This window comes from Furipterus horrens, unplaced genomic scaffold, assembly GCF_987537825.1.
Source record: "Furipterus horrens unplaced genomic scaffold, mFurHor1.1.pri manual_scaffold_5, whole genome shotgun sequence".
Taxonomy (NCBI): Eukaryota; Metazoa; Chordata; class Mammalia; order Chiroptera; family Furipteridae; genus Furipterus; species Furipterus horrens.
In genome coordinates, this window is record NW_028327175.1 from 9,827,050 (window position 1) to 9,971,228 (window position 144,179).

Sequence of the window (144,179 nt, forward strand, 5' to 3'; positions counted from 1 at the left end):
CTTGAGTTGGCAGGACCCCGGGTGCACAGGGGACCAGAGAGCCTGGGGACTATGCCTGGGACTTGAAAGCACTGGAGGAATTGTTACGTATCTGAGTGTCCGAGAAAGTTAGAGCGAACCTGCATATCATGTTTACAGAGACAGCAAAGGGAAACTGTTTTCTCCCTACACTATACGGAGCCCCACTCTTCCCATATCACATGAACAAGTGCACATACGTAACAAAAAAGAACGTCTAGAAGTTTATACACAAAACCAACTGTGGTCTCCAGAGAGCAGGGTGTGGTTCGGGATGAATGGAAAGAACTCGTGCATTTCATTCTAAGCACTTCTATATAGCAGTTTGATTGTAAAAGAAAACAAACATATATGCTCATCTTTTTGGTAAGCAAAAACTTAAGATATATATACACACGTATGCATTCATTGTATAAAAATTCAGAAAAGAAAAACAGCCAAATGAACCATGGCTATATTCTGCTCCTCCCAGACCCCACCCTTGTCAGTGTTTAGGGGGTGTTCATTCCCACTTTTGGCTGCGAGTAGGCAGATTTGCTTTGGGTAGGCAGGATCTCACAGGGTTCCACCCACCTAGTTGAGGTAGGAAGAGCTGTAAGGATTGTTTACCACCTTCATTACCTGTGTTCGTCCTGTGGCTCTCTTGGCTGTATGGAAACTTGGGTACAGGTGCAAAGAAAACTGATGTGATACTTATGGGTCTTCCTTCTTTAGATTAAAAATGCTCACAATCAAGGTGGAAATAAACCATCTGGGTGACCCTTCATACGCTGCCTCTAGACGGTAGCAAAGTGGAAGACAAGAAGATTGGAATTTCCTGCTCCTCTGATAAAACCAGAAATATACCCTCCTCATCTGGAAATGAGCACTCAAATCAAACTGGCCAAGGCTTACCAAGTTTGCCCAGAAAGCCTCTCTGAGCCTCAAATACTACACACAAAATGACTGATGAGACTTTATTTCCTTCCTGAGTCTCACAAAAAAATCTAACCTGTTTCAAACTCATCTTCTAAAATGCACAAACACACAACTTGAGACCTGCAGCAAAGGATGTAGCTGCTCTGTGTTGGTTTCCAGTCTCCTGTTGCCCCTGGGAAACAGGGAGAAAATTTGATTTCTAAAACTTGAAGCAGCAAGAACAATGAACAATTGTTAGCCCAGACAACAGAGAAGCCTGTTGCTACACAATGGAAAGTAAACAGCATTGTCTTGAGGTGGTGGTTGAGCAACCAGCTTGGTGGGTGAAATGATACGGTAGAGAGCCGGGCTGGGGTCCCACTCATTAGAACCCTCTGAGTAACACCAAGGGCAGCATCCAACCCCCTTCTGTTTTTCCTCTTGTTGAGTATAGGTTTGGATAATTATATGTAATTTCTCATGCCTGACTATGTGAATGAAACTTCTTACCAATTTCCACCCAAAACTCCACCAAATCCATGAAGACAGGGTCAACAGAAAACCGGCACCACGCAAATATGCAGTAAAGGTCTTCATTTTTTAAGTGGCAAACCAAGTCTTCCAGAGGCGACAATCTCATGATCCAGCAAAATAACCAACAGAACACACAAACATTCTCTTGGTTTAGAATATGAAAACTTTTTTTTTTCAAGAGTAAATTAGACTAGCAAACAAAATAGAAACAGACTCACAGATAGAGAACAGGCGGATAACTGTCAGAGGAGAGGAGGATGCGGGGGTCTGGGTGAAAAAGATGAAAAGATAAAGAAAAAAAAAACCCCCAAAACCCATAGACACAGACCACAAAACAGGATGGTGGTCACCAGAGGGAAAGGTGGGTGGAGGAGGTAGAAGAGGGTAAAGGGATGAGTGATGATGGAAGGAGACTTGACTTGGAGTGGGGAGCACACAATACAGTGCACAGATGGTGTGTTATAGAACTGTACACCTGAAACCCATGTAACTTTATTAATCAATGTCACCTCAATAAATTCCATAAGAAAGGAAAAAAAATGTTAAAGAGTAAATTAAATTGAGCTGAACTTTTGAAAGCAGGAATGGCAAAGTGTCTCTTCTACCAAATTTATTGGAAGCTAGTCATGCCCTGAGTATAAACCCAAACTCAAACTGGTGCTAACGTCCAGTTCCTTTTAGCATTTTTTGAAAAAGAAGAAAAATAAACTTCCTAGACTTTAAAAAATGTAGCTTTTAAAACAAGATTCCTAGGGCTACTTGGATCTTGGCTGGTGCTTATAAAACAATACTAACAAGTTGAGTGTAAATGAATCAAAACCAGACAGATTCCATTTCCCTTAAAGAAAATGGGTGTTTGGGGGAAAAAAATATAAACAAGTCAAAGTTTCCCCAAACCACAGTGTTCTGAATAAAAACTGGAAAAATGTCTTCTGAGCTTCGACAGTAGCTGGGTTTGAAAGAGGTGACGTGGAGGGGTAAGGGCGATACCCCGGAGTGCCTTCTGTGCCAGGTATTGAGCTTGAGTAATTTCATTTCGACCTCACGATTTCCTGCATGGCAGGTAGGTGTTCTCCCACTTTGCAGAAGAGAAAATGAAACTCAGGGAGGCTGCGTCACCTTCTCTCTAGGTCACAAAGATAGGAGGTGGCCCTGCAGGACAACCGCTCCTGCGACATGAAGACCAGTGATTAGTTTAGTGAGTATGACTTGATATTTTAGTAGGGCAATTTTAAAGCACACTACTAGTGCTATACTACATCTTATCAAGGCCTATCACATCTGTGCTGGCTCAGATTGGAAGACCTAGATGGGGGAGGGGAGAGTCTTATCTTGATTTAACTTAGGGTCACTTTGAATTCATGTCATAGCTCCAAAGTGCTCAACTTTACAGCAGGTCTATACTAATTGCTTTGGCTATATTAATTACTTTCATCCTCAAAATGATCCTAGGAGTTTTTTAGTATTTTTACCCCAATTTTATACCTAAGAAAACAGAGGCATAGAAAGGATAAGGCAGAGTCAGAGCCATGGAGGGTTCTAACCCAGCCCATGTAACCTCCCTCTGGGGCCAGAGCAGGTGTTCTTAGTCCCTTCACCAGACTGAAGGGGCCACCACCCATGTATCACAGAACCGAGCTCAGGATGACCATGACCCCAGAAACTAAGCAGTGCTGGCTTCTTATCTTAGGCAGTTCCAGCAGCTGTAATAACCTACCACAGGCTGGGTGGCTCACAAACAACAGACATGTCTTTCCCACAGCTCTGGAGGCCGGAAGTCTGTAATGCAGGCTTTTGGTGAGGGCTGTCTTTCTGGCTTAGCCAGTACCTTCTCACTGCGTCCTGGCACAGGGAGGGGCTAAGGGTCTCTCAGGAGCCTCTTTTGTAAGAGCACTAATCCCATCCATGAGGGCTCCGCTCTCAGTGACTTAAGGCCCCACCTACTCATAACCAGCATTTGTGGGGTTAGGATTTCAACATGAATCTGGGGGAGACACATTTACACTGTGGCACTTCTCAAGGTATGTGATCATTAGGACTTGATAGCATCTTCCCACACATCCATTTATTCATCTAACAGTATAAAGTACCTGTGAGATATATATAGATATATAGAGAAAGATATATAGATATAGATATGATATATCTAAATAGGGGATTATAAAGTGATCATTGATGTGCTGGTCCTTTTTTTCAGGAAATGTAAAACATAATAGCTTTGAATTGTCCACTTCCCAAATGTACTTGGTTTGGGTTTTTCCCTGGCCTTCTTTCTGTTGTTCTTTATATTTTCAATTCAGTCATTATTATAATAATTTCTTTCTTCCGGACACATCCAGAGTAATGGTTTAAATTAGTTTGTCCCCAAGACCAGTGAACCTCATTAAGAGTCCGATGTATGGAGACAACTTGAAACCAAGGACCTCTCTGCATTCGCAGAGTCTCAGAAGCTGAAAGAACACTGGAGATGGAGCGAACTGCTGTAACAGACAATCGTGCACGTGACCTCTGTTCCCACAGAATCTGGCATGTGTGTTCCTGGTTGGGCTGCTCCAAGGGCTGACACTGGGATCCAGGCCACTTCCACGCTGTGGCTCCATCATCGCAAGCAAGGGTTTCAAGACTCCCAGGCTTATCCAGCGAGCAGACAGGGGGAAGAGAGAAACTTCAGAGATGTGCTCACTTCTAACTGCCGCCTCCCATTCTGCTGGGAAGAGTTAGTCATGTGGCCAACTAGGCAACAAGGTTACCAAGAAAAATAAGTCGGTTTAGTGAGCAGCAACCCATCTCTAACATAAGACTCCAAATGCCACCACCATGCAAGTGAGGAAACTGTGCCTCAGAGCAGTGAAGTCAGTCACCCCTTGTCACGCAGGAGCAGAACCTGTCTTCCAGTGCAGTGCTCTTTGCCCAAATATTGACACTTTCTAACATCATTCACTGTCGTTATTTCTTATCTCATGTTCACTATAGGTACTTTGGAAAATACAGAACAACCTAGGAAAATAACAGTCATTTATATTTTGATGCCTATCTGATGGTCTCTTCCATATATATGAGTATCTATTATCAAATATATATTTTTAATTATAAAGTATTTCAAACATACAGAAGTAATTTATATATGGCCCTAAATACCACTGAGTGTCCACCACTCAGTTTAACAAATGTTAACATCTTGCCATATTTGCTTCAGTTCTCTCTTTAAAAGTAAAATGAGCCCAGCTAAAATCCAACCCCTCTAATTCATTCTCCTACCTGAAAGAAGCTAAGAAGTGCCATCCTGAAGCTGGAGTGTACAGATTCTGTGCATATTTTTATACTGTTACTGTCTTGTATATCCATAATAATATGTTACTTTTATACATTTTAATTTTTGCATGTTGCTTTGTTCAGTCTACAGTGTTTCAAGACTTATCTACATTGCCCCTTAGAGACCACTCCCATTCAACTGGACTGAATGTGGTATTCACCGTACGACAGTCACAGTTCATTCACTCATTCCACTGATACACACAGTGCCTCTACCTTTCCCTTCATTATTATTAAAAAACCAAATTGGCATCAAATTATACATACAAATTTGTTGCCTACTTTTCTACTTAACATTACCTAATATTCATATATATGAGGTCTGTCCAGAAGGTATCCAGTCATGTACTAAGAAAACTAGAGACTTTCGGCCAAGATGGAGGCCTAGACTGACACGCTCCATCTCCCTCCACAACTAAGAAGGAATACAACTACCATAAAACCAGAAATAACCAGAACTTCCAGAACATAAATGAAAGTCCAACGTATGAAGTTACAAAGAAGTTGTGCTCGTCCGGACAGGTAGGAGGGGCGAAGCTGAGGCGGAGAGGTCAAGCTATGCTGGCAGTGGCAGCAGCAGCAATGGTGGCAGGACAGCAGTAAGCACAGACACCCGTATTTAGGGGGAGGAAAAAAGCACCTGGGGAGCACCCCTGGCTGTAGACCAGACCTGTTAGCTTGTGATTTGAAAGCCAGGAAAGGCAGATCTCCATTGCCTTGGACTGTGAGGCCCAGAGGAGGTGGGGATGGAGGACGAGGCTCCTGGTCTCTCAGTGAAGAGTGAATGGCAGTAATCCATCTTGCCCACCCCCCCTGAAAATGCCACAGCGTGGTGAGAAGGGTCACCCGGTTGTGACGAGTGCACAGGGCTCCATCTGTGGCGTAAGAGGTGTGACAGCTCTGCCCAGGAAGCAAAGGTAAATACAAAAGTGTCAGGATGGCACAGATCATGATAGAGATCCCAGTGATGCAGCTGACCAGACAGCAAATTTCTAATCTAACGAAGCAGCAGATAGGAAATCTTTCTGAGGCACAGTTCAGAACTTTGGTCATAAGAATGCTTACAGAGCTAACAGCAGATCTTAACAGGATGGGGAAGGAATGAAGGCTAGTCCTGGTGAAATGAACAAAAACACATACAAAACTAGTGGTGAGGGAAAGAAAACCAGGGATCAAATCAACAAATCAGAACATAGGGAAGGAACAAACAGTCAACCACTGCAGAAAGAGGAAACAAAAAGTGAGGAAAATGAGGAGAGACTCAGAAAACCATGGGACAGCTATAAGCGGGCCAACATCTGAATCATAGGGTTGCCAGACGGTGAAGAAGAAGAACTAGAAATTGAAAAATTATTGAAAAAATAATGAAGCAGAATTTCCCTAACTTGGGGAAGGAAATAGACTTACAGGTCCAGGAAGCACAGGGAGTTCCAAAAAAAACTGAACCCAGGGAGAACCACATCAAGACACATTAAAATCAAAACATCAAAAAGTAAGGATAAAGAGAGAATCTTAAAAGCAGCAAGAGAGAAGAGAATTACATACAAAGGGGTCCCAATAAGACTATCAGCTGATTTCTCAAAAGAAACTCTGCAGTCAAGAAGGGACTGGCAAGAAATATTCAAAGTAATGAAAAGCAAAAACCTGCAATCACGATTATTCTATCCAGCGAAGCTATCATTCAGAATAGAAGGGCAGAGAAAGTGCTTCCAGGACAAAGTAAAACTGAAGGAGTTCATCAGATCCAAACCACTGTTATATGAAATGTTAAAGGGACTTGTTTATGAAAAAGAGGATTAAAACTATGTACATTAAAATGAAAACTGTATCACAACAACCAACAACAGAAGCTAGGGAACTGAAACAAAGGCAAACTTAGTAGGCAACGAGAGTGGGGAAAGAATTATAGGTATGGGGAACATTTTGGGGGAAGGTCAGCGGGGAGGGGGAAGGGAAGATGGTACAGGAATTAAGAAGCATCATAGGAGGGAGTGGAGTAGACAGGAAGATGCTGCGAAGAACTGTACGCACAACCTATAGGCATGGACTAAGGGTGTGGTCAGTTGGAGGGAGAGGGGGTCACTGGGTGGAGGGGAACAAAGGGAAAAGAAATTGGGACAATTTTAACAGCATAATCAATAAAGCATATTTTAAAAAATACAATAAGATTCTTTGATAGAAGCAATAGTCACACAACTTTTATAACAGTAGGTTGTAAAAAATTAAAAAAAAGAAAACTAGAGACATTTATGGAAGAAGATACAAGACACAAGAAACACTGTACATAGGACAATGGCACCTCAGTCCCCTTGGGACCTCACACAGTTCTCCCAATTGCCATCAGCTGCCCCATCATATTTTCCTGAATCTCATCGAAGGTCTGAAATCTCTTCCCTTTTAAAGGTGATTTTAGTTTTGAGAAAAGCCAGAAGTCACAGGCTGCCAAATCTAGGCTGTAGAGAGGGCTGGGTCACCTGGGTGAGTTAATGTTTCACCAAAAATCTCCACAGGAGATGTGATGGATGAGTGGGTGCACTGTTGTGATGAAGCTGCCAATCACCAATTGCCCATAGCTGCAGCCTTCTGAATCATCTGGATATTTACCACAGAAAATGTTCAAGCTTAACATAAAATTTGATGCATATTTGTTGCTGTACTCACGCAATCATTTAGAATGCAACTGCCACACAGTACACATGCTCACTCAATGGAGACTACCACCCCCACTGACAAATACAGTGAAGTCGTCATTGTTCATGCATGTACATTCCAGTCCACTCTCCTTGGCTGCCAGGTTACATCTGATGTGCAAACCATTCTTGTTATATTAATAATGGTTGGACTTTTTCCAGACAGACTTTATACATGCTTTAAGAAAATTACTTTTAACAGCTGAATAGTGTTCTCTCACATGAACATATCAAAATTCATTTACCCATTCCCTCTGACCGCACATTTAGATCTTTGCCTATATAACTGATGCTTCCAATGAACAGCTTTTTATGTGCATTCTGGCGTGATGACCAGCAGAAAACACTAAGTGCCTGTACAGTGGTCAGGTAGCCCTGCTCTGGTCCCAGACACCCTGTGTTCAATTCCCAGTAATTCCACTCCCTAACTATGTGACGTTAGGTAAATTACCCAACTTCTCTGTGTTTCTATAAAATTAGATTAATAATAGTACTTACATTGACTTGCATAGTAAGTGGGTTTATATGCTTTGTGACATTATTTTTTTTTTAATTCCCTCAGAGGCAATCAAGGGTAATTCTGCATCTGTGGGTCAAGCTTGCTTACAGAGAGCAAAGCACCACTCAGAGGAAAGAAGTCTTGTGAGATTCAAATCATGGACTCCAGAACAGTGCCTGGTACACAGTAAGCATTCAGTAAATGTTAGGTTAAAAATATTTATATTTGCAGTGACTACGCATTCATACACATGCACAGGTGCACACACACACAGATTTATAACTCTGTCAGAGTTTGGCTCTATGATATTGACATTGTTATACTTTAGTTCCATCCCAACTTTTCCTTATTTATAAGGTTACTGAATCTTCTCCCTAGTTATTTTTCCATCTGGAACATCTTCCAGTTTTGATACCTTTTGCTAGGAACCTCTTTAGACTTCCCAGCAAGGCCTCACTCTCTGACACATTATACAGCCAACAAGTGTACCAAAGCCTATAACCGACTTTCTGAAATTCTCAGACTCTCCCTTTCCAATTCAACCAAGTAGTCTGTCTACCCCCAATATTTTAAAACGTCACCTCCACAGCCTCCTCCTCTCCTTTCATTCCATGAATGATGTCCCACTTCTGCACTGACATGAGCTGGAATGTAAAGAAACAATAAAGCACCAAACAAAGAAAGCCACTTAATGTTTTTTAGACCTTCCAGATATGGCGCAATAAAACTTTTATTGGCCTCAGGAGGCGTCCCCTAACTCAGTGAAACAGACGCTCCCCTTCTGCTCTGAGGAAAGCTGTTGAGCAGTGTAATGGGCTTGGGAAACTGAGGCACTCCCGAGCTGTAAAGAGGAGGAAGGGACGCCACAGAGGAGCAGTGAGGCAGGCAAGCTCAGGGCCCCGCCCGCACCTTGGCCACCAGTGTGTACACACTCTGAGGAGAACCATAAGTTCCCAAGGAAGCATTTACCACACCGTTTGTCACTACAGTTTCCCAACTGCCTAGGGTAGCCATGGCCCCTTTCATGTCCGCAGTGCCTGGGGGTACTTACAAGGACCTTCCTCGTTGAACATCGTCATGCTTACACTATTTCCATATTACCGCATATGGTCTAAAATAGCCTTAAAAAAAAGTTTCTAGAGAAGAGGATGTACACACACACACACACACACACACACACACACACACACACACACCCCACGAGGCGATAAACTTAGTTGAAAAGGAGATTAGCTCCCACCCCTCCTTTTATGGGGAAAGTTAGTGTCTTCTAATCTCTACGGGTGTATTTGTTTTCCTGAGCTGCTAGCTTAGTTACACTCTTCCAGTTCATTCGTATTAAGTCCTTATCCTACAGCAGCCTGACCAGAACTAATTCTCCTGTGAGGGGTTTTAGCAATAAAATCCAAATGGAGTTTTGCCCTCTGGCCTGTAACAGTTGGTATTAGTCCTATGAGACCATGTCTAGACTCTTAAGGAAAGTCAGGTAGGATGTCATCCTTGATTGGCTTGACTGTGCTTTTTTGAATTGGGGGAAGTTAGATAACTCCGCTGCCCCTTTTAATACCCCCAGGAGTCTCACATCCTGTCTTAAAATTGTGGGGATGGACACATGGATAAAATCCACATACATCTAACCCAGCCCATGACCACGTCATTCTTCATCATACTTTCTTCACAGGAATGCCATCAGGAACTGAGGATTTCACAATCTTAGGAAAAAGCCTTAAGTGCCTTAGTCTTTGCTGTACACCTTTTTCCCCTACGGTTTGGTTTTTTGTTGTTTTGTTTTGTTTTTAGTCTAGAGGGGCACCAAATAAAGCATTTTATTTGAAGACAATTAGCATTGATTGAATGATAAACATACCTTATAACTTCATTCTGACAATTCACTCCCAATCATTCCTTTATCAAAGGAGGAGGAGCAGTGAAGGAGAAGGAAGAGATAAGAAGTAGAAGGGTTAGAGAAGGAGGAAGAAGAGAAAGAAGAGAGAAATGGAGGAAAAGACAGAAGGAAGGAAGGGAGGGAGGAAGGGAGAGAAGAAAGGAGGGAAAAAGGGAGGGAATTTTCTGCCATAGTATCTGACAGAAAATGATTATGGAATACCAAGCCATTAACTTTATGACCTATGGTTCACAAACTCTACACCTCCCTGAAGGCATGAAACCACCAGCCCCCTCAAATACAGCAAGCCTTACAGACCAGGATGATGAGCAAAAAGAGTACCATAGAACCCCTTAGAAATGTCGCTGTTGCAGACACACTTCTAGGCTCTTCCTAATATCATGAGCTTTGCTGATACCCACACAAAGTGGAGTTCTCTCAGCTGGAACTGAATCTGCGTTGTGGTAAGTGTTACACAGAGCATCCTGGAGGCAGGATGGTAAGAGGGCAAGAGTCAAGGCCACAGGGAAGGGGCCTCGGCCCTGCTGACAGCCGGCTGTGTCTGCCTTGGACATGCTATGTGACCCCCTCAGAGCCCCACAGACAACTCTCTCTGCACGGAGAGGTCCAGTTCAAGCTTGATAACAAATTCACTCCTAACATCTCCTCCACCAGTAAAACCGCAAAGCAATACCTACTGTAACACCACGGTATGCGGACTACCACAGAAATTTAAATCTGCTGCGTAAATCTTGAGAACACGCAGTACATTCTACTTAGAGGTACAGTCACAAAGCCTATTAATCGCAAAGTTTCCAAGAGTCTCTGGTTCCAGGATCCGTGCCGTCATGGCTCCAAGCTCTTGCTCTCAGAGACTAAATTACTTGAGACTCAAAAAGAGAACTTACTTGGATCAGACCCATAGTAAGTGTCCAGGGTAGTAACGGGCCTTGTCCGCAGTCCCAGAGGACACCCTGTAATTCAGCCCTTGACCTACTAGGGTTTGGGGTGGGCGGGAGTCAGAAGCACTGGTTGGATACAGGAGTTTCTGGACATCCCCCCATTGGCACTACTCCCATCCTCGGACTTGTGGTAACTGCCACCTACTTAGCATGCTGCTACTTAGGGGACCGTAAGACAGGAAAGTGCCAGAATGAGACATTTTCTTATCTGGCTCCCCCAACTGACTGGGAGGTGGAATGGCAGTGGCAGCAAAGGCCATGCAGTGGGTTATCAACCTCCGGGAAGGGTAGGACACACCCAGAAATGCAGCAGGGGTCTGAGTGACACAGTAGTCCCCCACTCACGTTAAATACAGCAACGAGAAGTCTCTGGCTCCAGCCCTCTGTGTGCCGCATGTTAGTCCCACTACAAACATTATAACAAGGTCTCATTAATTGTCTGCTGAGCTCAGTAAGGTTGGCTCCTCCCCTAAAGGTCAAGTGGGGAGAGACCAGGAGGAATCTCAAGGGCACAAGAGGAAGGCAACCCATATCCACAGAGACTGTGCTCCAAGCTGAAAATGACAAACAGAAGGCCTGCTTGTTATAATTCCACGGGTTAAAGAACACCGAAAAATACGCTCAAATGATTGGAAGGCTCTTTCTAACGGAATTACTCAAACTGCAGCATGTTTGCAGTAAAAAGGGTAAATATTGCAGTCGGTCAGGTGATAAGAACATCGGACCCACCAGCAAATAGCAATGTATTAGACTGTCCTTTTTTAGAGATTTTTCCAGGTTATCATGCTGAATTGTTTCTTTGGCTGACAAGAGTTGTAAGGCAGCTGCCACCCAAAGGAGAAGAAATACCCAGGGAAGGGCCAAGCTCCTGAATGGCTAGAACATCTCTTCCATTTCTCTCCCGGTTAATACGTCAGAGTCTCCACAAGGAACAAAGCTGCAGACTTACCACTGGCCTTCACTTGGCACGCGCACAGTCCCTAAGAGCTAACTAGCCGAGCCTGCAAAAAGTCTTGTCAGAACACTGTCGGGATTTAGACTGAAAGGCCTGGCCGGGCCTGGCGAGCGCTTTATGAATGCAGACGCTTTGGGGAGGCCCCACTGCCGGGAAGCCAGGCCCATGAACAGTCAACATTTCCTACAGGCAAATTCCTAGGTAGTCATCTGTGTTGGAAACCCTGAGTCGTTCGGTGGTGTCATCCCTGTTTTCCAGACCAAGAGATGAGGATGAACGTTGACTTAAGTCATCTGCCCATCACCTGCAGCACCAGGCGCTCAGGGGCGCCTCCCCTCACTGCCCCTCCCTGTGCCGGGAGGCTCACGCGGAGCAGAGAACAGCCATGATCAAGGTACTGTGGTAACAACCCCTGCCCCCAAACCCTGAGCAATCAGACAGGCTGGCAGGGAGGCTGCTTGGCTGGAAATGGAGGAGGGCCTGGGCCCCTCTCTCTCCCTCCGGCCTCCCAAGAAGCACAGCACAGCTCGTCCCTCCTTGTCACCCCCTTCGCCACGCCACTGTGGCCAGGCACCAGAAAATGCCCAGCTGTGGACGTTCTACCTCCTTCACTGTGGATGCCAACCAATTAGCAGTAGAAGAAAAACAGGTTTTCTTGTTTTGTTTTTTTTAAGATCTGAGGCAAATTTATACTCATTTTACACTTTAATAGGAATTCTGAGAAACAAAACCACGAGGACTGGGGGCCCTGTCTTTGGGAGCCTGGGCGACAGTCAACTTGGCCAAGCAGAGGCGCCTCTGCTGGGCCTAGGAGCACACCCCCCGCTGCTCCCTTCTTAAGCCACACGTGGCCGAGTTTTCACTTCTTACAATAACTCTTCACGGAAGAAGGGTGAAAGTTGTGCTTAACGAAGCTTCGGAAAAGCAATGCGATCCTTGCTCTGGCACTCACACGCTGCATGTTTGTAAACAGTGCGGCGAGGGGCTTCGCAAGATTTATAGGAAATGCCGCCTGGCCAAGCGAACGTTTGTTCGCTCCTACTCTGGCCCCGTGAAGCTGCTGTGCTGGCTTTGCAGTTCTCAAAGCCCATTGCTGCAAGCAAAGGAGACGTCAACACCGTTCAGCCCACTGCCGGCTTTGGCCTCTAAGCATTTCAACTTGGGTTCATCTACCTCGGAAGCAGAGAGGGAGTTTTCATTTGTGCTGGCTTCAATCAGATGGCAATATAGACATAGCCCTAAAACCTTAGAAAATTGTACCCGAAATAAAGCATCTGCAAAATCTCTCATTTACAAGGTGGTGGTGATACAAGGATTTCCATTCAGAGCAAAATGACAGAAAAGGAATGGTCATTTTCCCAAAGTCGTGCGGTGAAGGTCATACACTCCTCAGATGTGAGACAGCCCTCCAGGCGGACTGTCAAAGGGGCTCTGCCAGGATGGCTCTCTGGTTACCAAGAACCAAGTCATTCATCGGGGTGGCCAACTCATTATGAGTTTGGAATGGAAAGAAATGAGAAGGAGCAACATTCCCTGAGAATGGAGTTTTGTGTAACAGAATTTTTTTTTTTTTTTCGGCAGCCGTCCGTCTTGAGAGACGATGGTGTAGCTTCTTAAAAGTCTATCTGCACTGCCAAGAATGGCTGTGCAGTCCGACTCGGGAGTGACACGGTATCTGTCTCCTCCCGTGTTGAATCGACATCTTGCGATGACGCTGGAGTGTCCTCTCCAGTGAAGCTGAAGCTACAGAGCCTGGGCAGGGTGATATGGAGGGTCTGCTGTTGCCCATGCAGCAGACCCCCCCTCTCTTCGCAGCTGAAGGGTCCAAGGGAAAGACGGAGTCAATACAGCTTGGCTTCAGGTGCGCCGCAGGAGTTGCCGGTGTTGACTACTACGTCAAACCGCCTTAGGGACTCCGGTTCCAGATTTTCTGTCGGGGTTTACTCCCTTAGCCTTTCCCCTGAAGAGGTATGCCGCAAGGCAGCGGAGGTTTTTTGGAATCAGAGTTTTCCTTCTCTGATGTGCCCTGACTGGAAGATCGAACCAGCGACACTTAGCTCACAGGCCGACGCTCAATCCACTGAGCCAAACCAGCCAGGGTATGTAACAGAATATAAAGCCCTTATTTCAGACTTTATTACAGGGAAGCGAATGCTTGACTATCGAACACCCTCCTCCCACCTTGAAATAACAGAACTGAAAGCAACAAATGAACAAACAAGGAAAACAAACAAACGAAAGCTCATACACACAGACGACACTATGGTGGTCACCAGAGGGAAGGGGTTGAGGGGGGTAGTAAAGGGTAAAGGGGTCAAATATTGGGTGACAGATGATAATTTGACTTTGGGTGATGGGCATATAATGCAATATACAGAGAATGTGTCATAGAACCATACACTTGAAACCTATAGGATCTTATTAACCAGTGGCACCCCAATGAACTTCACATTTTAATGATCCTGGTGATTATCTCACAGACCTTGCTCATAAGGCCTCCTCCTTTTATGGCTGATATGAACCAGCCTACAGCACAATGTACCAGTTAAGTCTCCTCTGGGCAGGGACCACGACCACACTCTCTCTGTAGGACTTGTGAATGAGGAGCTATGGACAGGCTTCTGATGAATGAAAGAGTTTGTGCTTCTGAAGTCACAGCCAGCCCTTCCCGCCATCAACTGCTTTAATTTAAAGTTGATGGCCTGTCTTTTCACCCTATCAAATCTCTCACCAGGACAAGGGAATGCCAAGTTCTCTGCAGAGGGGTAAAAGTTTCTCAATTATGTATTCAAATGTACTCATCACACAAAAGAGGCCCGGTGCTGACTTGCCTGAGTGGCCTTGGAGGGACTTCGTTTGGTTCTCATCGTGCTGGGGACAAAAGTGGCACACATTGAACACTGCAGCAGTTCCCAGCATGGCCCTGGTCAGGCTAAACATTTGTGCTGGGACTGTGGAATTTTCTGGTCACGTGAAACCACGGCAGGGCCAAGAGGCAGATACACTCACCAAGGAACAGAGCGGGACCTTTCAATGTCTTCTCTCTGGCTTCAGTGCTGGTGATGGGATGCAGTCTTCCTAGCAGGTTTAAATGGCCAGGCAAAGAACTTCACTCCATTAGCTAATGTCCTAGCAGACTGACAAAAGCGATTAATGGTAAATAAAAATGCACTGAATACTCTGTGCAAGATAAGCACTTGTCAAGGTTACAAAGAAGTGGAGCATAGCCCAGGCAGTATGGCAGCATATGGAAGTCCCATGAGTGATAGCTGTCTATCCAATAGCCATTACCCTCTTTTCCTCTGATAACAGAACCTTGACTTTGTCCCATTATCAGGTGGCTACATGTTTTCCTAAAGGGTGAGCTTCTTCATGGCTCTAGAGGTAAACCTTGATTGGTCAAAACCAATGGTTCTAAATTCTGCCTGCACATTCAAATTGCCTTGCCGCACTGTAAGTCAGCCCTTGATCTAGGAGGATTTGGGATGGGTGTGAGTAGGGAAGCAGTGGTTCTGGGTGGTTTAAACATGTGGATGGCTGGGCACCACCCCAAGACTCTGACTTAGTTGGTCAAACATAGGTCCTAGCATCCAATAGTGTTAAAAGGCCCCCAAGTGATCCCGATGTTGAACCACTGCTCTCAATCAACACAATTACTTTTGTTCCATCATTAGTGATGGTTTTAGAACTGGTCATGCGATTTAGCTCAAGCTAAAGATGGAAAAAGGCATCTTCTGGGAAGCTCCTAGAAAATTTTATTTCAATATAAAAAGCCAATACAAAGGTAGGTGCTTGCTTCTCTTTTTCTAAGCTCTGGGTGGTGTCTGGAGAAAAGGTAAGGGTTGAAAAGGTCCAAGCAACTGCAACAGTGAAGGAAAAAGTCAATGAAGACCAACACCTAGAGGAAGGCAGAAGATGAAGATGGAAGAAACATGGTCCACGATGACACTCTTGGAGTGACGAAGTGACTCAAGCTGCACCCTCCCTACCTCGAGACCAGGAGTCTAAGCCTTGGTTGCACATGGTAAACTCCTGGTGTATTCTTAAAAACACCGATGCCTAGGTGTCACTCCTGGGGGAGCCAATTTAATTGGTAAGTGGCAATGTATGATCATCAAGATTTTAAAAATATTCCCAGTTGGTTATACTGTGCAGCTAAGTTTGAGAACCACTGCTCTAGATTTCTGGTGGAGTTTGACAGCAAATTTCCCATTATTTAAGCCAGTTGTTCTCAAAGTATGTCCTCCCCAGCCTCCCTCAGCAGAAGCAGCAGCATCACCTGGGACTTGTTTGAAATGCACGCTTTAGGACCACCTTTGACCTACTGGATCAGAAAATGTGGGTACGTGGCCCAGCAATGTGTGGCTTAACAAGCCACAGAGAAGATATCCATGCATGCTAAAGCTTAAGACCACTGGTTTGAGATAACTTGGGTGAATAAGTAAGATTTTGCTAATTTGCTTTACCATATATCTCTATAGCTACCCAACTCTAGCCATTTAATTTCCATTTAATTTCTTTGATATATTTCCAAGTAAGCTGCAGACATCAGAACACTTCATTCCTAAACACTTCAGTGTGCATGGTGCAAACCAGAGTTCAATACTTCTATACTGTTTCTCTTTATAGGTTAAATTTACATTGAACAAAATATACAAATCTTTTTTTTTAATCCTCAGCTGAGGATATGTTTGTTGATTTTAGAGAGAGGGGAAGGGAGCGAGAGAAAGAGAGCACAAAACACTGATTGTAAGAGAAAAACATCAATCAGTTGCCTCCCATACATGCCCCAACTGGGGATCGAACCTATAACCTAGGTATGGGCCCTGACCTGCAACCTTTTGGTGTATGGGATGATGCTCTAAGCAACTGAGCCACCCAGCCAGGGTCAAAATACACTAATCTTAATTGAACCATTCCATGAGTTTCTAATGCCATGGTGCTTGTGTTTCTATTTTAATGAAACTAACATTCATTAATTTGCATGTTTTAAGCATTATCTTGTTGTAGATATGCTTAAAGAAGTAGATAACTACAATGAGATGTGTTAATAACATCTTGCAGTTTTCACATTCATAAAACATGGGTGCTTTTTCACCCGACTTCTGAAATAATATTGCCAGGCATTAAGAGTTACTAGTGACTAAAATGTGAATCAAAAAGGTCTTCCCAAGTCTTCTTTTAATCTCCTGGGCACGTTTAATTGGTGGGTGGCCTGAGATGACAAGATGTTGTTTAGAAGAGAAAAACCGCTCCTACTTGACAACAGCCTCTGTGAATCAGGGTTGTCTCGATGATGTAGAACCTAAGCAAGCAACACAGTCTGTGGCGAGCTGACACCACGGCCACCACGACCCCCAAGATCCACGTGTCTTCATAAAGGAAGCCTCACTGTACATGTAGTGACGAGAAATGTAAATTCATAAAATAGAACTTTTAATGAACTCTTGCCTTCTGGCATGGGCACTTGAGATAAAATATTCTGAGGTGGGGTGTAGAGAAATTACACTGTTTAAACAAAAGGTCTGTAAACCACTGCATCTAATCCATCTCCCTCATCCTATTGATGAGAAGACTGAGGCATGAGGACCAGAATTCTTCCCTCTTTTGGGCCCGGTCCCTTTTCCCCATGTACTATAAAAGCTGAGTGAGTTCATAAACTGACTGTGCGAGATGATGTGCTTGGTCTGGGGGGGTTTAGAAGACTGAAAGGAGACATGGTGCCTTCCTCACTCCTGACAACTAGCCCCAGAGAAGGGCTTATGACTCCAATAAGGAAAAAAAGACGGGTGTGTTAAAACAATGCAGAGATGGCATGACTTCTAAACTGTACGGACTGGGGAAGTGCTAATTGAATCCAGAGAAGGGGGCTGGAGTCACTGTGTAAATTAGGGTGGGGTGAGGGGAGGAGGGGGAAGGCGCAGGACACTCTAGGATGTGCTTTGTGGAAGACAAAGGCTTGCTGAATCATGTACATGAGCTAACCCTATAGGACTCTCGGGAGCTCTTACAGCTAATTGTTTATTTCATTGACTGTGAGAAAACTCTAAGTTCTCCACTTTTCCATTGACCAGATCTCCAGATCTTTGGATGTACCTTTAAAATTTGACTCAAGCCAGCTCTAGATAAAGTCAGACCTACAGGATGCCCATTATGCTAATCCAGAATGGACTGGTTTGTTTGTTTTTTAAACTTGGGAATGCGAGTCATGAGGGTAAGGATAGGAGAAGAGCAAACCAGATGTTTCTGAAACAAGATTTAAAATCTTACTGCAGAAAGGTAAGAAATGAAACCACTATCAAGACTGTCAAATCCAGGCACAGGAGAGAAGCAACTGGATCCAATTAACTTTGCAAACAAGTCCCCCAGTAAGACTTTTGCCTTCTAACGTGATAAGTGTTACCAGTGTTACGAAGATTATTTAATTTTCTAAGATCTTTGTCTCTGGTATTGTTCAGATTTGGTTCCCAAATACTGGAAGCTCCAGGCCTCCTGGTTCACTGCTTTGAAAATCTAAACCATATGACAGGGAGGTTCTAGTGAACTCAACAAGAAATCCTGCTTATTCAAAATTACCAGTCTATTCAAATGCCCAGCATGTGTGGAATGCCATGCGTTCGGGCCTATGAGATTTAGATGCTGGTGACCCAAGCAGCTTGTTTGCACGGCAGGCCAGACTCAGAAAGTGTCCGGCTCACTCCTGTAACTGTACACTGCCCCCACTCCCAACCTGGACCTGGCGATTGATATTCAATAGTGCCACTGGGCCCAGGAAAGTTCTTAAATAACCTTACTTGCTGTAAGCACTCAGGGTGACACTTTTTGGACCCTTGCTTGTAGCTGTGTTGCCTCAAGAATGCTAATTAGGTCACTCAGAAAAGGCAGGTGCTCTCAAATGATTTTGCCCATTCCCAAAAGTAATCTGACTCTCCTGAACATTTGCTTTGTTGGTGGGAAAGTCAGGCCATAACTTCATTATCATTAGCATTTGCCCCTAAAAGGGACAATAAAACTTTTACCCCAGTTCTTATGTCTACATTCCAAGTCAAGTAACATCACCTTATTTTATACAATATTTCTGTATTTTTTTAAGTGTCTCTGAAGAATACTCATAAAAACTTAACATGTTGCAGAGGCAAATTTCTAAGTAAATATTAACTATCATGACATGACATATGAAGTATGTCTAGAAAGTATCCAGTCATGTACTATGAAAAACAGAGACATTTATTGAAAAAGATAGAAGATACAAGAAACACAGGACAATGACGCCTCAGTCCCCTTCAGTGTAGGCATCTTGGGAGCTCACACAGTTCTCCTAATTGCCATCAGCTGCCCTGTTGTATTTTCCTGAATCTCACTGAAGGTCTGAAATCTCTTCCCTTTCAAAGGTGATTTTAGTTTTGGGAAAAGCCAGCAGTCCCAGTGCGCCAAATCTGGGCCTTAGGGGGCTGAGTCACCTTGGTGAGTTGATGTTTCACCAAAAAACTGCACAAGACATGGTGTGTAAGTGGGCATGTTGTCCCAGCGAAGCTGCCAATCACCAGTTGCCCATAGCTGCAGCCTTCCGAATCATCCAAATAGTTTCCATGGGGGAATGTTCAAGCTTAACACAAAATGGGATGCTGATTTGTTGCTCTACTCAGCCATTCTGAATGTGACAGCCACACAGTACACATGCTCACTCAGTGGCATCTACCGCCCCCACTGACCAGTAGAGTGAAGTCATCATTGTTCATACATGCACATTCTAGTCCACTCTCCTTGACTGGCAGGTTACATCGATGTCATGCAAACTGTTCTCATTGTATTAACAATGGCTGGACTTTTTCTGGACAGACCTGGTGTGCCTGAAGAGCCAGGGGAGTTATTTTTTTATTGAGAATGGGTAGGTTCAGGGGGAATTTACTGTCTCATCTTCCATGATCAAGGAAGACTTAATGAGCAATTTAGGTACACACACAAGTCTTTTTGTTCAAGATGCCTCTTTAATTCTATGTGAAAAAGTAAACATTAGGGTCAGATGTCAATTCTTGGTGTCTCCAGTCATACAGAGACACCTCAAAGGTCATCTCGCAGCAAGCATAATGCTGGAGGACCATAGGAGGGTGGCAAGGAAGACCATGTCAGGCCACTGCTTAACCAATTTTCTTCAGCACTGAGATTATTCTTTGCCAGTTCAGAGCACCTTCCTAATAACATCACCTGCCTTTGGAGCCAATGGATCCTGTTGTACATGCTGCTGAAAGGAAGTGAGAAACTAGACATCAGGATTCAGTATAGGTCCTTAGGACTTCTAGTGATGAGCCTCAGTCCCTAGCGTCTTCCAGGAGCTGACAAATTAAATTAACCAGTTTCCTGGAAGCAGCAGGTGACCAACTCCATTAAGCTAGTCAACATTTTATTGTCATCTGTGACTGATGAGCTATTCATGGAATTCCTCCTGTCTTTGAGATTCCACTCACTTAAACCCCTATTATGCATCATGTATGCAGCCCACGTGAACATAACATGGCTTGTTGATTCTCCTTGATGGAGCAGGGTAATAATGCCTACTGAAATTGATTATACCAGTGGTCTGACTTTAAGTGAGAGCTGAGCTTAGGATATTGATCTGTTTCTTTAATGGCTTCATGAGCTATTCTTTGAGATATTTAAGCTGGCTTTCTGCTCCTTGGTTGAATATTAGAACCAAGTCTCAGGACCATTTCTAAGATAATTAGAACCTGAGACAGTTATAGTCATTGGTCCAAGGGCTACAGATCCAATCTTCAAAACAGATCAAGAGGCTCTGTAGCTGATATGAGGGAAAGTGAAAGAGACGATGAGAAAGCGCACAAACAGCGCCGGGCAAATAGCCCGCCGTCCACAGCAGATGAGACATGTCTTTTTAAAACACACAGGAGTCATCCAGCCAATGCGGTATTCAATAGTAAACAGCCATGCCATCAGCAAAGAATGAGGGCAGTTTCAGGAAGAGGGAGACGCACAGACAAGGAGGCATCCAGGAAGCCTGACCTTCTGGCAGGTCCCACTGTCGGGTCCAGGGATCAGACACGGGACTGGCCCCTGCAGATCAGCAGGGGAGCAGCCCCTGAAAACTTCATGGCTTTTTGAGCTCTCAGACCTCTTTGTAAGTCATGTCAACTGGCTGAGAAAGAGTCTGCTGGTCCAGCTGCAGTGGGATTCACGAGCCCATTCCACAGAGAAGACCTGAACCATTAGGTTGCTAAATGTCCTCCTGGCTTTCAGGACCAGGAGCTTTTGCTCACTGAACACCTCTGTACAGCTCAGAGAAAGGTCCTGAGTCCTCAGAGGTGGTGGTGGTAATGGCAATTGTGTGTGTGTGTGGGAAGAACTCAGGCTCTAAAGTGAGAAAAACATGAGTTTGTATCCCAACTTTGCCAATTATTAGCAGTGTGACCTTAAACAAGTTAGTTCCCCTTTAAACATCAAGCTCCTCATCTGTAAAATGAGACTCACGATCATGGGGCCTCATAGCTACTGTGAGAATGTGAGAAGTAGGTGAGATGATGCTTACAAAGCCCGGCACAGAGTAAGAGCTCAGTGGTCACTGTCGGCTCCTCAGGATCCAAGACACACGCACGCATATGCGCGTGCCCAGGCGCACAGAGTCTCCTTCCTTTGTGCTATAACCTCCAGTTCTCAGAAAAGCACAAATTCTTACCTAAGGTCAATGCAGGATGTCTTTATTATTATAATCTATGAAAACTTAAGATGGATGCCAAGTTTACACTGAAGAATTGAAAAACAGAGTTGGATCGACAGCTTGAGTCACAGAGACCTCTCTTCCTGTAGTCACGCTGGTCCTGAGATCCTATCTTCTCTAAGAATCTCCCCTACATAAGAAAGGGGAGGGTAATGTTGGAAATCTTCCACAAGCCAGTCCCTTAACGCAGATATCCAGACAAAGGCAGGGCGATGAGTGAGGGGAGGGTTCCAAACAGAACTTGAAGCTCCCAGAGAAAATGTACACGTATGCATGGCTTTTTGTAAGAACCTGTGTATCAACAAGTCTTAATGCCCCTACCTACTCCAGCCCCATGAATGGCCTCCATCATTTTCCTCCTTGAAGGCACCATTGTCAAATACTGGCTTTTTCTGAGGACTCGTCATTAGGACCCTGTTGGAAGCCACGTAGGCAGAAAGGAGAATCCACCTGCAAACCCCTGGAGGGGAAACAGAGTATTCACACCCCTCCCCTGAACCCCCAATGTATATGAATATTATACGTGTGAAAATAGACATCCATATACACCACGCATATATATCATGCTCCTGCTCTCGGCAGATCCCCAACGAGCCCCAGGTGCAGTCTTCAGCCAACTCTCTCAGCAGCCACTTCTGGTGGCCATGAAATATGACCAGACAGGAGTCATATTCCCTCATACCTGTTCAATGCAGAAACCTGAGTCCTAGAGAAACCAAGGAAATTTATTTCCAGCTTGCCTAGTCAAGGAGTCAGTGATGGCCAAGTAGCAGGATTTTCTCTGTTGGCAAAGATTTGTAAGCTGGTGTCAACCAAAGTTAAAGTGGGGACTTCCTGAGAATACTCATTTCACGGGAAGGCAATAAAGGAAGTTTAGATCATGTGACAACCCTGCTTAGAGGAGTGGAAATATTCTGCAAGAGAAAGCAGTGGACACACGCCAAGGCCTGAGACTCCTGAGATGATTAGGGGAGGATATAAAATTCAGCCTGTCTTGTGGCGAGTGTGAATTTCCACAAACCTGTAATTCCATTTGCCCATTCCCTTCCACTAAGGCACTGCAGTATTTCAATTCAATTCCACGTGTGTATATTTAGTCGCGAATGTGTGCCTAAGGATGGAGTTTGTCTGAGGTGTCAGCATCGGTGAGGGAGGCCAGGGGAAGACTCAGGAGAAGTGTAAGGTATAACGTGTGCCTTCCAGAGTCGCACACATGCACACATGTGCACACACACACAACTATTAAACAACAGGGCAAGGGAGGATGTGATAAAGCTTCCAAAAAGCAGGCCAGGCAGTGAAGTGAAAAGAGAATGCACCATGGATTGTAGACCTCTCCACGGAGGATGGGAAACTTGAACTGAGACTTAATGTCCATGTATTCACTCCCTCCTTCATTCACCACACAGTCACACCCTACGTACCACTATGCGCCAGGCGCTGGAAATATGATCGTGAGCAAAGCAAGATACAGTCGCCATCCTCACGGAGCTTACCAGCTAACAGGTGACCAGACTTCATCACATTTCTTCATAGCACACCCTTGCTCTTAGCTTTCTCACGTGCCATCTGGTCACTCATCTGTCTCCATTCCTCCTGCTGCTTTCCTGACGATAATCACCCTAAGGGCTCCCACTCACTGAGGGCTCACCATGTGTCAGATGCTACTCAAAACTTAACTAGCCTTATCTCGCTCGATCCTCAAACCAACCTCATAAAATCTGTGTGATTATCCTCACTTTGAGTTCAGGCCCAGAGAGGTTAAAATTTAACCCAAGGTCACACAGCTTGGAAGTATTGAGATCCAAGCCTTTCAGATTACAAAGCAACCTATTCTATGAGGTGTCCCTTGAACCAGTTGTACAGCATAAAGGTCACAGAAAGAGCATTTTGCTACCCATTCCGTAGAATAAAAGGTAAATGTTACAGACAGGGAGGTTTTAAAAGCTTTCTTTCATGGCTATCAAAAAGTAGATCATCCAGTCAAATAATAATTATGGCTTTATTACTCCTTGGCCAACAAATGAACAGCATTTTTTTTTTCTTTTTAACACCAAAAAAATCTAAACAAATGCATCCTCTATGTAATCTTGCATGATTTCTTTTTCATCTGTGCTCTGAAATACCCACCTCCTCCCTCCTGAGGCTTCCTGAAAAGGCCGATCTAGAGAAAGACCTGCCGCTTGCTCCACAACGCAGAAGCCCATGCATCCCTTCTCCCCCTTTCCACGGAAATGCTCAGCTTCACAGGCCTCCATCGGTAGCCTTTGGCGGGAGGTTCTCCTGAGAGCCTCAGAAAGCTCCGGCACAATTGCTGCTCAGCTCTCTCCTCCCTGGGGTGACCCAGCCAAGCAGGGGAGACCTGCCACAGTGACCTGACATTGTCCAAGGCTTCTTTGAAGGAACAGCTGGGCCATAATAGAGGGTTACTCAGGGATACCCGGGGGCTTGACAGGAGCCTATATTTTAAACAGGGCAGACACTAAATTCATCCAACTCCTGGAATGTTACTACTCTCTCAGGAACCCAAGAGAAGTTTCGGATGCTGATCTATAAATCTCCCTGGCCCTAAATACCCAAAATTAGTTTCTGTGCCATGGGAACGTAAAAATGACATGGCTTTCTTCTTTGACATGTCAGTTAATAAGGAGTGGGAGGTAGGGCCCGGATGCTGCTGACAGGTTTCTGAAGGGTTCACTAGTTAAAAATGGGAAGCACTTTAATTACCTGTTTGGCTTTTTGTTATATGTGTGGGTTGTATGTTTGAAAAAACTACGGGACTCACGGACACTCAGGAAATTATATCATTTATTATGCCTGTCAAAACACTCTGTGGCCTAAATAAATGGGAATTTCTTAGAGTTTCTTTTTTCTTCTGTTTTGTTTTAGCTTTTAAAATGTTTTTAAAGTATTGTTTTCATAATGTTTCCAGAGTCAACTATAAGTATTTGATTAATGTAGAGAGTGGATTTTTTTTCAACAAAGTAACTACAAAATCTATGTATTTGACTTTGGTATTTGTTAATTGATAGCTTGCTTAACAGAAAATTTATTTTTCCCAAGTATTGTTACTTAACCTAATATTAACACAAATTTGCATTCCTAAAGCACAGAAGCCATGGGGAAATGGGGGAGATGACACAGGGGCCTCAATAGTATAGCATAAGTGGTGGGCTGGGATCCTGGATCCTGGATCCTGGAAGGCATCCCGCACTCAACCTCAGACAGGATTCCCCTTCCTACGTGGAGGGCCATCCGCTGACGCAAAGACCCACTGGCTTTTGCCTCCGAAAAAGACCGATAAGGCAACACAGTTCCGGCAGCCCTGGACCAGCAGTCGAAGAATGGTTAACCTTTCCTGGACAACGAGAACATTCTGGCTTCAGGCCATAAACTGCATAACTGTCCCCAGTCCGAGCTCCTGTTTAGCAATGTTGGGTTGGGAAGTCAAGGGTATGGTCCCTGTGTCTTTGGGAGATTAATTCAACAACAGATTTGGAAGAAGACATCTACCCCATGTGCCCAACCTAGAGCCAGTTTGTAGGGAGCTCCCAGGGAAGCAGCCATGCAGACTCTTAGAACAACTCAAAGAAAAGAGGGTTGAGTTGGAGTCCTGATGAATTGGGGCAGAAAAAAATTTTAGCCGATATACTCTAAAGCCAGTGAGCTCCTTCTGAACACTCTGCAGGCTCTCACCTCCTCACAGCACAGGGGTGAGCACCCAGGGTCACTGCCATTCTTACCAAGGGACCCAGCATGGCAAGGAAGTCATAAATATCCCGACTGAACACTGTAAGGACTTCAAAGAATGGATAAGATCCTCAAATGCACTGCAGGTGGGAGAATAAATTAATGCAACCTTCCTGGAAACCTACTTGGCATAATGTATCAAAATGTATAAAAATGTTCACACACTTTAAATCAACAATATCATCCCTAAGAATCTACCTTAAGGAAATAATCAGAGATGGGAACACAGATTTATGTACCAGAATGTTTATCTCTGCATTATCATATCAAAAAAACTGGAAACAAACTAAATATCAACAATAGGAGATTGTCAAATACATTCTGAAACATCTGTACTATGGAATTTTAAAAAGCTGTTAAAAGTAATGGTTCTGAAAAATACTTAATGGCATGAAAAAATGTCCATGTTACTTCCGGTCAAGATAGAAGCATAGGCAGAAATGCTTCACCTCCTCATGCAAACACAAGAAGAATTACAACTAAATCTCAAAACAAATAACACCTAGAACTGTCAGAAAATCGAACTGTATGGAAGTCCAACAACCAAGGATTTAAAGAAACCACAATCATCAAGATGGGTGCCTTTTACAGGGAGTCAAGCAGTTCTATCTAATACATAGAAACAAACACAGGGAGGTTGCCAAATTGAGGAGACAAAGAAATATGGCCCAAATGAAAGGACAGAACAAAACCTCAGAAAAAGAACTAAAAGAAATGGAGATAGCGAGCCTATCAAATACAGAGTTCAAAACACTAGCGATCAAGATACTCAAAGAACTCATTGAGTACAGCAACAACATAAGGGAAAAAAATGAAGGTTATACTAAATAAAATAAAGAAAAATCTACAGGGAACCAACAATGAAGGGAAGGAAGTTGGGATTCAAATCAGCAATTTGGAACATAAGAAAGAAATAAACATTCAACCAGAACAGAGAAGAAACAAGAATCCAAAAACACAAAGATAGCATAAGAAGATTCTGGGACATCTCCAAATGTGCCAACATCTAAATCATAGGGGTACCAGAAGGAGAAGAGGAAGAACAAGAAATTGAAAACTTATTTGAAAAAATAATGAAAGAAAACTTCCCTAATTTGGCAAAGGACATAGAGATACAAGTCAAGGAAGCACAGAGAATCTCAAACAAGCTAGACACAAAGAGGACCACACCAAGGACACATCATAATTAAAATGCCAAAGGTTAAAGATAAAGAGAGAATCTTAAAGGCAGCATGAGAAAAGCAGAGAGTTACCTACAAAGCAATACCCATAAGGCTATCAGCTGATTTCTCAAAAGAAAGTTTGCAGGCAAGAAGGGACTGGCAAGAAGTATTCAATATGATGAAAAGCAAGGACCTACAACCAAGATTACTCTATCCAGCAAAGCTATCATTTAGAATGGAAGGGCAGAGAAAGTGCTTCCCAGATAAAGTATGGCTAATGGAATTCCTCATCACCAACCCCTTATTACATGAAATGTTAAAGGGGCTTATTTAAGAAAAAGAAGAAGATCGAGACCATGAACATTAAAATGGTAACAGATTCACAACTATCAACAACTAAATGTTAAAAAAAAAAAAAAAAAAAGAGCAAACAACCAGAACAGGAACAGAATCAAAGGTATGGAAATCATTTGGAGGGTTATCAGCTGGGAAGGGGGAGGGGGAGATTCGGGAAGAAGATACAGGGATTAAAAAGCATAATTGGTAGGTAAAAAATAGACAGGAGGGATGTTAAGAATAGTTAGGAAACGGAGAAGCCTAAGAATTTATATGCATGACCCATGGACATGAACTAAGGTGGGAGGATTGCTGGAGGGAAGGGGGTTACTGGGCAGAGGGGGGCAACGGGGGGAAAATTGGGAGAACTGTAACAGCATAATTAATCGAATATACTTAAAAAAGAAAAAAAAAAGTCCATGTTGTCAATGACTAAGTTATTGGATTATGGTGATTTTCATTTTCTTCTGTATAGTTTTTTTTTTTCAAATTTTCTATAATTAGCAAGAATTATTTATATTTAGGGAGAAAATACATTATTACAGACCAAAAAGAAAGAATATTATAAATAATCTTCAAGCAAACAACAATTTGGGCTCCATATTCTTCTCTAGGATAGATGGAGGACCCTGATGTATTTGAATGGAAGGTTTTCAACCATTCACACTGGACATTAGTGCAGTTTTCTAGCTCCTGGTTCACACAGGTAGTCTCTTCCAGGGGAACCCAGGGAGGCATCCTCATCATGCTACAGCCAGTGAACTGTTGATGAACCAAAGTTTGTGCAGAGAACCGTGCCTTGGCAGCAAACTCAGAACGGCTGGTTTTCCTCTTGAGTTCTTTAAGGGCTGCCTAGCAAAGGTCACACCAGTACTGATGGTGGCCTTGGACTGAGAGGGCAGGACACTAGTCATTAAAACAGAACCAACTGTCCCACAGCACTTGTCGCCAGTGTAATTGGTGTCTTGCTTTCCCATGCCCTTATTCCAGGAAAAAAATTATTTGGTTGGGTTTGGGGTTTTGTAAACTGCAGTGACCCTTCTGAGGAAGGTCTATATCCTCCCCGCCCTGCTTCCTAAACTCAGCCTGTCTTGTCCAGAAGGCCTTTCCCCCCTGCCGTCCTCTGCCTATACATTAGGGCTATGTCATTCACATCACAGGGGGCTTGTGGAAGAAGATGGAACTTCTCAACCGTGGAAATGGTCTTCATCCAAATCCCAGGCACAGTTCGCCAAGCACTTTCCCCTGAAATTCTCAAGGCCATGTGTTCGAACGGGAAATTTAATCCACATGTTTCTGATTCATATGTATACTTAATACATCAAAACATCATCCCTTTGAAGTCCAAATGGCCCTTTTATAGACGTCTTCCTTAGGAATGGAAAGTTGTGCTTGGCCAAGAACTAACAGATTCAAACTCTCCAAAGTCCAAGTTCCTTTCAAAGTTCCCAACTCAGGAGACTGAACCAGGCTTTGAAATACACCCTGCATCCCCACAGCCACCCCAGGGTGACTGTAAATCTTGGGATACTTCATTCCACCACGCCCTCTCAATCTCGATCATACACGTTCATGGAGGTTTCCAATGAAAGCCAATTAAGAGCTATCTTTCAGTGAATTACCACAGTAATGCTGTGAGGGAGAGCAGATGGCGGAAGGGATATACCTCACCCCACTCTAGGAACCTGGGAAGGGAAATCAAGTGATTGGCCAGGAGTGACAGAGTGGTTGGGGACAAGCCAACAATTCGGTTTCAATTGCAGACCAAGGGTGGGACCCCAGGCTTTCCCTGGGAACTCTGATGCTAAAACATCCCAGTTGGAAGATTTGGATTCAGAGCCTCCAGACTTCTGTTCCCAAATGTTCCAGTGCAGACACTGCTTCAAAACTCATGCTGAAGGGATGAGACAATGAGCCCATGCAGCCTCTTCAAATCTCCTATCTGAGGATGATCTGAAACATAAGTCGGTGCCATCAAAACTGGAAACTGGGAAAAACATCAGGAAAGATGAGAGAGAATTATCCGTTTCATGCAACGTTTCCATCATGCTGAGCCCTCCTTGCCAGCTAGACCCCCAAGTAGCTAATGGTCAGTGGGCCAGACAAGGGTGGTCTTGTCTGAGTTAAACAGAGAAGATCCACTGTTGGCCTCCGAACTCGCCTCCTGACAGTAGGTCTCTTGAGAGCAGGTCTCTGTCTAATGAGTTCACTGTCATATCCATAATAGTGCTTGGTACAGGATGGGCAACAAACTTTTACTGAATAAACTGAGTGTGGCTATTTAAAATAAAATTTAATGGACTCTTCTACAGTTCCTTTGAACATCTCTTCTACCTCTCCACTCACTCATACTTCCAAAATTTGATTGTAGAATAATTATCAGCACCATCTCCCAATGTACCTGCTATTAAGCCTTATTTAGTAAAAATAAATAACTGTATCTTCAGTAATTTGCCAGTCCTCCATCATTAATCTTCTCAAGTGGGCAGATGAATGGTCATTTGCAAATGGGCATAAAACAAAGAATGTGAACTGCAAATTCAGTTAAGCTTGCCTTCCTAAGATAACTGAAAATATTTATCAACTCAGAGAGAATGCAGAATCTAAAAATAGACAGTCATGTATACATTGAGGAGTAAGGGAAAAAATGTGCCTTATTATTTTCACCCTTTTTAGGCTTTCTAATGAACATCACCAATTAAAACCATAATGGTCTACACTTAAGTATATAAAACAACACTGAGTTTATATTATTTTATAGAATGGCATATCAAAGTTCTGTCATCCCAGAGGTTTGACATGAAAAAAATAAGATGCTTCTCCTCTTTTAGCTTTCCTCAGAGAATCCACATCTATGAATTTTTAGTTAGCCAAAAGTTGGAATAAATAAGCCACCATATGTTTTAGAGAACCAAGTTTTGTGCTACTTCTGTTACCCAGATGGGAAAATTGGAACAGGTGGACTATTACCTAATATGCCCAAAAGCTGGATTTAGAATGTGAAGTTCAGCACCTCCTGCCTATGGCGTAAACTTCTGAGTAGGGTCACATCCCCAAAGCTCTTCCTTCCTCTTGGTCTCATGGAACAGTAAGGAACCTTGGGATTGATCTGATTCCATGACTTCCCCCCAAAGTGCTTAAAATCCAGTCCTTTCTAGCCATTAAAACCCTATGCAAATGGCCAACAAGTGAAGTCCACATTGCTGGGGGGACTCCTGTTGAAGATCAAGTTGTTGAGTACTGGGAGCCTGCATCTATCTGATCCTAAAAGCACTCGAAGACTGACTAGACCTCAAAGCACAAGTTGTGAAACGGTTCATTCTTCAAAGCCAAAAAAGAGAAAATGACCTGCTTAGAGTCTCTAAGCTAACGACAGAGGCACACCTGAAGCCCAGGTGTCTAACGTTCTGTCTAGGGCTTTGTCCACCATATTACAGTAACATCATTGACAGGTTTTCGGAAACTATGATTTTAAGCAAAGCAAAGTATAACAAACCAATTTTACCATTAGCTAATCGATATAAACAAGAGTTAATTTTCTATGGCATATTTCTGGTTACAAAAACATCACCACACTTCTAAATAAGGACCCAAAACACTTCTGAGAGCAAACACTGAAATAAATGTGAGCTATACGTATGTTTTGGAAAGATTAATACAAACAAGTAAGATCATTATTTTCCGATCTGCTTACTTCAGTTCAGGGTCACAGGTGGCCAGAGCCTAGCCAGGCAGCTCAGGGTGCAAGGCAAGACCTACCCTGGACAGGACACTGTCAACACAAGGTGCGCTCACACCCACACCCCCATGCTCACTGAGACTGGAACAATGAGACACGCCAGTTCACCTCGCGGACACATCCTGGGGATGTGGGAGGAACCAGGGTGCCCAGAGAAAACCCACACAGGTAAGGGGAGAACATGCAAACTGCACAGAGACAGTGGCCCCAGCAGGGAATCAATTTTCTCATCAACATTATAACAAAACAAGTGCATTGAATGACATGACCTTGAAAGAAATGACCTTGAATGAAATGACGTTATTTGAGGACCTGCTGTACACTGAAACCTCTTTGCAGGGAAAGAATTCATTTTCCAAATCAGCACCACTATGACTGTGATAGCCTAAACACCAGAATCAAAAATGAAACTGTCAATGTACGGGAAAGAGAATCTTCTTGGATAAAACCATAAATATGAAATAGTATAATAGTTAAGATCAGGAACTGGCAAACATTCTCCCATAAAGGGGCTGACAGTAAATAGTTTAGGTTTTGCCATCAGATCTCTGCTGAAAGTATTCAACCGTCATTGGAATCATAGACAATCCATAAATGAATAAGCACAGCTGTGTTCCAATAAAATTTTATTTATGGAATCTAAAACATAAACTTCATATAATTTCACATCGCAAAATGCTGTACTTTCTAAAAATTTTCCCCCAAAACTTTTTAAAATGTAGTAAATTTTTACTACTTCAGAGGCTACAGAAAAAACAGGCAGAGGGCTGGATCTGGCCCACGGACCGAAGTTTGCTGACCTCAGTTTGAAAGACAACTTGGCTCCGCAAACTGCGTAAGCAGAATCGAATGGGACGCACAGGTTCTCTCAGTGCTTAGGACAGAGTTCTTGGAAGCGCTCGCACACCGCAAGCACCCTGCCCTTTATTCCCGTCCTGACAGCCTAGCAGAAGCCCACCGGGGAACAAGGAGTGCCCCCTTGCCTCTGACTGGGAACCAGTGGACCAGTGCCCTGCGAAGAGGCATGGTGGGCACTGGTGGGCGCAGCAGGGGCTCTGCAGCTCAGCCTGGAGGAAGGTGAAGGCCCGGGCCCATCTGGCACTGGGACCACTTGAAGCAGATCCGTTGAAGACAGTGTCTCATTTCACGCCAGACTAGGTGCGATCCTAGGAGCCTGGAAGTCACTTACTTGGCACTTATATCAAAATCATGCGTTCGCTGGCTGGCTGGCTGATAACCACCATGGTGTTACCTAACATGGGCAACAAAGGGAGTGTTGGAGTGTCTATCTTTTAAGAGTTGGATAAGTTTTTTCCATAGAAACAATTTAAAGAATAATTAGTAGTGTTGCCTTTACATTAAGCAAGCATAACTCACGGGATTTAGCCATAAAACAAGTTATTCAGTGCAAGTGAATTGGTGGATACCCTTGGATGAAAATTTGGACAGTCTCATAACTGTTCTGAGAACCTTTAAGAAATATGAATATTCTCAATCCATTATCAAATATCCAATCCCATGTAAACTTCAGTCTTGCTATGAAGTTAAGATTTCTTCACCCTCCTTTCATCCCACCTCAAGCAAGAGCCTACTCCAACGCAGGAAGCCTAAGCTCAGGAAATAGGCTCAGGACAGTTTCTTCCCTCTTCCACAGCCCAGTATTTGACTCCGCCTCCCTCAGCCTGCTAAATGTGCTTTCTGACCTCTCTGAATTATAAGTCATGGGAGAAGGAAAAAGAAATAGGGTAGATATGTCCTTACTTGATTGATTGACTGTGGTACTTTCATATTGCCACTCGGGACCTGGCAGACATCAAAGACGGATCTCTCATGGGCACTTTTCTGGATGCTTTTGAGATGCCCCAAAACTATGGATGTGCCACCAGCAGAATGCACTTCTATGCCAGCTGAACAGCCCTGAGAAATCTAGCTGCACCCCCAGCTCTGTCTGCTGGGACCTGAGTGCCCCTCCAGGAAGCCCTTTCAGACAGGACTTAGGGTGACCCCACGTCAGCTACCGCTTGCTGCAACCCCCACTGTCTTTCCCTACAACTCTGAGAGTGCACAGCAGTCTCTCCGCGCCTTAGCCCAGCGCAACCCGACAGTGCGTCTCCTCCTTCTGGACTGTGCGGACGATGTCAGACATGAGGCCACTGTATCCCCTAAGCTCAAAAGGATGCACAACTCCCACTGGGCTCCTGGAAGCCCCTTTCTCTCTATTTGAAGAGAATTGGGAGCAACTCCTTTGGGGAATTCCTTTGGTTGGAACCCACCCTCCCCCAAAATGCTCTCCACAAATCTTCTTCAAAGGCTTTCTTCTCCTCAACCCTTTTATACCCTCCATAGGAATGAAGGGTTCAAGTCACCTGCTTTGCAAATCCTGGTCATGTGCTTCAGTTTGGAATGTTATTTCTATTGTCGTTGGGCCTCAAACTTCCCCTGGAACTGCCTGCTATTCATTTTTTCTAGAGAGAGGAGAAGGGAGGGAGAAAGAAAGGGAGAAAAACATCAATGTGTGGTTGCCTCTCACACGCCCCCAGTGGGGGGACCTGGCCCACAACCCAGGCATGTGCCCTGACTGGGAATCCAACCGGCAACCCTTTGGTTCACAGGCCAGCATTCAATCCACTGAGCCACATCAGCCAGGGCTTCAGTGGTAGTAGCACAGACCTGGTCTCCGTGATTTGTGTAACATCGAGGCTTACAAGTACAAATACGAACCCCACCATGCATAATGAGAATCCTTGAATACAATGGAGCATTACTGGTAAAAGTTAAAACTTTGAAGCCTGCATTTGGTGAAAGGAGTATCTACTACGCGAGACCCATGTATGATGGCCAGTGTGTCAGGGATGATCTATCTGCAGATAATCAATGTCTCTTGGGAAACAAGAATATAAACATTCCCAAGACAGGTTGCAATTGCACAATTTCAAGCTGACATTTTATTTCACCTTAAAGATATAATCGTATTTAATAAGGTAGTTATCACTACAGGACTGAAGTCCAGAAACTAAGGTTCTCTTATCTGATGTACAACAATTATAAGCAAGGCCTGCTTAAGGCTGAGGAAGTCATAGCCCAAAAACTACTTTTCAAAAATGTGTTGTGACTCCAACAACAGAATTTGGGTACTGATACCTTAAACTCCATTGGGAGTCAAATAGCAAGTTTATTCTTAGAATGGGTGTGTATACTCATTACTCCCATTTTACCTTTTTTTCTCGTTATAGGTCAGGTTTGTTTTGTTTTGTTATAGGAAAACAGCTCTGGACAGCCCTAACCTCTCTAGCGGTAACACAACAGGACATGGTAGATTTGGTTCAGGAAGACGAACAAATATGGCGACAACATTTCCTCTATTTCATAGAATCAATTGCCTGTCTATGAAGAAGCAAATCAGGCAAATAAAAGCTAAATCGACACTGACTTTGGGCCCAGTGACCCTGATTCTGCCTCTGGTTCCAGGATGACCTGACAGACACACTCCTCCCTGACTGGAAGACTGAAGAGCTACTTCGAGTTTCTAAACAAAGTTGCTGAAGACCCACAGCTAATCGAGGTTTTCTAGCCTCTCAACCCCAAGGGACAGGAACAAGAGGTAGGCTCACGGGGCTCTCTGAGCAGGCCAGGCTGATGCACAGAGCTGATTTATGGGGGTGGAGTGGGAGATATTTTAAGAATCAACCTGCTTTTATTCTTCAGTCTTTGATGTGAACTTCACCGCATTTAAGGTAGAGAAGGATACTGTTTCATCTCCATCTTCTTTGCATTTATTCGCTCATGTCAAGTAACCAAATGTCATCACAGCGGGGACAACAGCAATTTCGGAACTAAATATTTCCATCAACTCACCTGCTGAGCCATGGAGGCAAAAAAACAAAAAAAATCAATGTCTTGACCAAATTAAACTTATTTGGGTTTTTGTTATTTTATGGGATTCAGACCCACTGCTCTGTGAGTGCTCCAAAGTGTCTGACACAGCATAAAAAATTCAAGTAAGAAAAATCATCCTTCAGTCCTCGGTGAGAGATAATTTACATAGGTAATCCCCAAAAGACGGACAAGAGAGGGGACTACCACACACAATAGGTGGCATCTGAAGATCCTGGATTCGTTGCCTGACTTGGCTATTAGATGATTCTTGATTCTGGCCACGTTTTTTCATCTTTTATATCCTTATATGTGAACTGAGAGACCCAGACACCCTGTGCGAAATCTAAGATCGCTTCTGGCCATTCGACTGATTTTGGAGGTGGGGACACAGCTATGCTGCACATGTGTCAATAGTATAATTAGAAGTTCCATAAAACACACAGCTCTGTTTGTAAATAGAACTGTTGCAAAATAAAAGTCAATATCTTTCCAAATTCACAATTCTCACTATAAAACCATAAAGTTGGTAAATATAATTTTCATTATATTGATGGTGAGTTTTTGAAAAGTCAATTAATTTTTAAACAAATCTATGTATGCCTTTATTATTTCCAATTTTGCTTCATTTGTTTTTTAACTCATTTAGATAACCCAAATAAGTAATGCTCTTTTATCCACATTATGCCACACTCCATTTCCATCAGGTGGGATCCAGAAGTAATTTTCAAAGTGTCTGCATGTAGGAAATAAGACATGAATGTTAACACTGTCCTGTTTGTGAATTCATGTCACACTCTCTGAATAAGGTGATAGATCCTGGCTGAATACAAAGACACACCTTAGTCATTAATTTTTCAGGATCCTCATTTGAAAATAACAATAACTACATAACTCTGATTTTAAATAGGCAAGCATAAAACAACTTGACAAAATACGAACCACTTCTTTTTCTCTCAAGCATGTCAAACCAAGCTCAGAACCTTCAAAATGCTTATTGTTTTTATCACATCACACAGCTCTGCTGCGGGCTGAATTCCCAGGAAAACACCCTGAGATTCATGCGTATATACTTGATTAGAGAGAGCTCTCAAGATCAGCCCCTAAGGAAGAGAAGAGCCTCAGAACAGGACTGGGAACAAGGAATCTTCTGGGCTATGACGTAGTCTCGGTAAACACCTCTGCCAGTGCCACGGGAACCTCTGGGGCTGGAATGGCCCCACAGAGTTGTTCTGAGTTGAGGCACAGCACCTGGAGGAATCAATCCCGCTCTCTCAAAGGGAGATCTGTGTAGTTCATCACAGCACCCACTCCAGCTCCTGAGAGGGCCCATTCTAAGTACGCTAATAGTCCGGTTGGTTTGTTACCAACACAGATTAGATTTGTTGAATATACGCCATGTGCTCACTACTGAGGAAGCCACCCAACTTTATATGTATCTTTCGTATCAAGAAACAGTATAGTTGAGAACAGATTAAAATGCAAAAACAAAAACAAAAAACAAAATAAAATTTTAAATTGCAGGCAAAGATAGCAATACCAGAGAAATGAGGGTGATCAAATAGAGGGCATTTTAAAATTTGAAGGACAAAGAGATGACTTGATTCTGTGAAGCCTGGAACAGGAGAACTTGAGTAATGTCTTAGAAGTTACTAGGGTTTTCATGGGTGGCAAGCAGGAGCAAAGTCATTCTGGGTAGCAAGACAGCAATAAAAGATCAGAGGGCAAAATGCAAGGTATCCAGAAGCAATCTTTGTAAAAGGACCGTAACCCTTTGAAACAGACAGAGCACACTAGGGCTGGAGGCGAGAGAAGAGAAGTGCAGAGTGGGATGTGGGAGCCACTCAGGTGAGTCCGGCTTTTCTAGTAGGCATGAAGGTAGAAGCAGTTGGCTCTCCCAGGACTGGCAACAGGGATCACAGCTTTTGATTTATCAATGTCTCATCAGAGCAGAGGTAACTGGGTGAGTCTGACCTGGGTCTTGCTGTGGTAGCAACTCTCCTAGCAGGCCCATCATGCGATTCTTGGAAGTCCAGCCTTGAGACCATTCTTTCTGCACCCCCAATAATTCTATGAGCTAATATCCCTTAATATTGGGCTGGTCAAAAGGTTGTGTGTTTTATTCCATGAAATAAAAGACAAGTTTTTCATTTTCACCAATAACGTTACTTATTTGGATATTTTGAGTATCTTGGCTATCTTCTGGGTGGTAAAACGTTAATTGTTCTCAATTAACATCTCAATTTGATTGCTATCAACTTCAACTGGTCTACCCAACCTCATGAAGTGAGAAACCTCCAGCACAAAACTTGGCAAGCCACTTCTGACATGTTCAATCAGTCACAGCAGCACCTTCTCCACACACTGTACAAATCTTTTTTGCATTTCAGTTTCATTTTTACCTTTCTTGAAATAATAAAGCATAATATGCCAAAAATGTTGCTTACTTTCTTCCATCTTCAATATTAAAATGGCTGCACAAAATTCACCAGTTTTGATGCTTTATTTTAATGCACTCTGCTATGACAGCTGTCACAATACAATCTAACAAAATTGTTTTGAGTGAACTTAAGGATGACTAAGCGCTACTAGAGCCATCTTAAACTTTTTGGCCAACGCAATAAATACCTTTCTGTTTAAATTGGCAAAAGTAAATTCCAATATCAGCAACAAAAAAAACTCTAAGATATACACATTTTCTTATTTAGCATTTACAACTATTTCCATGAGTAGCTATTATCATCCTTATCTTACAGGTAAGAAAACTGTGAGACTATGAGTTAAATAAATTGTCCAAGGTTTTCCAGTAAGTATATGGCAGAGCCCAGATTTGAATCTAGGACTCTCTTATTCCCAAATCCACACCACGTCCACAACATCATAATTATTTCCCAAAGACAGAGATATATGAATGAGCCTCAGTATTTTCCATATGAGCATAAATATCTGCAAACAATATAGTATGCACAATGGATCCTAAAATATTACAATCCAACTCTGGACTACATTGTACTAGATGTGAATCATCCCAATGGGAGAGCAGCATCAAAAGACTGGAATGTTGCCTGCACTCCATGCCAAGGACAGGAAAGGGTGAATCACTGGAGCCAGCGTGCCACCCTAGCTCTGCCTAACTCTGCTTTCTGGGATTGTTCACACACTGAACAACGCAACTCAACGATAATCTTTATCACCTTACAAGTAAAATCTAGGCCACAGTATACAGCAAGCTTATCGTTACTCATCCCATCTTGTTCAATATATTGAATTTAATCACCTTATGATGGTTAAGTTCTTCCCAAGGAATAATAAAGGTCGTTTAACCACCTGTCTTAGCTCTTTCAACTTCAAGGTCCATTTTATTAGGCAGATTCACTAGACAGCAGCCAAGTGAGTATCCATTTCCAAGACCAGCTATCCATGGTTGAAAGTAGAGTCTATGGCAGGATAAGAAAATAAATTATATAGTATGACCACTACCTCCTCTTGGGCCCAAGGAAATACGATCACCATGGGACTCTGGCCTATAGGCTTCACCTTAGGAAACTAGCAAGATGACTCAAGGTCAATGTGTTTCAGTGCCATTTAGTACCCATCACAACTAGTTTTCTGAAAACCTGCCAGAGAACGCCTTGGGCTCCATGGGAAAGAAACTTACCCTCTAACCTCCACACTTCAAACCTGACTTCACACCAGTTTAAAACATTTTATGGCGCCCTTCCATTCATATAGTGCTCTTCTGGATGTTCCTTTCTGTCCTCAATTCCATCTTTAGCACAGCTGACAAATGCTGCGTGGACACACAGCTGTCTCCCAAGAGAAGCCCCATACTTTTTACACAGCTCTGCTTCGCGACCTGACCTGCAAGCAGGCTGCATTCTTCAGTGCGCTGACAGCTAAGTCATGTCTTTTGTCCCAGGCACACAGATACAGCAGGCTAGGAAAGGTTCGCATGGAACACTCACATTTCAAGACGTAAATAAATGGCTCACACCAGAGGCCCAGTGCACTTAAGTCTGGAAGACAAAACCTCCCAAAGAAAAGAGTGACCCAAAGGGGACTTTGCAGGAATCCCTGCAGGACCTTGTGGCTGTGATGGCTGCACCTGGAGGGCTGAAAGAGGCAGATCTACTACCAGCAGGAGAGCAGATGTCCGGCACTGGGTAGGACATGTCAACAGTCTTACTCTCTGTTCCTTCCTGACCTGTTCACTAAATATGTTTCTGATATATTTTTCCCTATTGAGCCCTATTATTCCTTTTTCTTTCCTTCATTCCTCTTTTCTCTCTCTCTATTACACTTTGTACTTCTTATTCCTCTGGTCTTTTCTCATATTTCCTGGTCTACAGCTCCTATTTTTCTTATACTTGAAACCCCTTTATTTTCTTCCAGTTTCCAAAGAACTTTCACAGCTGGTCCCATCTGTCTCCCCTAAATGATCCTCTCCCTCCTTCATCATTCTCATTTCCTCTCTGATTCCACCTGTTTTTATTAGGATGGACCCTACCATCTCCACATCCTAAGTCCCCACTAACAAGTATGGGTTTGGGGTTTGGGGTCGGGGCAGGTGGGGACCTTGAGTTCTGTCCTCCTTTAAACACCTGCCACAAAGAATAGACTCACTAATGTGTTGCCACATTTTATCCTTTTACTAGTTACCTGGTTTTTTAAATTTACATTTTGATATTTAACTAATTTCAAAACTTTCACAATTTTACAATGCAGGTAATACATGTTCATTGTAGAAAACAGTCACAACTGATAAAAAGAAAGACAAAAATGAAAACACTATTTACCCTTCCATTCTTCTGAGAATACTGACTTGATGAACATGTCTTAAGGATGTAAAATGAATGAAAAAGACATTTTCCTTGTTCTTAGAGAAGCTGCATCCAGTGGAAAATTAAATAAGCAAATAAGCTTATTTAGAAAACAGCAGAATCAATGGGAGTAAGGGCAAATAATTCACACTTTGGGATTGCCTCCTGGAGAAAATGTCATCTAAGATTGACCCTTAACAATGAGCAGGAATTAGTCAGGCACAAAAGGGGGAAAGGGAACATCCATGGTTAAGTCCTTAAAGATTCAAAGAGTTTGAAACTCTCAAAGACCCAAAGGGCATTCAATATGGCTGACAGCAAGGGGTCAGGTCAGGCAATGGGCCTGGAGAGGAAAGGAGGGACTGGAGGGCATAGGGCCTTGTAAGCCACACCAAAGAGTTTCCCTGAAGGCAACAGGAACACTAGAGGATATTAAGCAAGGAAATGACATGATCAGATATTCACTTTTAACAGAACCATAAGCCTAAAGGATAGAACCACACTATGCAATTGTTGGCGCCCTTATAATCAGAACTTTAACAGGAAAGAAGGGAGTAACGGGCAGATGGATAGAAAAACAGAGGGAAGAAGGGAAGGGAGGAAGAGAATACAAAAGGAAGGAAGAAAACATAGGTAGTAAGTAACAGAGTCAAGATATAATCTCAGGCAGTCAACAACACTATACTCTCTCTTATGATGCCTGTTACATTCTCCTCTGAATGTAACCTAACCATTCTGGGTGACCAATCAGGAAACTCAGGCAAATATGTTTTGTATGTGAACTGTGCATTTTCCCTATCATGGTAGAATTAGCCCTTTGCCTTCGACTTGGGGATCAGTTGATTTCCCTGGTTGAGAAGCTGGGTGAAAAGAACTGTGTGTGAAGAGAGGCTGTTTAAGGGACACTCCAGAAGTCCTCTCTGTATCCAAGCCCAGAAATGATAATGTGAAATTACCCAGGTTGCCATTCTGACTGTCTCAAAGTCACAAATGATTATTCAACCTTATGCTTTCATTTCTCTGTGTAGCCCGATCACAGCATATTTCTAAATACTATTATTGTTGAAACTTAGTCCAGATCCTAAAAGAGCTTATGAGTTCCCTGCTCTCAACAAAGCCTTTTTGTTCCTCCCTGACCCCAGGGCAATTTCTGTTGCTCATTAAAGCAATACAGTCAATATAATTATTTGGACTTGAGCCTTAAGATGAGGCAGGTAGTTAAACTTTTTTATGGAAATTTGGGACAAAAAGGTATATATCATACTAAGATCTGCCCATGCCCATGCCCGTCCGTCTCAAGAGACGATGGTGTAGCTTCTTAAGAGTCTATCTGCACCGCCGAGAATGGCTGTGCAGTCCGACTCGGGAGTGACACGGTATCTGTCTCCTCCCGTGTTGAATCGACATCTTGCGATGACGCTGGAGTGTGCTCTCCAGTGAAGCTGAAGCTACAGAGCCTGGGCAGGGTGATATGGAGGGTCTGCTGTTGCCCATGCAGCAGACACCCCCTCTCTTCGCAGCTGAAGGGTCCAAGGGAAAGACGGAGTCAATACAGCTCGGCTTCAGGTGCGCCGCAGGAGTTGCCGGTGTTGACTACAATGTCAAACCGCCTTAGGGACTCCGGCTCCGGATTTTCTGTCGGGGTTTACTCCCTTAGCCTTTCCCCTGAAGAGGTATGCCGCAAGGCAGCGGAGGTTTTTTGGAGTCAGAGTTTTCCTTCTCTGATGTGCCCTGACTGGAAGATCGAACCAGCGACACTTAGCTCGCAGGCTGACGCTCAATCCACTGAGCCAAACCAGCCAGGGATAAGTAATCGTCGTCGTCGGCAGCCGTCCGTCTCGAGAGACGATGGCGTAGCTTCTTGAGAGTATAAGATCTAGTACAAAGATAAATATGTAACTGAAATGAAAGTTTGAAGAAACAATAATTACTACTACAGCATGTGAGGCAAGCTTCCATTTTCTTTCCCATTCCATTCAACTCTATTCTATTTCAATTTATTCTATTATATTCTATTTGAAATTAGTAGAACCACATTGGGAAACTCTTCAGTGGGATCCACTGAATTGGAATATACCATGTTCAGTGACACAACAATTTCACTCTTAGGTATACACTCAGGAGAATGAGGGCATGTGTCCACCATTAAATTTGTTTTGAATATTCACAGAGGTGATACGAACAAAAGAAATGTCCATAAGGCCAAATATTGGGAACTACTCAAAGGCTCATCAACAGCAGAAGAGATAAATAAGTGTTGGTATATTCACACAATGGAGTACTGCAATGGTTTGCAATAATATGGATCAATTTCACATGCATAATATTAGACATATAAGAGTTCATACTGAATGAACTCTAGTTATACAAAGTTCAAAAATCTACCCTAAGTCAGGACAATGGGTTACCTTTGGAAGGACAATGATTTGAAGGAAATCATAGATTGGGGGTAGGGAGGGAGGCTTCTTGGGAACTGGTGCTTCTTGATCTAGGTGCAGGTTACACGGGTGTATTGAATTAGTGAAAATGCACCAAACTGTGTGTGTCCTTTTCTGTATATAAATCATACTTCAGGAAAATATTTAAAAAAATACTGGTTGCAAACCACTAAATTAGATTCTTCCACTCACTAATCACTTGCAACCTGAAATTTGAAATAACCTATGTTAGATACTGAGAACAGCAAAGAAAGACATACTATAACACATGAAAATATTTAAATTTTATTTACTATAATAAAATGGGAACCTCAAAAGTCTTATTTGAGGCATTAGACATCACCAAAATAAAAGGGATCCCAAAAAATAAAACAGCTAGAAGAATACACTATCCCTTCTTGATTTTTAATAACTTTACAGCTGCTTTCAATTCAAATTTTTATTAAATATTTCATATTAATCTATACTTGCTGCCAATCACTTTATTAAGGAACACACAGTTTTGAATAATGCGTACCCAGGTTTCTCCATAGTGTTCAAGTCACCAGACTCTTATAGAAATGGTCAAGAGCAGCTCAATGGTAAAGGAAATCTTCCTCAATGCTCCCCTTTGTGATTGTGCTGTTCCCACTGGACTCTGTTTTTCCCCTTAGGGTTTCCATCTACGACAACATGTCTCCAGAGTCTGCTACCTGCTCCAGTCCACTCCAGAGGTGAGAAGGGAGGCCACCCAACCATGGCTGACTGCAATCAATGTTTACACACTCATAAGTGACTCTGGTGCTTGGTATTTTAAAGAGACCCAGATGTATTTCCACTCACAACCATTATCTGTCACAAGCAAGAGTAGATTACAAGCTGTATTGCATATGACTTTTGTTTTTCAAATAGCAGACTGTTACACACATACATAGGGCAGATGTCTTCCAGACAGGACATTTCTTGGCTGACATCTTTATTCCGTGATAACTTGAGAGTTTTCTTCAAGTTCTACAAAGTGATAAGTAAGATCTCCAAAGGAAGATGGTCCAGCTCTCTCAGGAAAGTGGTTTCCATTTTAGCTGGCCTATAAGTCTCAGTCCATCAGGGGCTGCAGATGCCACTGCTTGGCCTGAGGTTCCCCTCAACGCCTCACTGTGGAACCAGTAAAGGCCATCGGGACTTTACAGTCCCTTCTGAAATCTAGATAGCACCAGTTTCCAAGAGTGGTCTGACTTTGGCTGTCCGAAATACCTGCCCAAGTCCCCTGTACTAGTCACATCTTTCTATCCACTGGACAAGAAATACACTGTGTATAATGCAAAGCCAAGAGTCAGTGCAAAGCTCTTCAAACTCAGAGTCAACAGTGAGAATGACATGAAACAAACTCAACCGGCCTTCTACAAAAGCTGGATTTTAATTTTCTGTCTGCTAAAAGTACATTTGAAAAATGAAATCTGTCCATGTGGCTTTGTTTTCTTCTATATAAAAGGGTTAGACTGAATTCTGTTTTATTTAAAAAATAGAGCTCTATGTACATAGTGCTGACATGCACGCTAAAGTCATCTGGAAAAAATACAAACTACTATAACAAATGCCAAAAGACAGAAGTAGCCAGTCTCATTCTATTGAGACAAATAAATTGAAGGGGAAACGTGTTTAGTTGACAGAGTGAATAGAGAAAATTGATGTCCTATTGTCGAACACACTGTAGCCGGATGTGAGCGCTGGGAAAGTTCTGAAACATTGTAGTTTGCACACAAGATAAAATTGAAGCCTTTAAGCTCCTTAGAGCCAAGGATAAAAATTTTCACACCAGACTACATGTTTACATTAGATATTCTTCTTTAATTCTCAAGAGAAAGAAAAACCATCTTTTAGCAAAGAAGTATATTTTAGCACAAAATTTTGAATCTCAAAGAGAGAGAAACAGCATATTCCACAAAAAGAACATTTAATACCTAATGTTCATAACATCTCTCTTCTTTTATAAGTGCACAGTTGTATCAGAGCCCAGACATTTAAGATGTAGCAAACTTGTGATAGAAGCACACTTCCTTTTGGAATATAATACAGCTACAAACAAAAAAAATGTCATATTTCCTCCAATTATTTGCCTAATGGCCATATCTTCACACAAATAAGAGAGTCTAATTGAATTCAGATATCACTAGGAAAAGGGGCAGGGATAAAATGAGGGATCAGACCCTTCTATTCCATTTGCCATAGAATAAATCCAAAAAAAGAAAAGGAGATTCATTTCTGAGACTAAAGGTCTTATTTTAAGACACAAAGGTTTCTTTATTAATGTCTTTTTTTTTTTCTTTTGGCTAAGAAGCAGGCCCTTATTTTTTCTATAAACCAGAAAGCATTTCACAAAGAGTCTGAATTACATACACATAACTTAAAAAAAAAAAAAAAAAAAAACTTCATGGGCTCACTAACATAATTCCCACAGCCTCGGCTCTTCCAAAATAGCAGACTAATTCCATTTCCTTCCATACTCCTGGCAAGTTCTGCCTCATTCTGTTGCCACTGTTTCCCCTACTTTGTTTTGTCTTTCCCTTCAGTAAACTCGACACTCTGGTAATTCAATCTCCTGTTCAATGTCATGGTTGAATCAAATCACTGTCACTCAACATACAACCCACGGCTTGAACTATGGCATGGTTGAGTGATCAGGACAAATACCCCCAAATCTGGGATTTCTGGGTTGTCAGCTACTGAGCTACTAAGTGGCTTTAGACAAGCTCTTCCCTCTGCCTCATGAGAACAGGTCAAATCCTGTTGGTACCCACTGGGATTCCTTAGGGTAGGACACTATAGGCGAGGAGAACTCACCTGTGACTGGGCTGTCTGTGGGCTAGCAAAGAATCGGTTGTAATGGGATTTAGGCAGCAAATTGGTGACAGCAGGACTGACATCACAAGATGGATACGGGAATTAACAAATAATGGAAAAGCTTAGCAAAATGTCACTTTCACCCCAGGGTAGAAATCAGACAAGACCGAAAGAGGGCCCTGTTCAAAGATGTCTTTACTCAGATAGTATAAATAATCAGGTTTCCCAGAGAAAACCATTTCCATTCCCACCACTGGCTCTACTTACACAAGTTTGAAGGCCAATAAAAACTGGTCTGGCTTGTGAAGGTTAGGAGAAATAAAGGAAGATGCTGAATCTTCCTTGAGTTCAGAAGTTTAAAGAGAAAATTCTAAGGGTGGGAAGTGACAAACTGTGTTGTTACTGACTTTTTTATTTTATAACTCATGACATGAACCAGGACCAAGCATATTACACATCCGTTACCAGACAAAGAGTAGAAACCGTCTAAGGACTGTGATAGAACACCTGAAGAAACACGGCTTGAGCATGAATTAAAAATTACAGACACACAACTGACTGCAGCCAGCTACCCTGCTGGACGTTTGCTGTACACTGTGAGGGGAGTGTTGAAAGGTACCCAGTGGTTGGAACTGGTGTTGGGAAACCATCTGACAGAATGCAGAGCTAAGACACCCTGCTCAGAGATCAGAGACCTCTGTCTAGCAAAGTCACTCCCAAGGACAAAGGGGGCAAGCAGATAACTCAGTTGAGTCCTATCACAGAGTAGGCACTTCATAAATCTTCGCAGAACTGAACTGTTGAAATAAATCATACTCAGACAGAAGAACTGGGATTTTTCAAATTAGAGCAGCTGCCTTTATGAGTTGTACTGCTCAAATGGAGAACGGTTTGAGAAGGAAGAGACACCAGAACTACACAGTCTCTTTTGCAAGTGATGGTGGAATTAGAGGGAAAGTAAATAGCAAGAGAGCAGACAATCAAAATCAAATGGATATGGACCACTTAAGTAATTGGGCGAAGAGACAGTGAATGCAGTTCAATTTAGGATAACGTTCAATAAATTGCTTTAAGAAATAACCTAGGGAATACAGGTTAAATGGAACAAACATGTAGGAGATTGATCTGGAAGTCACAGTAGTGAAAATCATTGAAACTAACCGCCAGAGCATTAGCCACATTAGTAAAAAGGCTGCAGTGACCCTAAAGGCGAAAATGCAAATAGCCCCACTCAGACGGCAGAGCAGCTGTCCTCATTCATGCACTCCTCTCTGCTCTTCCTCTGCTAGTGAAAAGTTCCCTATTTTCCAAGCAGCTCAACAGAGTTAATATATTGCAAGACTGCTATGGGCTTCCCCTGATTGCTCTCCAGAGCTCCTTCCTTGCTTGGAAAAATTGGCAGTTACAGCCACAGATTAAATGAGCGTGTTGCAAACGTTACTGCATTTGCCGGAGGACCACCAGGGCCGGGACAAGGAATCCGCATGCCACAATTCAACAGCTTCGTCCTAAGAAGGCTGGATGTGGCACAAGGACAATGCCAACCCTCTGGTAAAACTAAAGGAAACCAAGCCCACACTTGCCATGAGTTGGAAATGACTTGATTGGCACTTATCTGTTTGAATTTAAATTTGAATCACTTAGTTGCAAACAAGAAACACAGGGATACCAGTTCATCTCAATGGACACCGGCCGAGCGGGGGGCCAGGCCCTGTGCTCGGGGTTCCACACTGACTAAGCTGCATCCCCGGCTCCAGAGCCCCACAGCCGGTAATCACAGCACAGCGCACAGGGCAAGGACAACTGCCGCTGCTTGTAAGGTTTCCGCACACATTCTCTGACAGCCTGGTCCAGACGTAAATCGGAAGCAAGTTTTCAAAACGCCAGAAATAAAAAAAGAATTTAATGTTTTACTGGTATCTTTACGGCCCAACTGAAGGAAAGACAGGGTGATGAACTCCAATCACTTTGCTAAACAAAAACGGTCTGTTTTTGCCAGTGAGACACCAGTTCGAGCAACAAGATTCCAGCCAATACCCTTTCCCAGCTCAGATCTGTCCCATGATGCTCCAGCCCTGAAGGAGTTTGCTCTCCCAGTCAGGTGCGACTCAGCTGGATTTCTGAAAGAAGCGGGGCTACCCCAACCAGACTGATTCGGTGTCTGGATTTCATTGGCTCAAGGGAAAACATTTTAATGGAAGGCAGCATGGCCATGGGAGTCTGAGAGATCTTATTGGCTGTAACTTAGCCTCTTAACTTAGCCTCTCTCGACTTCAACCTACTCCTCTTTATCATGGGAATAATAGTGCTTTGTTGTTGCCTTGATCTTTATATTTAACAAGGTAATATGTGTCACACAGTGCCTAACACACAACTCCAATAATCTTAAGACCCTTCTCATGGTGCTACTCCAGTCAGATGCTGGGAGAGAAAACTCTCCTTCATTCCATTTTTCCAATCAGCATGATTCTAAAGTGTAGTATACAGTGGACATGGCCTTGGCTGGACATGGAATTCCAAGGAATAGCTCAGTTTCCCTCTTGTGAGTAAAAACATGCAGTGTCTGTGATGGGGAAGCCATCCCTCCTCCTAGCATCTCTCCTTTTGGGGTCATTTTGAAAACAGTCTTAGAAAGGAGACGCTCTTGGTGTATTCCACACTTAGTTTTGTCAAAGGTGAATCACATTCTGGCTACAGTGAAAGAGCCGCATGTGGCAGAATTATGCCAGAGGGTAGGAATGAAGAGTGAAAGGGGAAAAAATAATATTACGATCATTCCCATTATAGGTTCAGAATTTTGTAGACAAGAGAGGCTGAGCAACTGACCAAAGACACAGCATTTCAGAAATAAAGCTGATGGGTGGCGTGCCTTAGTTTCCAGCACTGCACTGTTCTACGTTGGCACAATCTAAGTCTGCCTTTGTCATTGTCCCAGCCATAGCACCTGCCACGCCCAGAGCCTGCAACACTTCACTGTGGTAGGCACTCAATAAATGTTTGTAAATGGACAATCTGAAGAGAGGTCAAATTAAAAGCACGCAGTAGTTTAGAACGTGCACTTCAACCAAAACCTAATAAAATAGAGAGAGAGAAAAGGAGATATCCTATTCCAAAACAGGAAAAAAAAAGATGTTTTGTTCCAAACTAGCAAATACTGTCAAGTAAGTTCCCGTGTCTACCTAATCATTATCTTGGAATGTTTTTTTCCTGACCTTTTTTCTTCCAGGACAATTTGCTATCCACTCTCAAAAGCAACTCTCCAAATGAAACAGATTTCATCGTGATTCAAACTTACAACATTTTTTAATAAAGAAACAACAGAAAACACTAATACTTCAGTGCCAAACAACCAAACAGATGTGATTCCTACCACTTCCTACCTTTCCAAAAGATGTGATTAATGGGGAATTATAGGAATAATCTAATTCTTGTTGAAAAGCTTGATCGATTTATTGTTGCTTGCAGCCAAACTATAACCAGGTCCATGTTTCAAATCACTGCAGATGACCCAGAATCTGGGGCTCATCATGATTCTATACTTTGCTACAAGACTGGTGCCAAGAAAATTTCCTCCTAACTCAGTAATCCTTCTTCCTCTCTGGATAAATTTTGCATAGCTTTCCCCTTGCGCCTGCCTCGGGTTAAGATTTCTTGCAGCAGCCTTGTAAATGACTTCTGTGTTTGGAAGATTCATTCAAGTTGCACTGTGTCTTTGATTCCCACCTTGGAACAGTTGCAGCCTTCCACCCAAATAGGACCTTGCGCCAAGAAGTCTCAGCTCAGCATTGATCACCCCAGAAAACCATCACTGAGCCTTCTATCACCAGATTCGATTAGGTTCTTCTGCTCTGTGTTTTCATAGTGTTTGTATATCCCCAATCTCAATATCTTCACATTACTATTTTCTATTGAATTGTCTATCTTTTTTTCTTTATTGTTATTGTTGACACTATTACAGATGTCCCCATTCCCTCCACCTTAGCCTGCCTCCTCCCAGTACAACTGCCCCCCCCCTTCCCTCTGGCCATCACCGCACTGTTGTGTATGTGTATAAGTTATACATATATGTTCTTTGGCTAATCCCTTTACTTTCTTCCATCTAGTCCCCCTCCCCCTTCTCTCCCCTCTGACAGTTGTCAGTCTGTTCCATGTACCCATGCCTTTGTTTCTATTTTGTTCATCAGTTTATTTTGTTCTTTAGGTTCCACATATAAGTGAGAGCAAATGGTATTTATCTTCCTTTGACTGGCTTATTTCACTTTGCATGATAATCTTCCAGGTCCATCCATGCTGTTGCAATATGTAACTGGACAATACAGCCACAAGGAAAATGTCATATCCTTAGTAACATGGTGGATATTAAGTATTAAATGAATGCCTCCCAAAGTCTTATCAACCCTTAAGTTCAACTTTCATTTCTATTCGTGACAGAAACCACAGCATTTTACTTAAGCTAAATGTCTCCTGAAATCCAGTCTAATCTTTATTCATTGGGTAACTGAACCTCAGGAGTTTTGCCAGGGAACAAGGACACAGAGCTAGACATGCTTCCAGCCTCCCTTGCAGCTAGGCTCTCTGGCCAGCGGGATGTAAACTGAAGAGATATGTGCAACTTCCAGAACATGTCATTTAAAAAAAAGCAGCTTCTTCTCTACATACTCCTTCCCCTTACTAAATGCTGGAAAGCAAACACAGTGGTGGTGAGACAGCTTCAGCCAGGGAGATGTGGATGACAACCTAAGGGATGGAAGAACCACAAACAGAAGAAACATAGTACTTGGTGATATTAGAGAGTATACCCACCCACCCACCCTTGACTACTCATCTGTCTCTAGACTTAAATGAAGGAGGAGCAAATTTGCCTCTTATTTATGCCTCTGAATTTGAGTGTGTGTGTGTGTGTGTGTGTGTCTTTATTTTTTGGCATTTTAAATCGAATCTTTAATAATCCACATTGGTCGTAAATTCCTTTAACATAATTTTGCCTACAGAAGAGGGTATTTTTGAAGTTTCCTATTCATATATCCAAACATCTATTATCACTATCACCATGAATATAGGAACCCACAATCATCTACTATTTAGGAAGTTACTATCCAGGAGCATTATATAATTTAATGGAGTTTAACTATGTTTATCATCTGCACCTGAATAGATGCTTTTTTTACTTAATTGACAGCTGCTGTCTTTTTTTAACTTTATTTTTTTTTTACTGTTGACACTATTACAGCTGTCCTCATTCACCACCCCCTTTGCCCACCTTCACGCAGCCCCTGCTCCCCTTCCCTCTGGCCATCACCACTTAATTTGAAGTTCTAAAAAATATACGTGCTAAGTGATACAAACTGGAAAAGTGACAAATTGTCCTTCTCAACATCATTTTGGAGTATGGAGAGTCCTATTATATAAATAGCGAATTCCATTAAGTCTAAAGCATTGTTCAATATCTGTCACCCATACAGAAGGCCTTATGAGACTACAACTAGAATAAAATACAACTTATTTTCAGGGGTTGCTTATGGAACCAGTCTTGGGTCTTCAAGCCACACCTTTTATATTTGGATGTTTTAGAAAATCAGTATTTTGCTTTAAAAAATAATAACCCCAAGGGACATTATAACAGACTCCGTCCTTCTTTTCTTTTTTCATAACACTAAAGCCCTGAAGTCAGAGACAATGCTCACAATGGCTGGTAAGAACTGTTCCAGCTTTTAAAGCTTTTAAGGACACATTCAGCTTGTCATGGCGGTGAGGTGGACTCAACCTTTGCTATGACTAATTTCCTGCCACCAGAGTTCTCTAGGTGTCCAAGATGGACCAAGTGGAAATAAACCAAATTCCCTTCACATACAAAAGCTTCCAGCTATAATCCCATCAAGCAATAGAAAGCTAAGAGAGGTAAGTTTTTCTGGCTTTTAACCCATGTATGCTTCCAGTTAGAACCAGAATGCGTAATATGTTTCCATTAGGACTCATCTATGTGAATAACTATATCACCTTACTGAGCACTTCTCTGTCCACTCTATCTAAAGGTCCAGGCATCTTGCTACTCCCTAGTCCTGTAGTATTATCTAATGTACTTTACACTCTACTGATTTCTCTTATTTATTATCTTTCTCCCCTACTAGAAAATGAACTCCATGAGGGCAGGGAAGCATGCTTTGTAATTTAGTGCTGTATTCCCAATGCCCAGAACAATACCTCGAACACTGGGGAGGAGCAGATTTCCGGAAATAAGTATTGAACCAATGACTAAATAGAGGCCCTTCTTGAAAATTTTTATTGAGTGCCTCAGCAGTGCATATTCTAATACTGGAGCTGGCTCACACATTCTGATTGTGCCAGCCACATTAGCTCACAGACAGTAAGTCCCCCACTTGCTCTGGTTTGTTTGTTTGTTCATTTGTTTTGAACTTAGCCATCAATCAAGGAGTTGGCAAGTCAGATATCATAGCAGGAAACATAAAGTCTCAACCCAAATGTCCTTAAGGCAAAACAGACTTGTTTCCTATCATAATTGAATAGATTTTGCTTCTGTTGTGGGTTGAATTGTGTTTCCCAAAAATAGGTATGTTGATGTCCCAAACTGCAGTACCTCAAAATGTGACTTTATATGCAAGCAGGGTCTTCACAGAGGTACTCAAGTCAAAATGAGGTCATTAGGATGGGACCTAATTCAATATGACTGATGTCCTTATAAAAGGGGAACTATGGATACAGATGTGAAGAGACAAGATGGGAAGACACAGGGAGAGAAGATGACCATGTGACTAGAGAGATAGATTTATGTCCAAGGAATGCCAAATGTTGTCAGCAAATACCAGAAGCTAGAGGAGGCAAGAAAGGATTCTTCCCTAGAGCAGAGAGCTTGGCCCTGCTGACACCCTGATTTAGGACTTCTGGCTTTCAGAACTGTGAGATTATAAATTACTATTGTTTTAAGCCACCTATTGTTTGGTACTTGATTATAGCAGTCCTAGGCAATTAATACAGCTTTGTTTAAACCTTAATGGAAGGCTCAGTTTCTATGATCCAGACCCTGTGTCTCTCTCTCCAGACTTGACTACTGGTGGGTCTTTTCACGGCTCTCAAGACAGCCATCAGCAATTTCCAAGCCTTCCTGTTCCTTCATAGTTAATGGAGAAGAGTCAGCTCTTGCAACAACAGGTATCTAAAGTCTGGGATTTGAGTCACATGCCCAAATAGCAAATCAATGACAGTGTCTAATGGAATGGACTGTACAGATTATGTTGAGCCAATCAAGGCCTCCTCCTTGAGGTGGGAGAGGAGTCAAGTCCTGCAACAGTCACTGTTGGTCACCATATCTCCCTATAACCTTCAAGCTAGTCACCAAAGTCTGCTCACTGCAAATACCTGCTACTTTCTGTTTGAGGGCTTTTCCCTCGTTGTCTGTAAAAACATGTTTGGCCCATGCAAAGAGCAATCTAAAAGCTCCAGAATTAATGCTCCAAAAGCAGCCCTCAATTACAAATCAGTGGGGAACCGACAAATAAATACCCCAGCCTACTGACTCTTCAGTTGGAAGAACTCTGACGTGTGTTCTACAGAGTATCCTAAGTGTCCCAGGGGAACTGCACTTCCGTTGCCCACAGGGGTTGGTTAACACCCCTTTATTGACTTTCTCCCTCTCCGACACACATCCCCACCCCCACCAGTATTTCTCCCAAATAAACTATTTTTATTTAAATCTTTGTTCAGGTTTGTTTCTGGAGGGTAGCCAAACCAGGAGAAGGCCCAATCTATTGCATGGGAGGAAATGCAGAGTTCTGTTAGAAAAGAGAAAGGGTGAGAATGGAAAGTACTAGAAAGTCACCTAATGAAGGTCCATTGTACTAATTACTGTTCCCTCTCTTTCAATTAATTAATAAGCCAATCATGTTTTTCTCTTAGTTTTGTTAAACAGACAAGAACACAGCATTGCCTGGCAGACCAGGAGGCAAAAGCACTAGGTTCCATTTTTGCTATTCGTCCTCCTGCCTGCTGTGTTTACATTCACAAGTCATTTCCCTTCATCGTGTCTCAGGTTCCTACGCACGAAGACTGAAAGTAATGATCCTTGTCCCTGTAGAGTACGACCCTAGAAAAGCAGAGCGTGACATAAGGCAAATGCATCTTAAATCTCTTCCCAGGTGGGTCTATTGCTAAAAATAGTAGAAGGGCAAACTCAACATCATTCTCCATCACTTGGTTCAGGGGACAACATTAGAGATGAGACCTAATTACAGCAAAGACAGAGTCAGAAAGACCATTATCTCTGTAGTTTTTTCAACCATCTGAACATCAGCTACTCTTATTTTGATAAACTTAAAAGTACAACTTATTTATTATTTATACATTTAAAAATTTTTCCAGCTTTATTGGGATATAATTGATATGTCCTACCGTGTAAGTTTAAAGTTTACATGTTGATTTGATGTATTTATGTATTACAAAATGATTATCAGCATAGCATTAGCTAACACCTCCACTTCACTCATCATCATGGAAATGCGAATCAAAACCACCATGAAGTATCATCTCATACCTGTTAGAATAACTATTAAAAAGACAAGAGCTAACTAGTGATGGCAAAGATGTGAGGAAAAGGGAACCCTCAGGCATGTAAGTTGGTAGAGCCACTATGGAAAAGAGTATAGAGGTTACTCAAAAAATAAAACAGAACTACCACATGACCCAGCAATCCCACTTCTGGGTACTCATCCAAAGGAATTTAAATTAGGATCTCATAGATATATCTACACTCCCATGTTCACTGCTGCATTATTCACAATAGCCAAGACATGGAAGTAACTTAAGTGTCCATCACCACATGAATGGGTAAAAAAAGACTAATTATCTATACACAATGAAATATTATTCAGCCATGAGAATGAAAGAATCCTGCCACTTCCAACAACTTGGGTAAGCCTTCGGCATTATGCAAAGTGAAGTAAGCAAGAAAGATAAATATTGCATGATCTCACTTATATATGGAATCTGAAAAACTGAACTCAGAAACAGATTGTAGAAGAGTGATTGGCAGGGACTTGGTGGGGGCAGGGGGTTGGTCAAAGGGTACAAACTTCCAGTTACACAATTAACAAGTTCTGGGGAAATCTAATGTATAGCTTGGCCGCTATAGCTAATAACACTGTATTATATATTTGAATGTAGCTAAGAGAGTAAATCTTAAATCTCCATGTCCTCACCACAAAAAAGAAATGGTACTTAACATACAACCTTTCACTATTCTGGAGGAGCTCAGAAATGGTTCCCTTAATGAGGTCGGTTTTGCTGAACCCCAGCCTGCGTGGCCTATCTATGGTAAGCTTTCAGTCACCTTCCAGAACGTTTTGCCACTGCCACAGAAAACCAGTCCACGGGAAAAGCCACTCTGCATCTCCAGCCAGCTAAGGCGGCTCTTTGCAAGTGTTGCAGTACCCATCCTTCCATTCTTCTTTGTTCTCTGAGTACAAGCAGATGTTAGACGTTCTTCTCATTATCTTGGGACATTGTACAATATTATTATAGTGTCAGGCTATCAGAGGCAGCAAATGCTACAAAACAACAGCCTTAACTGAGGTTTAGAGATGAATTATAAGTATGTAACCTTACTTCAGGGTGTTCGTAAAAGCTTCCTGAAAACAATTTAAAAAGATATTTTCAATTGTTCAAACAGCAATTTGCCCTGCCAAATCAAGTAAAAGCTTCTTAAGATATGGGCACCATAAACATACTTCTTAAGATTTCAATTCTTTTTTCCTCTCAGCCAGAAGCATGACAAATCTGCGCACCGGAAAGCCTTGTGAGTGCTACTTCCTGTACTGTTCCGGGGAAAAAAACTAATGAAATGCTGCAGAAGTCGTACTCAGATCCACCGTGATCTCACGGCCACTAAATTCCACCCCTTCTTTGACGTTACTTCACTATGACAATAATTATGTGTTCAAGAATCTGGCCATGGCACTGGACTATCCCTGGGGAGGAGACTTGGGTGTATGTAACAGCCCACCTTCAGCAAGGAAGCTCCTGATATAGAAGCCTGTGTGCCCATCTTGGCTGACACACTTGTTGCCACACACATGAAGGGGCTGGTTTTGAGTTCCTCGGGGGAATTACAGCTCTCAAATATTGTGTGGAGGAGGTACGTTATGATTCCAGCGCACAGGATAAAAGACAGAAAAACCTGGGTCATTTGAGATTGGTTCCAGGCAGAAACTATTAAACGACAGTCTGAGTCTCCTTTACTGGAGAGAGTAAAGGAAAACAGAAACTGAAGACTTTGAAAAGAGAATCCAGAGTTCAGAGGCATGTTAGCCAAGCTGTGGATTAAGCAGGCCACGTCCCAAAGTCTGTTCCCAAAGGACTGATTCTAGTGGGCTTTTTTTTTTTTTTAAGTTCTTGTTAGCATGTGCACACGAAAGGGGCAGGCACAGTATTTTGTTGCTTGCTGATGACAATGATCAAAAGTTGTATGGAAAAATCCAGAAGAACGAGAGATTATAAAATCTCAGTAATATAGATCCTGGAATCCAAAATTTATGATCATCCTATCATTATTGTCTTTCCAAGGCTACGTTTAATCAATTTATTCCATTGTAATTCCATACACTTTAGCAAGGGATGAGGAAGAGGCAAGGGCTAAATATCAGTTATGATCATAGAACTGCTCAGTAGGATCTATAAATAACAGTATTTTCCATTGAAATATTATTCACCTGAATAAAACTGCATTTCTTTAAAAAACAAATTTATAGTTCATATAAGTTCAGTTAGGTTTATTTCCTAACTCCATCCTCAGACCCAGTCTGGTTTAATGAAGGGTTTACTATATTAACTAGATAAGATTTAGCCTTTGTGGTTTTCATTTATCTTCATTTCCCATGACCACAACTGATGTATATGAATAGGATGGTCATGTCAAGGTACCCTTGGCAAGTAAAAAGGGATACCCAGCACTTGGCACAGTTCACATTTTCTCTGTCACATCCTCTCCCACCCTATTAATATTATTTAGATTTCTGAACTTTAAAAAAAAATTCTGCTTGAGGCACAAGAGAGAAATTGGGACCAAAACCCAGAAGAAGGCCAAAATTGCTAAGATGCTTTGGCAATGTATTTAATGATAATGATTATAAACATAGCCAGAACTCAGTTCATAATATTGACTCTCCACTCACTGACTGTGACACTACAAAAGCTTCTTAATTTCTCTGAACATTGGTGTGAATGTCTACTAAGTAGGCATAGCATTATCTACTTCACAAGGGTTATTGAGGGGATAGAAAGAGATCACAGATCTGTCCACATACCATTGTATTTAACATATTTACAGTGCTTCCTCATTGTCAGGCACTATTATAAGTTTAAAAAGTTAAAAAACTGAGATTTGAACCCCAGGCATTCTGGTTCCTAAGCCTCATTATGCACACAAATGGGGGTTCATAAATAGTAGTGATTATTGATTCAGTTAAGGTTGTATCAGTTAGCTACTGCTGTATAACAAAATATTCCAGAGCACAGTGGCTTAAAACAATAATAATTTATTAGTTCTCACTGGTCTGTAAGTCAGTTGGGTAGTTCTGCTGATCGGGCTCATGTTTGGCTGATCTTGGCTAGGCTCACTCACGATGAGTCTATGGATAGCTAGCAGGCTATCTAGAGGCTGACTGCTCTTGGATGGACTCAATGACCTGAAATTTTCTACGTGTCTTTTACAGTCTGTTATTGGCCTAGCCTGATCATATGCTCGTGGTTGTGGCAAAGATACGATAGCAGCAAGAGACTGAGTACAGAGTGCACTTTGAGCCACATTTGTTAATTTCCCATTGGTCAAAGCAAGCCATGTGGCTGATCACAGAGTCAAGAGCTGAGTCAAAAATGCCCCTTTCACAGTTGTAAGACTGAAAACTTTGGGCTACCCATGCAATTAATCTATAGCAGAAATACTCAGAATTATAGAAGGAGCAGAATTAACCTAAAAAACAAATTCTTTCAACATGTATCTAAAGTCTTCATAAATCCATGAGAAATTAATATGCTTAAAATTGTTTTACAATAGTTTAATGAAATACAATGTAAAGTTAAATTATTAACATTTGATTAGGTCTCTAACATTTATAAATGATACCACATGTATTTTTCCACTTAACCTTCTCAATACATCACAGAGAAGATATGGCAGCAAGAGTTTCAGAAGCCAACTTCCCTTTAGTTAATTTTACAACATGGATTACTAGTGAAAAATGCCAACTTTTGTAATACCATACTTTATTAAGTGACAGCAAACTAGTTATAATGAAAATCATTCCTGCTAACCATCAAAATGGTGGTGATGGTTTCATATTCAACTTGTAAGTATTCTATCAAGTTAAGAACTTAGACCTAGTATTTCTGGGTTAAAAACCAAGATATTGTTATTTTGGGCTATTACGCAAAATGATTTCACTGTTAATATAAGTATAGCTCTAAAATATAGAGTAGACCCTTGTTATGTAGATGGCATTTGCAAACAAGAATAGCACCATTTCTCTAATATAGCAAAATGAGATATAACATGCATTATTGTGAACAAGAGGAAGATTTCTCAACAAGAAATACTTAAGCATGTGGTATAAACACCATTTATAAGTTGCGTGATCTCAAATAAATTAACTATCCTCTATATACCTTAGTTTTCTCATCTGTAAAACAGGAATAATGATAGTGCCTATCTCCTAGGGCTGTTATGAGGATCAAATGATTTAATACATTTTGTAAGATACAACAGCACCTGGAGCACAATAAGCACTCAAACAATAGTTAACAGTTTTTTTTATTATCATCATTATCAAAGCAAAACAGGTTTTGGCAAGGCTGTACCCTGCTCCCTGTCTGCTCTCTAACACATTCCCTGTGACTGAATTATATGCAGGACTGAAGCTAACCACCACTGTACTTGCATTTTACAGACTCTCAGGCCTCCAGTTTAGGAACTGCTCAGATGAGCGTCTGCCATTTACCAGACAGTGATGTCTGTGGAGGCACAGCTCCACAGCTCAGCCTTAGGAGACGCTAAATAACCAAACTGGAGGAAAGGGGAGGCAGAGTTTCCAAGAACTGGGGATGAAATCAGGGAATTTCCAGATAGTATTTGAATGTCTAGGGCTATGACGGGCTACGAAAGGACGGGGTTTGAGGGTTCCTAGGAGAACGGAGGAAGGCCATGCAATCAGCAAGGTCATGGTAAAGGGCAGACTGCAAACTCCAGGAAGCACCCCATTCCCACGGTGCCACCTGTGACGCCCAGTTAGGCACACTTTCTACCAGAATTTTCCAATCCAATCTATTGGAGGATTTCCTCCAAAGATGAGTAAGTGGAAATGAATAAGTCTCCAGATATTAATGGAAAATGATGTCTGCTTTATAATAAACTTTCTTAGACTATATTTGCAGAATCTGTGTGTTTGTGTATTATATTTTTATTTTGAATATCGATATTTATAATTTGTATTTGTATATTGAAGGAAACCTGTATTCTTCCCTAAGGACTGTATGAAGCATGAAAGGGAGTACTGTAGACAATCTTTAGCATAGATTAGACAAAACAAAGAACGAAATATTCTGAGAATTAGCACAGCACCTATTAGCTTTAAACAGAGTAGTAAACATGTCAGCAAGTAATTCAGAGGAAGCACCACTGAAATGAAACTTGGTTCTAAGCATATGTTAGCAATTGAAAAAACTGGAAAGGTTACCTAGAGCCCACCAAAGTGCATGTGCTGGAATGTTTCCCTCCTCACCTGTTGAGGCCAGACTGCAAGAGAACCTGCAGGAGGCCCCCAGCCTCAGCTAACGCAGGGAGCCCTTATTGTTTAGGAGGACTAGTCCACCTCAGTGGAAGTCTGAAACACAAAAGGAACATATGATAAGATAAGGCAAAACATGCTTTCCCAGTAGTGGATTTGATATCTACTTAAGTCCAATTTGTAATTAGTCTATTGTTTATATGCAGAGGCATTAAACCGATGTCACTGGAAGAATCCTTTAAAAGTAGGTCTTTCAAGTAATCTCAATGTTCTTTCCTGGGCTCTATTTTTATATGTCATTTGCACGGAGTTCTGAGTGCCCTTGTTTTGTGGGTTGACTTTTTGTGGGTATGTTTTGGGAAGAAAACAAAAGCAAACATAAGCCCAGCCCATGTCTGCTTTAATCTGAACTTTCCTCTAGTGGGTTTTGAACTGAAGAGATTTTATGTCTGCATAAGGTCTCTGACAGTGACCCTCAGGTGTGGTTCTGAACTAAGGCAGGACACAGAAAGCCATGAGGAGAAGGGAGGGGAAATGCAGAGAGGATAGGGAGGATGGAAAATATCCAGCAAGCCCACACTCAGTGTTCTTGGGAGCCCTGGCGTGGAGTTGAGTCACCCAACCCAGGGAAGAAAACGTCTACGCTCCAAGCACATAGGAACCATTTCAGTCATTTATTTACCAATATAATCAAGAAGCATTTATTGAGAACCTAATATGTGCCGAGTAGTATGCTAAGCACTGGAACAAATACAGCAGTGTTATCTGTAACTCCACCGTTGCCCAGACTCCAGGGGCAACGGTGGAGTGGGGAATATAAACACGGAAACCCACAAGGTGAGGTAATGCTGGTTGCCGTAGAAGCCAACACCTTCGCCCCACTTCTCAGAACAACACGATGCAGGCACTTCTGATTCGCTGCCAGCTCTCCACCAGAAGGCGCCTCAAAGACCAAGGTTCATTTTATCTTGGGGCTTTTCACAAGTTCAACATTAAAAAGCTACATTAAGAACACAAATTGCCAATATCAAAAATGAAAGAAGGGTTACGCCACAAGCCCTACAAACACAAATAGTTAATAAATGTCCACTATGAAAAACTATATGCTGACGAATTCCACAACTTAGATGAAATGAACAAATCCTTGAAAAATGCACCTTCCCAACACGGGCAAAATAAAGGAAAATATATGAAGAGCTCTATAGTTATTAAATACATTGAACTTATTACTTAAAACCTTCTCACAAACAAAACTCCAGGCCCACATGGTTTCGCTGGTGAATTCTATTAAATATTTATGAAAGAAATAATTCCAGTCTTACACAAAGCCTTTTAGAAAACAGAAAAGAAGGGGACACTTCCCAACTCATTTTATGAAGCCAGTATAACCCTAATACTAAAACTAAATAAGCAAATTATAGCAAAAAATTGCACGATTTCACTGGGCATCCCCTCCATTCCAGTCGGCTGGAAGGGGAGATGGGCACAGATGATTGATTCCCCATGAGAAGTTTTCTTACAGGCCAGGCCTGTATATGGAATACACTACATGGCTCACATTCCTTTAGACAGAACTCAGAAACATGGCCATACCTAATGACAAAAGAGGTGGGAGAATTTAGGCGAAGCTGTGTGCCCTCAAGAAGAAAAGAAACTAATAGAGTGTGATAAATGCCATAAGACAAATACAGACTGGTGTGTTGGTCTAGCATGAAGAAGAGGCTGTAACTGGAGAAATGAATGAATGAAAGAACAAACAAACCAGTAGTTAGCTAATGATATAAATCAGCCTCATTAAAATGGCCTCTACCTAGCTCCAGATGACGTAGTAACTGTACCAGGAGGACTAATGATTTACAAATCCCTAATGGGCCCCGTTACAGTGTTAACTTTGGCTAAAACACTGGGTGTGCATTTGCTTCCCGTGGGACTTGGCAACAAGCCCAGCCCAGAATTAAACAGCACAGCGCTAGCACTATGCTGAGCCAGTGGTGTTTTCTGCAGTCCTTCAGCCTACCTACTAACCCGCAAATTTGCTTGCCTTTCTGTTTCTCTGGGAGGGTGGAGGATGTGGGAATAGGAGGCAGTTGGGGAGTCCAGGAATATGTCCTTGTTGAATTTTATGACAAACACTGTGTGGTCTCCCTGTATACGTACATGGAAAGCTGGTACATTTGTTTTATTTTTTTATGAGGATTGCATTAAATTTGTGTATTTAAATGTATGCCAAGTGCTTCCCTTGCTTGTTAACTCTTTCATGTTCTGTAGATCTGTTTTTCTTTATTTTTGTTCCCCATCCTACTTTTCTTTTCTCATTTCCTGACCTACCACAAAATACTTTATTTCCCACTAAAGAACAGAGGGAATGTGGGCTCTCTGGGGGTTTCTGGGCATGGCTCAAATCCGGATTGTCAGTCTCTGAAAATCCTACCACCAGCAGCACCATTTGGAGAGGAGACGTGTTCATTACCATGGTGAGAACCCCTGGCTGCCAAACTCGGACGAGTGCAGTGCTGTTTCCCATGTCCTCACACCTCCTTTGTAATTTCTTTGGTCACCCAAATGCATCTGCAGGCACAACGAGTGAGGCTTCCCACAGGCCTTCCTCACCCACCACCACCACCACATCCACCCTCAGCTTCTCTCTGCATCGCAGCTTCCCTGAGACCTGGCAACCCCTCCTGCCAAACAGCCAAATCATGGGGGGTCTTTACGAAGCACCCAGAGGAGTACAGCTTGGAGGCAGAAATGCCCTTCCAGATGCCTTTACATTTCACCCTGGCAGTGAGGCTCTCTTCCTAAGACACCCTGTGTTCAAAAATCAAAGTTTTAACATTGAATGTGTATTTTGTTGTGTCTAATGTATATTAGGTTCCCTTCCCTGAACAAATTTTAAGGTCCTTGGGGGAAAGTCATGTCTAATGCTACTTTGGTACTTCCACAGCCCCACAGCTGGCCTTGCAGAGAGTAGATTCTCAATAAATATATGGTCATTTGATTTAGGTCAAACAAGGGTGCAATTGCCAGTTAAAAGGCAAACAACCCTGAGAAAGATAATATTATAAGCCTGTTGAAAACACTTGCATTTGAATGGTGTTTCTTGTTAAGGCTGTTGGATTGGGACTGATAGTGAGAAAATGCAGAAGAAAACTCAGCACTAAGAGGGGTTAGGGAGAAGGGGAGGAGCCCACAATAGAATTTATTATATAGCATCAGTGTTGAAGAAGATTATCGATTCATTTAGTAACTGCCACACTAGCGATGTTCAAAAAAACAGACCAGCCACTGGGATATACCGATGAAAATGACAGCTACACAGAAGAAAGGCAATCACAAAGAAAGGACGAATGGGACTTCAGAAGCTAGATTATAAGAAGTTTTACAGCCTCTGCCCAAGACTTTGGGAACATCTGCTCTTGGCATCCAACCATCAATTAGGTTGAAGCCCAGCAGAAGGGCTCATAAAGAGAATAACCAAGACCCTGGATGGCAGCCCTACCTGGGCACCAACTTGCTCATAGGTGTAGGGGACCACTTTGTGTGGTTTCGGGAACTGTAGCCCAGCCGAGAGCCAGGCCCTTAAGAGGCCTGTAAGACTCAACCAGAAAACTGGGAAGGCCAGAGGCAGGCATGACTCAAAGGCCACTCAGAGGGTGGCTTTGAAGCTTGCTCTGTTTTTCTTATCTTTTAATTAATTATAGACAGTGAGTAGCATCAAACGCCTGGAGAAATGTGTGAAGCCTTGCGCCAAGTGTCAGAATGGCGCCAGGATGTCTAACAGACCTTGCTCAAAATGGCCACTGTGTTCTTTACATTGTTATCTGTAATCAGTAATTGTTAACTGTAACCCAAGCATTTGAAACTGATTGGTAATTTCCTGACCTTGTATCTTCTGAATACCCTCCTCAATAAAAGGGACTAGGAAGGAACATTCAGGGCTCTTCTCCACTAGAGAGATTTGCCACCTCTCCTCCTCCCAGACAAGTCAGTGTCCAGGTAATTTTGTTCTCTCTCATCCGTGATTCTGAAACCTCTGCTGGACAGGGAGGTTCCACCAAGCCGAGGTGTTGGAGGCAGCCCTCCTCATCTGGCGCCTGAACAGGGACCCTCGGGAAAACTGACATCTGCACTGGCTGTGGGGCTACAAGCCATGATCATGGACAGCCACATCGAAACAGAATAGAATTTCAGTGCCTCACCTCATGGTAAAGGACAGCAGCATCAGGCTCTTTCTGGTCAGGCCGCTGGTATGACTAAGATAAAGGAGGGAGGATCTTTCCTCTTTCTACCACGCTTCGCAGTGGGGCTTCGCTTTCACTTTCACCTCACACAAGAAGGAGCCATTTTGAAAATACATCTTCTGGTCTCAATTAGGCCAAGCTAGCTAGTACTCTGTGGAGCAGAGACAAACTCAAATGATCAATCTGTGAGTAAAAATAAATGACTTTATCCTAAGTATTGGGAGTAGTTTACTATATAATAATGAATACCCATAATATAGGTGTAGAAATCAACTGTGTCTCTCCTCACACAATTAATACACATATGACTTAACACTACACAGGAATTTCTGCCAATGTGATTAATCTTGGTGTGTGTGTGTGTGAGTACTGTGCCTTGAGTTCCCACTGTTTCTTAGGTAAAATAGGCAAGCCCTCCATAGACTTCCCTAAGGAGCCCATATGGAGTAGGTCTCAGTGCCAAGATTCTCTGTGTGCTAATACAAGAATCAGATAATGCAACCAGTGCCTGGATGTGGTACCTAAATGTCTTATTCCTATTAAAAGACTGGTTTCTTTAAAACCTCAGGCTAATGAGAACTTCAGGCATCATGGCAATCTATCGAGAAGATATATTTAGTTGCAGAATCTCAAACTTCAGGTCATGAAAAGCCTTCATTTGGATCTATACTTATGCCTGACTCTAGACCCTGGAGTATGGGCCATATAATCTCCTACTGGTTAAGCAAACATTGACCTCCCCCACTTTATATGCCAACAAAAACTGAGGTTTCCTTAGAGGGAGGAGACAGGGCAGGAATATGGGGCCATGAGAGTAACAGGTATTTGTAGCTATTTCTCCCTCAGACCAGTGCCTCTGGAATTTTAATGTGCACAAAATCACCTGAGAATGTTGTCAAAAAGCAGATTCTGATTCTCTTAGTCTGAGATGGAGCCAAAGCTTTTATCCTTCTAACAAAAACCTTGTTGGTGGTACTTGCCACTGGTCTATAAGCACACCTTCAATAGTAAGGATTTGATCACCATTGTTACCATTGTTACCCTGTTAATACTAAACTTTAAGTGCCTGTTACATGTAACTCCTTCCAAAGATAGAGCCTGGCAAGATAGTCTCACCACCCCATTACCACGTTCCCCATGACCTCTACCACACTCCAATAACACTACTATCTCCATCACCACCACTACCAACTTCCAATAACACCACCAGATCAATTACCTTTACTACTCCTACCATCTCTACCACCACCACCACCATTTCCAGAAACACCACTATATCCATCACCACCAACTAAATCTCTAGCACCACCATCCTTAACACCATTGTCCGCTCTACCACATCCATATTGCCCATTACAGACCATTAGAATTACATGAAACTGTGATCGCTAACCGATCAACAATAATGATAATAACTGAAGGCTGGCGGTTCATCAAGCTCAGTCATAAGAGCAGGGAATACCAGCTCCTTCTGAAATATGGAAACCCATCCGATCAAAAAGCTTCAGCAGAGAGGAAAGTCAAGGGCAAGACAAATCCTAGTGAAAATAACATAGCTGTCATAAGACATATGCTCAAATAGCCACTTTCACATAAGCACATGTTGGACTTGTAGAAGAGTTCAGATATTTGGAAGGGTAATGTAAGTACATGGGCTCAGTTTATAGCTAAAATAGGTAATTCCTCTGTTATATAAAATTAATACCAGAAAACTGGGTATTTTTTCCCCTGATCATTCTTTCTTCCCTCAGACCTCTGGGATAAGCTGCCAAGTGTACTTAACTTCTGTGTTCAGCAAACTCTAGTCCCTGATGAATATAATTTTCATTCTAGAAATGAGAAACCTGCCCAAGCAGTAGCAGCATGAACTTCAAAAACATCTGTACTGCTAGGTAAAGATGATCTGTATACATGTGGGCAGTGGTGATTTCCTCTACTAAGCCTCTCAAACAAGAGAAGCTGGGAAGACAGCAAAGCTGCCCAGTCAATGTGAACCTTCTGGAGTTTCAGAAGTGATTACAATAAAGTTCTCTAATTGTTTGTGTGTTTTATTAGGCAGATCCCATTTGAGTCTAAAATCACAAGTGATGTTTAAATATTATTTCTACAAGCTACACAAAACTATAATCTTCCAGTAAACAAAAAAAAAAGATGTTGCCAAATAAGAAGAGATATGAAATGGGATTGTTCTCCTTATTTGTGAGACAGATGTTATTTCTGGCTCTTCTGTGTAATGCGTTCCATATCATAGTCTCTTTTTGACCCAACACTAGGAACAGCACATGCTTGCACACAGTGCACCAAAACCATTATCCGGAAAACTTCTTTTTATTAACACTGACAACTTTTCAGGTTCTCAATGCAGAAACCTCAAGCTGTAGGCTGTGAACAACACCAACTGTGCCAAGATACGATTTTTTTATCCATTCAACACATTCCTGCAATAGAAATAAAGCAATACATTTTCCTTTAGAACCTGCCCCTAGGGGTTGGCAAGTGATTTCTTCTCTCATCTCTCCTATGAAGCTCTTCTCTTCTTACAGCTGACAGATTTCATAAGAGCTGGGTTTTCTTTTTTGTATCATCTTCTTCAGAAAAAATGTGGAAAAAGAAGATAGTAAGGAAAGCATAAACTTACACAGGAAAAACAAAAAAGACTCCATCACACCAACTGGCTATTCTGCTTGTAAATATTTATCTCCAAAAAGTTTGATGCTAAATATCAGCTGAAACTAATTAGCTTCAGAACAAAAATCTCCATATTGAGTTAGGATGACAAGAATGCAACCAGCAATGAATAGAATGTGCTAGTTGAAAACAAGCGGCAGTTTTGCCAAATGGTGTGTGCAGACGGAGGGACAAATGGTTATTATTAGGCTGATTTCATTTTCACTTGGAGGTTCTTCTTCATGATGGAGACGCTCATGTTCATTTAAATAATTTGACCTCAGTCAATGGCTAAGCCTTTCTGGGTTTGCCAAGGTATTTCTTTTATTTTTCAGAGGTTTTCAAGATGGTGCCTTGCCCTCCAACAGCCTAGGGGCATCACCAAGTAAGACAACAAATAAATATTACTGAAGGTACAAGAGTCTGGACATGTGAAAGTTCTTCACTAAGCTGACGGGGGATTAAAGAAGGGTTTACAAAGGCAGTATGGGGGATTTAGAGGAGGCACATGCTTCCCTGTATCAAAGATGAACATGTGAGAGTTCGGGGAGCTTTCTGACCATCTCTATAGATTGTAGCTTAAACCAACACTCACATAATATCACACTATTGATTCTCACATAATTGAAAAGAAGCTGCAGATGCCACATCAGGGGGCTTACTAGGCACCAGGCACTAGGCAAAGCACATCTCTACAAGCCTCTAGACCCCACTCCTGGCAGTCTTCTGTGGAGCCATTCATCTGACTAGTTCCTTTTGAAAAATCACTGTGTGTGAGTATCTGTGGAAAGTGCTAGGTAAAACCAAAGGTGAGAAAACGAGGGGCTCTGTCCTGGTGATGCTTAATTCCCATGAGGGACTTGTGAGTCCCATAAGAATGATGATGACAACAACAAAAACAAAAGAAAACGTTTCTATTTCGTCCTCTGGAGGCTGAGGTATAAGAACAGAGACTGCAGTGGGAACTGGCCTCCAAAGGCAGCTCTTCCCCATGGAGATCAAGTACCCAAGCAGATCCCAGTGAGCAGTAGGAAGGAAATGGCAGAGAGGGAGAAGGAGAGAGTAAGATGGGTAAGGAGGAACTAACACCAGGGTAGTGGAGATTATGAAGAGGCTTAAGAATTATACTTTTGAAGACTTAACCTTCAGGCCAAACAACATCCCCCACACACAGCTTTCCCCAAGTTCTTGAAATTGCTACCTTCAAGTCAAAGCATCAAGCAGGATGAGTAGGATTAAATGGAATTTACGGACATGGGGTGTACAGATGGTTGAAGTGGACAGACACGTTGGCCTGAGGTTCTATGGGAATGGCATGTACAATTGCAGAGACATGTGTCAGCATGTCAAATTTGGGGGATTTTGAGAATGCCAGACAAGAGGAAGTCTTGGGTCTTAAGTTTTAATCTCAGCTTTGCTACGGAATAGCTTCATGACCTGAGGTAAGTCACTACAATTGTATGGACCTCAGTTTTTTGTTTTTTTTAATGTTTTATTTATTTTTTTAGATAGAGGGATAAAGGAGGGGAAAAGAGGGAGAAAAACATCAATGTGTGGTTGCCTCTTGCATATCCCCAACCAATCCCCCATGGCCCTGCCGTGACTGGGAATCAAACTAGTGACCTTTCAGTTCGCAGATCAGATTTCAACCTGCTGAGCCACACCAGCCTGAGCTGGACCTCAGTTTCTTTACCTATGAAATGAGTAGGTTGTATTATGCCAATTCCCACTCAGACACCTATTTTTCCCATCTTCCATACTAGCAGAACTCTTACTTAGTTCAAGGAGGAAGCATACCCAGGTGAGGACCTTGACTCTTTGGTGACTCCCCTGAGCAGCAGCCCCAGCCTGACCATCTGCCTCTGAACTTATTACCTGGGAAGCCTTATTTGCTTTAGTCATTGCATTTATGCTTCTGTTACACACAACCAAATGCAAGCCCAAACCTGGCACCATATATCAGTGATTGTTCCTAGGAGAATACTCCTCCACTGGAGAAATACATCAGAATTGGGGTAGGGGTGTGCTGATATTATTTTAATCGCAAATACTACGAAAAGCAAAGCAAAACAAAAAACAACTGGCTGGTAGAACTACTCAAAAGACGAAAGCCAGAAAGCTCTCTGTGGGGAGTGTGGGTTCAAAGTAACTGAGGACAGTGAATGTGACCATTTCTCAGAGTCCTTTTAGACTCAGGAATTCTAAATGCAAATCGCTTATCTAATCAATTATCAGCCTGTTGGATATAACAGAGATATAAGGTCATGAGACATGGGACGAATAAGTTGGATGGGGGAGAAGTGGTGAGAATTTAGGGTCTTATCCTAGCCCAGTGGGATCCCAGGTGGGAACACGAGGTACTTCGATGGTGCTGGAACGTGGTAACATACGCAACAGTGACCTTCGCAAATTTTCAAAGGGCCAATGGTTTTCTAGAGCATGAAATGGGGTCAGAAGGAAAGTACATGGGATCAAAAGAAGAGCAAGAATTCTCTCCCCACCTAAACCCTTATGGCCACATGGGCTTCACAGATCCTGAAGTGAATGCACATTTCTCCCTCAGGCCTCACTCACAAAACAAGGATTTCTTCCTCAAGAAAGAAACCCAAGGGTTTATAAGTACCAGATTTTTGACAGTATATTCAGAAAGGGTCCAGACTGCTGGAGTCTGCACACAGTCCTGGTGTGTACAATTTTATAGGCTGCATGCAAATTTCCTAACGGCACTCAGTGGATTGAGTGCCGGCCTCAGAACCGAAAGTTCGTTGGTTCGATTCCAAGTTAGGGCACATGCGTGAATTGCAAGCCAGGTCCTTTATCCTCTAAATAAACAAACAAACAAATAAATAAATAAAATCTTTTTTTAAAAAGAAAGCTTTCTAATGTGTCATGTGTAGACTTCAGTAAAATCAACTGCTAAAAGCCACCTGCCACAAGTATGTTCTGTTCAGTGTTCAGGCCTCTGCATAGAGATGGAGGATGCTCACTGGGTTTCCGTTAGTTAGTATGATACATACCATTGCTGGGGGTGGAATGAGGAAGGATGGCACACAGGAGAAGGCCCGGGCATATGAGACCAGAACACACAGGCCTTTGCAAAGAACTAGCTATTGGTTTGATAAAGCAACTCCACAATTTCTTCACTTATTTTTTATTTCTGTGTAATTAATTTCTACTTTATCTTTATTAATTCCTTTGCTATATATTCTTCAAGTTTATTTTTCTCATATGTATCCAGTTTCTTGAGTTCAAAGATTAGTACATTTACTTTTTGTCCTCCTTGTTTTTCTTAATAAGTAGAATCATAACAAATATTTCTCTTAGTACTGCCTTGGCCATATTAAGTTTTTACATGATGTATTTCATAGTATTGGATCTCTAAATAGTTTTATTTCTTCTTTAACTCAAGTATTACAAAGAAGGGTTTTGTTTTGTTTTTTCAATTGCAAGGAGTTTTTAATTTTAAGGAGTATAGTTGGTTTTTGGCTTGGGTTTTTTTTTTCCTTCTCAATTTCTAATTTTAACCATCATGATCAGTCAGTGTAGCCTACGTGACTTCTTTTCGTTTTACAATTTGTTAACATTTTCTAATACATGATAATTTTTTCTGAATGCTTAATGTGCTTTTAAAAAACAATGTATTCTGTTAATTGGATATATATAATTTATTCAAATATTTTATATCATTTTTTAAAATTTTTATTTATTTTTAGAGAGAGGAGAAGAGAGAAAGAGAGGTAGAGAAACATCAATGTGTGGTTGCCTCTCACACCCCCTCAACTGGGGACCTGGCTCTCAACCCAGGCATGTGCCCTGACTGGGAATCAAACTGGTGACCCCTCAGTTTTCAGGCTGGTGCTCAATCCACTGAGCCACACCATCCAGGGTTTACTTATTTTTCGTCTACCTGACTTCTTGATTTCTAAAAAAAAAGTCTGTTAAAGTTTATTGTGATTGTGACTACCCATTTATCCTTACACTTTAAATTTGCTTTTGTTTATACATTTAGAAGCAAGGTTTTCAGGGTACGAAGGTTTGTTTGATTAATTAACCCTGAAATATTCTTCTTTGACCATTTTAATAATACCTACCTCAAATACTATTTTGTTTGGTATTAGCATTGCCAAATTTTCTCTGTTCTGGTTAGCATCTTCCTTTTACATTTCTTCCCCATTCCCTTCGTGTCAACTTTAGTGTGTCTCCCACCTTTATGTGAAAGAGAACACCCTGTTTGTGCAATGTGACCTCCAGCCTATCCCCTGTGATTTGAATGAGGAACAGAATGTGCTATCCTTGGGGCAGACCTTCAGTTAGTTCCTGATGTGGGAGCTCATTGTTTCACCTGGATGTCACAGCCAAAGGCCCCACACAGCCTTTCCTCACAGACTGTTCCTGCCTAAGGGGACAGATACATTGCCTGCTCACTGCCTGGGAGTGGAAGAGGCATGGAAGAGGAAGAGTACAGATGGTCAACACCTGATTGCTTCTGCTATAGAGCCCAACTGATCACCTTGTCAGGTGCCCCAGGGGACTTCTCACTAGCCCTCTAAAAGCCTCTTGGCTAGAAGCATCCCTGGATCCCCATCTATCTTTGCAGAAGTTCTCTTCTGTATGCATTTTGTGTTGTAATTTCCTTCTTTAATCTGATCCCAACTCTCTTCCATCTTTCTAAAAGTCATCAAATGTTTTAAACCAACTAAAGACTCTTTTGTTTATTAGCATGATTTTAAAAACTATATTTTTGCCATTTCTAGGGATTTGGGGTGGGAGGCAAATGTTGTGGGGAATTCCATAACACATATTTGTTCTATCTTTTCAGTTATCTCTTTAAACCAGATTACCAAAGCTGAGATTCTGAGGCAAAACATATGAACATTTTTAGGAACCTTGACACATATTGCCAAATTGCTTTCTAGAAGGATTAGAATAATTTATACCACCATCAGCAATCCCTCATTAGAAATTATGCTTATTATTTAGAACAAAAAGAGAAGATACCAAGTTTTCTTATGAAGACTTTTTAAAGTTTTAAAGAAGTAAAATTGATATACAATAAACTGCACATAAAGTGTATAATTTAAAAAATTCTGACATGTATACACCTCTGAAGCCATCACCACAGTCAAGGGAATGAACATATCCAATAACCCCAAAAGTTTCCTGTGTCCATTTGCAATCCCTTACATTTCTGTTTGCCTCTCTGTCCTGTCCCCAGGTAATCACTGATCTAGTTTCTGTTACTGTTGATTAATTTGCATTTTCTAGAATTTTAAATAAATGGAATTGTATAGTATTATACCTTTTGCTCTGGTCTTGTACTCAGAAAAACTATTTTGAAATGTATCTATATTGTTGTATGTATCAATAATTTACTCTTGTCTATAGCTGATGATTATTTCACTACAATGACATATTAAAATTTACTTACTGATTTTTCTTTTTCTGACTTATTTTTAATGATTTAATTTTTTTATTTATAGGCTTTTTAGCTATAATTCTTTGTGTTGCTATTTTATTGGTTGCTTTAGAATATAGTATTTATCACTATTTACCTTCAAGTGACAATATATCACATTACATATAGCATAAGAACCTTAAAAATGGCATACTTTTTCCCTTCCTGGACTTTGTGCTATTGTCATAAGTTTTGCTTTTACATATTTAATAAAATATAATAACTCTGTTTCTATTATTTTAAAAAATCAATTATACATTTTAAAGGTTAATTATAAGAGGAAAAGTCTTATATATTTACCCATATAGTTACCATTTCAGATGTTCTTCAATCCTTGGTGTATCTCCAGATTTCCATCTGGAATTATTTTCTTTCCATATGAAGGACTTCCTTTAACATTTCTTGTAGTGACAGTGTGCTGGCGATGAATTCTTTCAGCTTTTGCATGTCTGAAAATGTCTATATGCCTTCATTTTCAAAGGATATTTTGATTGGGTATAGAATTCAAGGTTGACAATTTTTATCTTTCAGTACAGCAGGTCCTCAAATATAATTTTGTTTGATGTCATTTCATTATAACATTCATGAGATGCCACAGGAATTTAACTCTTGTTTACATCAGCCTAAGGTAAAATTGGTTTCATTGTGTTATTTTGGCACAGTTTCAAGATTCTATTGATGACATTAAGTGGGGACTTACTCTACTATAAAGACATGTTCCACTGTCTTCTTGCTTGCATTACTTCTGATTAGAAATATACTGACATCTTTATATTTGTTCCTCTGTACTTGAGGTCCTTATTTCTCTGGCTGCTTTTAGGATTTTTCTCTTTATCAGTGAATTCTGACAATTTAATTATGATGTGCCTTGATGTAATGTTTCTTGGGTTTGGGGTTTCTTGAGTTCCATGAATGTATGGTATAATTGGTAGAATAATAGTTCCACAGCAATGTCTTCATTTTAATTTCTAAAACCTATTGCATTAGTTTGCTAGAGCTGCCACAGATAATGTGGCTTGAACAACAGAAATTTATTCTATCACAGTTTTGGGGGCTTAAAGTCCAAAATCAAGGGACTGGGCAGGACCATGCTCCCTCTGAAGCCTCTAGGAGAAGATCCTTCCTTGTGTCTCCCAGCATGTGGTTGCCCGGGTTGTTCTTTGTCTTGTGGCAGCATAACTCCAACATCGACCTCTATCTTGAGATGACCATCTTTCCTCTGTGCCTGTGTCTTCACATTGTGTTCCTCTTTCTGTCAGCCTTCTCTCTTATAAAGGTATCAGTCACATTGGAATAAGGGCCCACCACACTCTAGTATAACCTCATTTTAATTTATACCTTAACTATATCTGCAAAGACCCTATTTCCAAATAAGGTTACATTCACAGGTATCATGGGTTAGGATTTCAATATATCTTCTGGGGGAAACACAATTCATCCCACAATATCTGTGAATATGTTAAATTACAAAATGAACTTTATATATACGGTTAAATTAAGGATCTTGAGATAGGAATATTATCCTGAATTAACCAAGTGGTCCTAATAATCGCAAAAGAAAGGCAGAAAAGTCACAGAGGAGCTGTGACAATAAAAGAAGTTACAGTGATGCAGACACAAGCCAAGGATTGCAAGGAGCCTCCAGCAGCTTGAAGCAGCAAGGAACAGAAGCTCCTCTAGAGCCTCCAGAAGGAATGCAGCTCTGCTGACACTTTTATTTAATGCCTAAGATCCATTTCAGACTTCTGACCTCTAGAACCATAAGATAATAAACTTATGGTATTTTAAGCTACTAAGTATGTGCTAATTTGTTATAGCAACAATAGGAAACTAAAATATGGGGGGTTATAGGTTTCATCAAATTGTTTCTTCTAATATTTTTTATCATTCCTCCATCTCAATTACATAGGTATGTACTAGGCCTCTGGAAGTTTCCTCATAGTTTACTGATGCTTGTTTTATTTTTTATTCTCTTTTTTCTGTGTGTTTCATTTTTGATAGCTTTTTTTTTTAGAGAGAGAAGGGGAGGGGGGAGAAAGAGAAGGAGAGAAACACTAATGTGAGAGAGAAACACTGATTGGTTGCCTTCCACGCGCCCTGGCCAGGGACTAAACCTGCAACACAGGCGTGTGCCCTGACTGGGAATCCAAACCATGACCTTTCAGTTTGTGCGATGACGCCCAACCAACTGAGCCACATGGACCGGGGCCATTTGTGATAGTTTTTATTGCTATGTCTCAAATTCACTAATCTTTTCTTCTGCAATGTTGAATCTGCTATTAATCCTATTCAATGTATCTGTCACCTCAAACATTGTAGCTTTTACATTAGAAGTTTGATTTGAGCTTTTTAGAAAATAATCTTCCATGTCTTTACTTCTTGAACATATGGAATGTAGTTATAATAATTGTTCTAATGTCCCTGTCTGCTAATTCCAACATCTGTGTCAATTCTAGGTTGATTTTGTTTGATTTTTCTCCTCATTATGGGTTGTGTTTTCCTGCTTTATTGCATACTTGGTAATGCTTTATTAGATTCCAGTCTCCGTGAATTTCACTTTGTTTCATGTTGGATATTTTTATATTCCTATAAATATTTTTGAGCTTTATTCGGGGTACAATTAAATTACAAGAGAACAGTTTGGTCCTTTTTGTTCTTGTTTTCAAAACTTGTTAGGCAGGGCCAAAGCAGTCTTTAGCCTAGGGCTAATTATTTCCCACCACCAAGACTAGACTTTTCTGAGTACTCTACCCAATGCTCCATACTTGTAAGGCTCTCCAGGCTGGCTGGTAGAAACAGGTATTATTCCTGGTCCCATGTTAGCACCAGAGATTATTCCTTACAATACTTTTACACTTGATCTTAGCCAAAAGGCCGAGAAGCGATTCCTTACAATACTTTTGGATAATTCTTTTTCTGGTTTCTGGATATAGTTTCCTCATATGCTGATATCCACTATCTTGACAACAATAGTTTCATATATTATATCTTTGTTTGTCTTGGGTAGAAAGAAAAATTCTTTTTTTTTTTTTAATCCATCTTGACAAATAAAAAACTAAACTTTTTTAGTGGGTGAAGCCCTATTTTCAAATAACACCATTATTAAGCAGATAAAAAGCAAAGCTCCTATAATTAAAAAATAAGGTAAAGAATTGATAGCCTGAGGAAACCTACTCGTGTAGCTTCTTTGATGCTCTCAGAAGCTCCTGAGGACTCTCTCCTGAATGTTAAAAATACAAAAGGCACCATTTAAAAACCATCAGATCTAGTCAAACCCCTCCTTTTTAAACTTGATTCCACAGAGACCAAGAAAAGTTAACTCACTCGCCCAACATCACACAGCTAAAACCCAGGACATAAGATGAAAGAGAATAATGACTACACACAAGTAAAGGCCTCAAGAATGATAGCAATTATTACCAGAGCTGCCCTTGCATTTTTAAATTTCCAAAAGTCTCTAATAGTAACAGGAGAAGAGGGAAAGACTGTGAGTTTACAGAAAGGGTTTAGTGCTAAATGTCCCAGTATGCCCTCCTTTGTAATCAAATTCATTTCCTGAACCCCATCTCTTGAAGAACGTTCTCATTGCGCCAGCTCAGCTCACAGATCTCTGGCAAAGGCCAGACACCTGAAGACTAGAACCTAGATCTCTGAATCACGGGCATGTACCCTATCACCTCCCATCATTGGTAAAATTCTAGATCAAGTGAATCTCTCAATCTTTGCTATTTACCAAATACTTAAAAAGAGATTTATCCAGAACAATGTGATGTGGTTCCTGACAAAATTTCCTATGAGGACAGAAGGAAGTCTCAATTCCTTACTAAAATAACACAGATTCCTGATTGCCTTGAACTTCGTGCAGTAGCATGTGGTGTGATAGTGTTTAGGAAGCAAGCTACCAGGAAGAAAGCTGATCAAATAGGAATGAAGACTCTAGGCCCCCAATGAAAATAATAAAACAGGAAGGGCATGGGAGCCAAGAGCATCTAGCTCAAACATTGACACACTGGATGAGTCTGGATTTGCCATTCAGTGAATCTCAAATTCCTTGTCTTTAAACAGTATTCAGAGAACCTGTCCCAGCTCGCTTCCCAGAGAATCTGGGTTTAAAACAACTTGTAAATCACCTGGAGCTCCTTGGAGATAAGATGACATATAAATATATGGTATTACTATTATGTTAACCATATTTATAGTCAGCCATACTTAACTATGCTAATTGTACTTAAATATTTACAACATTACCATTGATAGGGATTATCTGCAAAATTCTTAGTATCTTCTCCAATTAATTTTCCAAATGATAGAGAAATTAATTACCCTGGAGTATTGCTTAGTACAATCTACTATAGCTCAGAACTTGAAATACATTTAGAACTTTTTTCATATCAGTGAGAACTGAAAGACTTTCAACACAACATGGCCATTGCCACACAACATCATAGTATGTGCTCAGAGGTGGCACCAATAAGGAGAAAGAAGAAATAAGTACCTTTCTAGAGGATTCAGTCTTGTCGCTTTGCCCTATATTAGATGAAAAAATTCACCAAGTAATTTGATTCATTTTTATGACCCAATTGTGTGTGTGTGTGTATGTATGTGTATATCTATATACAATTTGTTTGCAAACACAGCACTCAAAAGATGGTTTATTCCACCTAAAGCTGTGCCTTCCATTTAGGATGGCAAGGTACCAGTAGGTTGGGGGTACATTTATTATTTGAAATGCAGGGCTGCTGCTTATGGCCATCTGGGTATAAATGACCCCTTGAGAACTGTGCTGTATACAACCTTCTCTATCATACGTGTTTTCCCTCATTCTACCTCAGTACAAAAAGAAAACAGTGCATCAGGAAAGAGAATATGGGAATTGAGGAAATAAGGGAATATGAAGAAGCCAGGCAAGAGAATTCCTCCAGAAGATATGCATACACAGATAATAGATTTGTTATGTATTCCATATCCATGGATCTATATTTAAAATATATTACATTTACCAACACAAATGTTTAACACATATGCCTTATATGTACACATTTGTTGAGCCCTCAGTACTGGACATATAAAATATTTCAAATAGATGAATAAAAATATGACTTACTGTTATAGCTGTATACTGTGGCGATTACTAACATGAACTGCTGCTAATTTTCATCAGGATGAAGACAGACAGTTGTTCATTTTCATCCAGCCAAAAATGTTGCACCAAGTTCAGAAGACTCCAGAAGAACCCAATAACCTAGAGTCACAAGCATAACCATTATGTGTGACCTCAACAACACAAATTAACTGAATTATTGGTTACCAGAAACTGTTTAATTCTAAAAATCCTGTTCCTGAAACTAAAGCAAAGACTTGTTTTGCTTTTTCCCCATTATCACAGGTAAGCTGCGCTTTCTAAGAATGACGGTCTTCGTGGAACGGAGGAAGGAACATTTATCTAAGAATCAAAAGACCTGCTTCCCAGGCCCACCTCCGAAACTAACAAGCTGCGGGCGCACGTTCAGGTCCCTCCTCTTCAGACCTTAACTGCTTCATGTGCAGACTGCATATTGGATTTAACGATACACAATGTCCCTTCAAACGATGCATGCACTTAAGTTTTTGAATTTACTTACACCTTGACTGGCAAATCACTAAGTTTAATAAAAACAGAACATTAGGACTAACAGGTAAAAGGAAAACAAAAACATGCTAACGATCCAGGTTAACATAATAGCCAATTAAAATTTAATTGGACTCTGACCAGTGTGGGAGGTCGGGGGGGGGGGTATCACACATGTAAGTTTCACAACTTGATTTTTAGAAAGGGAGCACGTTTCCTTTTTCTTGAAGTATAACCCATGGTTTTCATCCCTGCCTAGCTGAGAGACAAACTGTAAACCTAGGTTCACAGGCTCGCCCCCAAGCAACGAACCCCTCCGCGTGTTCTCTTAGGTGAAGACTCACCACCCAAGGGGCTCCATGTTCTCCATGTTCCACAGGGTGTCACGGCGAGGTCACTGGGTACCACACAGTTGAGGACATCAGAACCCAGAGGCATTAAATAACATTTTGGAAGCCACCCAGCTAGCCATGCACAGCAGAAAGCGATGAAAACTCCTGGCCTGAGGGAGCACCTGGTTCCAGGTAACAGGCCCCGGATGGAGAATGGGCAGCCGCGACGCACGCACGTGCAGAGCTGAGTGTCCTGGAATCCGGCACGAGGTGCAGGAAGCACCGGAGCAGCGCGGCGGCGGGGACGCCCTGGGGTCCTCCCGCGGGTGTGCGGGTCCCACGCCGTTCACCGCAGCTCAGCCTCCCCCGGGGCGGGTCAGAAGGTCACTTCCTCCGCTGCTCCGAAGCCACTTCCGGGCGGGCTGCCCACGAGGCGGAAGTGGCGGCGCGTCGGCAAGATGGCGCCCGCCGTGGAAGGATACGCTGATGGGGGACGTTGCACATGAAGGGCTGGGGAACACGGGGTTCAGGAGGCGATAGCGATGGTATCCCACAAACCTCAGGCACAACTCGGGCCCTCAACTCCCCTCTTAAGGCAGCTGGTAGCCCTGAGAAGGTGCCTCCAGGGTCTAGGGGCGCCCCAAACCGTGCCTACGAAGGACACCTCTTAAGGAGAAATGTGGATAGCACTTTGTAGGACGAGTTCCCTCCTTCCCCGGTCTCAAAGGAGCGCCCTGAGACTCCACTCTTCCGGAACAGATATTTGCTGGTCCTTCCTCCAATCTCAGTGGAGGAAATGTCTGATAAAAAGGGGGAACAGCTTGCTGAGAAAACCTGCTGTTCAGGTGCACCACCCTGAAGGTGATTTTCTTTTCTTTTCTTTTTTTTTTACTGTTGACGCTATTACAGGTGTCCCCCATCTCCCCTCCCCATTGCCCACCTGCACCCAGCCCCAGCCCCAGCTCCCCTGGCCTTCACCACACTGTTGCCTGTGCCCATGGCCTCTGCATACATGTTCTTTGGCTAATCTCTTGACCTCCTTTTATCCAGGTCCCCCACCCACCTCCTCTCTTATATCTCTCAGTCTGTTCCATGTATCCATGCCTCTGGGTTTTTATTAAAGCTCAAAATAACTTGCTTATTAGTGCTTCCCATGCCACACCCAATTCTTTCTCCCCATTAGCCTGCAGGGGCAACACTCAATAAGCCTCCAAAAATGATCATTTTACTTCTACAGTGTCTGTACACGGTACCTTAAGAAATGTGTGTGGCCACTAGAATAGCGAAATAATTACATAACAGCTTGTTAGCAGAAACTCTGGGAATAGGCCTTGGCTATCTATCTCAACACCTAATTAGGCCTTTTCTTTTCATTTATCTTTCTTCAACGAATATTTATCGCATGAGTGCAAACCAAAAGGAAGCACAGGCAACCATGCTCTGGCTGGGGGAACTTCTGTATCAGAAGTAACACACATGCTTTCTGCTCACATCATTAGACAAAGCAAGCCACAGGCAGGGATGGATTTCCTCCTGTGGAAAAAGCATCAAATATTTGTGAACAGTAAGACAGTCCTCCACAAGGTCTCAGGATCCAGGACAAGACTTGGTTTCACCCAGATCAGTTAAGGAACAAAAACTACAGAAGATAAATGATCCATTGAAAGGGAGGCAAACACAGCTCCTCACGCAACCAAAACTAGAGACACTCTGTAAACATGGACACCAATGACAAACAGGTCAGAAGAGTTCTCTGAAAGCTCTTTGGAAAAATGAATGCTTTTTTCATGCCTAGGACTTCAAGGATGTATGTACACATATATGCACAAATATTCAGTCAGTTGGGTGTATGGTTATGAGGATGATACACAACACTGTCATGGTGTTTCTTCTTGTTTCCCTTCAGTATTCTAGGTCCTAGAGCCAGACAATCCTTTTAAAATAGACATCTGGTCATTTTTGCCATTCTTCTGCCACTTTCCCATGCACAACTTCCCAATGCTTAAAACATATCTATGGCTCCCCACTGTCTTTAGTTTAAAGGTTAAAACTCTAACTAATGATTCTGCGCTCTCTCGGCTCCAGGCACACTGGCCTTCTTTTAGTTCTTTAATGTCACCATGCTTCTTCCATCCACAGAGGCATTCCACATGTTGTTCCTGCTGTTTGGAAAGGCTCTTCCCAACCCTCTTCACCCAGGTAAGTTCTACTCCGTTTAGATCTTGGTTCGTCAATGCTTTCAGAAAGTTTTCCTTGATCCCTGACCAAGTGAAGCTTTCCATATTATTCACACAATAAATATTTTTTTAATGTCCTAGTTGCTGAAAACATAAAGGAAGAAACAATCTATGTAGCAAGGAAGAACAGTAAATATTAAATATAAACCCTTCCAGGTATGATAGGTGTTATGAACCACAAATAAACAGGGTAAAGGGCAAAAGAACAAGAGCATTCTTTTAGATAAAGTAGTCAGGGAAATCCTCTCTAAAAGAGAAAATGCTTAACAGAGCCCCAAGTGAAGTGAAGGACCAAGCAATACTGTCTAGAAAAAAGAATGTTCCAGGCAGAGGGAACAATAAGTGCAAAGGTCCTAAACATAGTGTTGGAGGAATGGCCATAGGAATAAATATAATTTATTTGCATATTGTATATTTTATCTTAGTACCTAGCACAGATGCAATTAAAAACATTCATTCATATTATGTAATTAATGCTCATTGCTCTTCTAGACTGCTACTTCTAATGATGTAAAAATCGGAATGAGGCCCACTTTTGGCTTACCATTAAACATTGAATCTCCTGTGTCATGCCTGATGCCTAGCACACAGTAGAGCTTAGATGAACATTTGTAGAATGAAGGAAGAAATGATGACTACATGAATAAATAATGAAACAGATTCCCAGGTGACCACATCTGGGTAGGTGTTGTCTGTGCTCCACCCATATCTTCAGAACCTACCCACAAATTTGAAGAGCTATTTTCCTTGTAAATCTCTGCCTGAAAACTTTCTTTCTGACCAAAATAGCATGCATGGCTAAGGGGTTTCAAAAAGATAATGTCCCCAGAAACCTCCCTCCCCCAATGCCAGATGGAGAGTCAGAGGATAAATACTCCATATTCCAGTTTCTTTGTCCCTTGATTGGGATAACTTTTAGTTGTTTTTCAACCCTGGAAAGTTTGTCCCCAGGAGACACTTGTCAATGTCTGGAGTCCTTTTGGTTTGTCACAACTTGGAGGTGGGAGGGAGATTCTACTTGCATCCATTGGGTAGACGCCAGGGATGCTACTGAACATCTCATAATACACAGGACAGCTCCTACACCAAAAATCCAGCCCCAAATATCCCCAGTGCTACAGCTGAGACAGCCTTCTCTATGGGGTGTGTCCTACACCATGTCCCTGAGTCCCCAGCAGAACTGAGCTTCAGTTACCCACAGTGGCATCTGCTTTGATAACTCCATTTACTGGCTTCTTTCCCTTCCCTGTCCCACTTCTTTCTCCCCTTGTAGTGAGTGTCTCCTGGATCACCTCACAAAGAAACTACTTGCCCTCAAAATCTTGTTTCAGGGTTGGTTTCTGGCCAAACCCAAATCATAAAAATATCTCTCCAACCTTGTATCTCTCACCAACTCATCTCTCCTCATCAGTGGCTGTATCGTAAGCCATAGGGCTGGATGAGGACACCACAAGGAGTAAGCAGGTGACAGTGGCTTCGGAAAAGGACCACAGCCTTTAAAGAAAGTCTGTGCCACCTGATAAGTGTCTTCTTTGAGAAAAACAGCTCTTCACCAACTAGTCTCCTCGGAGTCACTTCATTGGGATAGTTACCTGGCCTGAGACAAAGAAAGAATGCTAGGGAAGGAAATGAAACCCTGGTTTAAATCCTGCCTCTGCTGGAAACTGGGTCCCTCCCCTGGTCAAGTCCCCAACTTCCTTGTCCTCAGTTTCCCCATCTTAAAATTAGATTGTTGGGTGAGACAATCATTCAGAATTCTTTGAGCCCTAGCATTTTACAGTTATTAAAGAAAAACAGAAAACCATTGACCATCCATGCCTCCACTATGACCCAGGCAAGCATTGCCTGCCCTGCTCAGAGGCCTCTTCCCTCCTTCCCACCCAACCATGCTCTCAGGGCAGCACTCCATGCAGCAACCTCCCCCCCCCCACCTCCCACCTCTTCCGTTAATGCTTTTCCACATGCTTGCAGTTCAATTCAGCTCTAGAAAAACTGGCATGTATCTGGGCTTCATTTCCTAGAGGCAAACCCAGGCACAAAAACATCTGCTCACCATTTCAAGTTTCAAAGTTGCAAAACTCACTCCAAGTCCATGACACCACCACACCACCACCCCCACTTGAGCAACTGGACAAATATGCCTGAGCATGCACTGCCGTGGGGTTTCAAATGCAAAGGAAAAATTAAAAGTTTTTTCTCCTATTTAAAAGAAATAGGTACGCCAACAATAAAATATCAGAGATAGAAACTAAAAAAAAAAAAAATCCCATTTACTATAACAACAAGAAAAATAAAGGACATAGGAATAAACTTAACCAAAGAGATAAAAGACATGTACTCAGAAAACTACATAACACTGAAGAAAGAAATTAAGGAAGATACGAATAAATGGAAGCATATACCATGTTCATGGATGGGAAGAATCAACATCATTAAAATATTCATATTACCCAAAGCAATTTATAGATTCAGTGAAATCCCTATTAAAATACCAGTGACATATTTCACACACCTAGAACAAATACTTCAAAAATTTATATGGAACCAAAAAAGACCCCGAATAGCCACAGCAATCTTGAGGAAGAAGAACACAGTAGGAGGAATCACAATACCTGATATCAAACTATACTACAAGGCCACGGTAATCAAAACAGTCTGGTACTGGTATAAGAACAGACATATAGATCAATGGAACAGAATAGAGAGCCCAGAAATAAACCCTGGTCTATATGGTCAACTAATATTCAACAAAGGGGGGAGGAACATAAAATGAAGTGAGAAGAGCCTCTTCAACAAATGGTTCTGGGAGAACTGGACAGGGAAGTGCAAAAACAATGGAAGTAGACCACCAACTTACACCACACACCAGAATAAACTCAAGATGGGTCAAACACTTAAATGTAAGCTATGACACCATAAAAGTCCTAGAGGAAAACATAGGCAGGAAATTTTCAGATATCCCACGTAGCAATACTCTCACTGATACATCTCATAAGGCAAGGGAAATAAAGGAAAGAATAAATGGGACTGCATCAAACTAAAGAGTTTCTGCTCAGCAAAAGAAAACATCAAGATTATGAAAAGAGAACCAACCATATGGGAAAACATATTTGCCAATGATACCTCAGACAAGGGACTGATCTCTAAAATATATAGAGAACTTACACATCTCAACACCAAGGAGACAGACAGCCCAATTAAAAAATGGGCAAAGGACCTGAACAAACACTTCTCCAAGGAGGATATACAGAGGGTCAATAGGGATATGAAAGAATGCTCAACATCACTAGCCATCAGAGAAATGCAAATAAAAACCACAATGAGATACCATTTTACACCTGTCAGAATGGCCATCATCAAGAAATCAACAAAGCCCTGCTGCTGTGGCTCAGTGGATTGAGTGTCGGCTTGCAAACCAAGTGTCGCTGGTTCAATTCCTAGTCAGGGCACATGACTAGGTTGCAAGCAAGGTCCCCAGTTGGGGGCACGTGAGAGGCAACTGCACACTGATGTTTCTCTCCCTCTGTTTCTCCTTTCCCCTCTAAAAACAGATAAATAAAATAAAAATAAAGTAACCTTGTTAAAAAAAAAAAAAAAAGGAAATCAACAAAATACAAATGCTGATGAGGATGTAAGGAAATGGGAACCCTAGTGAACTGCTGGTGGGAAAGCAAACTGGTGCAGCCACTATGGAAAACAGTATGGAATTTCCTCAAAAAACTAAAAATGGAACTGCATTTTGAACCAGCAATTCCACTGCTAGGATTATACCCAAAGAATCCTGAAACCTCAATTCAAAAGAACTTATCCACCCTTATGTTCATAGCAGCACTGTTTACAATAGCCAAGTGCTGAAAACAGCCTAAGTGCCCATCTGTAGATGAGTGGGTCACAAAACTGTGGTACATTTACACAACAGAATACTATGCAGCAGAAAGAAAGAAAGAACTCCTGACATTTGCGACAACATGGATGGAACTAGAGAGACTTATGCTTAGTGAAATAAGCCAGGCAATGAAAGAAAAATATCATATGATATCACCTGATACAGAAGACTAATGAACAACACAAACAAATGAACAAAATTGAACAAGAAACAGAATAACAGTTATCAAGGTGGAGGGGGGAAGGAGAGAAGGGGTTAAGTAGGGGAAGGATTTAGTAAAGGAACTAGTATAAATAACCCATGGACATGGACAACAGGATGGGGAATGACTGTGGGAGAAGGGGTGGGCTAGATAGGGAGGGAGCAATGTGGGAAAAAATGGGACAACTGTAATAGAAAAACAATAAAATTAAACTTAAAAAAATAAAAGAAATAGGGAATGGGGTGTTCTAATTGAGAATGACCAAGCACAAGCTGTATAGATCGTCAATTTTTATTTTTATTTTTTAATATTTTGCATTCATTTATTTGAATAATTTTATTAAGAACTTACCGTGTGGAAGCACTGTGCTAGACGCTTGGAGACAATATTGAATTAGACATAATTCTTTTTCTTAAGGAGGGTAGGATCTCATGGAGAAGTCAGAACAGTAGCCAGTCAGTGACCATGCAGTAAGCAAAGTGCTCTACTGGAGGAGCATGTGCCTGGCCTGAGCCATGACGAGGCTGTGCAGCAACACGCTGGAGAACGGGGTAGGATGGTTGGAAATGTGCCAGAGAACTTCAAGGTGTGTCCTTGCTGTTTGAGATGGGTGCAGTGAGGGAGATGGGGGTGATTACCCATGGAAAGGGTCTTCTTTTCTTGGGTTTTGTTTTTTTTAATCTCTTTTGGTGAAGAAGCACATTCTATTAGCAATGGGTTCCTAATCTTTTTCAACCTTTTATGATATTTTCCAGATCCCCCATGACCTATCTTCCTTTGCATTGATCTAATTTTTATTTTTTAATTATATTTTATTGATTATGCTATTACAGTTGTCCTGATGTTTCTCCCTTTGCCCCCCTTCACCCAGCACCCCCGACTCCCTCAGGCAGTCCCCACACCATTTTTCATGTCCATGGGTCATGAGTATAAGTTCTTCAGCTACTCCATTTCCTACACTGTACTTTACATCCCCCTGGCTATTCTGTAGTTACCTACTTGTACTTCCTAATTCCCTCACCTCTTCACCCATTCCCCCACATTCCCCTCCCATCTGGCTACCATCAAAATATTCTCTGTATCCATGATTCTGTCTCTGTTGTTCTTGCTTGCTTAGTTTGTTTTTAGATTCAATTGTTGATAGATATGTCTTTCTTGCCATTTTATTGTTCATAGTTTTGATCTTCTTCTTGTTCTTAAATAAGTCCCTTTAATATTTCATATAATAATGGTTTGGTGCTTATGAACTCCTTTAGTTTTTTCTTGTCTGGAAAGCTCTTTATCTGCCCTTCAATTCTAAATGATAGCTTTGTAGGGTAGAGCAATCTTGGTTGTAGGTCCCCACTTTTAATGACTTTGAATATTTCTTGCCAATCCCTTCTAGCCTGCAAAGCTTTTTTTAAGAAATCAGCCGACAGTCTTATGGGAACTCCCCTGTAGGTAACTAACTGCTTTTCTTTTCTGTTTTTAAAATTATCTCTTTATCTTTAACCTTTGGCATTTTAATTGTGTTGTGTCTTGTAATGGGTCTCTCTCTGCATCCGTTTTGTTTGGGACTCTCTGTGCTTCCTGAACTTGCATGTCTATTTCCTTCACCAAATTAAGGAAGTTTTCTTTTATTATTTTTTCAAATAGATTTCCACTTTCTTGCTCTGTCTCTTCTCCTCTGGCACCCCTATGATGCAAATGTTGGACCTCTTGAAGTTGTCCCAGAGGCAGCCTGTGCTACCCTCATTTTTTTTGGAACCTTTTTCTCTTCTTCTTGTTCTGTGTGATTGTTTGTTGCTTCCTTATGTTCCAAATCATTGATTAGGTTCTCAGCTTCATCCACTCTACTGTTGTTTCCCTATAAATTGTTCTTTATTTCAATTAGTGTATCCTTTGTTTCTGACTAGATCTTTTTTATGCTGCTGAAGTTCTCACTAAGTTCCGCAAGCATCCTTATAACCAGTGTTTTAAACTCTGCATCTGGAAGATTGCTTATCTTCATTTTGCTTAGCTCTTTTTCTGGAGTTTTGATCTATCTGTTCTTTCATTTGGGTCATATTTCTTTTTCTCCTCATTTTGACAGCCTCCCTGTGTTTGTTTCTCAGTATTAGGTAGAGTTGCTTTGACTCCATGTCTTGGTAGTGTGGCCTAATATAGTAGGTGTCCTGTAGGGTCCAGTGGCACAGCCACCCCTATCACCCAAGCTGGGTACTCAAGGTGTGCCTTTTGTGTGGGCTGAGTACACCCTCCTCTTATAGTTGAGCCTTGGTTGCTGTTGGCAGATCAATGGGAGGGATATACTCAGGCTGTCAGCTGCAAGGACTGGCTGTGACCTCTGACCACCAGCCTCTGCCCTCCATGGAGGATCAGCTGTGCAGGGGCAGGGTAGCGGTGCTTCAAAGTTGTCTGTAGCTGTCCATTGGGTGGGCTGGCCCTGGGGATTCCCAGGTGGTGCAGGCCAAGGTCAACCCCCACCTGTGTTTTCCCTGGGGCCACCCTGCCTGAGCTACAAAACAATGTGAGATGGCTGCCATTTGTGCTGGGCTTAGAGAGTTCCAGGGAAAGCCAAGTTGTGAATCTAGGCTGGCTACTGCTAGTGCCAGCCTGGGGTTCACTGAGGCCAGATTTGTTTGAGAGAATTTAGGAAGTTGAGAAGTGTGAGCCAAGACCAGCCATTCATAAGGAAAAGCAGCCTGGGTGGGCCTGTAAGATGGGTGGGGTGGAGTTTCTGGGGATCTCCAAAGCAGATCAAACAGTGTCAGCCAGGTTGATGGAGTTTCAGATACAGCACCAGCCTGCTGGCACAGTTTGGATAGACATGGTTTCTTTAATTCTGTAGTTGTCAGACTTCCATTCAACTTTATTTCTGATGGTTCTGAGTGAGGTTGTTCTATATTTTAGTTGTGATTTTGATGTAATTGTGTGAAGAGGCAAGCCATGTCTTAAATGATTGTTTTTTAAGGAATTAGAAAACAAAAGCTCACATACTTTGAAACCCACACTGCAGGTAAGTATATATATTCCCGAAGGTCCCAAAGGCATTTCAGAATGGCAGATGTCTGCCACTGGTTTGTCTCCAGGTCATTTACAATCTGTTTTCAAAAGGTCTGTATTATATTCAGAAGAGCTAAGCATGTAATTTTAGTGAAGCTGCAAGAGTTGTCAAAGTTGTAGAATTTGGGAAAAGGAATTATTGCTGTGTCTTTTCCTGATGATGAAACAGGCATATTTTTGTTCCTCTTTTATTTTTGACAAAAATGGAATTATTTACTAGTGAACAAACATCAAAGGTAAATGATTTTATAAAGGAGTCCTAAATATTTTGCTACTAAAGCAACACACACTTATTTAGAAATTTTAAAATTATAAAGTAAACAAAACAAAAAGCATGAAAATAAAATTAAAATCGCCTATAATTCCACACCTAGAGAAAATCACCCTTGTTTGTATTCTCATGTATTTCCTTCCAATTTTTCAGACATTTTTAACAAAAATTAGTCTATTGTACATAATTTTTCTATCTTGCCTTTTTTACTTTTCACTATATCATGAGCATTTAAACAAAGAGTCTGATTTGTTTAATCATCACATAGTATTCCATTTACCAATCCATGAAAAATCAATTTAACCAATATCTCATTGCTGGAGTTTTAGGTTGAATCCAAGTTCTCAGCGTCTACAAAAACCTCTCTGAATCTCTAATATAATCCTGGAAACAAAATCATGAGGTCAAAGGAAATTAAGGTTATAGAAGGTTTAAAAGCAATGAAGGTCAAGATTAATTAGTACCATTCTCATTTATTCTTTTTCTTTCTCCAGTTCTATTGAGCTATGATTGATATATAATACATCACTGTATATGTGTAAGGTGTACACCATAATGGTTTAACTTACATATATTGTGAAATGATTACCACAATAACTTTAGTTAGCGTCTATCATCTCATATGAATACAATAAAAAGAGAAAGCAAAAAGAAAGAAAGAAAGAAAGGAAGATAAAATGTATTTCCTTATGATGAGAACCCATGGTTTACTCTAACAACTTCCATATACATTATACAGCAATGCTAACCATAATCATCATGTTGTACATTATATTCTTAGTACTTACTCATTTTGTAACTGGAAGTTTGTACCTTTTGGCCACCTTTCCCCAATTAACCTACTACCTCTAGTAACCACAAATCTGACTTCTTTTCCTATGAGTTTGGTTTCTGTTTGTTTGTTTGTTTGCTTTTTAGGTTCCAAATATAAATAAGATCATGCAGTGTTTGTCTTTCACTGTCTTATTTCACTTAGCATAATTTTCTTAAGGTCCGTCCTTGTTGTTGCAAATATCAGGATTTCCTCATTTTTTTATGGCTGGATAATATTCCATTATATATATAATATGATACATATACAGCACATTTTCTTTATCCATTCTTTCATCAGCAGACACTTAACTTCTTTTTGTGTCTTGGATATTGTAAATAATGCTGCAGTCTCATTCATTCTTAACTTGCTGAGCACAGATTAACCTAACACTGGTCTGGTGCACAGATTCGATTAGACTTCTTCATCTTCACACCAAGACCTTATTTTGAAGTTATGATCTCTTTGAACATTGGGCCTTTAGGAATATTTCATCATCAACATTTTAGAGGAAAAGATTCTGGGTTACTACTTATATTCTATTTCTTGATCTGGGTATGGGTTATGTATTCAGTTTGTAAAAATTCATTTAGTTCTACACTTACTATTTCTGTACTTTTATATAGGTTTGCTATACTTCAATAAAAAGTATTTTTAGAAAAATGTTTTAATGCTTCTTGAAGTCATTAAGCATGAATTTCCTCAAGGAAGTCTACAACAGCCATGAAGAATTGGCTTGGGAATACTGTGTGTATTTGAAATCCATTAGGTAGTTTTCTGGATGTAAAGAATTATTATTATTGCGTGAGTAAAGTCATTCATGCTAACGTGTGAATGAGAAAATACTCTCAGGAAGCATTTTTATTTTATAATCAAATTAAGTAATTCTGAAAATGGTGAGCTGACAAAGTGGCAGGAGGGAACTTAGGGAGATGAGGGTTCTTTTCCGCCCACACCTCCCCTGACTCCCTCACCTGAAGAATGAGGTATGTGTCATCAGGCCACACAGACTCTAGTTAATACTGTAGAATCTAGAATTCTAAATTCAGGAATATCTGGGGTACACACTTTGACAAGCTCATCAATATCTGGGGTCACTCACCTATAAAATGGGATTTGGTTTTCCTTGAGTAAAACCAGTGCTTACAACTGGGAGGGTTGTTCGTTGCACAAGGACACCTGGTATCCGCTCAGAAGAAGAGGATCCTTTTTCTAATGCAGACAAAGATGGGAAATGGACTACCAGAGGTTTTGCCTCTGAGGACCCTCACCCTTGACATTCTGTGACTTAGGTACATGAATCCACACTGCCACCTTAGGTACCACACCTCCCTCACTTTCCAGCCAGACCCCCTGTGGACTAGCTTGATCCACCATGACATAAAGTCAGCATTATTTAGGTAAGAAGTCACAGTCAGGCAGGGTGGGTCCCTACAACCAGATAGCATAGGTGTAACTTTAGTTCTAAGACAAACCCTATCAGCCTTCTGCTCCAGACATAGTAACCCTGGACCCCGGACATCGGTGGTGGCTAATTCAGTGTGCCAGTGTGGCTAAGCTAATGCACCCAATGATCTGGTCAAACACTAGTTTAGATGTTGCTGTGGAGGTATTTTAAAGATGTGATTAACATTTACAATCAGTAGACTTTAAAGAAGACTGCCCTCTATAATGTGGGTGGGCCCCATCTAATCACTTGAAGGGCTTAAGAGCAAAAACTGAAGTCCCTGAAGAAGAAATTCTGCCTCCAGACTGCAAAATAGAAAGCTTGCTTGACTTTCCAAATGGCTGGCCAGCTTCACAGATTTCATACTTGCTAGCTACCATAATCTCATGAATGAATTCCCTAATAAATTTCTCTTTCTATACACATCAATATGAGACATATACATCCTATTGATTCTGGTCTCTGGAGAATGCTGACTAATACAGCATCTGGGAACTGCACCCTGTCCAGTGCAGCGAGGCCCACTGAGAAAGCTCCACATCCTCACAAGACCTCTCATTGGAAGAAGCATCCAGGAGCACAGTGATTGATGGCAATTTAAAAAACAAAAACCAGAAACCTACAAACCTATAAACACAGAAACCCCATTTTATCATTCTTTTTAGACACCTTTGTAAAGCTTCTAATTACAAATACAAGCTCAGAACAGATCATTTGAAGAAAAGATCCCAACAGGAAGAATACAGCTTTGGGGGTCAGGACCTGAAAGTGACTTCTTGACCATTTTGAATCATTTAAAAAGTGCTGTTACATGCATGATTTCACCTGATCTGGCAGTACCTCTCAGGAATATGTAGTCATGAACTCAGTTCTCATTAAGTATGGTTATTTGAGATCAACAGAATGGAATAAAACACTAGGAGAAGCAGGCTGTACTCTGCCACTGGAGCCCATATGATTTCATAGGAATTTCTCTGGGACCTTGGGCAGTGTGCATTTTAAATAATCCATGTCATTCAGCTAATATGAAAAACAAATTGAATGTCTAAAAACAGTTCAAACAGGAAATCTTCCCTTGTTTTCATGGTCAGGCCCAGAGTTCGAAATAGCCTGTAAAGTTTACACCACACCTCCAGCCAAAAATTCTATTTAGAAATTTCAATCAGTCATTTTCTTTCCTCCCCTCCCTGCCCCTTTAGTCTTTCTGGCAGATTAACCTGAAGAACTCTGCCCAGCAGCTCATGTTCCGTGTGCACACACCTGTAGACATGTGAAAGTCAATCACTATCACTCTGGGTGTGATCATGGACCAGATGTCATTTTCACCTTCTCCAGCTTTGCAATATCTCATCCAGAAGACTGGTTGTCTGTCTGTCTGTCCCTCACATCCGGGTGGTATTTTTAGCACCATTTCCTTTCAAGTCTGCCTTTCTCCAGGCAGAATTTTCCTGACAAGAAGATACATAATTGCCTTCCATTTTTTTTTAACCTTCTGCAGTTAACCTTCATTCAGAAGGAAAGTTCTTTCAAAGTCTTAGTAGAAGAGCCTGTCACCTACCATGATGACCAGCGATAATGAAGATAAGGAGGAGGAGGAAAGACAAGAAGGGAAGTGAAGAGGAGAAAAAAGTGGCAGTAAAGATACAACCCTGACTGGTGTGGCTCAGCGGGTTGGGTGTTGTCCAGCAAACCCTATTCAAGTCGCAGTCAGGGCAAATGCTTGAGCTCAGGGTCAGGTCCCCAACTGGGGGCCTGCAAGGGGCAGCCAGTTGATGTTTCTCTCATGCTTCAATGTTTCTCTCCCTCTCTTTCTCCCTCCGTCCCTGTCTCTCTAGGGATAGATTCATTTAAAAGAACAAGGAGAAGGAGAAGAAGTAAAAATACCTTGAAGTTTCGTGCAGGTCAGATCTGAGTTTTGCGCATCTCTAAATACCTCGTAACATTATGACTAGCATATAGCAAAGTACTTATTCAATGTTAGAAAATTAAACAACATAAACACAATGAATAGAAATAGAAGAGAATGAAGTCTGCAGGAAGAAATAATTAATTTATTCTTGGCAGTATGAGGAGATGATAAGAAAAAGGAGTTTCTGAAGTCAAAATGATTCATTTGCAGCTCAATTCTAGAACGCACTACTGTGTCACTTTGGCAAGTTTGTTAAGCTTCCTAAGCCTCTATTTACTCATCAGTAAAATGAGGATTATTATAGCACCTTCCTCATTGGGTTGTTCAAGGATTAAATGTCATGATATATTTAAAAACACTCCACAAGTGTTCATTCCCATCCTTTACTTCCATCATCCAGGCAGAGCAAGGACAACCCCTTCTACCATCACAATTATTTATTGATCTAGAAACTATGTCTCTTGTTCTAGAAATACCTTGGTATGGTAAACATTGAAAAATTAAGAAGCTTGTTTTGTGGATGCTCATTGGCTGTTACTCAGGAGGAAATTTGTCACATGCATGTCATGTTCTGACAGTGCATCAGGACATGGTGGAGTGCATTAAGAACTTCTGTTGAATATTGATATTTTCATCAATTAATTTAACATTTCTCCCAAATGTTCAAGGCATAACCAAAGAATGTGAAGCAGATGCACCTTTCATCATGGTATTAATCACATTACAGTGAATTTCACTCCCTGGGTTTACAACAGAAGGTTCCCTTACATCCCAGAGTACTTTCTACAGCCAAACCCACACAGGCTTGGCAGGGACCCAGGATTCAGGGTGCTCCCTCACCTGACAAGCAATCACACTCCTTTTCAACAAGGAGGAATTCCCTTTCTGATGACAGATGCACTTCAGGGACACACCTGCTGGGCTGGGCACTGTCTCATAACCACTCAGAGGAACTGACCCAACAAGCTTTGCTAAAACAAGCAGGCAAACATCAGTCCCAGTCTGTTCACCCACCTTCTCAAGTAAATGAATGCAGACACATCAGAGAGCTTCTAGGGAAGACAGAGGCAAGAAAGACTAGAAGGAGGCATTGGGATCAGTGTCTTAACTCCATATCTATCCATTGTTTTTTCTCCCCCACTCACTGACTCAACCACCCAACAGTGAAATATATACTTGCTGGAAAAAAAAAAAGGGGGGCCGGGTGCTGACTCACCATCTACTCACACACTTGATTTATACAATTACTACCCTAGGGTTATAGTATTTTACAGGTCTTTAGTGCTCCCCTTCCTTCTCTCAACCCAGGAAACTAGTCTGATCATATAACCTTTTACCCAAATCAGAATCCTGGCCCTGAGGACCAAGAATTGTTTATAACTGAAAGAAAAAACAATGACCACCTATGGCAAGGTACCCGGAGTTTACAGATTGCAGAAAACACATTGCTGATAGCGTTTGATTTTAACACACCTTTCTCCAAAGCTGTGATTCTCATCACTTCAACCGTCCCCTTCTCTGAAGCTCCAGGAACAAAGCTGTGAATGACAGCAGCTCCTCGCAATTGCACCTAATAATTATAATGACAGCATTTATATCTGACAAGTTAAATTCACAAGCAAGAAACTCTATTGCCATTTACAAGAATTTTTTTAAAAGAAGATCAAAACTATGAACGTTAAAATGGCAACAAATTCGCAACTATCTACAAGTGAGCTTAAAAACAAACTAAGCAAACAAGCAGAATAGGAACAGAATGATAGATATAGAGATCATTTGGAAGGTTATCAGTTTCGAGGAGGAAGGGGGAGAATGGGAGAAAAGATGCATGGATTAAGAATTACAAATTGGTAGGAACAAAATAGACAGAGGGATGTTAAGGACATTATAGGAAATGGAGAAGCCAAAGAACCTAAACACGCCACCCGTGGACATCAACTAAGGGAGGGATTGCTGGAGGGAAGGGGGTACCAGGCAGAGGAGGGCAAAGGGGGGAAAACCAGGACAACTGTAATAGCATAATAAATAAGATATATATTTTTAAATAATAATAATAAATACTACCCAATAAAGAGCAGCATAATAAGAAAGAATTTTTCTTTGATATAGACTGGCAAGAAGAAAGCTTCAAATGACATCTCAGACTCCAGAGCATACCTGAGGCTGAGCCTTGGTCAGTTAACCTGGAGTCCCAGCTGTGAGTTCCCCTAAAAATGCCTGTCCTCATCACAGTGCTGGACATGCTCAGACTTGGAGTCAGTTTGAGAGACTATCTCCGTTCACTAGGGCTGCTATAATAGAAATACCATAGACAGGGTGGCTCAGACAATGAACATCTGTATCTCACCATTCCAGAGGCTGAAAGTCCAAGACCAAGGCACTGGCAGATTAAGTGTCTGGTGGGAATCCATGTCCAGGTTCATAGACAGTCATCTTCTGCTGTGTTTCCACATGGCTGAAGGGTCCAGAGAACTTTCTAGGGTCTCTTCTCTAAAGGAATCTCATTCCTGAGGTCTCCACTCTCATGGCTGAATCACCTCCCAAGGCCCTGCCTCCAAACCCCATCATATTGGGGGTTGGGTTTCAACATATAAATTGGGGATTGGGGGGTGGGAGAACGGGACAAATATTTAGTCCATTGCAGAGACTGAGTCCCTAGACCTGCAAATGCTGGATGAACTAGAGCAGTTCACTCAAATTTGTTGTTGCCTTGTTCTTCCCATCTGCAAAATGGAAATACCAATCACCTCACAGCACTGTTATGGGGAGTACATGATTTTAATGTGTGAGGCCATCTAGCAAACTAGCAAGACCACATTCAGCTAGAGCAGTTGGGGAAGGCGTCATGGCAGAGGGAGACTCCAAACTGAGTCTTAAAAAGGATCAGGGTCTCAATAGGTAAAGAGAAGGGGAACAATTTGGCAGCAGCAAAGACAATACATACAGGTGCGAGGGGTGAATTAGACTAATGGGGACTGGGCAGGATGCTGAGGTCATGGGAAATAAACCTCGGTTTGGTCGTTCTGTTTGAATGTCCACAAGGATATTGGGACTAGTATTTTACAAAGTAACATTTTTCATAAAAGTTTGATAGAATCTGAAACCATACAAAATGCTAATTTTCCATAAGATGTGCACACACAATCCTCCCTGTAACTATGAAGCCTGTAATTAGTCCCTAGAGTTCACAGGCCAGCAGCATCAGCATCATCTGGTGTACAGTACAGCAGTCCCTCTCTCTATCGCGGTTCACTTAGCGTGGCCTCACTGTATCGTGGGGTTTTAAAAAATATTATATTTAATTATGTATCGCAGATTTTTCGCTATATCATGGGATCTTGCGGTACTGCATACGTATGTTGTTAAAGTTACATAGGTTTAAGAGTGTAGAATATGTTAAGAACATAAGTAGTGTTTATAAAAGTGTGGAAAAGGTTAATAAGGGGCTGGGAATGGTTTATAAGTGTGCGGGAAGGTTTATAAAGCCTTAGAATATATATAAATACTAAAATAAATCTAAGGTTCCTACTTTGCAGATTTTCACCTATAGTGGGGGGTGGGGGTGTGTGTGTGTCTAGAACGTAATACCCGTGATAAGTGAGGGAATACTGTAGTGCAAGCAGTATCACAACCCCACCACCACCAAAGATCCCCACATCCTAATCCATGCTACATGGCAAGGATGAATGAAGTTTGCACATGAAATTAAGGCAGCTAATCGGCTTCTGTGAAATAAGATTATTCAGTTGAGCCCAATGTACTCACAAGGATCCTTCAGCAGGGAAGAGGGAAGCAGAAGAGTTAAGAACCACAGAAATGGCACCACGAGAAACACTCAGCCAGTCTTTGCTGGCTTTGAAGATGGCGGAGGGGTGGGGGGCAGTGGGCCTGGGCCCGAGAAGGCAGGAACCCATAGAAGCTGGAAAAAGCAAGGAGATGGGGTCTCCCCTGAGCCTCTGCACAACCCTACCAACCCCTGGATTTTAGCCCAGTGGAACTCCCTTTGGACTTCTTTCCTCCAGACTTATAATAAATTTGTGTTGTTTTGAGGCACTAAATTTGTGGTAATTTATTACCACAGCATTAGAAAACCAATACACCTGGAAAGTTGCTAAAAAAGCAAATTCTCTGGCCACATATCAGACCAACTGAATCAGAAAATCCGAGGGTGGGGCCCAGCAGTCTGTCTCTAAACAAGCCTGGAGGTGATTCTGAGATCCACTCACTACACTAAGCAATCGCAATTATTTCCCTGAAGCGATCACATTCTGACGCAGCTCCCCATTAAAACTCAACACTGACAATGAATGACTTGATCATCATGATAAAATCTACCAGGGCCCTGTCCTGCCTTGACAAGCAGAACACAGAATAATACCCAACCAAGTTGCCGGTGATTCAGATTCCTTCCAGGCTCAGAGTCCTCATTGGGAATGCCAGAGCAGAATGTGCTCTAGTCCGCAAACCTACCCCGGAAGCTACATTTTCATTTCACTTCTGATCCCAGCTGCATTTTCTTTAAGGGTGAAGTCATTTGCCTCATTCACAAAATTTAGGTGACAAGGATGAAATGTGAGTGGGTGACGGTGAAGGTAAAGAAGGGAGAGACAGACGTGAACTCACAGGCTCATAGGCGTGGAGGGCTGGGAGTTCTTAGAGACCGTGAAGCTGGTGCTCCCATCCTGAGTGTAGGTCCTGCTCACCCCACTCCATCACAGCATTGCCACCCAGTGGTCAGTCAGCCTCAGCTTGAATGCCTCCAATGACGAGGACCTCACTACCTCCTGGGGCGATCCATTCCATTTTGAGAGGGCTCTAATGGTGAGACCTAAGATCCCTTGATCTGGCAGCTGGTTTTCTTTGGACCTCGTGCTTGATTTCATTTTGGCCTCCATCGACTTCTTTGAAGTCTCAGGTGCACACTCATATGAAGACTGAAACGCGGCTCGGTTGCGGCCTCCATGGCACACATTGGCTTGTTTTCTCACCACTCTTCGCCTCCACTGACCTCAAAGGGAGGCATGTGTGTAAGCTGGGCAGGAGGCAGACATGGACCCTGTTAAAGGCAAAGTGCTTTAAAAGCCTTTGATGAAAGGCATTAAGGCTTGAAAGGGTTGTTTCTGAAATACTATACCTCCCTTTTAAGAACTCTTAAGATCTGGAGGGTGATACTCTCTCACCCCAGAAGAATTCAAGCATGAATGTTCTTAGAGCCTCCAATTAGGAGTCTAATTCCATCTCCCCAGATGCTCTTTTCCACCGAAATTGCCTAGTGGGATCTTTCTTTTCTTTAAGGAGCAAATTAACCATGCTGCATTATATCTCAGAGTTTAATAACCATGAAATAGGTGTTGACACATTGAGCCCAATAGTTCTACTTAATGTATGTAACTATAAAGAGAACCCCATGCCATTTTTGCATTACTTATTAGTTTATTAATCCAATTGTTTTGTGCATCTATTATGGGCCAGTCACTAAGCCAGGTACTAGAATATGATGATGAACTAGGCAGACACAGTACCTGCCCTCTTGGGGCTTGGAGACTCTATTTAAGCATCAACTCATCTATATCCATATGGTCCAGTGATATTAAAGTTTGGATGCTTCTGTCATTCATAAAATAATTTAGGGAAATGTGCTTTTCAGATTGGAAATCACCTGGATCCTTGAATCGGGTGGCTAAGTGATATTATGTATTACTTTAGAGAAGGAAGTTAAAAACCCAAGACAAAATGGTCCTTGGATTGTCCGGATGCTGCATATTAAATACATAAAAGAATCTGACTCTTATCCATTGTTATATTGGTCTCTTTGTGGAAATGACTGGGGACCCAGAGAAACTTATTTAATAGGATGTGCTGACTTTTTCTTTCTCACAACGTTTATTCCATCCACACAGAGTTCAAAGTTGGTGGCCATTGGCACTGGATATCAGCGGTAACTGTGAACCCACCATATTACCGGTGGCCTCTGTAAGCCTCTGGGGGCTGGCTCTCCTCATTGTATTTCTTAGCAAAAAGGTAGGAACTGCCAACTGCTGTCTGAGCACTACCCTGAAGTCCTGGCACCCTCTGTGGATTCTCCTACTTACTCCACCCTGGGAGGTCAGATATGTCCAAATTCTTCTATAGACACAGAAGAGCTGCTATTCTGAGTCAGGATACTAGTGATAACAGAGACCCCTAGAAGCATCTTATGGAAGGACACAGTTGTTTGTCCTCTTTGATGGGAACTCAAAAAGTCAGATAAAAACCTTAAAAAAATAAAAAATTCTCTGTTCCCTCTATAGCCAGCTCTATCAATTGTAAACACATAATCCTTGTAAATTTGTATTTTCAGAGTTGCCTCAATTCTTGAGTAGTGAGAAACAGCCACTATGGCCCTGGCCAGTGTGGCTCAGTTGGTTGTAGCATTGTCCCACAAACAGAAGGGCTGCAGGTTCAATTCCTGGTCAGGGCACATGCCTGGGTTGCAGGTTTGGGCACATGCAGGGGGCAACCAATTGAAGTTTCTCTCTCTCTCACTTCCTTTCTCTGTGGAAAAGAAAGAAAGAATGAAAATTCTTCCTCAATCCTATTCTTAAAAAAAGGAAGGAAGGAAGGAAGGAAGGAAGAAACATCCACTCTATGAAGTAGGACTTCTTGCATTATGTTGTTTACTTTTCAATGAATATGAGGTCTGTCCAGAAGGTATCCAGCCATGTAATATGAAAAATAGAGACTTATCAAAGAAGACACAAGATACAAGAAACATTGTACATAGGACAATGACACCTCAGTCCCCTTCAAAGTAGGCACCTTGGGACCTCACACGGTTCTCCCATTTGCCATCAGCTGCCCTGTTGTATTTTCCTGAATCTCATCAATGGTCTGAAATCTCTTCCCATTCAAAGGTGATTTTCATTTTGAGAAAAGCCAGAAGGCTCAAGGTACCCATTCTGGACTGTAGAGGGGCTGAGTCTCCTGGGTGATTTGATGTCTTGCCAAAAAACTCTGCATGAGGTGTGATGCATGAGTGAGTACATTGTGATGATGAAACTGCCAATCGCCACTTGCCCAGAGCTGTGGCCTTCCTGAATCATCCAATTAGTTTCTGCAGAAGAATGTTCAAGCTTAATGCAAAATCTGATGCAGATTCATTACTCTTCTCACTGTCATTTTGAATGTGACAGCTCAGTGTTCACCCAGTGGTGGTGTCTACCGCCCCCACTGACTGGTACAGTGAAGTCATCATTGTTCACACATGCGCATTCCAGTTCACTCTCCTTGGCTGCCAGGTGACATCGATGTTACACAAACTCTTCTCATATTAATAATGGCTGGACTTTTTCCAGACAGACTTTGTACTTCTTTAGAAATTCAGGACTTTTCGTGACTACATCCTCTCAGCCCTTACTTGTCCAAGCTGAAAATTACTGGCCTTTCCACTCCTTTTTCAAAGATACAGCCCCTGCCCCTCCCTACCAGTTCCAGCTCCTTGCCTTCCCATGTTCATGGTTAGATTTTATATATCTTGCCATAGCCTTCTATTCTGAAGGCATCTTTTCTTTCTTGAGACACAGTGCATGGGCACAAACATAGCTCTAAGTCCACCAGGGGGTACCCTACATTTCCTTTCCACGATGGTAAGCCAATGCGAATCAGTTTCCAGTACCCTTAAGTGATGACCAGAATGTGTTGGCTTTCTGCAGCCCATGTCTTCATGGGTGCTCATGTGCCTTTTGGGGTTCCATCTACTAACCCAGAGCCTAGTATTCCACCTGAACAGTTCAGAATATTTTCCCACAAATTCAAGACATTTATCTAGTTTGAACAAGAAAATGGAGAAATGTGATGATTCTCATCATGTTACTCCTTGAGATAGCATCTAGACTAAAAGGCAAATGGCTAATATCCTCCCTAAAGCAAACTGTTGTGTCATAAGGACACTCAACAGCCCTGTGGGGAAGCCCACGTGGACAGAGGCCACGTGGAGAAGAACCCGCTTGCCAGCCCCACTCTGCCAGCCACATGAATGAGCCACCTTGAACATGGATCTTCCAGGCCCTGTCAAGCCTTCAGCTGATTCCAGCCTCCCCAGTTTTGAATGTCCCAGCTGAGACCAGAGACATCATGGGACAGAGACAAGTCACCCCGGCTGTGCCCTCACTGAATTCCTGACCCACATTAACTGTAAGATAATAAACAATAATTTTGTTTTAAGATATTGGGATTGGCAGATGGGTGCTTGAAATATTGAAGGGATCACTTTATAAATTACACGATGGTCTAACCACTATACTGTATACCTGAAATGAATATAATATAATATTAAAAGTCAATAATTGAAAAATAAAATTTTAAAAAGATACTGTCACTTGGGACAATCTGCTGTATCATAATTGACAACTACCATAGCACATATGTATGCAAAAATAACTTAAATAACTAAAAAAGGGATAGTGGTTACCTCTGCAGAGGAGGCAAAAAAAAAAAAATAGGAGAGGATATAAGCACACACGTGATTCCTAAATAATAGGCAAAGGTCTATTTCTTCATTGGATGGAGGTTTTTTACTAGATGGATAAATGGACAGATAGGTAGATAGATAGATAAAGAAGACTGCATAGTCCAATGATGGTAGTGTGTCATGAACCAAGGATTGTGTTTAATCCAATTTTAAGTACCTGAGGTCAAATAATAAAGGAAGAAGAGAAGGGAGTGAGAGCAAAGGGAAAAGGGAGGAAGGAAGGAAGGAACAGAGAGAGGAAGGGAGGGAGGGAGTGAGAGCAGGGAGTTATTGGTTATCCCTGGTGAAATGTGGCCATGTTCCCATCTCTTACCTGCATGTCTACTCCCAGGTGAATACCCCAGAGCAACTCTAACACAAGAAGGCAGGTACAATATTCACCGAAGCATTTTGTGGAAGCAAAAACCGAGGAATATACCAAATGCCCAGCAACTGTAAAATAAATAAACGCAGGTGGTTATTCAGATAGTAGCACATTCTACAGCAATGGATACTAATGACCAACATTATGGCTGAATCTCCACCCAACGCTGTGGATAAATACCCAGGGTTGTGTAATCCATTAGGACTTCCTGCTGTGGGGAGATGTCCTGGAGCGAGATGTTGAGCAAAAGAAGCAAGACAACAGGTAATTCCATTTCTATGAAGTTAAACACAGAAAAAAATGAAACAATATATTGATTAGAGATGCATATATGGCTGTAAAACTACAGTGAGAACCAAGAAAATGCACAGAATTCAAACTGGTGGGGGGAGGAGGCAGGGAGATTCATCAGGAGCAGGGCGCAAACAAGGAGGCTCTATAGAATTGGAAATATTTCTTTCCTAAGTCATGGGGGAGAGAGATCCGCAGAGGTTTAATTTTTTCTTCTCAAACTGTCCATAGAAGTTGTACACATCCTTTACCTGTACCATCGATTTAAAATATAAAGATATGAGTCCAAAGCAATAAAATCAGGAATGACCATCATATGAAAGGGCTTAAGCAGCAGAATTTCATTCTAGCGCAGTATAACTGCTTACCCTTTCAATGTCCCCAGGATCGGGTCTACAAAAACTCACCGGCCCAGGTTTCATCTCCTCTGCCTCTGAATATAAAAGCCCCACATATTTATTGGCTAATATCCCACAGCTTTGCAACAGCAGCACCACCCCACGCCTCCACGCCACAGTTCTCCAGCTCCGCTTTGTGGATTGTCAGTTCAGTATTTAATACCACATGGCACAGTGAATGGAGCACTGGGTTGAGCATCAGAGACCAGGACTCTGGGTCCTGCTGATCCGCTTCCCAGCTTTGATGCCTCTGGGCAAATCTTTTCCCCTCCCCACCCAGCTGCTTCAGAAGAGCTGCTGGGGGATTAACCAGAGCTGCTCCATTTTTAAATAATTTTACGTTCAACTTCTTCATTTGGTTTCTTTTGAAGAAAAGATTGAACTGCTTTAAAAAGAGAACAAGTTCAAAAGCCTCTAGACCAAACAATCACTCAGCATTTTCTTGCTCTGATGTTTTAGAATTCTGTGTTTTGTGAAAGTCACATTTCTGGGCCTGGCATATTGTTAGATGGATAGATAAAAGGGGACTTAAAACTACATCACAAACTTGGCATATGGGAGAAGTCTAAATGTTTACTGCCCAGAACAATGGAATATTCCAGAAGTCCTCTAGCAAGGTGACTCAGACTTTCCTTCCTCACTCCCACTTCGGAACCCACTGACCCTATCCTACTACTGCTAGGAATCGGACAGTAAATCTGGCTAACTCATTGAATCACTATTAAAGAGCAGTAATGGGAGAGGGGCTGTCGATTAGAAGCATTTTCTGAAAGGGACAGAATGGCATGGGGACTCTCACAAGAGTGCCTGGTGGCCTGCAGCTCTTTCCTCTGACTTCTCCGTTCCGCATGTGTCCCTAGGCTCAGGTGACGGGTGCTTAGGCCCCTCAGCGATGCTGTCCCCAGGGACTTCCTCCTCCATCCTCCTTCCTGCTCTCTGCTCGCTCAATCGAGTGCCAAGTTTTCCAGATCAAACACAGGCATTTAAATCCCTATCTTGTGGATGTGATGAATTTCAGGCACCAGGTAGAACTACCCTACATGGCACCATCTTCTGTTCATCTGTACACGAAGTCAAATCTGCCTGTGGCCACAAAGCCCATAACACGACAGCTGCCGGGCAGGACGGCGTGGGAGATCTGACCTCCGGCCCAGGCCTCCATGTCATTGTCTTAATAAAGGGTGAGCCACTGAATTGTCACCCTACTTTGGGCCTCACTCTCTGCTTCGACTCATTTCAAATAAAACTTGCCAGTTGTTGCTTGAAAGAATCATGAAAGGAAATAGTTATTTTTAAAGTATATGAGCCTCGATAGTCTATAGTTCTTCCAACTGATCATATTAATGAGAAGCTTAAGGTTCCATATCACAAAGATTTCTTTGAAGTGCAATTCCAATCTGCAATCATGATGCGTGCTCTGGAGAAATGAAGCTGTCATTCCTTCTTATCTTTTCCCTTTTATACTTTGCTCACTGGAGGAAAGCTGAACTCCCACATGAGCCACACGACCACACTGTGTCAATTTCTAGACATTCTCACTGAGTTTGAAATGAGAAGATTTTCAGTGTAGCCAGTAAAAATAAGAAATATTCTCCTTGGGAGAGAAAGTCAGCATAAGGAAGATACAAACTGTTTCTGCCTCAGCCACCCCAGAGATCAGCAGTTTCCTCAAGTCACAAAAATCTCACTCAGTCCCCTCCTATTGAAAAAAGAATGCATCTTCATTTGTTTATAGGATCACTACTAAACACACTGGCTTCCCCCGCCCATAGTCTGGAAAATAATTCTCCAGGGTTTTTATAAACAAGTTGAGTGGAGGAGGCTCAAAGCAATCCTCTCTCAGAAGGAAATTACACCAAGGCCCCAAACTCAGCACATGTAAACTCAGTGTCCAAAGAATTCAAGCTGACCCATCCTCTTCGCAGAGGCTGGGGCTGGTGGTCCATACGTATATCCTCCAAGCTGAAGGAAATGGGCACCATCTCGTTAGTGACCTGGATCGATACAAAGTGAAATCCTTTCCATTTATCACATGGCCATCTTGTTAAAAAATAAAGTAAAGGGAAAGGAGCAACATCTGCTGGTTTTCATTTTTGGACAGACTTAGTCCACTCCCCTTTGCCCGGCATTCCATTCTCTTTGCCAACAGCCCTTGGGTGGCCACCTTGCCTGATCTGCCACCGCTTCCTAAGCCTTTGCCAGGCCCAGCTATTTTATTTTGTTTTTTTGTTTCTAATTCAATCTCTATTGTATTTTGTCATTACCATTTAGTCCCCTTATGCCGCCCTCCCAACAGCAAACACCACACTGTTGTCCACGCCCGTGAGTCCTTTTTCCTTTTTACTCAGTCCCTCCACCCCTTCCCCCCCACTAGCTGTCCTCTGCCCTCCGTCTATGAGTCTGCCTCTGTTTTGCTTGTTAGTTCAGTTTGTTCGTCATATTTTAACCTCTATCACCAAGTCCACCTTGTGCTCCATCCCCAAACCTCTTACACAGTCCCTACCTGGGATGCTTTTGCTATCTTCAAAATTCTTTGCAACATTCAAAGTCTAGGCAGATGCTCACCTCCTCTTAAATCCTGTCCTAAATATTTCAGCCAGAGACCTCTACCTCCTATGAATGTTTATAGCTCTTCTTGTTTTGACTTATGTCATATATATCATATATATGTATATATATCATATATAAGGCATATATATATCAAGATATCTACCAAAGTATATTCTCAGTAGAATTTCTTCTCTTGGTAAGAACCAGCTACTCTTCTTCCCTTCCGATTTTTCACATCAAAATATTTTTCTACTTAATAAAATCTCAGTCCTATGAGAGAATAGCAGTTGACCTGTTTTTAGTGGCATTCCTTAATGAAATAAAAAGTCTGGCAATCCTATGTTTGAAGTCTAGGGGCCACTGGATAGACAAGGTAGACCTTACTAACTTCAGCACCTGATGTCTCTTGCTCTTCTGCTCATTGGTACCTTTCTTGAAACTGTTGTTTACAGAGGCGCCCACTGGATGCCTGGCACTGTGCCAGGGGTTGGGATTACAGACATGCCAGGCAATCTTGGTCTCCAGCGAGCCTATGGTCTGGGAAAGAGACTGACAGGCAAACAGTTATACCACAAAAAGTCACTGTTTCTATGTGCCAACAACGGTGGGCTCTAGAAAAGGAGAATCTGCTCCCCCAGAATTGAACCTTTTGAAGGGCTCTACATACAAAGCATTTGTCCACTTTTTTCTAGGAGTCTAAAAAAACAGAGATGGCCAGGCCTCTCTCAGCCTCTGAGGCGCCTTCTGGGAGTGCTCAGCAAACAAGTCCCAGGCTCATCTAGACCTTTCAGTTGCTTCCTTCAGACCCAGTTAATATGCAACAAACCCAAACTTGCCATCCTTGGAGTTTCTTGGTTCCCCCAGCATATGTTCATTTTAATTGTGCTATGTTGTTCTTGAAATATTTCTCTTATCATAAAACACATTACCTTTCCCAAATGAGATTCCAATCGAGGTAAAGAAGAAAACAGTTAAGAGGTTATTCAAACAAGAAAGACATGGAGGATCATAACCATAAATTAAAAGTCATCAGAGGGATCATCAGATTTAATGAGGAACAAAGGGAAAAATGATCAAAGGACTTCTTTTCTGAAGAAGAGGTAAGAAGTCCCCCTACTGCAACTTCCAACTCACACCCCACACTGTGTGACTAGTGAGATTTTTGTGACATTTCACTGAGACACCTTAGAGCAATGTAGGAACATGTAGGCAGGCGAGTTTTCTAAAGAAGAAAAAAAAAGCTCTGATCTGTGGTATTTTCCAATTTCTATTGGGACAAATAGTCCTGCTATGGCCAATTACCAGATGCATTTCAGCCATCAGCTTGGAAAATTCTTGAATATTTAACTACTAGTTCTCATGATCCTGAGTGACTATCTCGCGCACACCACCAGATGACTGGAATTTGAGAAGTGACAGCTCCAATCCTAGATCCCCATCAGGTGGTTAAAAAAAAAAAAAAAAGCTTTTTAGTGAGGTGAGGTAACTCCTTAAGTTAGGTGGAAATGAGCAAGCACATTAGCAAGGGTATGTTCATTCATTGTGGACGGAAACCAGTGGCATTGGGACCAGAGTCAAGGAAGGGGTGACAGTTCAGGGAGGAAATGTCAAGGCTCACGCGGGCATTGTCCAGACATTGGTGGGCAGAGAGGGACTGATTACAGGCAAGCTAAGGGCACAAAGAGGCTTGGATTCGGGGGGTCAGGGAAAAGAGAGGTGAGAGAAATATGACACAAAGGGGCTCCCCCCAAAAGAAGCCAAGTGCAAAATTGGCCCAACTTTGTCTTCAATTGATACATGTTTGCAGAACTGGGTTCCCTGAGACATTCTCCTTGGTTTCCAAGGAGAACAACCATGAAGATAGGGGTTTCTGTCCTGTGGTCTGTCCCCCCAGGAACGTGACTGCAGGAATGTGAACCCAAGCTGATAGCTCCTTTCTACACATATGGGACAGCTTTGGGATGGGAAAAGAGTTTTTAGAAGACTGGGGAAAAAAATCTCTGAAGGGCAACTTAGCTTTCGGTTAATAAGTCTGATGAACAATTTGAGAGGAATGAGAACTATAGAACACTAAAGTTTTGAAAAGCCGAGTTGCTCTGTCTTTGGAACAGGATTTTGGAGTGGGTCTCCTGGGCCTGTGAAAGCTACTAACTTGATTGTTTTTAAGACAGGAGTTTTTAATAAAAAATTTTCTGAATGAAATGAAGATAGATGATAGACAGATGATATAGATATAAAGTTATTAGATATGTAAAGAGAGATTTATATTAAGGAATTACCCCACACAGTTGTGGCCTAACGAGACTGAAATTTGTCAGGCACGCCGTCAGGCTACTCAGTGAGAGTGAACTTTGCAATCTTGAGGCAGAATTTCTTCTTTCCCTGGAAACCTCAGGTTTTGCTCTAAGGCAGCAGGTCTCAACCTCTGGGTCGCTACCCCTTTGGGGGTCGAATGACCCTTTCACAGGGGTCACCTAAGACCATCGGAAAACACCTATATAATTACATATTGTTTTTGTGATTAATCACTATGCTTTAGTTATGGTTGGGGGTCACCACAACATGAGGAATTGTATTAAAGGGTCGTGGCATTAGGAGGGTTGAGAACCACTGCTCTAAGGCCTTCAGCTGATTCGATGAGGCCCACCCACACTATCACAAGTAATCTCCTTACTGAAAGCAAACCGGTTGCAGATGTTAATCACATCTACAGCAGTGGTCCCTAACCTTTTTGGCACCAGGGACTAGTTTCGTGGAAGACCATTTTTCCACAGACAAGGGCAGGGGGGATGGTTTTGGGATAATTCAAGCTCATTACATTTATCGTGCACTTTATTTCTATTATTATTACATTGTAATATATAATGAAATAATTATACAACTCACCACGTGCTAGTCAGCATGTGGGCTCACCAAAACTGTGACTGAGACAAGTGCACAGCATGGGAAAGAGGAGCGGATGGAAGTGGTAAATAAAATAGTGGGCGGAGGCCCTGACTGCTGTGGCTCAGTGGATTGAGCATCGGCCTGCAAGCCAAGTGTCAGTGGTTCGATTCCCAGTCAGGGCACATGACTCGGTTGCATGTCATGTCCCCAGTTGGGGGTGCGAGAGGCAACCACATAGTGATGTTCCTCTCCCTCTCTCCTTTCCCCTCTCTCTAAAAATAAATTAAACAAATTAATTAATTAATTTTAAATAATAATAATAATAATAGTGGGAGGGCCGTGTAAGCAGACTAAAGTAAGTGTCGGATTCTGACTTTGAGCCTGCCACCAGATGCAGCTGTACAGCTGAAGTTCACCAACTCGCTTGCCACTATAAAGCCTGCCACCAGAGGCAGCTTAATTTCACCTGCCGCTCACTGATAGGGTTCTGATATAAGTCTGCAAGCAATTGATTTGTTATGGCCTCTGTGCAGTCAAACCTCTCCGCTAACGATAATCTGTGTTTGCAGCCGCTCCCCAGCGCTGGCATCACCGCCTCAGCTCCACTTCAGATCCTCGTAAGGAGCGTGCAGCCTAGATCCCTCGCATGCCCAGTTCACAGGAGGGTTCGCACTCCTATGAGACTCTAGTGCTGTCGCCAATGTGACAGGAGGCGGAGCTCAGGCAGTAATGCAAGTGATGGGGAGCGGCTGTAAATACAGGTGAAGCTTCGCTCACTTGCTCACTGCTCACCACCTGCTGTGCGACCCTGTTCCTAATAGGCAATGAAATATGAGTGGAAGGGACCAGACCAGTCCACGACCCTGGAGTTGGGGGCCCCTGATCTACAGAACACCTTCCCAGCAACATCTAGACTAGTGTCTGACCAGACATCTGGGCATCAGAGCCAAGCTGGCACATAAAGGTAACCATCACAGGTGGGACCCGAGCTCACACTCTCTGGCCCCAGCCTGGGATCTCTTCTCCGATGCAGCTCTAATGCTTGTGGGTCCTAGCCTGGCATCTGAAGTTCATGAATACGGCAGTTCCTTCTGTGCCTCCTATAAGACTTTTGCTACATGCTAGTCCTCTAGTCCCTGATACGTTCAGTTGGGAACAATGGCTCTAGCCTTTTTTGAGATTCAGTCTCTTTCATCTTTTATTCTAAATTAGTATATGGGTGCACAGGGACAGGTACCATTACCCAGAGTGCCCGTCTGCATTATGTTAGCCTCTCTGCAAGGACCCACAAGCATGCTCTGCTTTCTCCATCAAAGGAAGCATGTCCATCACAGGTCAGTTGTGGGCTCCATTCTGCGTCACTCTTGCTCTGGGACCCAGATGGGCCTGCCATCCATAGGAGTCTTGCCAGTCACTGAGGCAGAAGGAACATGGGAACTGTGGGCTGGCTCATAAAGGCTCCACCTGACAGTGACACACACCCCTGCACTCATATTTCATTGGCCAAAGCATGTCACATAGCCACACAGACCCTGGGGAGCGGGGAAGTCCCAGCCTACCGTGTGCCTGGAGGAGAGCTGGAAATGTTTGGTCCCCAGCACAGACCATTGTCACAGCTCTCTCGGCTCACCCGCAGAGCAGACACATGTGCCTCAGGCCCCGCGGGCTGTCTGGCATATAGGCGTCAGACCACCAGCCCAGGTCCTCGTGAGCCCCCATCAAGCGTAATCACACCTCCCTCCTTCCTCCTCCGTTCACGGCTGTGCCTCACCCTTCCTGTGCTGCCCACACTCACAGACAACCTTCTGAAATCAATACCAGAACCTCATCACCGAAGCACACTTTGCACAGACAGTATTAATAGAGTGTCTGCTCACGAGGAGGAGGGTTATTTCCTCTTAGCTTCCCTGAGCCTGCACACCGCCCCAGCCCAGCGGCTGCCGCCCTCAACTCTACCCGTCCATGTGTTTCTTAAGAAAAAAAAAAAAAATACAGTTAATGACAAGACAGAGTTCTTTGGATAAAAGAATTCCATAATACAGAATAATCTCAGTTTTATAAAACAAGATATTCACATGTGTAACTTTTAATGGATCTAAATAATACTTCAGAATGATGGAGGATTGTTTCCAGAAAGTGAACAAAGAATTGATAGATATTGTCATATGTTTTCAAAATAGGAATCTGTGTATGTTCTTTTAATTAGCAAAACTATTTTTTAAAGGTTTTTAAGCCCTCATGGATGGAGGGTTCTTTTACACTCTCATTATCTTTTAATCAGTCTTAGAGATGAGAATCTTCCCTCACATCTCATTAAACTTTTTCACAGTGATATAAATCTGTTTCATCTTGTCTGGGTACCTGAGGGGAGAAAAAAAGGTGGGGATGGGTCAAAAGAGACCCATCTCTGAAAAATAAGCCAGGATAATTGTATCAATTCCTACCTTTTTCTCTGGCTGCATAGAACACCCCCCCCCCCACACACACACACACATACAGGAAGTCTTTGGCCCCCTTGCTTGCCACTGGATTAACATCACCTGTCCCGGCTCTCTCCACATCACTCTAGGTGACAGGCCTGATCTAGCTCCTAAAGAGCAGCCTGCCTGGGCTGGCCCTTGCATTGCACCCAAAGGCCTCCTGGAATTTAAAAGTGTCCCCTTGGAAGTCATTGAAGCAAAAATAGTATTTTCAACCATCGCGCTTTCACGTGGCATTCTAAAACAAATAAATGCCTAAGTTTTAAGTCACCAGTGTGTCTCCAACACACAGCAAGAGTTGGAAAGTGTCCTTGTGGGGGAGGGAGGAAACCCAGATGCTTCATCTACACTCCTTCCCTCCGGAGCCAAACATCTCACAGGGGAGCGATTCCCCGCTCCGGACCCCTCTGCGCTGGGTTTGGTTGAGTGTCCAGCAATGGGCGCCCTTCGGTGGGCACCACCCGGGCCCCCGCCTCGCCCTGGGAGCTGTCCTGGCAGCCTCCAGCAGCCACAAGCATGTGACGCTGCAGAAACCCTGGGTTTTGGTGGAAGTCCAAATTGAAAGGGGAAAAAGTCAACCCTTCCAGCAGACACCCAAGCCGAATACAGGAAGTACAGGGGCTTTGAGCACTAGTCCAGACAAGAACTTCTTTTCCTTTGCTTAGCCTGGTGCTAAACTCTGAGGCCTATTTACCGCCATTCACATTCCAAGCTCCTTCCCAACTTCCGTGCTGCCTCAGGCACAGAGAGAGCAAATGTGTCTCCTCTGTGAGGTTCAAGAACCTCCCCAGGGCTCAGGGAACAGTGGCAGAATTTGAGATTAAATCCCCAATCCATCAGATGCCAGCTGATGGCCTGGGGCCCCTGGTTTTTCCTCTGTAAAATGGGGATACTGATGGCCTCCGTGGTGCTGCTGCGAAGAGTAAACTGAAGGCGTGGTGTATATGAGAGCGTTCTCCGAATTTTCTAGTCTGGCACCTGTAGAAGTAAGGTCAGTTGCCTGTTTGTATTAGTCATGTTTTCTAGTTCCTATATCGTGCCATGCTTTGATATCTTGAGACCTCAGCTGGCAGGGAAGAGACCATACCTTCTAGGATTAGCTATTCCTAGCGATAGCAGCCGACTAGCCTGGGAGTGTGCCTTTCACATGCGAACCACCCCACCCAGAGCCCTGTCCCCAACCTTTTGAAACTTCCTCTAATTCACACACACACCAAGCCAATCTGTCCTCTGCCCTAAGTCACCTGGAGGCCTGGCACTGCGTGCTGGAGACCATCCCTATTGCCCAGATCTGCTGGAATGAGTCAACCTAGCCTTTCCTAAAACATTGATCCTCCTCTGCTTTGTCTTTCCCCAGGAACCACAACAGAGGCTCCTGCCCGTGCTCTTCCCTTGTTGCTTCGGCTCCTGCCCAACCCTGGTGCTTCCCCACGAAGCCATGGATGGCACGCCCCCTCCTCTTGAAAAATGGAAGCAATAGATTCTTCTTTCAGTAGCACGGACCTCTCCACATCGCAGTCCCTCAGTCACGTATGTAAGTAAAATCCCGGTACCTTCAAAACACCCCTACTATCCACACTCTTCCCACTCACTATCAAAGCTCAGGAACCAAATAACTTTAGAAAACACTGTTCCAATGAGGCTGCAAGTGAATTCAATGAACAAAGCCTCTGTGTCCTGTGCATCCTAAGCCCTTTACAGTCTCAAGACCAAAGTTGCTATTGGTGACCAGTAGCTGTTTTCCCAAAGAGCTGATGCAAACTGGATCAGCTGACAGAGCTACAAATGTATGAAGCCCCATGCTAAGTATTTTCACAAAGGCACCTGAGCCCTGCTCTTGGCTTTCAAAGAAACATGTAAACAGATTGTATAAATGGCATTCAACTTCCCCAAATGCATGTATATTTATAGGAACAGGCAAAGGTAGGTTTATAGCTGTTCTATAGAAAAAAACGTAAGTAAATAAGTAAGACAAGAATACAAAAATAAACTCTCTTTCACATACAAATGTAAACCTATCTTTGCTCCACCCTTGTTTTTATTATATAGATAGCGATACATGAAAAATGTCCAACGAACATTATGTACTATCAAAGCTCAGGGTAGCAAAAAAGCACCAATAACACAAGTGAAAGTCAATCAAGACCCAAGCAGAACCACTTAAAAGAAATGACAATGTGATAGATCCAAGTCCAACTCTGAGGTCTCTCGCAGTTTTTTCCTACACACCTGGGAAAACCCGCCACTTGCCAGTTATTGGTGTTCAGCCCCTCTGCCTCTCAGGCAGCTCTTGCTCCCTCTGTGTGGCCTTAGGTACCAGCCCTTTAGCTGTGGCTGTTCCTTCAGTGGGCCATGGAGCCACCTGTACATCTGTGAGGCTTTGAGCATGTCTTCATTCCACTGTGGATCCACAGCGATCCATCATCTAAAGCTGCTGGAGCATCTAGCTGACGCAACGTGTGCCTGAGAATGCCATGCCAGGGCTGGAGGCTGGGCCTTGTCATTGATCGTTAGTACAGCTTTGCAGACGTCACCAAGGAAACTGGTCCAGAAACCAACCATGCCAACTAGAACTGGGCCTAGCAAGAAATGCTCTGGGTGAGATTTCATTCTGGACTGTGGGTAAAATTTTTGGTGAGTGCACAGCATGTGATTGGCTTTTCCCCGAGAATTGAAAAGTTACCTGAAGAATTTCCCATTTCCATGCTAAAACCATGTTTCCAATTTTGTGTATTTACTTACTTGACTTTTGCATTTATTCAATGCTTGTTCAGTTGTCCATTGCATGGCTCATGGCAGGAAGGTCTGCTTTGACAGGAATCTCCCAGAAGGCAGAACATTCTTCAACTGCTACTCCTAAGGTTACATGTGATGGAATGAGAGTGGGTTTCAGAATCAGATCTACTTGGGTTTGATTGCTGGTCTGCTTGTCACCAGCTGTGTGACAGTGAGATAGTCACCTAAGCTTCTTTCCCTTTCAGTAAAATGTTAATGGTCATGTCTACCATATGGGATTGCTGCAAAGGTTAAAAGAGATAACATGGTTAAAGTCCTTAGCACAGGATTGCTAAGTAGGTGCTCAAAAAATATTGTTTTCTAGTCTTGCCCTATATAACCTATGTTTTTAAGTGCCTACTCTATAAAAATAATGTAACGATATAGTCCTTGACCTCTAAGAAAGGGTAAATTGATATTGTTAAGAGATAGACAGGATAATGGTTATGATGAAAGTGTATTAGTCAGGATAGATTAGGTTATGCTGTAATAACAAACAACGCCACCATCTCAGCAGTTTAAAACAAAAAAGGTATATTTTTTGCTCATGTCATATGTCCATCATGAGCAGGTGTGGGCTTTGCTCCACTTCACCCTCATTCAGAGTCACAGGCTAACCGAGATACCTCTGTATGGAATGTAGCCAGTTGTCTTGGCAAAGGGAGGAGGAGATAAAGAATTGTGCTCCAGCTTTTACGTACACTGAAGCACAACAACTCCATTCATATGCTGTTGTCCAGAGAGAGCCACCTGGCTGTACATAATTTTAGAGGAACAGGGAAGTGTAATTCTCCCCATCAGTAGATTAGAACCAGAAATTGATGAAAACACTAGTGTCTTCCACAGAACCTATACAATATATGATGAGATCATAAAGAAAGGAAAGCCTAAGTTTGCCCCAAGCACCCAGAAGCTCCTCTTTCAGGGAGGTAGTTCTTTTGATGCAACTTTTAAAATGAGTAGCAACTTGTCAGATAGGCAAAGCAACAGGTGGTGTCTCAGACAGAGGGACAAGCAAAGGCTTAGAGTCCTAAGAGAACATGATGCTCTCTGGGAGCACGTTATTCAGTGCTGTTCGGTGTTAACGGGGGGGAGGGAGATAACTGAGGAAGAAGTAAGAACTGAAGTTGGACCAACACTTGGCCATGGAGTTCAGAGTTTCTCATACAAAGGAGTGAGAATCACAATGACATCAGGAGGCAGATCATAGGCTTAGTTGTGAAAGTAAAACAATACAGATTCCCTAAGAACCACGAAGAGAATATCTTGGTGACATTGATGAGGACAATGATTTCTTAGACAGGGCACAGAATGCACTAACTAAAGGAAGATGAATAAACTGAACTTTCATAAGTTAAATACACAGCTCACAAAGTGAACAAGCAAGTCCTAACCTCTGAGAAGAGAGTCTCAGTGTGTACGTCTGACCAATGACTTATATCCAGAATAAGGAATTCCTCCAAAGCAATACAGAGAAACACACAAACTGAATTCTTAAGGGGCAAACAACTGACCAGGCATTTAGCAAAAGAAGACATCTAATTGGCTAGTAAATGTGTGAAAAAATGTTTTATATCATTACTCATTAAGAAAATGCAAATGGCAACCCCAATGAGATATCACTAGTCACCTAGAAGAACGGCTAAAATTTAAACGGCTGACAATACCATGTGTCAGGAAAGATACGGAGCCCCTGGAACCCTCATAATTGTCAGAAGTGGTTCATCTACTTCAGAAAACTATTGAAACCTCTGATAATATCGAAAGGCCTGGTATCCAGCAATTTCACTCCCAGGGGTTTACTTGAGAAATAAATGAGTGTGTCCTCAAAAAGACATGCACAGAATGTTGTTAGCAACTTTATTCATAGCAGCCAAAATCTGAAAATAATCCAAATGCCCACCAACATGATAATAAGTTGTGGAATACTACATCGTCGGCAGCCGTCCGTCTCGAGAGACGATGGTGTAGCTTCTTAAGAGTCTATCTGCACCGCCGAGAATGGCTGTGCAGTCCGACTCGGGAGTGACACGGTATCTGTCTCCTCCCGTGTTGAATCGACATCTTGCGATGACGCTGGAGTGTCCTCTCCAGTGAAGCTGAAGCTACAGAGCCTGGGCAGGGTGATATGGAGGGTCTGCTGTTGCCCATGCAGCAGACCCCCCCTCTCTTCGCAGCTGAAGGGTCCAAGGGAAAGACGGAGTCAATACAGCTTGGCTTCAGGTGCGCCGCAGGAGTTGCCGGTGTTGACTACAACGTCAAACCGCCTTAGGGACTCCGGCTCCGGATTTTCTGTCGGGGTTTACTCCCTTAGCCTTTCCCCTGAAGAGGTATGCCGCAAGGCAGCGGAGGTTTTTTGGAGTCAGAGTTTTCCTTCTCTGATGTACCCTGACTGGAAGATCGAACCAGCGACACTTAGCTCGCAGGCCGACGCTCAATCCACTGAGCCAAACCAGCCAGGGGAGAATACTACATAGTATAATAATAAAAATAGTTAATACACAGAACCATGTGGATGAATGTCATGGACATTTATTGAGCAGAAGAAGCCAGGTACAGAAGAGTACTACATGATTGCACAATCCAACCCCACAGGTGATTTGAACAGACATGTAATTTTCTTGGAGAAGCAGATGATTTATGTATATATTGAGTGTTTGCTGTGTTGGGCTGTAAACAGCTCACCTATATTAGCTCACTTAATCCCCACAAAACACTGAGAGGTCAGTATTATTATAGTTGTTACTCCCACTTTACAGATGAGAAAACTAAGGCAAGGAGAGGATGTGCATAACTTCCCCCAAGTCTGACAGGTGACAGAGTCAAGGCTTGAACCTAGGCAGTATAGGTCCAGAAATGCCATCACAACCTTGAACTATAGCATGAGAACACAGATCACATGTTCTGGATGTATTTCCAGGCTCTGTAGGGAATACATTAGAGAGCCCATAGCAGAGGAAATAAGAGCCTAATAAGGAAGTGATCCCATATGCAGGTTCCCAGGTCCTGTGGAGGGAGGGTGAAATCCTGCAGCCAGGGATACAAGTATAAACATGGCTACTGAGGAAGACCTATGAAAAATGAACCTGCCCCACAGCAGTGAGCACAGAATGAGTTAAGCAAACCTTTCACTCATTAGCAGACAGAGCCCTGGGTTTTCAGTACCGACATCCTGAAAGGTTACTTATCCCAATGTAACCTTGAAAAGCCCAATGGTACAACATTCAGGAAGAAAATTTTAAAAAATATATGCCAACACATTGAGCCTGCCTTTTAAAGGACTGTGCCCATTTTTAAGGAAAATTCTTAACAGAAGTACCCAAAGTTGAGCATGCGAGTCTATAGCTAAATTTTACTCCAAGAGCAAAGAGCTTTTCATGTGAAGCCAAATACATTTGTAGAAAATTCACAGAAACAATTCACATAGAAGAAGTGCAAACTTGTTTGAAAAGGACCCCCACTCTATGTTCACCGTTGGCATGAGAATTCTCATCTCAGGTTGTTCTCAAATCCGGATGTGTGGAAAATCAATTCAAATGTCTCCCCACTATCCGCATTCTTTCTAGCCAATTTTATTAAGCAATAAATTCACCCCAAACATTATTCATTGGAAAAAATCAGAGGAAAGTAGTCAAATTTACTATACAGTGGACACCCCCAAAGAAATCAACATTCTTTCTTCATATTTTTTCATAGGGAGGGCCACTGAGATCTCTCTCCCCATAGGGCAGGACCCCCAAGGAGGGGTCTTGGCACAATAAGGAGGGACAAATTTCCAGAGCCGAGACTTCTGCATGAAAAGGCCATGTGGCTCCAGTCATGCTCAGTTCTTACCTGAAGACCCGTAGTTAAGTCCAGACTTCATAGCTGACTTCTGAAGGCACCCAGCTGCAAGTTATCTTGCCGAAGGCCCAAAGCAGTAAGCTCAAGGTGCTTCCTGGCCCTGATGCCGCCCCTGTGGAAGGACCCTGCATTGACAGTGGTACAGGAGCAGCTACGAGCCTTCTCCAAGAGCGCTCTGGAAAGCAGTATCCTACCCAGAGAGGATGAAGGGCTCTTTGAAAGCATTTCTCCTCACCTGCTCCGAGAGGAAGACAAAAACCAGAACACACGGGATAGACCAATATCCCATGCACTGCCGATGGGTATTATATGAGTATTTTGCTTATTAAAACACACACATGTGTTTTCATCACTAGCTATTCTTGGAACACATCAGCTGCCCTTCCGCATCCTCAAGGACCTTATCTGTAAAAAGAAAAAAGTTGAAATAAATGGTTATTGAGGTCCCCTTACTGTCCAGCACATGTACACACGACTGAAAAAAGTGGCATATATGACAATTTCATATGGTTTGAGATACATATAGTTAACATGTACAAACACACTCACTGTGTATATACTCACAAACATTTACTCATTTATTCAATAAGTAGTTTTGCCTGTTAGAGGCCCACTGCTCTTCTAGGTACAAAGCTGTGCTTATTTGGAGCTTACTTTCTAGGAGTGGCCAGAAGCAAAATAATAAACAAGTATATGGCAGGTGGTAATAACCAATATAGAAGAAAATAAAGAGGTAGTCAGAGCTGGGCAGGATGTTCTATTTAATTTATGATCCGGAAAGACCCTCCTGAATCAGGGACAGTTGGGCAGAACTCTGAAGATATATGGTAAGGGAGTGAGCCATTGCGTGTTCATGGCAAGAGGATTCCACGGAGAAGCAACACCAGCTGCCAGGGCCCTTGAGGGGACCATGTTGAGCTATTTAATAGTCAGAGAGCTCAAGGAAATTAATGTGTTGAGAGAGAGCATGACCAGGGGTGGGGGTGGGGAGAGTGGAAAGAAACGAGGTTAGAAAGATCATCAGAGTCTGGCAAAGCCCTGCCATTACCCAGTGAGATAGGAAATCACCGGAAGGCGAGCTTTGGAATGACATATGTGCTTCAAAGACAAGTGTCCCTGCTGTTTGTGGCCAAGAGACTAAGGAAACAGGGTCCGTGTCAAAGCAGGGAGACCAGTCAGGAGGCCATTGCAATATCCCGGATGCAGGGGGCTTGGGCCAGGTGGCTACAGCGGAGCTGGTGAGAACTGTAGAGTCGAGTATATTTTGAAGACCAATGCAGTAGGATTTGCTCATGGACAGTATGGGAAGCGTGAGAGAAAGAGAGAAGTCAAAGATGACTCAGATTTTTCTCCTGAATAAGTGAAATGAGGGGGTTTCCATGTATTAAGCTGGGAAAGATGGCAAGAGGAACGTACAGGGCAAGGCAAAAGGAGGCTTACAGTTGCTTGTATGGAAAATAATCAGTAATTAATAAATAATAATACAAGAATAAACTCAGTTCCACATACTCACAACTGAAGACCTACCCTGTAAGATAGAAATACGGGTGTTTCACTTTAGGCATGAGAAATTTGGGATGCCTTTTAGGTATGAAAGTGTGATATAACACCACAGGTGTCTAGAATCTTCTTTGGAGAATAACTGAAAATATAATCCTCAGAGACAATGCTCACACCTTGGCAACTGTCCAAAGAATATACCTGTGACCAGTGGTATGCTGATAAATGTTTATAATAACCTGTTCTCCCAGGGGGAATTTCTCTCATGTGTAGCATTTGCCCATTTCCATGGTGTAAACATTTCCACCAAGGCCAATGTCCAATGACGAATGTGACGTCACTGAATGTGGAGTGGAAATGCTCATCAATGGATCGGCTCTCCGGAACCAGCGCGAGCAGCAGGCTTCCCCTTCCCCAACCGCACCCCCCACCCTCCCCCAACTCTCAGAACAGAGAGGAAGAAGGGAAGCAATAGCATTTTCAAGGGCAAGGTGATGGCCTTAGGTTGGTATCCTTTAAACACCTTTGCAGGGATTCTGGAAAAAAACAAAACAAACAAAAAAAACAGACTGTGAGAAACCCTGAGGCGTTTGTATCATAAACAGCTGCCTTGTTGTTGGAACAACCCAGTCCCAGGTCTGACATTAATTATCTGTAATGTAAAACAAATTTACCCTGAGATTTCAATGGGGGGTAGAGCCGGGCGGGGGAGGATGGGGTCCCTGGTCCCACGGAGGGTCCTCCAAGTCATGTTTGAAAGGAAGGAAAGCTCTATCCTCTGTTTGTTTCTGGTTTCCGAGCCCTGGATCCCTTCTGCATCAGTCACGGTGTACCTGGATCACTTGCAAATTTGGGGTAAGAAAAAAGTTTTCTCTCAGCTCTAACCTGTTCTTGGAGAGAACTATTTTCTCAGCAAGATAAATAACATTAGGTTTGCATTAGACTGTGGTCCAGTCAGCAGATGAAAGATTGTTAGGCAAAGCTTTATTTCCTTCCGCCCGTTAGAACAGGGACTCCTCATCTTCTCTGCCTTGCTTAATAAGCTGGGGACATTTTCTAGCGTACTCATGCTGGGGCCCCACATCGACATTCAGGTCTAGATGGTCTAATGTGTAGCCGGGGCTGAGAACCTCTGCACTAGAAGGTCAGGGAGGAAGTACAATACCAGTTAAAATCATGGCTGTTGAAAGAGCATTCATACATACAAGACAGCAGGTCCCTAAGTTGGAGAAGCCACGGTTAGCAATGAGCGAGTCCAGGCTTCGAGTCTTATGTCTGCCATGTAACACATGTCCTTGGAAAAACTATTGAATGAGTTGAACTCCAGAGGGTTAGGACAGATGGGCTCCAGGCTCTAGGCTCCATCGTCCCCCTGACATTCGGTGTCTGCTCAAATAGGGAACCCGTAGCCTAAGAGCTTCACTTTGGCTCCTGGGAAGGATGCCACCTGCATGGCATAAGGACACATTTGCATAACCATCATGATGAGGACTGCCTGAGCAAAATAAGGCTGGACTGAAGATTTGCCCAAAATAAAGCATCTTTTCTGGGCTGGAGAGTGAGTGGGGTGTACCAGCCTACCCTTTCCCAACTCCCACCCCGCCAGAGTTTAGTTTCTTGGTTTTATTACCTCCCAAGGATGCGGCAGAACTGATGGGAACCCAGAACCCTTCAAAACCCTGAAACTTCATAGGGTTTTTGACCTGATAATAAAGCAATCAAAGGTTGATTAAGAAATTCATTCTAAAATCAAGCAATATGTCACTACCTAATCTTTTGAGTTATTAGTTGTAAACACTGGCAATTAGTTAATTTTCAATTGCATCCAACTCTCCATAGAGGGTAAGTCTACATATTCTCTTCCCTCTCCTGCCCCCCAAATCCAGAACAACCCCCTCGTCTCCCCTCCCCTCCCTGCACTTACTCCCCCACTCACACATAGACACTAAATTAGCGGCCAGCAGGAGGGACAGAGAGAAGCAACAGCAAACAAAGCAGGGGCTGGGGGTCCATCAGGAGGGCCAAGGCCTGGCCGCGACCATGTCCAAGGAGGCAGAAAAGCCCCACGAGACAGCAGAGCCCGGGCCGAGGGTGAGCGCACAGGGTGTGGGCCTGATGTACCTGGGTGGATGCAGCCCCTAAAGAGGTCAGAACTGGCTCAGGGCCGGCGCGCCGGGCCTCCACTTACCATGCCGGACGCACTTCCGCCCATCTCCACCTCCAGGGGCGTCTCGGGGGGTCGCTGGAGAGGAAGGAACACTGAGCTGCCAGTGGCTGTGGAGGCTTTGGATGAAGGAAGGAAGTGGAATAGAAGCTTTGTCATGTACATTCCTCAAAACAGTTTCCAAAAAAATGCAGATAGAAAATGAAGAGGAGCTGAAATGTTCAGGACTTCAGCCTGAAGGCCAGATGAGGGAAGCAAATAAATTCAGTGCTTTCAACAAGAGAGCATGGCGAAGCTGCCAAATCAGGCAGGGGAGGGGACTCTCTGTTTGTCTTACCTCGCTTCTCACCCAAGAACACAAGTTATGAATTCCATGAAAATGGGGACTGGAACGAATGAGTTCCATTTACCAGGTCATCGTTTTTCAAATACAATGAATAACTTAGCAAATCTGGTCTCTTGCCCATATTGGTCCCTCTGCATGATAAGCTCCTTCTAATCCCTCAGGACTCAGCTCAAAAGTCACCTCCTCTGAGAGGCCTCCCTGGACTTTCCCATGTAGAACCTATGTATGGCTCCTTCTCCTTGGTTCCCAAGACCTTCATCAATATGCTCCAAGGACATATTGTCACGTTGTCATCTAGTTATGTGTCTGTCTCCTCAAGGAAACTGGGAGCTTCCAGGGGTAGGAGCTCAGCCCCATTCATTTTCACATCCCCATCACTTAATAAGTGCCCACTAAGGGAACAGCTACAGGGACAGACGCAGAGATGCCAGGGCATTCAGAGGGGCTACTGCTCTGAAAAGGAATTTTCGTCTACAGGAGACAGGGGAGCTGCCTGCCCACGAGCACACTTTTCCATAGGCAGGAAGTCCTGTTTTCTGGAAGTCTGGAAGGGTTGTCAGCAAGATCTGTGCCAGTCTCTGTCTCTCTGTTTATACCCTGGGGCCAGGGACAGGAGGAGGCTATCCAAACTCCAGGACAATGTCCAGCAGCAACACCTTCTCTGCATTTAGTCTTGGCAGGGATCCTGCATCCCCAGAGGTTAAGTTTCTTCTAGCGAGTAGCCACTGAAAGAAGGAAATTCTATTTTTAAAATTCTCCTGCTATTCTCAAAGAAATTGGCAGAAACTTTAAATGTCTGTTTGGTAATCGTAAATCACCAAAATTCACCCTAAGCAAAAAGAGTATAGGCGTGGCAAGTCACCGACTCAAAACATTTCAGGTTAATGGAAGTGGAACAGCAAAAATAAAGAAGAAAAATAGGACTGAAGGGGTCTCTAAGACAGAAGAAACTGGGAAGGGGAAAGAGATGAAATCCCCAACCTATCTGAGGATTTTAACTGTGTAATGGGACAAGTGCAAAAGAGGTCAGTAAAGCCCTGGCTGGGTGGATCAGTTGGTTGGAGCGTTGTTCTGTATACCAAAAGGTTGTGGGTTCCGTCCCCAGTCAGGGCACCTGCCTAGTTGCTGGTTTTGAGCCTTGGTCAGGGTACATAGAGGAGGCAACCAATCAATGTTTCTCCCTCACATTGATGTCTTTGTTTTCTCTCTCTCTCTCTCTCTCTCTCTCAAATCAATAAACATATCCTTGGGTGAGGATTAAAAAATAATAATTCAGTAAAATAGTTGGGCTTACACTTAGTGGATCTAAACACATGCACACACGCGCGCACACACACATACACACAGTAAAGCAGCCATTGATCTAACTTGCCCAAACCTCGATTTGCTCCCTTTTAGGAAAAGAAGCAAAGCTACAGTTAGACATCAGACGTGAACTGAATGCCCCTGCACAGCCTTCCAGCTGCAAGATCTTGAGCAAGTTACCCAGGCTCCTAAAATTCTGTTTCTTCAGCTGGAAGATAGCTGTTGGGAGGCTTCAGAAGATGCTTGCTGTACATAAGGGACCTCAGCACTGTGGCAGGCTTGGAGAAAGGGCTCAGGAAGTGTGAGAGGCTGCGATAATAGTAGAAGCTTCCAGAGCCATTATACTCATCATCATCACAACAAGAAAACATGGATATCAGGAATCTAGAAAGGAAGGGAAAAGTCCCAGTCGCAGGAAGAATCTCTTGAACTTTCTTCTATGGCTTCTCCTGCTGTTTATCAAATGCATTGGTCTCTCTGTAGAATCCTCGAGAATGTAAGAAAGATCTGATTATGGTCAAAGAATTTACCAGATAGGTAAATGTTAATATATTTGGTTAAGCTTTTCAACCAATGATTGAAACAAAGGGGGTTTCTTTTCCAAATATTCGATGACCAGGAAAACTGCATACCCTCGGAGCTGAGTTCTCCTAGGTCTGGGTAGTTCATTGGTGTCAGGAGCCCGAGAGACCACTTAAATACAGATTTCTTTCTAGAAGTCTATCAGGCAGTTTCCAATTTTATGCCCCCAACATAACATGATCTGGAGGATTTGAATACACACCACAAGAGGAGGCCTTTTTTGGCATTAAAAATGAAGTACTAGTGTCAAGCACCAATCGCAAGTTCATGGACTTTAATAATAGAGTCCTTTTTTTTTTTTTTCCTGCCAAAAGCTTTATTGTTTCCATTTGGTCCAATGTATGGGAGAGGCCTCCAGGGTGGTTAAAAAGGTGTCTCGTTGTTTCAGGGAGAGGCTCGGGCAAAAGACAGATACCAGGGGAATGCAGAGGGGCCCCTCAAAGGCCTCTGGGCTCCAAAGGCTTCCTAGTCCTGCTTGAGGGTGAGCCTTTCAAAGAGACACTCGCCCATCCCAGCCTGCAGGCCAGCCAGCCTGCAGATGTTAGTCAGGTGGGTCACCCATCTTCTTCAGGAGCTTCACCTCTTCATCCAGGAAATGGTTCTTCAGGAAGTGTCAGAGATGAGGGTCTATTAAGGGCAGAACTCAGGGCCCAATTCAGGTTCTTTTCCAAGGCCAAGGCGGCTTCTGTGGCATCCTGGGTTTGACCCCAACATCTTGGGGAGCCTTCATCATATCCCGGAAGAGAATGCGGCCACTGTGTTGGTTTTGCAGCTTTAAGAGACACTCGGCACTCTCGCAATTCTCCTTGGTCAACTCTTGGGGGAAGTGGCCCATGCCCTGCAGAGCCACATTGTCCCAGTTGAAATTGAAGCCCAGAGGGAGGGAGGCGAGTGAGGCCTGCAGATGCAGGGTAGCCAGGCGGTGGACGGCAGCCTCCCCCCGGTGGAATAGTTCTGACAAACTAGCTCACAGTTGTTCAGCAAGGAAGATTCAAGGTAAAAAAAAACAGTTGGAAAGAAGGCACATCCCCAGGTTTGTTCTGTCCAAACCTTGTTGAAGCAAGAGACAGATCCCAGGACCGCAGAGGGTACTGTGTCTATAATAATGGGGTATATTGACGAAGAGAGAACTCTGTCACAGGGACTTGGAAAACTCACCAGGACAAAGTTGTCTTCAATTTTATCACAGGCGTTCAAGGGCTAAAGGCCCGACACTTAAACACAGGTAGTTTGGGGTCAGGGGGCCTGCACACGTGCACACACAAAGAGAACAGGTATGAGGATGCCGAGCCATGCCCCACACCTGTCTGCCTGTCATGCCAAGGATGCTCCCAATTGGCATTCGTCATTTCATCTATGCCAGAAAGAAAAGGAAGAGAAAAGGAAAGAGACTTCAAAGCACCCATAAAACGCAGCCAGCCAATAGGTATCGGAGCTGCCCTAGCCCATTCAGGCTGCTATCACAGAACACCACACACTGGGTGGCCCGTAAGGAACAGATGTTCACTTATCACGCTTCCGGATGCTGAGAAGTCAAGGAGTCAGGCCCTGGCAGGTTCCGTGTCTGATGAGAGGCCACTACCTGGTTCATAGGAAGCTCTCTGGGGGTTGCGTTATAAGGACACTAATCCCATCCATGAGGGCTTTACCTCATGGCCTAATCACCTACTGAAGGGGTCTCTAAGACAGCAAGAAACTGGGAGGCGGTTAGGATTCAATATTTGAATTTGGAGGAACAAACATTCGGGCTATCGCAAGTACCAGTTATCAAGAAGATGCAAGTAAATTGAAATTGCACATTTCTACAAACTTCATTTTTATCTGACTTTAGAATAAATAATGTAATTTGGCATTTGGGTTAGAAATTTTCTTTTCTTCTGCAGTTAACCAATCTTTAGCATTTGGGGTGAGGAGAATGGAGATTATAATATTCCATAAGCACAGATTGAGTGGTGATTGCAGAATTATACTTGATAAGAGAAAGTAGCCATTCTCAAATGAAAAGCATACTGGATAAAAGAGTAGGTAATAGTAGATAACTGGGAGTCTGGCTTATCTCTCTCTATATATGTAGCAAGTCAATCCCAACACTATATATGTGTGTATATGTAGATATCTGGGTATATATTCACATGTATTATAAACACTGGATTAATGTGTACTGTATGTGTGCACATATGTACACATGCAGGCATTGAATAATTCATGTGTGTGAACAATATATGTGTGTGTTCTTGTGAAGCTTCATCCTCACCAAAGAATTGTTTCACGAGCCCTGTCTGTAGCTAACATACGGCCTTATTTTGGGAAACATGTTTTCCATTTATATGGTTTATGATCCCCTAGTTGTTTCCTTCCTCCAGTAAAGTAACACAGAACCTTCAGCTCCTTCCTTCCTCGCCGCCAGATCACCTGCTGCTTCTGGGAAAAGCCAAGTCCTTCCCTTCCTTGCAAGGCCATGAGACTACCATCCTGCTCCGTGGACAGCCCTGGGAAGCCCCATCCTTGTCCTGGGCAATGGTCCCTATCAATCCCAACTCCTTCCTCCCCAGGGCCTACTGCACTCCAATAGAGTGCAGATTTGGGTGGGAAGGCTCATCCAGGCAGCCTCTATGGGACATGTGACATCTGGATCCAATAATACCTTGTAATAAAGTACCTCCTGTAGCCAGAATCAAGTCACATCCCCTATATTCATGGTGAGAGTTATCTGTCTCACTATGTTACCAAGTCTCTGAAGAGATTGTGGACTTAAGCTCTGACTTTTATATAAATATGACCCAGCTGCACTTGAGAAAATGTGGGACATTCTATCTGGTAAAGTGCTTGTGTCCCCCACGTGCCCACTATCCCAAGGCCAGGCACACACCCACGTCTCGATTCTCCATTTCTCTTTAGCCAAGGGGATCTCTCCTGAGCACAGAAAGTGGTGTCTTCTCCAGGACCCCACTCGCTCAGCCTCCTGGGAGACAAGAAGAATGAATTTTCCTGCCCACAGCACCACCACCCCATTCCAGCCGTACTATGGGTAGAGTCAACGGCATCCCAGGGTTCATCTTCCTCCTGCCTTGGGCAATCTGGCCTTAAAAGGCTTCCACCATCCATCCACACTCCCACATCTTCGCTAGGACCCTCCCTCATATGCTTAATTGCTCGGTCTTGGCCCCGAGGCACTCCCCATGCCCAGCGGAGGACCAGAATCCCAAATTCCCCTTACACCTTCTTCATTCTCATAAAAAATGTATCAGGCCCTGGCTGCCGTGTCTCAGTGGATTGAGCGTCAGCCTGCGAGCCAAGTGTCGCTGGTTCGATTCCCAGTCAGGGCACATGACTAGGTTGCACGTCAGGTCCCCAGTTGGGGGCGCGAGTGAGAGGCAACCACACAGTGATGTTTCTCTCCCTCTCTTTCTCCTTTCCCCTCTCTCTAAAAACAAACAAACAAACAAACAAACAAATTATTTTTAAAAAATGTATCAGTCTTCTGAGTCCCTTGTCCCTAGAGGTGTTGGGAGTTTGAATTATCACCTGATGCATTTGCTAGCTAGTAGGTTATCCTTCATCAAGAAGAAGCTCGAAATGTGAATGGATCTTGAGAATATCACACTAAGCAAAATAAGTCACATAGAAAGTCAAGAACCATATGATTTCACTCCTATTTGGGCTATAGGCAGACTCATAGATGGAGAGCAGGATGACAGAAATGGGGGGGGGGGTTAGGGGGCGGAGGGACTGAGCACAAAGGAAAAAGGACTCATGGACCTGGACAACAGTGTGGTGATTGCAGGGGGAGGGTGGTCTAAGGGGGCTACATGGTAATGGAAAAATACAATAAAATTTTTTTTTTTAAAAACTGAAAGTAACAAATGAACAAACATGAAAAACAAAGAAGCAAAAACTCACAGACATCGACACAGACAATAGTATGGTGGTCACCAGAGGGAAGGGGGATAGTTAAGGGTAAAGGGGTTCAAACATATGCTGGTGGAAGATTTGACTTTGGGTAGTAAATACACAAATGCAATATACAGATAAGTTATCATAGAATTATACACTTGAAACCTATATAATTTTATTAGCCAGTGTCGCCCCAATAAATAATAAAAAAGGTTGATAGGTAAAACTAGAAGCAGGGTTCAAGAATCCAAGGGAGGCTCAAGAGGAGTCATTGGAGGGAGGGGCAATATTTTGGCCCCCTTGGTGCTATCCCTGTAACGACTCACCAACTCTGCACCCAGCAAAGCCAGGAGGAGGGACAGAGGGCCACCAGAAAGCCCGTCTCCAAAAAGACTAGGTGAAGAGTTCCTGATCCTGACCCCGACCTCTGACCTCTCAGCACCACACATGGAGAGTGGGCTTCTTCACTGTGCAGTCGCGGAGTCCAGCGGACAAAGAGCACTCCGGGGTCCAAAAGCCCCACTGCGCTTTCCCCAGGGACACACCGAGGGGCTGGAATAGGTGGAACTCGGAGGCCAAGCCATCAAAAACACATCTGGCGGGAATACAGGGGCCATCAAGAAGCTGATTTAGATCCCTCCTGGCTGACTTGGGTCTGGAAGGAACAGAGAAAGAAAAAGAAAATCATGTAGTGGATTGTTAGGAGGCAGGAAAGACCCCCAGGCCTTGGTCTTAATCATGTTCTATGGGAAGAAGGTCTGGCATGGCTCATGCATGCAACCTGCCAAACCTTGAGTAATGGGAACAAACAAGGAAGGAAAGAGAGGGAGGGCTGAGAGCAACTGGTGGGGAGATTCGGGGAATCGGGCTGCGTCTAGGTGGTGCCAAACATCTGGGTAAACTGTAAAACGTCTTCGCCAACAGCAAGCCATTTTGTCTATAGCACAGCAAACATCAAACCTGAAAACATCTAGGGCACATCACTGTAATTTTGTTTGTTTTACTCTTCAGGTCTGTGCAGATGTTTGAAAGTTCCTTGCGGGCATAACCAAGGCTTATTTATTTTCGCGTCTCTCCATCTTCCAGCACTGAGTCCATGTCTGGTACCTCCATATGTCTGAGAAAGGGAGAGACGGAAGAAGCCATGGTCAGATTATCCCCAAATCCTTGATGACGAGATGACCATATAATTTATCGTCCAAACTGGAATAACTCTCAGAATAAAGGGGGGTGCTGAGAAGGGTACCCTTGGTAGCCAGTTAGGCATGGGAGAATGTCATCAGAAAGGAACTGCCTTTGTTCTTTTCAAATAGTGTAAGTTAAACATGCTTAGAGCACACATGAAATAGCAGGAAGGTCAATGTGTAGGGAGCAGAAAGGGAAATAGAAAGAGCAAGAAAAGGAGGCAGGAGAGGTCAGGAATCTGTCCTTCACTCCAGGTGTGATGAGGCACTCTTGGTGGGGGGGCGGGGGTTGTTACCTGGGTGAGTGACAAGATCTGATTTATGTTTTAAAAGATCTGTCTTGGAGAGTGGAGAATGAATTGTAGGGGCAAGGTTAGCATCAGGCCATTGGAGCCGTTCAAGTGAGAAAGGGTGGTGGCCTGGACTAGGGGTGGTGGTTATAGAGGAGGTGGGAAAGGGGGTGGTGTGGGGTCAACTGATGTCTCTGGAGCTGCTGGAGCAATGGACTTGAAGGTGAGTTAAAGAGGCACCGAGGATGCCTCCTAGGTTTAGAAGCTGAGTCACCTACTGGGTAGATGGTGATGTCCTCCATCCACCTGGGGAAGCCAGGGGATGGGGGTAGTCTTGGGAGGCCTTCATTGACCTCCTTCTAAAACAGTCCCCCCAAACCTTCAGCCTCTCCCTGTCTCTTCCCCCTGTTCACCTACTTTGTGGATCCTGTACTTGCTTTATGTATGGGTTTATTTTGTTAATGACTGCCTCCCCCATCAGATTATTAGCCCCCTGAGCTCAGGGACTTCGTCTTCTTCCACAATGTGCCTAGCATCTCATGCATGCTCAATAAATATTTGCAGAGAGGAAAACCAAGATAAGTCTTTAAAAATACTAAACTTGAGCTCTGGGACATGTCCTGGGAGCAGCGAGCTGTAGAACCACAGACAAGCCATTGGGTGTCTCTGGCTCTCGGCTCCCATCATTGTGATGAGAGAGTAGCACACGATGCCTGCCAAGGTCCCTTCCTGCTCAAATGTTCGGGGACCGTGATGACATCCTTTGATAGTCCCAGGTGAGCTAGAATCAGCAAAACCAGGACGTGGTGGCCAAAGTCCTCTGAACCAAAGAAACCTTTTTGACCTGGCAACAGGGAGGGCGGTTTTCCCCAGTGCCCACCCTCTCACACCAATGACTGGAGATGTATCAACATCACAGGGAAGCAGCATGTCAGGTAGGCCATGCTGGGTCTCCAAGGGAGCAGGCAGCACATCACCCCCATTACAGCACCAGGCATGTACCAGATGTCCCCATTTTTCCAAGGCTACGGGGTGGGCTGCTACCACTCTGAGTCATTGCCAGTGTCCCCTTTCCTTTTCTTCCATGTCTGTTCCCCTTCTTCAAGGTTTGGCCTGTGTTTCACCTGCAACAAGACAGCTCATCTTTGCTCTGAAAAAGGACTAAGTCTGCTGACCTCTGATAACAGGATACGCGCGTTTTTCTTCTCCTTTCCTCCTTCCTTCTTCCAGCCCCATGTCCAAGAGGGAACTTTGGAATAAGCCCTGTGAAGGTCATTGCTCTGCCGACAGCTCTGTGGTTTCTGGGTCTCCCCGATTCCACATTTGGCATTCCCAAGCCCAACAGCTCCCCAGACCTTTCTTTCCTCCACAGTAACCGGGAAGAGAGAGGATGGGTCAAGGAAGCCAAGAGATCGCCCAAACCCCATGCTAGTCATTAGCTAAAACCTCCTGCATGGCTAACAAGAACTGGAACTCATCCTAGGAATGTTTTGAGGCCTCTGCCTTTAGGCCAGGTTGGTACAGAGTTGTCGCACTGTCTACTGCGACTCCGTACAATCTGTGTCATGCCCATGTTAGGCTGTGCCCCAAAGAGAGCTCCCGAACGCCAGGTCAGAGGCCAGAGCCCTGAGCCCAGGTGTACTTCTGGTGGCTCTGCTCTGCCTGTTTCTCCAAAGCTTGGATTCCAAGCCCTGTCCTGTGTCCAAGAACTGCTCTTCTGCTCTAGCTTCCTAACTGTACTGGACCTTTGGCCACCAGTCCGTGGCCACACTCTGCCTTTGCCCCTCACCTGACATGGGTCCTCATCTACTGTAAGGCCACTGACACTCATGTCCTACGGAATCAAAGAAGCCAAACTCTCACAAGCTTGACAGCTCCCCCTCATTTCACACCTTCCCAACGTGCAGCTTGTAGTCTTTTTTGTAGTCTCTAGACCTTCCTTAGCCTAGTCTGAGCCTGGAGTCCCCTCTCACGGACTTCCCACTCCAAGGTTCTGTTGGAAGCCTGCTGAACAGCCACACCGGTGACCATTTTCTCTGCCAAACACGTTTTCTTACCTGGCTCCATCTAAATTTTCTGTTAGAAAGAGACAGGGCCAGGCCCTCCAAATTCTCCTTACTCAGGCATTGCCCCATTTGAAGAAATATTAACACATGTGGTAGCAACTTTGAATGCAGCTTCTGGAGGCATAGACATTCCCTCCAGGCCCGGTCTGAACCACCATCCTCTCGCCTGTGTCTGCACCGGGGCCTGGCTGTATTTGTCTGTAACAACAGGAAACTGGCGCTGCTGCTCTACAGTTCCCATCTCACTCCTCCCAAAGGAAAAGCTGAAGTCTGCGCCATGGTTCAGAAGTCCCTTCAAAATTGGAGATACATGCAATTGTTTCTCATACACACTAGGCACACTCCTGCCTCAGGGCCTTTGCACTGGCTGCTCCTCTATCTGAAACGGTTTTCTCCAGATACCATGGTTCACTCTGTCTGCTACTGCAAGTCTTCGCTCCAATGGCCTATGCAGACCACCCCATTGAAAATTTCACCCTCCACCTAGCCTCCAATCCCCCTTGTTCTGCTTTTTTTCTATATCACATTCTAACATATGTTATTTCTGCCTCCTCCACTAGAATTTAAGCTCCAAGAGGACATAAATTTTGTCTGTCTTGTTCAGTGATGAATCCTTAGTGACAAAGCCTGGAACAGTGCCTGACACATAATATTATTGAATGAGTAAACTAATTAATCAATTCATTAATTAGAAGTTCATTACTAGTTAAGAGTCCAGACTCTGGTCTTATTGCTGGGGTCGAATCTCAGATTTAACATCTACTAGTTGTATGACTTTGAGCAAGTTTCTTAACTTGATTAATATCTCAGTTTATCCATCTGTAAAAATGGGGGGTCATGATTACTTCACAGGACTGTCAGTGAGAGAACTCATGTTGTGTGCTCAGGAGAGTGCCTGGACTGTCACCCACAAAGAACTCTGTGGATGATGTTTGTTATCTTCGACCTTGGTGGGTGAATTAGACTTTTGGAAACAATCAGAAAGTCATCTGAACTGAAGCCTAGTCAATAAAGTGATAGTGTCTCTGCTCAAAAGCAAGATGGAAAGATAATGCGATACAAGTGTTCCTTCTTTGTGGTTCATAACCCCAGTCTATAAGCCAATTTTGGGAAAGGGGTGGGGGGAGCAACCGCACTCCCAATGAAGCTACATGGAAGGGCACCCCGCACTTGGCTGCATAAGTTCTGACATATTGCTAGTCCCACAGGGTTCCAATAGTGGAAATAGAAATCATGGAAATCACGCTCCTTGAGGGTCCTCTGCTATGCCTTCTGCTTCACCCATTCCCTTTACGTTGCTTTTCTGCCAAGGAGAACCAACTGCTCTCTGAGTATGTGGGTCAAGAACCTCTGGGGAGAGAGTGCCTATGAGGCTTGGTGGAGAGGATGTCACAGAAAGCGATACTCTGGGCTGAACCAAACAGTAACCTGAGTATCGGGAAGGTCTGGAAACCCAACCTGGGGAAGAACAATCAGAGACAGGATGGCTCGCTTGCAGAACAGACTTTCTGGCGGGGAGGAGCAGAGAGCCCCAGATGGACTGACCACCAGGCCCCCTGTGAGAGTCTGTGGCCTTCCCTCCCTCTCCTCACCTTTGGCATCTCAGCTACACAGGAGGCCCAGAGCGACACACGCAACCCTGCCACCTGAGAAAATACAAAGCATAGGGTTATTCCCTTCTAGCTGTGCCCTATGTCCCTCTCCAGGAGCTGAGCATATTCTTCAGATTGTATTAGAGACTCAAGGAGGGACCTTAAAGACTGTCCCTCCTTATCTGACAGGGGAAGGAGCTGAGGCCCAGAAAGAAGGATGCAGGTGGCAGACACAGTTGGTGGCCTACTCACATCCCTTACATTTATTCCAGACATCACCAGCATACAGGTCTCCCACCCGCAGTAACCTCCTGCAGCCCCCGCCTGAGGGTCTCCTCCAGCTTCAGGAGCCCACATACCTGTAGGCAGAACAGGCCAGCTGGGCCAGAGGGCGAGGCTGGGGGGTGACCCCCTCGTACCAGGGGAGTAGTGTCAGATGCATGCCATACAGTTTCTTAGAGGGATATTTTCTCACCTTGTTGAGGCCTCAAATTTTCAAATAATAAGAAACATCCTTTCATATTCGGAGAGAAGAGCTAAGTTGGGGGTTTGCACCATTTACGTTCCCGTGGACTCCATTGGCAATCTGGTAGAAACTGTGGGCCTCTCCTTAGAATTATTATTTTTAATGCACAAAATAAAATATATAGGATTACAAAGGACACTAAACATGTTGATAGACAATTATCAAGATAATCTTAAAATAATTTTGTGGTATCATAATAAACACTTATTTTGGCCCCACAGATAGTAAGATCTAAAAAAGAGTCTTGTCATTTTAAAGTGGTGATGAGCCCCAGTAATAGTTCCTGCCACAACTGTGATGTGATATGAAAATCTGGGCAGTGCCGTGGGTGACAAAGTCACAGGCGCTGCTGACACTGCTGTGCTGTACCATCTGCATTCAGCCTGGAATGAAATGCTACCATTCAGTTGGAAATTAGAGAATAAAGGTGTATCGATTATTGTTTCCCATCAAAGTCAGAGATTACCCATCAGAGTTCGCAGACCCCTGAATTTTCCACAAGGATTCTTTGTGTGTCTGTGAACACCGGGCAGGTGAAGAAGCCAGTGCTGGAGTATCTGTGTGACACTTGGTGACTCAAAACTGGTTCAGCAGCCCCTTGAGATTCTGATCCCTTCAGCCATTTTGTCCTAAAGCCATTCATTGGAACAGAGCAAGGTAGTTCGGTGGTGGTGACAGAGGAAGCCACAGGGGCACCAAGAGGGTATCAGAGTTTAAACAGAATGAGGCACATGGCACTGTTGGGGAGGGGCACCAGCAGACATGGGAGAATGGGATATCTATGAGGTCTGGCTGGGAAAAGTCCAGCCATTGTTAATATAATGAGAATGGTTTGCGTGACATTGATGTAACCTGGCCACCAAGGAGACTGGACTGGAATGCACGTGCGTGAACAGTGATGACTTCACTGTACTAGTCAGTGGGGGCAGTGAGTGAGCATGTGTACTGTGTGGCTGTTGCATTCAAAATGACTGAGCGAGTAAAGCCACGAATATGTGTCAAATTTTTCATTAAGCTTGAACATCCCTCTGCAGAAACAAGATGACTCAGAAGGCTTTCAGGGACGATGCAATGAGTGCAGCACAAACAAAAGTGGGGCCCAGATGTTTCAAAGATGGTCAAGAATCTGTTGAAAGTGATCTATGTTCTGGAAGGCCTGCAACAAGCAGAGCACCTGAGAGTATTGAACACGTGCGGACAGCAATCAACAAAGATCAGTGACTGACAGCGCGAGAACCAGAAGCTGACCTGGGGATTCCAAAACCTGCTGTGTCTGCGATTTTGAGGCAGGATCTTGGCATGAAACATGTTGTAGCTAAATTCGCTCCACGGCGTCTGCTACGAAAGCAGAAGGAACATCGTGCTGCCTCTGGGAGAACTGTGAGAGGCCCCAAGGTGCAAGCTTTGAGGGGGACTGAGGTGTCATTGTCCCATGTACAATGTTTCTTGCATCTTGTATCTTCTTCAAGAACTGTCTTTATTTTTCATAGCACGTGGCTGGATACTTTCTGGACAGGCCTCGTACAAGGACATTGATCAAATCAATAAATAAATTCATAATAAAAGCAAGGCTTCTGGCTGTTGGGAAAAGAGAATTATAAATACACAAGCGGGGAAAGCTAGACTGAGCCCTGGTGTTGGATTAGAACTGGAGACATCTTTGTGAACACAAAGTTTTCAATAGATAAAGGTGTACACATGTGCACACACATGCACACTTACACACACTCACACACTAGCGCTGGCCATTGAGCCGGCCTGGGAGCAGCAATCCCCCAATACCAATGACCACACCTGGCACTCGATCGTGGCTTCCAATACTAGTTCCTACTAGAGAGATCAGGGCTCCATGGAGAAAAGGCTGATTCAGGGCTGGGGCACAGGAAGTACAGAGGAGCCCAGAGAACCTCATTTTGGGCCAGGAAGCCAGGAAGCACTCAGAGAAAGATAGGGTTCATGTGAAAGGAACAGAGAGGCCAGTTTGAATGAGATCTCACAGGCCAAACTACGGCATCAGAATAAATAAGAAAATTAAAATTAATACAGTATAATGGGAAACCATGAACCTCTAGAGATGTAAATACATAGATGAATCAGTGGGACGTTTGTTGGGGAATGAGATGTTTATACAGTTTCAAAATACCTCCCCACAAAATACGTATCAATTACATGGGGGAAAAGAGTAACTTTACAGTGGGAAAGTCTAGAAGACACCAACTTAATCAGTGATCAAAGGTAACAACACCAGTCATAGCATAAAAAGACATCTGTGTCACTTGATAAGATGCAATGAAAAGAACCTGCTCCAACTGCTGTGGTATTCCTGCCAAAAATGCATAATCTGAACATAATCAAGAGGAAACATCAGACAAACCTAACTTGAGAAATTTGCTACAAAATAATTGGCTTATAAACTTCAAACTGTCAAGGTGATAAAAATCAAGGTATTTTCCAGGTACCTAAGAGACAAGACAATTAAATGCAGCACATGATTCTGAATTACATCCTTTCGCTACAAGAACGTCAGGGCAATTAGCCAAACTTGAATGAGATGTGAGGATTCCATGATAGCAAAATATCAGTGTTAATTTTCTGATTTTTATGGTTGTATTGTGGTTATGTAGGGAAATATTCTTTTTTGTAGAAAACAACCTCTAAAATATTTTGGGGTGATGGGATACAGGTTGGAAATTTACTCAAAAGGTTCAGAAGGGAAAACTTCCTTATAATAATCTTCCAATTTTTAAAAAAAGTTGGGAAGTGTTTCAAAATTTAAAAAGAGAGGGAAAGGCTGGTTTTGTGACTTTTGGTCCATCACTTATCTTTCGCTAACACATAAAAGGAAATTAAAATGTTAGTAGGAAGATTGGGGAGCATGGATTACTTCAAAGAGAGTCGTGACCTTTATTTAAGAATCCTGTTCTTTTCAGTTGAGGGCAGGGAGAGACATTCCCCACCTCGACTCAAGCCTTAGAGGGCCGCTGCCCCTGCCTGAAAGAGACAGTGACATTTCGCCCATTGGTATGGTGCTTGGCAAGCTGCAGAAACTCACAGAGCCCCCAGCACTGCAACCAGAGCAGGGCATGGAAAGGCTTGAGCACAGCCGGCCTTTCCCGAGTTGGGTGGGTGGAGAATACAAAAAAAGGTCCCAGGAGAAGTGGACACCAGAGAGGACGGCCATACCTTGAGCCACCCTGAAAGGGTCCAACCCCAAAGGCAAGGTGATCCCACCAGCAAGAAGTTTGGGAGAAGAGGGAGATCAGAAATAGGGAAAGGGGAACCATAAGTGGCCAAGGAGAGCCCCCAAATCAGGGAATAAGACAATGGGTAGTGCCTTACACCCCTCACTTCTCAAACCTACAAAAAGCACCCCAAGAGACAACACCAGCATTGGGGCGTCCAACAGCCAGAGTAGGACTGCACTGCTACCAGACTACAACCACAGAGAGCCGGCGTCAGCCCACGAAGAGGCAGGAGAGGGCTGAAAGAACAAGAAGTCACAGAAGAGCAAAGCACGCGGCCCTTTCCCACTGCGAGTTCCCCAGGCTGCATCAGGCCTGGGACTCCGGAACTCGAAGAAAAGTTGAAATTTTTTAATACCAGAAAGCAAGACTAAAATATCTGAAAGTGACTGGACACCTATGGACTCTTCCAGGAAGAGGGAAGAACAAGCCAAAACACCCTTTTAGAAAAGCAACAGTGAGTAAGAATAATAGGACTCCCCGCTTCTCCCCACTGCGTCCAGCTCAGGTGACCCGCCAGTTACACACACGTTGAGTCCTCACGACTCCCTAGAAAGGTGACCTTCACAGTAAGCCAGACTGAAAGGGACCCCAGTGCCGGTGCACGGTACCAGGTCGTGGCACCCAGTGCGTGGCCTCCAGCAGAACAGAGCCTTGCTCTGCACCACAGCTTTGCACGTGGGTATTGAGTGAGCGAGGCCACCAGGAAAGTCGTAGGTGGGCTGCAGAAACCAATGGAGGGCAATGCAAACTACAGGTGAGGGAATTCCTTTTGCTTCATAGTGGCCTCTTGGGAAAACCACAACTGCAGGGAGGATTAGCAACTGGAGAGGGGGGTGGTCCTTGCAGGACAGAGGCAGTGGCAGAAATGCACTGGAAAAGCTAAAAGCTCAACAAAGAAAACACCCACACCAGGATGTTTACCCACTGAGCCTGTTTACCCCTCTATTGTAGTGACTCTTACCCTACAGAAGAATCACCTGGGAGCTTTTAAAAATCCTGATGCCTGGGCCCTAATCTCAGAGATCCTAGGCCAGGTTGAGGAGCACAGCTCCCTTTCAGCGCATTTTGTTGCTCCATCTGAAAAAAAAAAAAAGTTTTGTCTTGATTGCAATATCAAATCCAAAAAGGTTTGGTTGAGCATGAACCTCGCACCTGAAAAGGAACTTGTATAAAATATAAACATACTAATGAACAGTCGGGCTTAGCCTCTGTTGCTAAGTATACGAGCTATGTACAGACAGAGATATAGAGACAGAGGTATCGCTATCTTCTTGGTGCTAGTGGTAAAATGTGCACTTAAAAGTGTTTTGCTTGTAAAAGAAGATGATCACCAGTTCATTTTATCCATGCTTACTCACCTGGTCATCTTTGGGGAAAAAAAAAAAAAAACAGTGCGACTGTGGGCTAGCTATATATTAACTGTGCAAGAAATTACAGTAAAGAGCAAAGCCATTGCACAGACCCACCAGAGGACTGAGCTGGGGGGCTTTGTCTCACAAAAACTGTTCTGAGCCAGCAGAACCCGCACGCTACAGCATTTCCATCCAGCCATTAACACTAGTGGTCAGTAAGAGCGAAAACCAAGCAGTTAGTCAGAGAGTCTTCCTTTTAAGGGACTCTTTACATTATTTCACTCCAATGTCACATTTATTCACATACCATGTTTTCAGATTACTTTTACTATTTCCCCATTATCCATATTTAAGAAAAGGCCCCACTATCCCTTCTTGAAAGTCAAAGTCCTTCGTAATCTATTTTCAGCCTAACTTTTGACCTTTATCTCCCTCTCGCCACCGCACTCCAGAACAAATCATCTTTCATAATGAGTGAGCTAACTCACTCACTATTCCAAGCGTTCTATAGCCACCTTTTCTTTTCTTACATGAACTTTTTCCTTCATTAAAAAGTGTTAATTTGAGAGACTTCCGGCCAAGATGGAGACCTAGACAGACAGGCTGTGTCTCCCTCCACAACTAAGAAGGAATACAACTACCTCAAAACTAGAGACAATCAGAAGTTTTAGAAAATCAAGCTGCATGGAAGTCCAACAAACAGAGATATAAAGAAGAAATACTCATCCAGACAGGTAGGAGGGGTGGAGGGGACGTGGTGTGGTGGTGGCAGCAGTGGTGGCAGTGGCAGTCTGCCAGAAAGCACAGTCACACATTTTAAAAAGTCAGGAGGGACACCTGGGGAGCACTCCCAGCACTAGACCAGACCATGCAGCTCATGATCCCAGCACCAGGGAAAATAAAGTGTCGTTGCTTCTGACTGTGCAAACCAGTGGGGGTTGGGGCAGAGGCAGAAACTGCCAGTCTCTCAGCAGAATTCGCTTGTTTAAAGGGCTCCCATGGTCCTAAAATGTCTGCAGACCCACCCACTCTGGGAACAACAGCCAGGGCAACAACTAGAGAGGTGCCAGTCCCATACGAAGTGGGAGAAGTGCCTGGAAAAGGGGCAAGTGCTGAGCAACTGACATTGTTTCCTCTCAGACCCCTCCCCAACATACAGCACCACAACATGGTGAAACAGGTCGCCCTCTACTGATGAGAAAACCTAAGGCTCCACCCCTTACAACATAACAGGAGCACAGCTCTACCTAAGACACAGAGGCAAACAAACACAGGAGACTGTCAAGATGAGGAGACAGAGAAGTATGGCCCAAAAGGGGGAACAGATCAAGGTTCCAGTGGGAGAACTTAGCAACAAGGAGATAGCCAACCTAACAGATGCAGAGTTCAAAACACTGATGATAAAGATGTTCACAGGCTTGACAAATATGCTTAAGTATGGCAATCGCATAATGGAAGAAGTAAAGGCTATGCAAAATGAAATGAAGGAAAATCCACACAAAACCAATGATGAAAGGAGGGAAACTGGGGTTCATATCAATGATTTGGAACATAAGGAAGAAAACAACAGTCAACCAGTACAGAATGAGGAAACAAGAATTGAAAAAAATGAGGAGAGGCTTAGGAACCTCTGGGACAACTTTAAACATGCCAACATTCAAACCAAAGTGGTGCTAGAAGGAGAAGAGGAAGAGCAAGAAATTGAAAACTTATGTGAGAAAATAATGAAGAAAAACTTCCCATATCTGACAAAGGAAATTGACATACAAGTCCAGGAAGCCCAGAGAGTCCCAAACAAGCTAGATCCAAAAAGGACCACACCAAGACATAACATAATTAAAATACCAAAGGTTAAAGATAAAGAAAGAATCTTAAAAGTAGCAAGAGAAAAGCATAGAGTTACCTACAAAGGGGTGCTTATAAGACTATCAGCTGATTTCTCCAAAGAAACTTTTCAGGCAAGAAGGGACTGGCAAGAAGTAGTCAAGGTGATGAAAAGCAAGGACTTACAACCAAGATTACTCTATCCAGCAAAGCTATCATTTAGAATGGAAAGGCAGATGAAGTGCTTCCCAGACAAGGTAAAGCTAAAGGTGTTCATCATCACCAAGCCATTATTATATGAAATGTCAAGGGGACTTACTTAAGAAAAAGAAGATCAAAATTATGAACATTAAAATGACAATAAACTCACAACTATCAACAACTGAATCTAAAAAATAAAAACAAAACTCAACTAAGCAAACCAGAATAGGAACAGAATCATAGGTATGGAGATCATTTGGAGGGATATCAGCTGGGAGGGGGAAGGGGAAGAAATGGGGAAATGGTGCAGGGACTAAGAAGCATAATTATTTGGTGCAAAATAGACAGGGGGAAGTTAAGAATAATATAGGAAAGGGTGAAGCCAGAGAACATATATGCACAGCCCATGGACATGAACTAAGGGGAGTGGGATTGCTGGAGGGAAGGCGGGTAGTGGACGAGGGGAACAAAGGGGAAAAAAAGTGAAACTATTATAACAACATAATCAATAAAATATACTAAAAAAGTATTTATTTGAGAAATATTTACTGATTAATTCATTTTTCTTGTTGAGGGTAATAGTGCTTAGTCTTCAACTGAAACAAGAACATATCTGAATCACCAAGGATACATATAATTGTCTTTTCTACTAATAAAAAGACAAGGCTGACCATATCACCAACCAGCCCTGTGACAGACTGATCATACTGTGGCCCAAGGCCTTCCCCCTCTTGCAATGGGATGCGGCAGCTCCATCTATTAAAAGGTGTCACATATTTCCCCAGTCCTTCATTCTCAGTTTATGACTTGCTTTGACCAAGGAAGACATGACATAAGCCAGGGCTTAAATATAAACCCTCAAGCCCTGGCCAGGTGGCTAAGTTGGTTGGAGCATCATCCCCACCAAATGGTTGCAAGTTTGATCCCTGGTCAGGGTGCATGCAAGAGGTAACCTATCAATGTTTCTCACATCAATGTTTCTCTCTCTCTCTCTAAAATCAATAAACATATCCCCAGGTGAGGATTAAAATAATAATAATAATAATAATAGAAGAAGCACTGGAATGTTTCTACTTTTTGTTTTTCCTCCTCTATGATTGCCTGAAGTATATGTCCAGGCTAGCACATTGGAGAATGAGAAACACATGGTCCAACGACTGCACCTGCCCCAGCCAACAGCCAATCAACTGCCAGAGACAGATGTGAGTGAACTCACCTGAAACCAGAAGAACTGCCCAGCTGAGGCCGCCCTGGCAACTCTCAGACACATCAGTGCCCCCAGTCAAGACCAGAAGAGCTGCCCAGACAATCCCTGCCTCGACTGCCATCTTGCAGATCCATAGGCTTAATAACTACCAGTTGTTTTCGGTCACTGAATTTCAGGTGTCTGTTGACGCACATTATCGCGGTCATAGGTAAATGCGATGAGTGCCTGAATGAAACCCTTCACGGCCATGACTTAAGTGAGAGGAAGCAGCTGGGCAAAGACTGGACTGCAAGACCCGGGAGAGCAGGCAGGGTGTTGGGAGGTGCCCACGGTGTCCCCTTTTCCCAGCACGGGGACCGTCACAACGGCTCAGTAAGATGTGCTGGGTGAAGGACATCTGGTTGTAACAGATCCTGTGTTGTAACCGTTCTCAGAATGGACGTGAAATCATTAACTTGCCAACTTTATAAAACAAAACGGACCCCCTGCGGTCATTCACTTACCTTCTTCTTTCCCACGTCGACTCCTCAGCCAGTGCACATAAACCACACAGTAAAAAGCGTTTTGTAAGTTTCCCCAAACACGCCAATGACCCTGGGCCTCGACACGTAAAATAATTCGTCTCCAGCTCGCCAGTTACAGTAGCTGGTGTAAAAGCTAATCTTAGAAAACACACATCACTTCTCCAACCCTGTAATTAAGACCAGAAATCCGTAACTGAGACATTCATAAAACTGGGGTTTCAAAGTGCCAGCTTTGCCTCAGAGTTCTTCAGAACGGGCCAGACTGGGGAACAGCTGCCCAGAACAATCTGATGGACAGGAGAATGGTCCGGGATGGTCAACGGCCCGTGGAAGCAGGCCCAAGCCAGAGCTATCCAAAGCCTCCTCTCCTTCTAGTTATGGCTCAGTGCTTCTCTGTCCACCTTTGCTCATTATTAAGTGCCAGGGCTAACCAACTATTAGCAAATCCATACAAGAAGAATAAATGTCTGCAGACAAGGTTTATAATTGGGAGTTTGGGGAATTCAATCTTTATTAATGTCTCCCGTGGCCAGATATAAATGAAAAGGCTTTTAACTTCACCGAAGGATATTTCTATCTCACCAACTTTCTCTTTCACAGAAGGGACCGGTTGCAACCAACTGTTTCTAGTCCTGATACTTGAATTCAAGTCAGAGAGGGTTAGCAAACTTATTGAGACAATGCACACGGCAGAGTCCTGATTTACTAACATGTTTGTTCAGATGTAGCCAAACGAGGGCTGGGATGCCTCTCCTTCCCAAAATGCAAACACACACACACACACACTGTACCTTTCCCTCCGGTGCGGATGTTGGCAGGCCAACCTCACATACGCTTCAGCAGAGTGTCTCTTCGACAGAGCCAGGAGTGTAAAACCGTCATATCCACATATGTCTTCAATTGCTGTGATGTGCTTTCCCCACGGCTTTCCACGGGGGAGACTTTTTCAGTCCAAGGGAGGAGCCAGGTTGCTATTTTGGGTTTAACAATGAAATATTTATTGAGTTCTAATTTACCAAGAGCTATGCAAAATGCCCGGGGCCTTAGGGTTGTATCATTTTTATTAAAAAATGGGCCCCCAAATTGATCAGGTAATGGGAGGAGGAAGAGGGAAGGTCACCTTGGTTTGAAGGATCAGCAGAGCGGGGGGCTTGGGTTATACGCACCTAGAGGACAGGAGGGGTGACTGTTGGGTGCTTCGTTCACTTTCATGGGCCCAGAATGTGAAAACGGAACACGATCTGAGGCCATGTTCACACACAGATGTGCAGAGATTTTCACAATTCCAGCCTGGGGCTGCCAGAACTATGAGCAAGTTGGGGCGGGGACCCCACCTGTCTTATTAACCAGCATCTGACACGTCGAAGGCAGTCAGTGAGTTCTGATGCCTGAATAATTGTCCACCTTGGCCAGTAAACTGTTCTCTCCCAGTGGCCTTTCAACCCAGTGACCATAGATGACTCCCATCAGCACTGTCTGATCATTTACTCTAAAACATAACCCTCCTGACCAGGACCCCCACCCTCTACACCCTCCTTCCCTTATCAGACAGCCTGGCTGCATTCCCTGCCCCAGGGACTCTCAGCCTTCAGCAGGGGCAGCGCCACCTGCGGTGACAGGTTTGCAAATACTGAGATATTGCCCTGGAGGGCTCTGAGGAAGTCCCCGGCCAGCCCCTGCCGCAGTGTGAATCCACACGTGGGGTGTCTCTCCACCCTGGGAAGCACAGAAGTGGCCCTGTGTGCGAAGCCTCTCAGGAGAAAAGTCACACTGTCACACTGTTCCATGTACAAAAGGACCCTGGCGAATGGTTTTGTAGAGGGTGGTCTACAGTGACCCCACAACCTGGCTCTCACATCCTCTGCGGGACTTCCCAGTCACAGCGAACAGCCACACCACACCCTCGGCCCCAAGACGCTGCACTACACTCTGGTGAATTAATCCCAGTTTTGAGAGGAGCCCACGGACGCTCAGGATAGATTAGAAACGTGCCCAGGGTCATATCGCTTATAAACAGGAGGGCCACATTTCATTCACTCCGGCTGTCAAAACGGACGCATTGTTCTGCCTTATTCCACAGCCTCAGTGCAGTGACAGAGGCTGCCATTCGTGCCTCGGGGCCTCCGCAGGTGACCAGGGGTGCTCACTGTGCACGGGGCTGCCTGGGCCCCGCCAGCGGGCTGTGATCTCCAGGCAGCCCTTTCCCTCCCATTTCCCATTCTTTCTGTGACTCTTGGGGTCAACCACCTTGTGATGAAAGCTGTCACTCCTAGAACTGCATTCCCTCAACCTCCATGTACAGTAGAGGGGCTTTTGGTTAGACCATCGGGAAAACGTACCCAAACATTAAGGATTGGCTTAGACCATTAGGCGACATTTCCCCAATGAGGATGAAACATAACGATCAAGTTCTTTCCCTGGAATCTTACTCCGTACATCCCACGAGTCCCAGTAGCTAACGAATGCTGTCCACACATTGCTTTAAAGCACCTGTATCTTCTCCTGCGGTCCTGTTACAGCGAACTCATCTTCCCGGCCCCATGCGCCCAGGCACCCAAATGCAGCAGAGGAGATGGATGCGGGCTGCGGCCGCACCTCAGGCAGAGCCAGACCCCAGAATCAGCTCTGAACCTGTGCTCAGGCTGTGGTGGGCATGTCAGCCTCAGAGACCCAGATGGCTGGTTCCAGCCCCAGGCTTCTGATTCAGTGGGTCTGGGAGGGATCTGAGAATGCGCATTTTTAACAGGTACCCAGGTGATGTGGGGGGGGGGGGGACCCCCCTCTGGGTACTACCACTCTCCACTTTCTTGGCCTCCTTCCTGGAAAATTGAGAAGGGATGAGCATGCAGTGCCCAGAGCCTATAGACGGCCAAGTGTACTTTTCCAGCTTTTCTTAGAACAGTCCCTCAAGATGTTGCTGAGGCTGCCATTTTCCCAAAAGAGGAGCTAGCCCTCTGTCCCTGCCTCAGCTGAGAATTTGTCTTGTCTTTTCTCTGAAAAGACACTAATCTTGAGTGCTTGCTGAGGATGGGAGCCACGTGTTTACCAAGCTGCCACCACTTGGCACCAATGTTTACTTAACCTCTGCTCGGGGCTGCCTTCCGAGGATTTTCTTGTTCCGCCCTTGGCCAGGCTCACATTTTTCAAGTTCAGTCCTGAGAAGTCTCTATTTCCCAGATTGAGGAATTTGGGTTTCTTTCCTGCACATGCCCCTCTGGTTCCCCCAGTCGGCTACTCTCCTTCCCTTGGCAGGGGAGGCGAATGGGAGAGGGATGACTGAACTGTCTGTCCCTGCAGGGAGGGGTGTTTTATCACTATGGTGCTTAGAACTGTTGGCACATGATGCTAATAAAAAGAAGCTTGTTTTATTACTGTTTCTAAATCGTCTACGGACAATGAACTCTCCTTCCCTCACCCCTGTGGCCTGCACCCAGGGCAGATGGCTCCCACCCACGGCCGCTGTGGCACACCAAGGCCGCATGGGGCTGCTGTTCTAGAAGCCTTTCTGTTGGGCACCATTCCTAAACAGGCCATTGTCACAAGTTCCCCTGGGAGCAGGAATCAGGGTCTTGAGATCATTCCCCCCAGGTGTCCTAGGAGACTTGGTGCCACCTTCCCTACTACCACCACCGCCACCATTGTCACCATCTCCACCACCACTGCAGCTGCTGCTGCCACCACCACTGCTGCGGCCACTACCTGCCTCAGCACCCTGGCATCACTCCTCTTCATGTCTGCTGAGACTTCCCTCCCCTCCCCTCCCCACCACCCGTCAAATCCTGCCCAGCCTCCTGCCTGAGTGGCTAAATGATCCATGAAACTCATTGTCGCTAGGCCTTCATGGGCAGGCCGGACATCTCCCCCAGAGCTCAAATAGCAGGACTCCCAGGCAGAGCGGTTCCATTTGCTAAAGATGGTATTGCTAATGGCAGCCATGAAACATCTGGCAGTTCTAGGAACGGTAAATGAGGAAAAGGCAGCCGCAGGCCAGGACCCTCAGGTGACCCTATGTGTGTGAACTCTGTGTGTCTTATGGCACCAGCCTTCTCTTAATAGCCAACAAGTGGCCTGAGCCCCCAACCACGGGGGTGCAGTGCCTTCCTTCAGACTCCTAAGGGAGAGTGTGTGGGTTGCTTCTCATCTCCTGGCCCCTCGCACTTAAGTTCTCCTTGCTGGGGCTCCTTGGTCTGCTCTCACCACCCCGCCTCCTGGTCTGTGTTGTCTGTCTGCACTCCGCTCCCCTGGTTCCTTCCCCAAATGGAGGGAGAATCACTGTTGTGAATAATCATATTTTTACTGCCCGCTGGGAAAAATAGAAGAGAAAATAGCTTACAACTGAGCAGTAGTCATCCGTGTTCTCCAAGCTGCTATCGTAGCTGCTCTCCCCCTCTCTAGCTGGCTGTTCCCTTGCTCATCTTCTCCCAGTCCAGGCTGCAGGTCCCTCCCTCCATGCCCAAACTGCAGAGGAAAAAAGGAAATTTTCTGTTACTTTGCCATATAGACACGTTTACATCTGCACTGTCCTCTTTCTAGGGGCTTCGAGACCTCTTTTACTCATCTGCTTCACAAGGTTTCCTTAACAAAGGACCGCCTTCCCTGGCATGAAATCCACTGCTCCCAGCACCCTGGGAGCAGCGACAACCATTTCTATTGTGAAATAGCAATTTTCCCTTCCCTGTTACATTGGCCATTTCCTCTCCTGCCTACGGGCCTCACTTTGATTCCTAAACCAGAAGATTCTGTTCCTCGCGCCAATTCACTTTTCTCAGTTACACCTCTTCCATAATATCATAAAACCATTTCGGAAATTATCAACAAGCAAGAAACCATGACCCCATCCCTCTTACAACATTTTCATTTTCAAATGCTTCATTTTTGTCTCTACCCACCCACACATATGTTTTAAGGTGTCCGTGTTTTCCTCTTCGACTTTTGGATCTTACACGATACATCTTTCCATGTCTTCATTGCTATTGTTTTAATAGCTGTTGAAACAGTCCATTGAGTTACTGCCCCACAGTTCAGTGACACAGTCCCCATCACTAAAGCAGGGATCTTTGTCTGAGCCACTGATGTATCCCAGACAATGGGAAACCATGCCTGGAACATAATAGGATCTCAATAAATACGTGTTGAATGAATGGTTGAATGAGACATTTAGACTATTTCCAATTTCTTATTGCTACAGACAGGGATACAATCAACATCTTTATGCAGATGACATTTTTCTTTAGCTTAATTATTTCCCTGATACAGATTTCCAGGACTAATCCTGGGAATCTAATAAAAACTGCAGCTGCAGCAGTTTCAATAAAAACAGCAACAGCAGCAGGGATTCTATGAGCTCACATTGAGCTAATATAAGTATTGAATAGCTACTGCGGGCCAGGCTCTGCTAAACACCTCACACTCAAAATATCACTGACTCCTCGCAGCAGCCCTGTGAGAAAAGTAGGAAGTATCCTCATTTTACAGATGAAAACGTGACGGACTCTCGTTTGCCCAAGGTCACACCGCTTCCACAGGGCAGAGACAGGATTTGAACTCAGGGCTTTCCTACTCCAGACTCTGAGGTCTGAACTCTTACAGTGACTTGTAAGACCAAATGGTACACCAAGCAGAGGACCGTTGGGACACACCTGCATGTTGCCTTCGTAGAGGGCCGCGGCCATTTATACACACAAACGAAGGGTTCCTATAAACTTTGTTTAAGGTGTGCCATTTACAAGGCGCATATACTTGGGTTTTGCTTGTCATTCAGTTTGACAGCCTTTACCTTTCAATTGTAACATCTAGTTCATTAACAGTAAAAGTAGTAATTGACTCATTTGCATTTAAAGATCCCAGCTTACTCTTTGTTCAAAGTGTCTGTGTTTCTTTTCTCTTTTTCCTTGCATTGGTCTAGATTAATTTATCTTTTTAAATTTCTATTAGTTGGGGAGGTATATATTCTTTTATTTTTTTT